This window comes from Megalops cyprinoides, chromosome 9 (assembly GCF_013368585.1).
Source record: "Megalops cyprinoides isolate fMegCyp1 chromosome 9, fMegCyp1.pri, whole genome shotgun sequence".
Lineage (NCBI taxonomy): Eukaryota > Metazoa > Chordata > Actinopteri > Elopiformes > Megalopidae > Megalops > Megalops cyprinoides.
Genome location: NC_050591.1, coordinates 24,076,783 through 24,220,961, shown reverse-complemented (window position 1 = coordinate 24,220,961; position 144,179 = coordinate 24,076,783). Strand labels below are relative to the sequence as shown.

The window sequence follows — 144,179 nt, the reverse complement described above, 5'->3', positions numbered from 1 at the left end:
ATACTTTAACTGATTTCCATTGTGTGGACATTAAATACTAAACACTAAGCTCTAAATAAACATTAAATACTAAACACTAAGCACTAAATACTTCACTTTGGATAAAAAAATATTTACTGAAAAAAATGAAGATGATGAAGATGATCAGAAGATATAAGTGACAGGCTTAAATATTTTTCCATAAATCAAGAAAGGTAACTATGCACAGTAGATGTTTGAAGTGTCAAGATGACACACTGAGGATGCTGCGAAACCCAGGGACAGGACTACACTGCTACACTGCTACTTCTTTGTGGTTTGCAGATGTTTTCTCATCAAAGTTGCCAGCAATTAAAACCACAGCTAGAAAAAAAACAACAGCATGTTTACTAGTGAGTCATGGGGTTGCTGGCCAGGAATACCTGGAAGAATGAAAGACTAAGAGAAAGACAGAGGGTTAGAGTTAAAGGAGTCTTCAGCATGCCTCAGGCCTGACAGCTCAGTGCATTGAACAGATGGCAATGCTCCTATGTTTAGTCAGAAGGTTAGATCAACCTGCCTATCATTCATTCTTAGATGATTGATTGACAGGCAGGCCTTTTCTGACAGGTGACATGGGTTCTCACTTCACAGAACAGGATGTGGGCGTACGGGTACTAAAAAGGACAACAACAAAAACACAAAATGCATCCAACAACAAGCTAATCTCGTCGTACCGCATGACCCAAGCTGATTGCAACTCCGAGGGAATTTCGACCCACATATTCACGCATTCCCCATGTGATCCGGTTCTCAGTGCTTCCTGGGGGAGCGAGGCCTCAGAAATTTCAATGGATTCTGGGAGTCCCCTAGGGAGAGGGTGAGCAGTGGTAGTAGCTTTAGGAGAGAGGTGTGCTGATTATATGGGTTTTAGCGAAGACTGAGGAGGAAAGGATGGCCGATGCAGACACATCCACTTAGATTCGGCTGTCAGGCCCCCGCCACCCGGATCAATACCCCCGAGCCTCTCCCGCAACGCATCCTGACAGCAGCCGGGAGAAGGATGCGATTACGCGCTTGCGGACAGCTGTTCGCCGCTCTGAGGGGTACGAGGAAGCCGATTGCTCTCAACAGCTCCGGTGATTGGCCAATGGCCGGACTTTCCACTCCCGCCAACCCCTGCCCCTGCCCTGCCGTCACCCGCCTGACCCAGTGTCCCGCGAAGGTGGCCTAACGGATCATTGCGAGTCAGAGGATCCGCCGAGACGGAAGGAGAGATAGACTCAACCCAGAATTCTTTGAGCCAGCCACATGACAGAGCTCACCCCCCCACCAACCCTCCTGCCGCAGAGAGTGCAGACCGCAGATCTATTATCTTTTATTGTGTTCAGTTTGACGGAGAGAGCAGTTTATAAAACATACCAGAGTAATTCTTCTCGGTCCTCGTCGATTTCCTCCAAACACTGTGAGAAAAAAAAGCCCGTGAGGAGAACCTTCCTGTGTGTCTGAGAAATGGCTGCCAACCTCGCCAGGACAATGAATACCTCTGATGAATACAGGGAAGTGTGATAATTACTGCTATTCTGAGAAACATGCAACCCCCCCATCCCTCCGACCGCTCACTTTCGCGAGAAGGAGGGAATTATTGTTCTGTGCTCGCAGAGGGGAAATAAACGTTTCCTTTCCTTGCGGTAAATATTTATCCTGCGTGGTCAGATGACTGCGGCAAGGGGCCCAGACACCCGGAAGGGCCCGGAAAAGCCTGGACAGACCCGAAGTGTCCCCTGATCTGATTACAGGCTGCTGCGCCCCGTCGGAGTGATGACGGCCGGTTTCCCGTCGTGGCGCTGCTTCGGCCGGGTCGTCCGCGAGCCCGCGGATGGGAAGCGGGGTGGGGGGGGGGGGTCGACGGGGGCCGCAAGAGGTGGAGGCCAGCGCTCTCGCTCCTAATTGAGTCGTGGTGCATGTGTGTGTTGTCTGCCGTGCGCGCCATGCACACTCACCGAGAGGAAGTTTCGATAACAGAGGGAGCTAGCCTGGCATACCAACGACAAAAAAACAGCACGGAATGTGGAGGACAAGCTCACCATGGCAACTGTCAGACTGAAAGGCCACCGAACAGCGTCACTTAAATGGATCTTCACCATGTCAAAATAGTATGTTCACATGAGTGATTTTTTACTGAGACCATTATTAACATCAATGATATTGATACAAAAAACTTTTTTTATTACCAGCAATGTTTTGGAACTTGGATTGCATTGAACACATTTTCTGGTAGTATGGGACGGTGCAACCTTCTCGTTCTTTTTGGGTCTTGTCCATCTGTTGAGCACTTCATCACAAGTGGGTGTGTCATCAAAATGTCATATTGTGTTGGATTAATTCATTATTACTTACAAATGCAAGACAAGCTGTGTGGAGAGTCAAGATAAGAATTTTGTTTCCTCAAATAATGGAAAAAATAATAAAGGCTGCAGGAAAACAAAACAAAAACATCAAATATTTCACCAACATGTTCTTCACTACCAGATAGATCATATATGTAGGACACTTAAAAAGGTGTATAGAGGCTATATAAAGGATATATAGCATCGTTTTCACACAGGGAGATCATGCTTAAGAAATATTATGGACTTCTTCAAGGAAACTAATCAAAGTGTTGAATATTTATCACCTAAAAAGGAATTTGGCTGCCCTTTGCCTTCAGAACAACTTCAGTCTTTCTTGCTATGCCGTTATACAACTTTTGAACTGCTTCCTATTTTAAAGAAGGAAGCTATTTTAGGATTAGTCCCTGTAATCAGAAGAAGAGGACATAAGTAGAAATTAGTTAAAGGTAAATTCTATACTGATAGTAGGAAATATTTTTTTTAGTTTGAGAGTCAAAGTTATAAATGCATGGAGTACCTTGCCAGGATTTGTGGTGGAAGCAGAGACCATGATCAGGCTTGACAAACATCATCAAACTTTATATATCAAAAAATATCAAAAAATGCTGTGCAGCAAAAAATTACAAGGGAAGCAGAACACAACGCAATGTAAATCAAACAAACAGCTGGGTATATCTTTATGAAGCAAGTTTCCATTGGTTATTGGTCATTAATAGACCTCTTTTGCCTTTATTTCAATACAGGGCTATTCATATCTCCTCAGTCAAGTTATTGATAAAAAATGATTTTATCATGGGGATAAACAACAAAAAAACAATGACACGTAATTCCATAACACAAAATGCTACAATCCAACAGTAGCACAAAAAAAATCATTTACTCAAAAGAAACCATATAACATTTTGTTGCTATGATACACTATAAGGAGAAGATTCAAAATCCTCATACAGAGCATCAGGAAAAAACATATCAAATTTAAATATCCAGAATGTCTGGTGGTATGATTTAAAATGCCCATTAAAGAATGAACTTTATGTCTGGTTTCCTTGGGCTATCTAGCTGGACAAAGTATTGCCTCTCATACCCACACTTTTATGTTCACATAAATCAAGGTTTGATTATTTGGACCACATACTCAATAATGCCACAAGGGTAATGTAAAAGGTATCTTATATGAGTAGAATATTAAGTAATCTTTTGGGGCTGTTGGCACCCATGAAGAAATGCATAAATATGGAAGTGTTATTGTGTATGTTGCACAACTGCACCACAGAAACCATCAACGGATAGGTATGGATGGTGTTACAGTGTTCTAGAATATGTATAATGCTTTTGTCCCCTTTCAATAAACAAAATGTCAATGGATAATGTACTTAAAGATATAACCGCAGCAAGAGTTGAAGGATGCAATTCCCAAAAATATGCAGCTACACCTCGAAATGATCAGGTGTCATATGGGGAATCAAGTGCTCCTGTTCTTGACTCTGCAAACAGCAACATTAACATAGTTATTGGTGTAATTATTAATATCACCGAGCCCTTGATTAACACACAGATTGAACATAATGCACTCTTATGAATGGCTGTTAGCAAAGCCTGCAGTTTTATCTTACCCATTCACAGAGCTAACTGATGGATCAGCTGGAGTAAAGTACTTTGCTAAAAGATACCGGAGAAATGTCCCTTCTGGGGTTTAAATCCATTGCATCCAGCGCTCTAACCACAAACCACATTGCGATGCCCCATGGTAGAAGTCAATGTGATTCAGTCGTGTCATTACTGAGGTAGCTGTAGGTAGCAGAGTGAGCAACATACCAGTATTTCTTAGATTACATATATCCATCTAAAACAGGTAAGGCATTTGAAATGTATCACTTTTACTAACAATGAAAGAAAAACAGGTCAGTAGTTACTCAGCTGTAAATTCACTCACATCAGAATTTTGAACAAATTATATTCTCTATTTACACTCCTGAACTCTCTTAAATTTTTGAGTATTAGTTTTGTCCTACTCTTTTCTATAGCATCGTGTCTAAAGATGACCATCTGAAAGGTGACATTAACATTCTAGAGAAGAACAACCATTGTTTATGGAAAAAAAAGACAAAAGTTTGCATTGTGTATTGTTCCAGTGCATTTGCCCACCAACAGAGTGTCAGCAATATGTCTCCCTGACTTGTTTCAACTTTGTCCCACCACCAGTAGTTTGCATCAATATTTCACATGGAGCTCCAGTGCATGCTTAGACCACACACACACACACACATACACACACACACACACACACACACACACACACACGTTAAGCTGGAAAAAATGAAACTGCCAAATGTGCAACCCCCCCGAGGCCACATGGTCGAGCAGACGGAGGCAGGCATGAGGGTGACGCACTTGCTGGAGGGGGGTGGTGGGTATGAGGGGGGTGGTGGGTATGAGGGGGGGGGGGGTCAGAAGGCAGGATGAGTACACACACCCTACCTCTCGCTCACAAACTTTTCCTTTTGAGGTTCCCGCTGCCCTTCTGAAGTCACAGCATTCCAAAATATCTAGCAGAATAACTCATTATGGAAAGAAAGTAAAAAAAGAGAAATGAAGTTTTCTCCCATTTGGTCCAAGTCTTTAATGCCTGGTGTTGAATTTCTCTCTCTTGCAGAGTTTGCAGAGTTTTGTTGTGAAGCTGACCCTGGCCATCTGCTACACCACCTCTTTCTCAGCATCTGGAAACATGATGCTGAATAAACTGCTAAATAATTTGTCAAGAGCATTATTATTGTCATTATTGCCTTTTCCATTAGTCTATATGGCCTAATGTGTGTATGTGTCCATACGCGTGTTTGTGTGTGTGTGTGCTTGCATGTATGTACATGTGTGCATGGATGTGTCTGCTGTCTGTGTGCAGGTTTGAATGTGTGTGCACATATTTGCACATACACCACTGTACTATTTTTGGATCAAGTAGGTGCACAGATTAATCTCTTTGCCCATAAATTATTTGTGAGGTATACATAAGTTAAATGGGAATATCTTATAAATAGAGTTATGATGGATTACAGTTCTAGCAGTCATGGATATATCTCTCCAATGAGGTGCTGTGGTCATCATGTGCATCAACAGAACCAATCCATGAATATCCACTGTTATACTCAATGTGTGGCTCACACTAAACTAGTGCATAGCAAGGATGTGGGGTGTCTGTGTATGTGTGTATGAGTGTCCTAATGGTCCTAAAAGAAACATCAACACACCAGTACAATCTGGAAATTCAAAGGAGGTCAAAGAATAAAACAAATTTTAAGACACTAATGTTTAACAATAGCTAATCCATATGTCACCTATTGTATAATTCTAAAAATGATCCAAAAAGATGAACAATTTTTTTTCTCTGCATTATTGATGAATTCATCAAAACAATTATGTTAGAGTATTAATGATTCTTGATGAGTTAGTTATTATGAATTTATGGAGATTGTGCAGTAGTTCACAAATTTAAGTTAACTGAAGTATTGTACAAAAATCAGTTCAAACAAGATTTAATAAATTATGCATGAACCTTTTAAAAACATTTTCCTGTACACATGCTTCGTAACATTACATAGTGAAGTACTACTCCATGTTTTGCTTCTCTCTCGCTTTAGTGAAAGTAATTATTAACGTAATTATCCAATACTGCTTAGAACATAATTATTATTCAATATTCCTTAGGACCCGTTATGTATTTAAAATTCATGAATTCACATTTAGATCTCCTTTACACTGGTCACTGGTGAAACAAAGTCAGTCCTGGGGCTGAGAAATGGGAAGCAATCTGATTGGATGAGAGCTCGTCACCGCGGCAAGGTTTCCCTTTTTTGATATCTTGAGAATAAGCATTTTAGTTGGACCTAAGGATCTGACATTTTGGCCTCCTAATGAAGTGCAGTTTTGAAATGAAATCATTAAAGTCTGAGTCATGCTTGAAGTCATTTAAGTGTCTGTTTATACCGTTAGAAAGCCCTTGATAAATTAATTAATTAAATCTGTAGCTACTTTAGCATGACTTCAGTAAGTAGCAAAGTGTTTGTTGAATGTTTGCAAACGGTATAAATGAACACTTAAGTTCTATCAAGATCTGAGATGGTATAAAAACCCCATTTGCAACCTGAGAATGTCCACATCCATTTCCTGAAAGGTATTAATACAGGAGATTTTCATGTGCTCAAAAAATATTTTAAATCTAACCTAAAAAATGTACAGGAACATATACTTCCCGCTGCAATTCTAGATCATGATTAATATTGTTTTGTTTATATAATGCATATAATCACTATCTTTCTCTTAATGGGAGCATTATTCATTTGTTTCACTTGTTCCTCACGATGCGGTTTAATATTTTAAACCCCCTTCACTGCTCTGCGTGCTGTGCCACATCTCAGAGTGAGCCAACTGTTGTGGGTTCTTTTTTTTCCCCTCTGTTTCCCAGCGACAGGCTTCCTCTTCAGTGAGAGTGGCTGCTGTGGCTCTAATCCCAATTAGACTAATTAGCGAGAGCTCTCAGACAGTGACAGCAGTCGGCTCTCAGTTCCCGTCTCAAAACCGAGGAGAAAAACCCACTTCCTGTTGGAGAGCTCAGCAGACGCGCAGGAGAACAGGAGCACAAGAAGACAGAAGGGAGAGAGGGACGGGAGGGAGGAAGAAAGGGAAAAGGAAATAGAGAGGGCGAGAGTGGGGGTGTAGGGAGAGGGAGGGAGAATGGAGGAGACTGAGAACAGCGTGGAGAAAAAGGGGGTAGAGGGAAAGAGCAGGTGAAGAAGACACAGGAAACAGAAAGGGAGAGAGGGATGACAGTGACAGACATTAAGAGGCATTATGAGGGAGATACAAGGAGGAAGAGAGGAAAGGGGGAGAGACCGGGAAAAGGGAAAGAACAAGTGAAAGGCATGGAATTAGTACAAGACTATCAGTGTCCTCCCTTAAAGGGACAAGACAAGAGACTGTGTCTATGTGTGTGTGTATGTGTGTGTGTGTGTGTGTGTGTGTGTGTGTGTGTGTGTGAGAGAGAGAGAGCTCTGACAGAAGCTTGAAGCCCTTTTGTCCATCAGCTAAAGATCCACGACGGCCAACCAATTTCCCCTCCTAAATATACAACCGCCACGCTGGGCGTGGAAGTACAATTTCTACAGGAAGTGAGAGGAAAATAATAAAACAAATATTACTCATGGCCACTCTCCCCTCTGGCAGCTGGCATTAAATGAGCAGGATGAAGTAAAAATAACATCCAGCGACTCTGCAACCCTTACCATTTTCTCCTTTCTCTTTTTTTAAGAAACTTAATTACAACATGGGGATTGTTAAGACGGCCGTAGATAGGAAAAACAAACAAACAAAACACAGCAGGAAAATATATGAGAGACAAAGAAAAAGGTTTTCCTCTCCAAGGAAATCAGCTGTTCAGCACAATGGGGCTTGTTAACATTTTGGAGCAGGACTTCCACACGGCGGGGTAATGTCTCGCAGGCTTTTTCGGGGATTATGTTTGAGGGCCAAAAGCTGCATTCAGAGAAGAACCCCCCCTAATTCCCCTCCCGCCCGGTTTCCACTTGCCAATCAAGCGCTGAGGTGTCCATATTTGTCATTTTCACAAAAACAGTGTGTTCTCCCCTGTGTGTGTTATATGCTCCAACATACATTGCTGTTGGAATGAAGGACATGCTCCTTTCGGTCCCATTTTTGTAGATCATGGATTTAATGCTTTCAAGCAATGAGGCTATAATTGAATCTGTAAGTGTTAGATTTGGTAATCATTTGCTGATATGAATAAAATAAAACAAAACAAAATAAACATTGGTTGGTAATTACATTGGTAATTAATGGCCACAGCTACCTTTTTCTGTGATCACCTTCTCATTTCTGTTTACCATAACCCATCAGTATTAAACAACAGCATATAGAATACTTTATGAACATCTCTTTCTTAATATGGCAGTCCCGTTCCCACCCTGGTCCTGTGCCATTGTCTTTGTGCACACACGATAATGATAAAATAATGGAGAGATTAGTATGTATTATTATGTAAACACATAATCATAATAATAAATGAATACTAAGCAACCCGCTTATCAAGATGCTGAGGACAAGGGTCAAGCATCAATTAACAAGCAGCGCAACCCATCTCCCTCTTAAAAAATGAGGAAACACTTTGACCACAACAATATATTGATATCAATCAATCAGAGGATCAGCCTGAATCCGTTCGCTGTTCTGTATCCCCCCCCCACACACGCACGTCCATCACCCCTCCTACAGCATGCCGTCCCGTCTCTGAGTACATCCATATATTCATGCCCGTGTAGGAGTAGCATTCTCCCGTCTGATTGACGTCTAATGCCCCCGCAAAGTAAATCAATTAAGCGGAGGTCCCTAAGGAGGGTGCGTGTCTGACGGGAAGAGACAGCCGCACGAGGCTGGCCACTGGTCCCCGGCGCTCCCCGAGGCTCCCAAAAGGGGGATAATACCTATAAGCCCTCGCTGTGAGGGCTGACACCTGAGGACAGGTGCATCTGTCTCTCTCTCTCTCTCTCTCTCTCTCTCTCTCTCTCTCTCACTGAAAACCAGAAGAGTGATGAACAGAAAAAAAAAACACCAGATCACTGCTCTCAAATCAGATTAGTCAGTTAAGAAAACAGTGAGCTAAATAGATTTGCCCTAATCCAATCTCCTTCTCAAAGGTGTTTTCTTTTAATCAATAGTGCTGAGGAAATGCGCTACCCCACTGGCTGATCATACTGCTGAATAGGCAACAAGGGGCACACAATCCCAGTTTAGCTCATAGGGCTTGAGGATTAAGTTTGTTTCATTCTGTCTATTTTGATGTCTGTGTGATGTAAAATAAAGTTCTACCCTTTTGTTTAATACCTTAATGTTAATTTAAATACAACAGAGTTTAAATGGTTCACTTCTGCCGTTTCTTAACGTGCAGAATGAATCAATTCAATCATGCTTCATCTTAAAGTATGTTAAGGCCTGCTCATACCAAGCCATAAATGCAGTTACTACTTTCTCATTAAATGCGGTCTTATTTCTAAAATTAGTCTATCAAGGCCCAGAACTAAATGATTCAATCCAACTAAGCTGAACACACAGGGCATACATTTTTTAAGCAATAATATCAAAATTAATTTCAAACCATTCTAGTCAAGAAAAAGTCTTTGGGTTTTCTGTTTCCCAGTGTCCTCTCTCTGTTTCTTTGATCAACTCTTAACTCATGGATTTTTGTCTGTATTTCATATCCAGGTTGTCACTATGACCAAGCCCTAAGCCATCATCAGCAATAAGTGCATCAAGAAAGTACCAATGTATCTGAGTATGGAAGTAAACCAGGCTGTCTAATTTCACTGCGACATCCTGTCCCAGGCTGGTTGGATTTACTGCCCCTATTGAAACCACATGAACTGTCCTCCATATTCTTGAACAGAAAATGAAATGCTCTCCGCCTTGCAGTCTGTCACACTTTAAAAGCCCCACCCATACAAAACCCCTGCCCCCGCCACCTACCTTCAGAACTGCCACATGGGTGCTGTATGGAGAGTGGGAGAAAAAGCAAAATCTTGATCATCACACTTAAAGATATTTGCAAGACAATTATGGTGAACAGCTGTAGGCAATGTGGCATACAACGGTGGGTATAATTTATGTTCTGGTTCTACCATACATGTGTACCAGGCAAGTCATTAAGGATTGTTTAAGCAAATGGCATATGCCAGATTTACCACATGAAAGCAATGATACACACATGCACACCCTCTCTCTCTCTCTCTCACATACACACACAGACACACAAGCACGCACACACACACACACACACACACACACACCAGCTAACACACAGACACACACACACACACATGCACATACACAAATGCTTACTCACATATATAAATGCACACCAGGACAGAAGAGTAACAGTGGATAGTGGCTGACTGTCCCAGAAAGGGAAAAGAGAACTCTGGCCCACTTTTTTTTAATCAATCATGGAGTGTATTAGTATATTACTGAAATGATGGAGCACATCTTCTTAGACCACTTAGAGCCATGCCAGACCCTGACGGGCCATAGAACTCAATTTATGTTAATTTATAGATTAATTAACAGACGGTCTGGTTTCACACACCCTTGCATGGTGTATGAGAGTATATGTGCACTGCATGGGTGTAACGCCTCTGCTTGTCTTAGGGATATGAATTAGAAAATGTGTGCTGAATTTGTTTCTCCAGGCAATCCATTAAATATTTTATGAAACGGGATAAACGCTCAGAGAACTCTTCCCCCTCAGTCCTGATTTCTTCCACAATTACAAAACATATCTTATCTGCTAGCACGCAGTGGGCCAGCACCAACATTTGCACACGTGGGCCCAAACATCCGGAAAAGGGTGGGTGTGGAGAAAGAGAGGGGGGAGAAGGAGAGAGAGAGAGAGAGAGAGAGAGAGAGAGAGAGAGAAAAGAGAAAAGGAAAAATTAATGAATACATATATTCCATGGTCGTGCATTATGAGGTCATTTTCCGCACAAAAACTCCAGCTCATTGCTGTTGGTTTTAGTCATTTCATTTGACATATTAGGCTTCTGTGCCTTGGCAATAAGGACACAATATTGCAGCATATTGGCAGGCTCATTTGTCCAAATATGAACCCCCTGGGATAAACACGTGTATGGGGACGGCGGGCCAGCGGGCCTCAGCAGCAGGTGGCCCATCGCTGCCTAATGAACACGGCAATCTGTTACTATCGCCGGCGCGCTTTTCACCAGACAATTAGGCAACTAAGCGTGTAATTATTCCAGGCCAACAAGAAGAGGCTCTCCTCTAATTTCATCTTTTCATTCCTGTTTACTCACCCACACACCCCTCATTAATGAGAGATTTTCCAGTCTATGCTAATTGGTTTCAATAACATTCATTTTAGTTGAAAGGGAACGATTCTGTTAATTGAGAAGAGGAAAAAAAGGCATCTTTTCATTTTCGAGTGCGTCCCTGAGACGAGGCTTTTGAATGCGCTCAACAGGTTCCGAGCTAATGAAATTAAGTGACGCTGGCCATGGCGAAAAAAAAAGAGGGAAAAGCCCAAATTAAAAGCAATTTATTCTCATTGAAGCATGTGCCATTGCTACGTAACACACAACCTAGAGGAGTAAAGGAAAAAGAAAAACATTGGTTGAAACTGGTGAGTGGCCCTTGTGTAAACAGAGTGTTTAAGTCAGATGCAGTTGGACAGGCGCTAAACCAGCGATTCCTTTGTCACTTTAGCCACATTAGCGTGTGTCCAGTGGCTCACAGAACAAAGCGCTAGCTCATCAATGTCACAAGACCACAGTGCCTGACGATGTGAGGCAACATCATGTGTTCACCACTGCCTGTTCACTTGGCTGCAGAAGCATTCTTCAGCCTTTTCAGGCATGTTATGGATATACTGTAGATGGGTAATGGTAACAGCGTAGAAAAAATAACAACAAAGCAACAACAACATGCACAAATGAATGAATCTGAATATTTCAAATGATCATCTGCGCATGTCTAAACATAACTCTAAGGACAGGATATTACAAAATGACTGATTAAGAGACAAGAGATGACAAATTCTTGTATCCCTTCTGAAATGTAAATTAAATTGCATTCAGAGCTAATTGCCTGGAGTTATCTTCCTCCCTAAATGGGCTCTTATATATTGTTGTAGGCTGCACTTATATATTATAAATATGAGCGCAAATAAGTAAACACCACTTTCAAAGGGGAAATTTTAGAGTTGATGTGATACACATGCAAAGAGTACCCAACTACATCACTGATGGTGTGGCTAAGACAAGAGCATTTTAGTTGATTTACATTTTCTTTGTATAATATCAACATGCATACAAGTCAGCTGCAGTTTTGCTGTAATTGAGCACTGTTTTGCTGTAATTGAGTGCACTTTTCAAATACACATATTTACATCATAAAAGAGGAAATGCATGTGTTAAGTCATCAGGCGAAGACACTTGGGTAGAATTGATCACTTAGTCATGTTTAGTAATGAGTTTAGCATTGAGTGCTGTCAGAGCTGTTAACAGCTCATGACTCGGTGTAACTGAGACAAATTTACTGCATCATTGTATTATTGTCCCTGCTTTTGGTTGTGTGTATGTTCATAACCAATTTAATATGGTAATGAAAAAGTTAATATTTGTCTTATGTAAAATCTACAGACACTGCCCTGTCATGGCCCTTTATCCCACAATCCAAAGTCACCTTCTCAATGACATTTGCCATTGTGGAGCAGCTTGTGGGAAAGTTCCGACTGCCATCTAACTGCAGCATGAAGCATCTTTCTCTATAGAGAGAACACAGAGAAAAAAGGTGTTGCCAGCCATGCATTAATCTTTATTTCAGATTTGAAAAGGATATGGGTATGAGGGAGAGAAAAGAGTGTAAAGCATATTTTAAAAAGCAGGCTCATTAGCAGTTACACACAGACTAATTAGAATTCCTCTCCCTGAAATATGACTCCTCCGTTAATTGATGTGCCGAAATGTATTCGAAGCCTGGATAAGAGTACCTGAGGTTGCCAAGGTTACCAAATTGAATCCTCCCTCAGACATTCCCGATCTGCATAATTCCATCATATCATTCACTGCATTTCAAAGTGAGGTTGATGAATGGCACCTTCCGAAGATAATATTTCTGCTTGGATGTAATAAATCTTATGTAAAGTGTTCTGAATTTCATACACCAGTGGTATAGAAAAAATAGCCCCCCCCCCTCGCATGCTGTGACTCAATGAGGTTATGACAACAGGAAGGTTTTTCTTTTTTTTCCCCTTCTCTCTCTCTTTCTTCAGCGTGAACATTTGAGTCATTTCCTGCGATGGAGATGGCTCTCCTGGTTTGTGGTGGGGGAGATCTGCATTGTGTCGTGCCGGTGCCATACACTACGGAAGCCTCTTTCATTGAAAACGCCAATGGTCACCAAGGAGGCACAAACGCATTTTTCAGTTCATATTCTTTTCTACATCTTCATGAAAGGAGATAGTCTGCCCAATAAATAAGCATAACAGAAAATATCAGGCCTGCTATAATATTTACAATGGAATGAAGTGGATTGAACTCAAAGGTTGTTTTATTTTTAGTTATATACAGTATAGTTTAAGCGGACTGGGGAGGAGCAGACTTATGCTGTGCACCCAGTCAACATTCATGACACAATGTAAATGAATGGACACTGTGTAATTGGAGCATTGTTGCTCCTGAAGCAATTTTGTGGGGATGGATGCAACACACACACACACATGCACGCACACACGCACACACACACGCACACACACACACACACACACATACACACATGCACGCACACACACACACACACACACACACACACGCACGCACACATATACACACACATACACACATGCATGCACACACACACACGCACGCACACACACACACACATACACACGCGCGCGTGCACACACACATACACACACACACTGCCTGTGAATGAGAGAGATCCGTACACGTGGGGACATGCCCTGCAGAAATCCTGACAGCTTGTGAAAGCTGGACTGTAAGGGCTTAAGTCTGCGGAGGCCGATCTCACCAGACAAATACCTGTCGTATCGATCTCCCTCCCAAACACTCCGCAGCCGCAGCCTGGAGTGTCATGTTATTTGCAAATCTCTATTAATAATACAGCTAGAGGGGGTCAAACCTCAGTGACCCCTGTCCCTCTGTAGTGTTTTTGACCCCCCCCCCCTCTGTTAATGGCGCTGTCTGTGTGTCTCTTGATATATTTATGGACTATGTAATTTTTTTCCCAATGTTTTTGTTTGTTTTTACTCAGTGCATTTATTTACCATATATTATGGCTGATTAAGTTATAAATGAGTTTGGAGTTGCTGTGTGGATATTTGGAAGGTTATTATGAGGAGAGGGAAATGAAGCAGGCGGCGTTGTGCTTTGTGTCTTGAGGTAACACTCTTCATTTAATTTCACTCTTCTCCTCTTTTGATTTTCATTAGAGGATGAATGTCTTCATTCTCTCCATCGAGCAAGTGGGTAATTGTGAGTGTACGCGCGGGTCGGTCTTGTTACAAAATTAAAGTCAAAAAGTGTATTTTTCCGCCAGTGACTGATTGCATTTGTTTACTAATTAGGTTTTATTTTCCGTTATTAATGTTTTTAATAAGCCCAGAGTCAGGTGTAGTTGACAGTAATTAATGGGTTATTTTAGCAGATCGTTATTGCGGCTGTGCAGCTCCCTAATAAAGCGGATAATTACTTGATGTTTGCTCCCAGACACATAAAGAACTGTGTATTGACTTTTTGACAGGCCCTGATACTGCCAGAGCTAATGGATTTTTAAATTCTACTTTTATATCCATCAGGAACAGTAGCAGCTAGTCATGTTTTCAATTAATGTAGAGAAACCTGTAAAAAGTTCCCATAATAAAATGAAAGGGAAAATATGCAGCACACACACACACACACACACACACACAGACATAGACACACACAAGAGGACATTGTAAATGAGACTAAGCCTTCACTCATACATTAAATGCACGAGGATTGGTGTGCAAAGCTACCTGAAGTTCAGGGCCTCGTTTTGTAATTATTGTGTATCTTTCCTAATTTGGGGATGGCTCCTTTTCTTTATGTTTCAGATAAAGGGAAGCTTCCGATCTTTTTCTGCAACAGATAGTGAGGCCCTCCAAGCGAGACAGGAAATTACAGAGTAAGTGCCGTTCTCGGTGATAGTGAAATTAAGGAAGAACTGTATCGCGGCTGCTCTAATTAAATGCCGGGTGGCAGCACAACGCTATCATGAATCGCTGTGGCTAACAGGCTAACATGGCCCAGACAGCAGACACTCTCTCTCTCTCTCTTTCTCTCATACACACACACACACACACACACAAACATTGTGTGAATGTATTGTGAGTTCCTATATCAAAAATGTAATGATATTGATAGTTTTGTTACATGTGCAGTTTAGTGTTGACTGCAAATTGAGACTGAGGAAATGCTAATTGTACTGACCTGTAAGTAAACTGACCTTTGACCTTGACTTGTCTCCATTAAGTGATTAATGTTACTGTCAAAAAATAAATGTGCTACACCCAACTCTATTTCCTCCTGGTAGTTATGAAAACAGGCATTTCAGAGAAAAAAAAAGTTCAATCTTCATTTACAATTTTGATCAGCGACAGTCACATTGTTGCTAACCACTAATTGTTAGAGAAGAAAGGCAGACATGGCAACATAATGGACAGCCCTTTTAATCAAACCATACCTCTCTGTTTAATTTATTATTGTTTTGTGACAGCCATTCACTGCACATATATGCCTTCCAGTCCCTAATGATTGCACATGTTGGAGCAATCTTGCTATCAAGTGATCAACTGCATTAGGAAGTTAATTTTAAATGATTGACAGTCTTTTATATGCATGCTGCTAATCTTCTGTAATTCCTTTTTCACTCATAAAGAAAAAGAATCGTAAGGTGTCACAGGCAATGGGGCGGCTGCAAAATCGATGGAGGTAGGAGGGCTGGGGAAGCAGCCGAGATAGGACAGACCTGAGGACAGTTACGCCATAACAATAATATAACATTAGAGTAACATTGAAGGAATTCTTTGGGCAGTCCATGACTCGACGCTCACAATGTCACTTGTAATGTGCCATGTAGTGAGAACTTCATTTATGCTTTTGCCTGAACTCACCAACCTACAACTAGGAAATGACATTTGTTTTGTAATGCAATTAAACACAATGTTCTATTTGTGTGAAGGCCAGAATCAAAATTTCTGTGAAACCATAATATGCATGCTATATATCATTCTGTTTTTTTTTTAATGCAATGCATCTCACCTCAAGTAACTGATGGTTTCATATTTGATTTGTATGGCATGGAATTTGACAAATTCTGTTATGTTACAGTTAACATTTTCCAGATACTATTTCCATGTGCCTTTCTCTCCGTGTCAGACATGTGCACCATTATGGCTTTCTTTGGCTTCTGTGATTTGTTGAAACTTGTCTAACTTCCTGTGCCTCCCAGCCGTGACCCTGTCAACCACATGGTCTCTTCTGCAGTGCTCTACGTTTCCATTTAACAGGTGAAGCCACCTCTTCCAAGACAAACGTTTTCCTTACAATTAAAGGGCCAGATCGTATTCTCATAGAGACCGGCACCTTGACTGACCCCCTGTCAACCCCCCCCCCCCCCCCCCCCCCCACCCCAGTCCAAGGGAAGTCTCAAAGACTACGCCAAAGTGCTGTCTTCAGCAAAGAATGTGAAAGATGAATATCAGTGAAGTCAAATCTAAAGAAAAGAAAAGGAAATGGGCTCAGTTTATAGTTTGGGATTTATAGGGTGGAATATGACCTGATTTGATTTTTGTAGTGGGGATGGAGTGGGTGCTGGGTCAGATGGATGCCCAATTGTCCCTGGGGGTTGGGTTGGACTGGGGGTCGGATGGACTCCAGCTGGCGGCCTGCTGTTGACTGTTAGTGGGAGGAGCAGTTTGATCTATCAATTAGGGAACAAGTGATCACCCTGATTTGGTATTGGCAGTCTAATAGTGATAGAGAATCATGCTGGACACCAGGGTCCTGAGTGATGAGGGGGGGTAGAAGAGGAGACAGCAAAGAGAGAGGACGCTGCGGAACATTGGGGGAATTGGTGGGGTAGGCTGTTCTATTAGATGTTCATTATTAAATTAGGAGACCCTGCAGCACAGGTAACACAGCAGAGATGAATAAACGTTTCTACTCTGTGGTGTCAAACATGAGCTGTTTCTTTGCACACTGATTGGGGAGAAGAGGGCGTGGCAGGGTGAGATTTATGCTTCCCTCTGTTTAATTTGGTGCATTAAATCACTGATGATGTCATGTGAAAGTAATCTAAAAATAAACAGCAGGTGACGTGTGCGCGTTTAATGCATTAAGAAGCCATCAGGACTGACGGTCGTAAGAGAAGTATAATATTCTCGAGGTCTGGCTCCAGTATTTATTTTATGTATGCATATAAAAATTTAATTGTGAGCTCAGTTAACTAGAATTAATCTAGTGTACAAGTCACTGGGGATCCTATAACAGCATGACCTATGCGTCTCATACAGAGAACTAGTGTTTCAAACACAAGACAAATACAGTTATTTTTCTTTCATCTTAATTCTGTATCAAACTTTTTGGAATGACTGAACTCCGTATGTTCCTTCCCATTTTCCTTTCATAAATAATAATCCTTTCAGCAAAAGAAAAAAATTATATACTAAATAATTACATATCTGCTGATTGTACATTTTGTCTAAGCAATTAACAGTACAATAATGTAGCATAACACTGCTTATCAATGTTAAGTTTCAACTTGAATGAAAATAAATGCAGAAGTTATACAGAATAAGATTTATGGATATTACAGAATAAAATACATCAACATTTTTTATCAGAATGAAAGGTTGTACAGTGCAGTACATTACAGTATATTTACTGTATTGATGTATGTAACATTCTTCATAAGGTTTCACCCTGTATCTAAAAGTATATTATTTCAGTAACAAACACAACAATGTACAGAGCGCTTTGAAAAAAAAACTCTAAGATGAATGCGTTTTTTATTGTTATAGATTCTCCTTTGTTCTTTTCTGGCAGCAGGAGCAATGTCTGGTTATATATCACAGATCAGGCCTGTAGCTATTCTAGCGTTTGGACAATGGCCAAGTAGAAAGTAATTTAAACATTACAGGAAATTAAATCTCACAATTCAAATTTTGCCTAAAGTTTTAGTACAGTGAAAATGTCACCCATAAATTATGAAGTCACGTTGAATTCCTTTTAAAACTTTAAAATGTCGAAATAAACACTCCTGACAGGAAAGTGGTTTGAATCCCTGGCCCTGTTTTTCAGTGCTGTAGTGAGGCTCTCATTCTTGATCAATGACAAAGTTCTGCATGCGCCGCGGAGGCGATGAAAAGTGATTGTCACCGAGACTGCGTTATCTGCTCCGTCTGTCTCTGTGCTGTCTGATTCCTCTAATCACGTTCATTTGGCTTATTACGCCGAGATAGAACCACTTTAATTTCCACATGCCACCCTAACCATGATCGCTGGAGCAACCCTTCATTTGCCTACAAATATGGAAGCAAGCCAGGGCGTTTGACAAAGAGCATTCTCTACGATTCACCTGTGTTTTAGTTTACAAGGATATACATCAGAAATATCAAGTTAACCTCAGCCTTGAGGAACCTTAAAGAGAATGAATTTATGGGCAAATATCTGCTAAAGGATAAGAGGCAAGAGAGTTTTTTTTATTAGATTGCCTATTTATTATATATTTTTGGTACAGGAAGATTAAAATACATTTGCTTAATGCATAATGCATCCTGTCCAAATTATAAATTTAAATGTAGATTACATTTTAGAAGGCCTTTATTAGAAAACTGTTATTTGCGTGTGATTTATATTTTGCAAATAAAATAAATAAAAGTGCAGGTCAGATTACTGCTTATGACAGCCCCTTGCCTTTTTGAATGTTACATATTAAATGCTCCCCTCCTTTGGAGAGGACTAGGCTTACCTTAATTAAAGTCTGACTTAAGTAAATGCATCAGAAACGTTTGACAGTGCGATGAATGTGTAGATTATTTTAATTTGTGCCCCGCCCTCAGGTGAATGATTCGGCTGGCCTTGACCCCGTGCTGACTGCGTGGATTAATGTGCTGTAATGATTGCTGAGGCTATCATTGCGGCAGGCATCATTAATTATCCTTATTGATTGTTGCTTTCAGAGATAAAGCGTTCTGCTGACTGGAAAATACCCTCAGCGTGCAAGGTCAAGGCTAAAAAAAGGGAACTTAGATAATCGCATCGGCCCGATGATTGGAAATAAATAGGACCACCCCTCTCTCCCTCCTTTTCTCCAAACCATCCCCCCTTCTGTCTCTAAAGTCGTGTCAACAGGATACTTTTTTGGGACGCAGATATGACACGATGTCTAACACTCCCAGTCCCATCGGTGCACGCGAAACCTTGTTGTGAGGCATCTGTTGATGTCATCGCTGCAGGTAACCATGAGCGATTCCCTCTGTTTCGTGTGACCACTGGCCCCACTGGTCGACCAGACCCGCCCCATGCCGACAGCCCCAGAGAGAGACCAGTCTAAAAATACTAATGATATGATAAATGGAATGGTCAGGACAGAGGAAGCAATACTCCGGCATTCTCTCTCTCTCCCGATTAGGTTTCCTGGGGTAGCATAATGGAGTCAGTGGGAATGCGGCAGGAAGTGAGGGTTTTATATTTACACTACCTTACATCACTCCCTGTGTGTGCAATGTATGTGTGTGTGTGTGTGTGTGTGTGTGTATGTGTATTTGTGTGAGAACATGCACAAATGTGTGTGAACAACTTTGTGTGAATGAATTCAGTGAGACTTGAATAACACAGACATGCACACAATGGGTAACACACACATGAGCATATACATTCTCACGGCGCGCGTGCACACACACACATACACACACACACACATACTTGCATACACAAATACACACACACACACACACAATGTACATACAAGCACACATGTAGTCACACACACACACACATTTTTTCTCTCTCTCTCTCTCACACACACACATGCGCACACACACACACAGACACACATCCACATCCAGTTTCCCTCTTCCTCCCGGAGTAGATTCGTCCCTCCTATCGGTTTCTTAACCTTCGCCGACATTGACAGATATCTGCAAAAGTTGAGACGTTGCGGGGGAAGGAGAGAGGGAGGAAGAGAGAGAAAAGGGAGACCGGGGCACCGGCGTGTTTTCCAAAGCGTCTTAATTTCCCACCTTTGTCTAAGAGCGGCTGGCGAGCGTGTTCGCCGGGAGAGGCTAATTGGAGTGCTTGCTGTGCGTCCCGCCTCATTACAGAAGTGCTGAAGTGGTGGAACGTTTATTTTGTCAGGGAGGAAATTGTCTGGAAGCTCTTTAGCCCTCATATTCCACTGGCCTGACGATTGTCCTGATACCCCGCGCTCCAAAGCACAGTGGTGGCCTCAGACAGAGCCTGAGGTTAACACTGCTAAGCTCCCCTCCACTCTGGGGAGCCAGCGGATGCTGTCGCAGGGCCACTCACTGTTACTGTCAAAGACACTTCCTGTTAAATAGGAGCCGTACCGGTACATTCCCCCCACCCCCAGAGGAGAGATGCAAAATTTGCACGAGGCATAAATTCTGACCGCACAAAGACGACACACAACAACATTATTGCAGTTTTCATCCTCATCCTCATGTTCGTCTTCATCGCCGTTATATCCATTTAAGGCTACAGAAAGAGTGGTGCAGGATTTTGATGGCACTAACGAGCACTCGTGTTGTCCTTTCCAAAGTATGCAATTTTAAGATTGTTGCACATGTGCCCCTAGATCCATTAAATGTTTGCTCTTAACTGTGACTCACAATAAAACACAAGTGTTACTTTTTTCTTCAGCGATAACCAAGCTCTGGCTATATTAAAATAATAAAACATGAATCCAGGGAATAGTCCTAATTTATACTGAGTTACAGTATATTATTAATACCACATTATTATAGTACATTAATAATATTAGTTGTTACTGTACACAGTTTGCCTTGATTCGCTCACTTTGTGTTTTCTCCCTTGCATCCTGGAGGCTGTGCAGTGTGTTTGAACCGGTCTTCAGACTTGGCAGAGAATACAAGATACATGTATGTATTTATTCACAGCTCTGCATCAAGAGGGGAGAGAGACCCGGGAGATGGAAAGTGGGTCTGACACAAATGTATTCTTTTCTCAAATGGCCGTTTGTGAGAATCCAGCAGCACTCTAGTCATTCATTTCTGTTCCTCACATCCCGAGGTCAGTGATTGGCATGTTTTCATATGTGGATTGTGTTTTTCCTCTGACTAGCTCCTTTGTACAACCGTCTTGTGTCAAACACTGGATTTATATAAATAAATAAATATATAGAGAGAGACAGGGAGAGAGAGAGTTTTTTCGGGGGGACAAGTCTCTAGGAGCTATGAAATTGATACTGGGCAAAAAGAATAAAACACACACACTCACACGTACACAAAAGAAGAGTGTCTTCTGTGTTGTCATGTGATGGGTGTTTTACATGGAAGAGGTGCGTGAGGAACACAGGAATCTGAGGGAGGCATGCAATTGGGTGAGTCGAACCCACGTTCTTCTTAGATTGCGAGCTGTTCAGATGTTCCTCCCACGGCTCTTGTGCTCTCGGTTCGAATGGAGAGAGAGGGGTATGGAGAGAGAAAGAAGGAGAGATGAAGATAGTCTTTCTTTCTTTCTTACTGTCTTTCCGCTGTGTCTGAAGTATATCACAAGCAGCATCCCAAGGTCTGAAAATTCATTACAGTGCTGGAGCTTTGAAACAGGCCAGGTCTGAAAGAGCGCTGTGTCTGTATTGTATTCAGAGTGGAATTGCTAAGCAGTAGCCTCAGGCTATGAGAAAGAAGCTATAGCCAGGTATGGCCAACCAATCTGCAGGGCTGCAGACTCTCTAGAGGATATACACATGAATATAGGTGTGTGTGTGTGTGTGTGTGTGTGTGTTTGCGCGTGTGTGTGTGCGTGTGTGTGTGCGTGTGTGTGTGTGTGTGTGTGTGTGCGCGTGCAGTGGGAACGCCTGAATGAATTGCAGTAGCTATGCACCAAGGTGAAAATTTGACTGCCTCGTTTACTGAATGATGTGCATGTCAGTCTGCCACTGAACCAAATCAAAACTTTGACCAACTTGCTCAGACTTGATCAAACAAGTGGGAAGCCCTGGGGTTCTTCTCCACAATTTACTGAAAGAGGACAGGTTGCTGGGATGCAATTAGAAGCTCAGAGGGGGGAAGGGTGGGGTGGGGGGGTGGGGGTGGGGGAGTGACACATTTGTACTTTGACTGCAACACAGTTGTAACATGACCGCAACATGAGCTGAATGCGGACATCCTTTCAGGAGCCGAAAAGGGGATAAAACTCCAGCGCACGCTCTGGGTCTTGTTGTGATTGTAACACAAAAGTCTGCCCTGCAGCTGGTGGTTCTGCGGGATTTCTCACATGGAGGGTGGGAGGTACAGCTAGAGAGAGTGGACATGTATAAGACAGGAGGAGAGACAATAAGAGGAGAGCTAGGATTGGGAAGACTCAGTTTCCTTTGAGGAGAACCAATATCCCGAGACTCACATGCACACCCGCCTTGGACACTCACTACTGAAATAGGGCTGACAACTACTTCAGTGCCAGGATGGTACAGCCAGGCCTCTCCTCTGTAGGAGGAAAAGGGGGGAGGGAATCAATGCTCAGCAAAATCCTCCATGTTGGCTTGCAATGCATGCACTAAGAGCAAGGGATATGCAATAAATGCATGCCACCACATACAGTATGTAAAACCTGCATCAGTTTTACCCAGCCTGAATTGCAACATTAATGTCAGAAAACCATGGAGAGAAGGCTGTGTTCTAATATCAGTGATTCTGTTCCTGTGCTAGCTCCTCAAAATTAAAAAAAATCAGTACATCACTGGCATTCTGATGGAGATTAAATTTGCTGTGGAAAACAGCAGGCCAGTCCCATCTGCCTTCATGCTGTTTCATTATCTTAATAGTGAATACTTTGCTTACTAGCTTATCGATGTTGCAATGCTTCACAGAAATATGCACGCAGAACAACAGACAATTTAATCTTTTTAAATCTGTGCCCCCCACCTACACATAGGTACTTAAACCAAGTAGACGTGGAGCCTAAATGCAAAGGGAATGTGCATATGATTGTATTTGTATACATACACACATACAAAACGCATTTTTTGGGGTGGTGCTCTGGTGTGACTCCCATCTATCTTTCTGACATCTCCTAACTCAATCCCCACTGGGCTAACTGAATTCAATCCTGAGCATTAGATAAGCAGTCCGGTCCCCCGCCAACGACCCCCCCCCCCCCTGCCCTGTGCACGTGTGTTCAGAGCAGAGATGGACAGAAATTGTTTTAAAACGCGGCGTGGCTGCGAGTCTGCCGTTGGCGTGCAGGTCACATACTTGGATTGGAATTTGAAAAAAAAAGAAAGCAGAAGAAGAAAAAACGTCAGACAAAGATGTCTCTTCTCGTGAGGGGGGACGAGAGACCCTGTCCTAGCCAGTCTCCCGGCCCTTGCCCCTCGCCCCCACACGCCGTGCAGTCCCGTCCTATCTGCCGATGTCCGCTAATTGTTTTGGGTTTCTCTTGCCTCTATCAGCTGTATCACTTTATGTTTCCATCAAACACTGCATTTATCTTATCATTGCCTTGACAACTGCCTATTAGCCCAAATGGCTGTGGCGGGGCCGCTGGGGGGGGGTTGCTATACTGTGATGACTCTGTGACATTGCCAGGCGGCTCTGGACTGTCTACCGTGATAGCCCCCCCTGGGCCCCCCCCAGCCATCCCTGGCCCCGGATGACAGGAGCCCAAAGCTGTCATCCTCTCCAGGTTTCCCTGACACGCATCAGGCTCTTTGTGCATATGTGTGTGTTTGTGTGTGTGCCTGTGTATGTACTGTACGTGAGTACATGTTCATATGTGTGTGTGCCAATGTGTATGTGTATATGTGTGTGCGTGTGCGTGTGTGTGTATATGTGTATATGTGTGTGTGTGCATGTGAGTGCAAGTGTGTGTGCACACGTGTGTGCATTTGAGTGCATGTGTGCGTGCATGTATGTGTGTGTATGTGTGTGTGTGTGGGTGTGTGTGTGTGTGTGTGTGTGTGTGTATATATGTGTGTGGGTATGAGTTTGTGTGAAATACCACAATCTTTGCTCAAGATGTGAGGCCTATAACACAGCAGACAATATGAGACAGAAGCATTTTTTGCATGCATGTGTTGTGAATCTTTCTGAAGTGTGACCCAACCAATGGAAGAAAGCAACTGCGTGGCCGGGCAGCCGAAGCTGTTCTCCCGTGTGGAAGTGTGCAGCAGGTCAGCCGCCTGCCCCCATCATGGCAGGTAGGCAGTGAGGAGGTGTCAGCCGCCAGTCAAGGAGCAGGGAAGTGGAGGGTAGCTCCAGCAGTGCTCAACACCCCTCCTTCCTGACAGCCTCAACAAGCTGCTTGATCCACCGTGTCGCTAGCCTGTTCCACATTTGTGCTTGTGTCTGTGTGGTCATGTGAATGTGCATGTACATGTGTGTGCATACGCATGTGTGTGTTATGTGTGTGTGTGTGTGCTATCTGCCCTCACTTCCTGGAGAGATTTGTAGGCCCATGTAGGGGTGACTGTTTGACAGAATGTTAGCCATTATGAGAGTCACATGATTCAAGTGGGGTTTGATTTGCACCACTTGGTAAAGTGAGCCCTCCTTGGTAAAGTGAGCATATCCTACAGCTGTACAACACTCACTGTTCCATGCAGCGTGACACAGACCAGGGATCAAGGCCCTGCTTAGCCTCAGGGTGGAATGGATCTACATAAGTTCACTCACGGTTTTAATGGGAGAGGCAGTAAACTCACCTGTGATTCAGAGTTTGTATAAGTCGCTTATTTGAAAGTATCGATGGAAATCTGAACCCAGCTGGCCCAGACCTACCTGCACACCCATGACATAGATCATGGCTTATGACGACTTCAGTGTAGCGTAATGGAACTCAGAGTTCAGCTTACATTTTGAAATGAGCAATATATCCGGCAACGAGCTTTATGATTCCCATCACAGTCACAGTGGAACTCCGGATTGACTGGTGAGAGAGGACGATGAAATCAAGAGCGCTCCGAGCAGCCAGGTCACGTTTTTGCGGCCGACCTCGTAATTACAAGTGGTTGTATACATAAGCCGCAAAACAACAATAATGCAGCTGACCCAGGGAGCGCTCCACATGGCATGTATTTTTAACAAGGCAGAGAGAGAGGCTCATCCCGGAACGTGCCCCACTTCGTCCCTGATAGGAGTTTCTGGGGGCCGGTTCCCATGCCAGCGGCCCGCGGTGTTTTTTTTTTTTTGCGTGCCTAGCAGAAATGGCGTTGGGTAATGAGAGGGTGAGTGAAATTACAGTGTAAAAAGCGCTGTCCGTGTCCAGCTAAGCAGCCGTGCCCAGACACATGCCGCTTGGTCGTAATTACCGGCGAGGTAAACAACGTGTATTCACAGAGACAAAGATTGCCACAACAAAGAGGACTTAGTCACCAGCTTTGTGTACAGAGTGTGGATTTTGTGTTCAGAGCATCTAATTTCAGCCCGGTGCTGTTTGTCTGCTGTTATATCCTTGTGTGTGTCTACCCAAAGCTTTTTGTGTTTGCTGTTGGGCTATCTGTGTGTGTCCACAGTTTTAGTCTAGGCCTGTGTGTCCTGCCTGGTTGCTTTGTATCGGCTGTGCTTTGTGTGTAAGTGTGAGAATGAAGGTGAGAAAGGGATCCTGACTTGCTTGAACCTTGTCTTTGATCCCACTTGAACTTTACCTCACCTAACATACACATACACACACATATGCATGCATGCAAATGCACACAGACAGGCGGATATACATATCATAAGTTCAGACACATACACATACATATGTACTCACCCTTGGTGTTATTGTCTCTTTGCTGCCTTAGTTCATTTGGGGGATGTATCTTGCTGGCTTCAACAGCAGTGTCCCATTTTACTGACGTATTCAAACTCACAACCTTCTGGTGTTCCTCCTCACTCCATCCCCCGCCAGGCAGCTAAAATAAAAAAAATATCCCATCCCATAGTTTGTTAACATACATAGTGGAAGCTACAATCTCACAGGGTGAGCATTTGCCGCACTTCCTTGGCAAATGCTACTGCAATTAATGAAGATGCTATCAACTGAATCTGCCTCAGCCTGCGTTTAACACAAGGCTAATGAAGTGATGTTAGAAAGACAGGAATGGGGAGTAGGTCAAATCACAGCAGGGACAAGGAGGGGGCACAGGGAATCCTGTTTTTTTCACCTTTTGTGATCATTTTCATGTTAGTTTTTGTTTTTTTCCGTTCTCCTGTCTTCACAGACAGTCCAAAGAGGGAGAGAAGCAAAGGGCTGACATACCGCATCCTGTTCTGCTGAAAATCATCATGCTTCTCAATAACACTAGGCCGTAAAATTACATTTCAGCGCTATTGATTTTTATTTAATAGTGAATGGCAGGGTAACAAACAGCCTGCTCCACTGACTTCAGTGTAAACGTTTATCCGATAAGCGCAGTTAAAGAAGTTCACTGACTCGATAGTTCTACGGCCTGACAGCAGGAAAATCAATGCTAATTCAATGGGAGGCCACAAAACAAATTTTGCCAGCATTGTTCCTTTTAAACCCAATCAGACGGCATATTTGCAAACACACTCCTCGAACAACTTTTTCGCTGGGCGTTTTAAAGGCAAAAGGACACAGCAAGATGATAAATTTGATTTTTTTAAAAAAAAGTGTATTAAATTGACATTGTGCATTCACAACAGAAAGACACTCTCGCTATTTTCAGGTAATAGCGGAGGGAAAAATGAAATAGAAGTGTTGTATGCTGGATGTTCTACATTAGATTGAAATTCTCATTTCAGACTTCAGATTAGATTCTTTTAGAAGATGATAACCATCTCAGGGCCCTAGGAGTTAGAAAGCCAACCCAACATAGCATGTCTCCAGTCTGGTCACAGCAGAAACTTTAACATGGTACGATTACCACAGCATCACAGGAAAGACTTGGGGTGCTGCAGGTACCAAAGGGGAAATGGTACCTGTTCAAAAGATAATCAGGAACAAATCTGGTTTACATTACTACTCATCCTCTGGAAATAAAAAATACATAACAGTAATAATAATTAAAGGTTTCTCCACATACTAAAGGTGAACAAGTCCATTGCCTGTGACGATGGATGAGCGGATGACATGAGATCAGCTCCTCCACACCCAGCTCTCTCCTCACCTGGTAATGCGTCATGACTCACTCCCAGGATGCAACACTCATTCATTTCCCGTGTGTGTGTGTGTGTGTGAGTGTGTGCGCGCGTGCGTGTATGTGTGTGTGTGGATGTGAAATAATCATACAGACCTGCTTGGGGAGCGCTGTCTTGCCAAAAAAGTGGAATTTGCCCCAGTCTGATAATCTATTATTAATTGGCAGAGCATAGCTGTCTTATGGCTGGGATCCTGGGAGGGGAAAATAAGGCACTTGGGGGGAGGGAGGAGGGGGTCTGGAGTCCGTAGGCCTGTCTGGCAGAGTGTTGGCCCTGAGAGAGGCTGCCCCAGTCTAGTCAGGGAGACGGAGCAGACTGGGGGAGACTAGGGGAGACTGGGGGAGGGGGGTGATTCGCTGGCAGGTACCCCCCAATCAGCAGCTGTTCCCCCACCCACATCTGGGCCTCTCTGAGCCCTGGGGGTGTCTAAAAAGACAATAACACTCCAGCAGATCTCCTATCAATCAGCTGCATTGTGTTGCTCGTGTTCAGAGAAACACACTTTAAAGACCAGGCACTTAGACACACCGTTTTGCATTTTGCATGTCCTGTCATAAAAATCTTAGTATTGAAAAACCAACAGTAACGGGTCCATCTGTTTTACTTTATATTGTTCATTCAAGCCAAAACAGTTCTGCTAAGCCCATACTTTGTTTCTTAATTTTGTGGGTTGACCCCAAAAACAAATGATCAAGTTAGATTTTTTGGGTCTGCATTCAAAATAATATGACTGATGCCAATGTCAATCATTTCAAAGCATTCTTGCTTTTTATAATTCTGTTTTGTTTTTTGTTAAGGCGCAAGGGCACAGAATCCAAACCTGTTTCCCATGTGCCTGATGAAGGCCAAAAGGCTGAAACGTGTTTGTCTGAACTGTCCTTGTCCCTTAACAACAACAAAATCACCAGGAATGCTTTGAAAAGATTTGAACGCATTGATGATATTACTTTGAGAGCCAATGCAATAATCAGTCTTGATCCTCCATATTTCTTGCCCTGCCTAGCTGTCTCATGACACGGCATGAGAATGCATGTATTTACCTTAGCTTAGTACACTGAAATCTGCAAAGCACACATCCCAGTTGAGTTGTACACATACAGTACAATAACAAAGACTACACAGGACAAGCACCTCCATCTCATTTTACGCTATTGTCTTATTTTGCCCCGTACATTCTTGAGTCCTGGGTTCCTCAATGCCAATTGACTCTTACAGTCCCACTGCTAATACAAAGAGGTCCAGTAACATAGACACTTCTCATCCTGGATGCTCTTGCAAATTCACTCCCTTCTCACTGCTGTCCTTTGCATGATATTTGAACAGGCCTCTGTGGGAAGTGTGCGGGCACATTGTTCCAGGCCGTGCACACCTTGTGAGCGATCGCAGAGCTCCCACGCTCGGCCCTTTCCCCCATCTCCCGCCGGGCTGGGATTACAGACAGCTCCGAGATGAAGCGTGGAGGAGAGCTCTGCTCGATGGCACGGAGGGCTCTTTTTTCGTTTTTTTTCGCTCCTCTCTTTCAGTTCAGCTATTTGCATTGTGAGAACCCACCCTCTCGTGTTATATTGCAGACGGCCTGGTCAGCTAACCGCTGCTACACTCCTCCCTGCGATTTCCGACACGCTCCGCTTCCCCATATGAATGCTGGGAGATCATGTCAGGGCTGCTGAAATAAACCAGGATGGAGCATGACCGCCCAACACTTCTCCTCCAGTAGCTTTCCTCCCTCTCTCTCTCTCTCTCTCTCTCTCTCTCTCTCACCCCCTCTCACCCCTATCTCCTTTTCTGTGGAATCTGGAATGGTGCTGCCAGAGAGAGGGGGAAAAGAGGAAGGTAGAATAAAAGACCCATTCCAGATTGAGGTTGAGCTGAACCTTCACTTTCAGCTCCTCTAGACCTCTGTATATGCAGGCTTCGTCGACCTTTTGTGGGAGTGAACCTGCCTTCATTTCAGACTGCTCTTCTCTCACGCCTGTGTTTGAACTGTCCTGAGATTCTTTGTAGTGTACTTTCACATTTGTTATTTCGCATGGTTACATTTTATTGATAGCCAACATGTAACTCGAACACAAGTTATCCCCTATCTTTTGCTGTTATTGGAAGGCTCCTTGATATGACTTCTAAATAAAAACTCACAAAAGGTTTCTGTCCAGTTCAGCTCTGTTGAGGGTGACAGAACGCAAACATGTCATGAAACATGTGAAGACCCCCCAAATTTCTCCTTTATCTGAATGGCAGGATGAAGCCATCAATCTGGTGACATCACACTAGTTACCTGTAAAATGCAGGGGGATTAAAGAGTAGAAGGCCATTCAGGGAGCCATAGTCTGAAATGTCATGAGATTCGTAGAAAAAAAACCCCTGTATGTTAGCCAGAGTTTTTCCAATTCTGGACTGTTGGGCAAGTCAAGGTTGTACAATTCACCACACACTTCCACGCCATCCATCAATCAATCAAACATTCTGTCAATAAATCTATCAGATTTCATTTGGTATTGTTCTTTTTACAATTACAGTAGATTGTCACAGAACACATTTTATAGGGCTCTGAGAAATGAAGGGATCATGCACTGCTATACATGTTGTTGGTATTATGCAGTGGATGTTATAAGGATTTTGTTTTTGTTGGTCCTATACATCCTGCTGAGATTAGGGTTATAGTTATGATCCATTTTAGGTATTGTGTCATGTACACCATAGCTAGATATAACATGGCGTTTGTATATTGTTCTTTCTTTATGGCTTTGTACTGACATGGATACCCTGAACATTAATTAAACCAATCTCTTTTGGTGGCATTCTGCAGTTAGCAAAATGTAGACTATGTTTAATTTATATGTTGTTACTGATGAGAAAACTGCTGCTGGATTCAGCACAATTTCCGAAGTGCACCAGCGTGGGTTTGGCTGTGTTCAGGCAACGGTGTGCAGGACTGAACCCTTGCCCTGGTCAGGCTGTCACTTTTAGTCTACCACAACTCCATGTAATAATAGTTTTTCCTCCCTATTCACTTGTTTTTGTCTAAATGGGTTTTCCAACGGCTGCTCCTTTGGCATGTCCTTAAACTTGATTTCTTCCTAGGTAATGGAAGGAATGTAAATATGGAATGAATCAAATTTTTCCACATTTTTTTTCCAAATGTTCCTCGCTCTCTCCCTACCTACCTCTCTCTCTCTCTCTCTCTCTCTCTCTCTCTCTATCTCTCTCTCTCTCTCTGTCTTTCTCTCTCTCTCCCTTTCCCTTTCTATGAAGAACAGATTTTCCATAAAGGAAATTAAAATGTCTTTATGAAGAAGGAAAAGAAGAAGGAGGAAAAAAAATCAGACCGTTGTGGTGAAGCTGACAACAGCATTCTACTGCCAGCCAACAAGTGGTTTGTGGGAGGACAAAAAAGTCTGAAAATTCAAAGGAAGGTCAAATTGCTTATGTGTTCTGCGAATGTTTACAGTCGTGTTACAGTTGTAATAACGCTGGTTAGAGAATGAGGACATAAAATGAAAGTGCATGTTTCATTTTTTTGCCATGCATACAATCCATTCTGAACCAAAGAACGATATTCTGATGAAGAAAAATAAAGAGAGACGGGCTAAATTGGGCCGAGCCACAGCGGCTGTACACAAAGTAGATCTCTTGGACGGGAATGAAATAAGAGTTCACATGGCAGTGTAAACATTTTGACACTGATGATGTAAGTACGCTATTTAAGCACATTCTCCGTCCACACAGCACTGGTAAACATAGCCCCCTCCTCGTCGCCGCTGCTCTCTCTGTCCAAGCCATTGACCTGAAATGCATACCCTAGAACCTCCATTACATTTTTATTAATGTGTTTTCTTTGGGTGGCACACTGTGGCTTCAGTGTATGTAAAATATATTAGATCTTGATCAAATGCTTGGAAAATTGTGCAAGGCCCTCGTGCTTATTTGAACGGTAATGTTGAGTACACAAATCAAGGGGAGCAATTGCTGGGCGGTAGGGTTGTAACAGAGCTGTGTGTGTGACAGAAACATGATGAAGGCCCGGATCTCCTCTCTTCTCCACTCCAGCTCCTCTCGGGCCAGGCCCGCAGTTTGGATGGCGTGCAATTTTAGCAGCTTGACGTTAAAGCAGCTATTCAGTCGGAGCCAGCAGAGCCAGCAAACCCAGCTATGCAATGGAGTGTGTTGTTAGCGTCGCGCCGTTGGCGTGTGAGAACATTCAAGTTGTAAAGCTGCGCATCTGCGTGGTGCGTCAGTCTTGTTTTGTGTATTTCTGCCTTCCTCTCTCTCCTAATCAACATCTCCCTTTCTCTATTTTGGCACTTTGTCTGAATGCGCACTTGCCTGTACTGAACACAGACCTACCTGCAGAGAGACCAGAGCCTTCTGTTCCACAGTCTGCTGGGTTGCCTGGATAGACAGGGCAAAAGTCTAAGACAGGGAAGGAGAAGGTGAGGGAGAGCTCTGCTTTTGCAGCTGTGACCTTTATTGAATTAAATTTTTGTGCCATTGAATGGAGTTGTACAATTGTGTCCTGTGATTAGTGCTGAGCTCTGGCATGTTGGTATTGCCATCTGAACAAATTATTTTCAGCCCTGTTATTCTGATGGATAAATAACAACTAGGAAAATCTACATCTGCAATATAAACTTATGAGGGCCAACAGCTCTGTACTCAGTTGTGGTTTATTTCATATTTGTGTTTGATTCAAAACTGTTCTCAGCAATTAGACCTTTCAATCACTTTCTGCTATGGTCCACAGTTTGTTTACCCGTCTCTGTTGGAAACATGGTGATTTTGTAAGTTGTTTTAGTGAGAGCTTTCAAGGTCTCCCAAATCTGAGCTTTCCAGCAGTGCCACTTGGAACGAGCAAGCACTGTGGAAAAGCATCCCACCGGATCCGGCTTACACTGTCAGACAAGCATCCACTCTCTTCACAGGATTGTGGGAAATGCAGACACAACAAGGCAGGATTTGGATACAGATTTGGGATACAGTCTTGGGATTTATGGGAAATAGCATGTAAATAAAAGCAGAACAGGGAGATCACATCGCTGAAAGGCGAGTGTGGTCCTCATTCACAAATGAGCAGTCCCTGCAGAAAATGCTCAGAGCGGTACATCTCTACTCCAAAAAAAAAAGAACAAGGTAACAGGGGAAACAAGTTAAATCAGAGGTTGCAGACCCTCACCCTTTCCTGGCCTATAGTAGCAAAATGTTACAGTACTCCTTTGATGCAGGCAGACAGACGGTCAGGTAGAGAACCAGACAGACGTACTGGAGCCAGATGGAACACCCATGGATTGGGAAAGTGCACTGTCATACAGACATTAAAGATAAATCATCGGGGTTTTTTGTTGACCGATGAAGATTTTAACATATTTTAGTTTTGTATGTTTTGTATTATAATTGATGTACAGTGTATTCAAAAGTCTTCAAGGTTATTTTGACAGCTTGTTAAATTATAATGTCTGGTAGGTAATGTGGCTGAGAGCTCTTGAGGCACAACCAGACGACAAAATGTCTCAGCCACGTTTTCTCTGGGTTTTTATTTGCAGGTCTTCTATCCATGAGTCTGCTCTGAGGCCCCTCTCTGGGTACAACTAACTCTGAGCGCGTCTCTTTTTTCAGAAATGTATTATTCAGTTAGATTTCTTAATTTTTTTTTCTTTTTTTACATGAGGTGCCGATTTCAATGCCAAATGTCAAATCACTGGTGTGTGACTCGGAGGGATCTTCATGCTAATTCGCGAGGCTTTAATATTCAGATTATATATATCTATAGTGCATGTCTTTCTTTATTTCCCAGGGAAAAAAGAGGTACGCGTATCTTGCTTTACCGGGGGATAAAGTGTAACCTTTCAGTGTGTCGTGCCTGGAGGCGTCCATGTGATCTAGAACTGGGTCTCGGCACGACTCTTCTACAGGAATGAACACAAAACGAGTGGGGGGGAATGTTTATTAACACCTCCGCCGGCACACTCCGCGCTGCCAAGATGACCTGATTATCGCCTGGCTGTAATTACACTGTAATTAGAGGTATGCGTCTGATGGGGTTGGGGTGGGGTGGGATGGGGTGTTGGGGTGGGGGGGGGGGGGGGGGGGCGCTGATTAGGGTGCAGGAGTTTTTTGGTGTATAAGCTGCAGTTGATGTGATTGGGGCTGTGTGTGTGCGTGTGTGTGTGTTTTTTTTTTTGTGTATCAGATGCAACAGAAGTGAATTGCACCGTAGGCAGTGAACTTCCAAACCTTGAGACAAAGGGTATAATTTTAGTGCACTTTATTTTCCACATTCTTTTTACGTGAGTGTGTTTGACTGTACTTGGCTGCTGTTGTGAAGCAGGAAAACAAGTTACAGAAGTACCAAGAAGAAATTCTTGAGGTATAACTTTTCTACTTTAAATTTGATTTAATTCTTTTTTTCTCCATCCCAGTCATTTTGTTGTATACACAGGCATGTGGCCTACTCTTGTCTCCACTCGCGGTGGAGTCGAGGATCTGTCATGTAAACATAAAGTGACTCACGGATTTGGAGAATTACTACACTTGGGGGAGGGGGGATAAAGACGTTGACCATGTCTAGGGTGTGGAGAAAGTGAATTGTCAGGTCACTCGGGTCAGTGCTGGGTCACACAGGCTGACAGGATGTCCCCTCTGTGGTGGACAAGCTAACGGAGTCATCATCCCTTGGAGTCAGAAATTATTTTTTCTGACAATTATCAATTAGATGCTGTTTAAAACCGAAGTAAAGATGTGGTTTGTCACTTGTTTACATATTTTGGCAAAGCATACATATGTGTGTGTGTGTTTGTGTGTGCGTGTACATGTCTGTAACTGTGTGTGTGTCTTTTTGTCTGTCTGTGTAATTGTGTGTTCTCTAGTGCAATTTCACTTCTTGAAGCTAAGGTTTGTGAGATCTATGGTTTGTTCCTCCATTCAGACTACTGTCATGAAGACTTGTTCAGGTAAACTAGTGAATCCCACTGTCTGAGTGTCATGTAAACCCACTCTTCAGACTCCATTCTCTACCACACAAGAATCAGTGCAGAAATGCAGCTTAGTGGTGCCATCTACTGGCCATGGATTTGAAGTTGCTGCTATGAGACTGCATGGCATGATAATGTAAGTGACACTGGCATTGGATAATCTGCAATTACAATGATGCATCATATTCATACTTTGCTGGTAGTATACTCTCTACTGAAACAGTCACAAACACAAACACACACACATACACACACACACACACACACACACACACACACACACACACTAGTTCTTTAGTGGTGAGCGTGGAGTTTTGAAGCAAAGTATGCATGTACATGCTTGAGGTTCAATAAGGCCCTGTGCAAAACCTTACACATACAGAAGTGTTTGTATGTGCATATGTCTGTACTTGAGCATGTAGTGTGTATGTGTATGCACATTTGTAGACAACAGCCGTTTAGTTCACAAGCAAATATCACTGTCTCCTCTGATATCTTACATCATCCTACAATATTCTTCTTCATGTTGTGTAAATTGCTGCCATAACAGTTAAAAACAACAGTAATCATAAAAATTATAACATTATTGTATCACCCCTATTTTGCAGAGTGGAGGTAGAGTGTGCTGTAGTTTGCTGTATAGTGTACAGTGTAACTTTGTTGGATTATGATTTGTTCTGAACTAGAAATGTGCAGGAAAATTTTATTTGGATGTTGCTGTCAGTAAATTTCTGGACAGGCAGACTCCATGGGTTGGTGCCCCAAAGTCTATATGAGAAAACAGCCAGTAATTCACCTCAGTGCTCTACAAGCTTTGCTCCTTAATCAAAACTAAAACTAATTAATTCCACCCTATTGGACGATGAATTCTTTAGATATGAGATGTTTTGAAGGCTGAGTTACTACGGAGTTACTACGGGTCCATGGGGAAAGATGTTGGGGATCAAAGGGTTTTGCTTCTGTCATTTACTTCTGTATTTTTTCAGAAAATAGTTGCATAGGCATTTGAATGATACGCAGGGGTGGGGTAAAACAATTATTCTGACATTTTCCTCTGTCGGGCCACTGCTGAAACCAAGCTGTAGTAATGCAATAGGATTTTTTGTGCCACTTCTTAGAAACCGACATGGAATGTAATTACTCAAGCTCCTCTTTGGCTTTCTGCGTGATGGAGAAAGAGCGCCTCTGAAAGAATAGGAAAGAGAGCCCCCCTCTGCCCTGCTCTGTGCCCCCCCCCCTTTTTCTCGTAACGGATTGGAGGTGGTGAAGCAATGATGGATAGACTCTGAAAAGTACATTATCCCAGATGCATTTTTGATTATTTTTACCATTTTCTTTTTTGTTTTCATAATGTTTTTCATAATCACAATACACACTCCGGTTCTGTGAAAACACAGGAAAATTGCTACAGTCCTGACCACTGTCCTCTTGCCTCTGGGTCCAAGTCCAACTCAGACGTTTCAGATCTCTGGCTTCAAAACCCAAAATTTCATTCTGGCGAGAGCAGACCAGCATCTGACCACCTCTTTTTCTTGCTTGTGCTCTCTCTCTCTCCATCTCTCCTTCCCCCTATAGCAAGCTTTAAGACATTCACAGCTGGACCTCAGCTTCCAATCCCTCAGTACACTGGTTGTATCTTTCCTGTCTTAACAGTATCAAGGGCCTCTTCAAAGTAAACAAATCAATACTGCTCCTATAAAGGCTGAAAACGGAGGTTACATTTGTATGAGTCAATTTCCCTGTTTCTCGCTAACAAAATGTTTTAGACTCTTAAAAAATACCTCTCCCTTGAGATGAGATGACCTATTGTAGCTTTTACATAATGTAACTAGTGAATAAAAATGCCTCATTTGCTGTTATCCCCCCCCCCATTGCTGCTGTATTTGCTCCCTGACTGCATGTGCATTTGTGACTGTATCTTTATCTCTACTGAGGCTGTTGATATAGAGTTCGCATAGGAAAATGGAATGGAAACATTCTGGAAACAAGGGTTGGAAGACAATAACCTAGGACTACACATGTACCAATCGAGATAAAGCATCATGTTCAAGGGAATAACAGAAGTGTCTCAAATGGGATGTGAACCTCCAACAATCAACAACAAAAAACTGGGCCAGACACAAGGGTGTCACTAAACATACCGGCCCAGGTGAATATCAGCAGGTCATACGCTTTTTTTCATCTTCATTAATCCAGTGATGTTTATCCTGAACAATACTGATTACATTAAAGTAAAAAAAACTTCCTTTTCTTTTACACATAGCCAGAAGCCTGACCAATGAACTATGTGGACTCCACCCAAGACTTTCTTTCTGACCAAAATGCTGTGTGCACCAACCTTGACCTAGTCTTGGTTTGGCCTGTAGTCAGTCCTCCAGTTGGACCAGTGGAGTGTGTGCACTCAGGGAAAAATATAAGGGGACGAAACCTTGTGTTGCTCTTGGACTTGAAAAAGTAATTGAAAATATTTAAGATACTTTATGCAATCTTTTTTTGTTTGTCCGGAGTAATGGCACTGAGTAATGACACATGAATTGTTCAGCATTTTGGAGGGCTTTCTACACTCTCCCTAGAGGATGAAAGTATATTGTACTGGTCAGGGAGTGGGTAATTCAGAGGGGCCTACACAAAGTGCAGCTTCCACTTTGAAGAGAACACAGTGCGGTCTGCCTTATGCAGAGACTGAATGGTTAGGTTCCAGCTGCAGAGCTGCTGAGAGAAGGGCATTGGTGGTCTCATGTGGGCATGAGGGCCTATGGAGTTGAGGGATAAGAATGGATGACTTGCAGACAGCCCCATGCAGAACAGGTGGAGGCAAACTGAAAGGAGGTTGTAATTTGTGTGTGCATGTTGCAGCAGATTGATCACTAATTAACAGAAATTTACCATCAGTCATCGGAGGTCTGAAGGTGGTCTGCACATGGTGGATCTCATGCACAGAATTAGAGTAGCAGAGATATTCTCTAAATCAAACTAAATCAAACCAAAATGCAAGTAATTAAAAATTCCCTGTAGGAGTCCCAGGTATTGCCTGGGGACACATCTCTGTGCCGTGGTAAAACATGAATGCGGGTATCTCAGGATCTCATTGGCTTCGGCAACTGTTCTGTCACCATGGTTTCCTGTTCACGGAGGGAAACAGAACAGCACTGATAAAGAAACTCCCCATGTCGGGTGGCTTTGGAGTCAGTCAGAAAGGGGAAGCGTGACACACCAAATTGAACACACAGGTGAACCCAAACAAGTGAACCTGGCAGCAGAGCGGAGGGGAATCTCTTTTCTATGTGCTGCTTATTCATTAATGCACTGCATTTACAGACGTTTCTTGGCATGCAACTGCACAATTAAGAGAAATGTTGTAATTGGGGTTGAGACACGCCACTGATTTGGCTGCATCACAGAGAGATAAGGCAAAGAGCAGTCTCAGTCTGGTGGTCATGGCCAGCTCTGTGCTGTTCAGCTGACTAAGTGACAGATGAGGTCACGTGACTCGAGAGGGATGTTCATGTGACCAATGCAGCATATCACAGTATATCATAGCATTCGGCATCTTTATCATGCTACACACGGTATGAAGTCAGCATTCTCCTCTCAGTGAACACTGGGGGACTGAATGGAAGAGCAGCCCTGTTACTACAATTCCAGGGATACCCACACAGACGAACAGAGACCAAACTCACACCTTACAGTGGGGTCAAGAGGTAACAGGCTTGTCATTACATCTTTTGAGTTTGTGGACTGTTCGTGGCCATTTGATTCAGGGGTGACAGCCTGGTTATCGGGTCACTGTCTCCACAGTGCATGATCAGTGTGACGTGCATCTGTGAGTGTAACTCCAGCCCCGAGCTCTGCACGCCCTGCTACAGCAACTGAGGGAATCTCTCATTGACTCCCGCCCCCCTCTCCCCTCTCCTCAGAAGATCTAAACACTCCTCTCCCAGGCAGGGCTCTTGGCCTGGCACGAGACGCCCAGAAACATGAAAGGGAAGATGAATGGTGGTGTGAGAGGGTCCTATGGTGGGTGCCGTTGCGGGTTTGCATGCGTTGCTTTTTCTGCATCTGCGTGTGTGAGCTTGTGTGCATGTGTGTGTGTGTATGTGTGTGAGTGTGTGTGTGTGTGCATATGTGTGTGTATGTGGCTGTCCCAGCCAGGCCTTCTCCCATCGTGTCCAAATACACAGAAGAAAGTGGTCTGCTCTCGCTAAGGTTAAGAAATGTGTCAGTCGGGGGAACACATTCAGGCCACATTCATAGGTGTGCAGCTGTCCATTCAACCATTAATGCCAACTCCATCACTGTGCGTCGATGTTTTCACACCGCATCATCTGTGGACAGCCTGTTGGGGGTTTCTTCATTCTGTCCCCGCCTGGACATAGAAGGACCATGACCATTTCTACGCTGATTCACCTCAATATGAAGTAGATGCCAAGGCTCCTTAAACATAAGTAGATGACTGCATTATATAATCCATGACAGAACATTCCCCTTGTATTGTATGTAGCCTGCTGTCAACACTCTATATTCCTTTTAACATTTTGAATATATACAATATCTGAATGATACAGCATATAAGCATATTACATCTATAAAAGTAACCACCTGTCTTCAGAATACATAAACCATCTTGGATTCCAGGTATCAGTAATTATCTGACAAAGCATCACAATCGTGTGGTGAATATTTACACGCTTCATTCGATCTAATTCAGTAAAGACAGATATCTTCATACATCCATGAGCAAACTACCACAACATTTGACCAAGCCTAGATTCCATCTGTGTAATATGACATTAAGGTCTTGCTGTACTACATCCTGTGTTCTGGTACAGAAACCTTTTTGGCCCTCTATTTTCTTAGACTTTAAGCTGATAAACTCCAGCCCAATTACTGACATTTTTACTATAGTCACTGCAGTCACCGCACACCAGTTGGTTGTCATTGTGTTTGTGTCTTCATTAGTTTGATGCCTCGTTTGATTAAATAAAGACTCTTCTGTCCCTCTCATACTCACAATGGATCAAAAATAATTGTTTCTCAATCTAGCCAATCAAAAAATGTAATAAAGTCTGGCAGTCATTTTACTACTCCAAGAACCTCCGCCTCTCCTCTATCACACAGAATATATGGTTAAAATTCTTTAATTGTTTCATATCATTAATTTCATATTCTCCAACTTTCCTGCTTTTCTGTTTTATTAGATTTATGTCACACTGTTTCTGTTCCTAATCTTTGCAGTTTTATAGCATCATGCATTTAGTAAATAACAAGCATTTGATTTCTTAATCTGCAAACAATACACCATTCACTTGTGCACCATTTACTCCATGCTTTCGCTCACAAATGAATATTAATTCTGATAAAAGTGCAAAGAAAATCACAGGAGAGTTAGAATGCTGTGGTGGTGACCTTTGTTTGCCACACAGTGTTTAGTTTAGTCAGGGCACAGGCTGGGAGAGGAGAGGGGAGGAGGGAGAGCAGAAAAGAAAGGGAAAGAGGGACAGAAGAAAAGAGCAGTGGAGAGGAGAAGGAAGAAGAGAGGACGGGTGAGGGAAGGGGGGGGGGGGGGGGCATTGGTGAGGTGCTAGGCCCTGACACATTGCTCTCTTGTGACATTTTATCAGCAGGTCTCTGTCTTGTCTCTGTGATTTGCTCTTTGTGCTGCAGTTGCTGAGTGAGAGAAAGATTGATCGTCTTCCTGCAGCTTGTCTCAGGAAGGACTTTGCGCTAAAGGTCAGTTATTTGAGGTGAGAGCCTGGATATTGACTCCAGAAAGGTTCAGGCTGATGAGACTATTATAGCAGCAACTCTTGTCCACACACACGCACACACACATGCACAAAAACACACACACACACACACACACACAAATACACACTCACCTGTGCAAACACTGACTTCACAACACAAAAACTGCATAAACTCTCTTTCTCCATAAACAAAGTGCAGACAGCCTATGCTTTCGTCCCTTGCAAGTGAGGCTAAATGAGGCCTGCTTTTTCTTGCTATAAATAACTTTATGAAAGCTGCGCCAAGGCCCGGGTGAAAGGGTGACAGATCTCCCCGATTTGCGTGCCATTTAGTGAGTCCAGACCAATTACCCGCGAACCCTTGGAGCTGAGCGCACATGGATTCCAGCCCTCCTTCCCCCTCGCTTTCGCCTTCATTTTTTGTTTCTCCTTGCCGTTTCCTATCATTGTATTTCATTTCACTTTGCAAGGCTTACGTTTCCTGTGCCGTCCACATCTGTGATCCCATCGTATTTGTCTTACGCCCACCTGTTAATGAATGCGTTAGCTAAACGGCTTCTCGGTTTCGACTGCGGCGGCCAGCGCTGGCTCTCTCTCATTGGGGCCCGGTCAGGAATCTGGTACCTAATTAAAGGAAAACAAACTTTGCGTTTTCCTTCTGCAAACAGTGTTATTAGCATTTAAGTCAAACTTCATGATTCATTAAGAAGAGGAAGTCCAACTGAGCTGGACAGATGTGAGAGGCTGCGGCCAGGGGAAACGTTTCTGTGCGTGTGAGGACATAGGAAAGGGGGGGTGGGTGCGTGGGTGGGGCATGGGGGGGAGGTGGGTGGGAGGGTGAAAGTTATTGATTGTGTTTAGAGTGAGCTATCAGAACTATCAGCAGCTACAATGAAAACTGTGTTTATTGCTACTTAATGCAGGAAGTGAACATTCTGCAGTCTGGAGCTGATTTATATTTTATTTCATCCTTCTGCGTTTTTGTGGAAGGAGGGGGGTGATGATGGAGGGTGATACGAATAGAGAAGCCCTCATATGTTCTGTAACTGCTGTGTAAGTGAACTGCCAGTATACATGATCCACAGACTGATGAGGGCTGGCAGGTTACTACCTTCACATTTGCTTCTCCTGTATCAGTACAAACTTCCTTGGTTTAACTGTGAATGATTTTAATCCAACATGGCTGCCCTCAAGGACTTTTATCCTCTTCAGGACACACTGGCATTGCATTGTTATTTTAATCGGTGATGCTAGTAGCAAAAGCACTGTAGTCATTCGCAGTAAAACACATGGGTATGTTAAGGTGAGGAAACAGTCTCTTCGTGAATTGATGTACCCTTGGGAGAGCTTACACAATGCTTTACAAGTGTTGTCTGAGCAGAGCAGAGCCCTCAAAGAAAACTATTCTGGGTAGTTTGTACATCATATCTATGTTACTGATCAAGGACACATTACTGAACTGAGTAAACATATCCCACATCAAAACCATAAGCAACATATTTTCCATCTTTGTTGTTGATTTTAAATAGCCTTGCATTGCTTTCTTAATTGTATTTATGTTTCGTATGCAGCATATTTTGTTACTGAAAGCAGTTACCCCCAGAGCACACAGAGAGGACAGCAGAAAACCCTAATTAATCTTTTTTCGTTTCCTTTCCTTTTTCTGCCCTGTGTGGACCCTCCATCTAAAAGTCAGTGTGTGTGTGTGTGTGTGTGTGTGTGTGTGTGTGTGTGTGTGTGTGTGTGTGTGTGTGTGTGTGTGCGCGTGTGTGTGTGTGTGTGTGTGTGTGCGCGTGTGCACGCACACTTCCTCCCTCCATTTCCACCGGCCTTTCGGTGTGATATTTTCCTTTTGCTCTAATGAGTTCTAAGTGGCCAATACTTTCTTCTGCAGGAAACCCGTGTCAAACTAATTAACTTTTAATGAGAGGAAACCAACTGATTAGAGTATTTTCCTTGGCACATGAGCTAATTAATGTTGTTCAGGGCTTGGAGTGAAGCATGGCATGGCATGGCTCTCCTTGGACAGACTCGGTCTGAACATGGGCCGGTACCGCCCGCCGGTCCGGACTGCTGGACTGCTCATGAGGGAGGAGACAAAGAGAATGAAGTGCATGCGATAAGAGGCTTTTGCTTGTTGTTTTATTCTAATAGCTGTAATTTGAAGTGGGAGGAATACAAAAATGAAATGGTGATTGAATTCAAAGCATGTAAAAAGAAGGGAGAAGGGTTAACACAAACTCTGAAGGGCCTGTGTAAGCGCAGGAGAGCCCATCTGGGCCACTGGACTGCGGAGGGTCTGGAATTGATACACCCCCTCTGACAGTGAAGCTGGAGGTCCTCCATAGGGTCATGCACATCATAGGAAACCCTCAGTAGTCAGAAATAATGATCATTATAGCCAGATAAAAAATTGACCACTTCACTGCTGTTTCAGTCACTTCATGGTACCTATGCTCTGTGTAAGAAAATGTGCCAAATTTTATACAATTTGTATACAGTTATTGTGTGAAATGCAGGGGAATAGCTCACATGCCCACATAATGTTGAGATATTTTTATGGGTCAAATAAATCTAACAATAATGCCTGCTCTTTCCAGCGATAATGTCCACAATCTTAGATGAGTCTGACAATGGCTGAGACAGAAAGGCCATTGTCTATTCAGTATATATTATTAAAAAGTACAATTTTATAATTTCTCAGTGACATAATCTGGATTGTGTCTGCTGAGAAGGGCCATGCAACAGGACTGGGATCCACTTTGCCTCATGGGCCCAAACTACATTTACAGCTGCAGTCCTGTAATGTTGCTTATACCTTTCTTCTGTCACCCAACTTCAGGATAATATGCATAACATGTTGCAATGTACAGAATCTTATAATGCAAAAAAGGATGCATTTTGATACCTTCACCAACACACTTTAACTTGGGTTGTTTTAGAGATATTTAATGTTAAGTATCATAATCCCTTAGTTAAGTATGCCCATGATACGATATTCATTACCTATTTGAAACAGAAATGATTAAAATACAGCACAAACATATTACTATTGGCAATAATTTTGTACCATCAATTCATTTCACTACGTGGTATGGACAAAGACATAACATCACACCTGTCCCTCTGTGATCTAGTTTTACCCCATGTTCTTATATTCATACTTTTCTCCTTCTAAATGGATATTTTATGTACAGTATTTAAGTTCTGTACTTCATTTTGATTTTCTTAATCAGATTTGTTCTTCACTCAACTCTCCTCTTCTTTTCTCTACATTTATGTCTTTTTTTTTTACAAAAAACTCCTTTATCCCTTTATCCTTTCCTCCATTTGTTCTCTCGCATCCTCTCTCCCTCCTTCTCTGCGTTCTCCTTCCACTACCCCTCTCTGCCTTCATCCTCTCCCCTTATTCATAGTCCATATTCTCCTCGTAAGCCCTCTGTTCCTCCATCCACTTTTTTCTTTCTTTCTTCTCCCATCCACCTCTCTGTCCATTGGGATCATCATTATTTGGGTGCTACAGTATGTGGAGGTCAGGCCACAAGTTAAAAATGCCGCGTCAGCCAGCCTGCAAAGCTCCTCGGCATTGCACTCAAATGCTTCAGTAAGATTATGGGGACATGAATGCTCTCAGGTTCGAAATATCAACAAATGTCTTATTTCTCCTTCCACCTCTCCTTATCCTGCTTATCTTCCACTCTCCACTTCTTCTTTGTCCTTCTCTCGTAGCTCCCTTTTGAGAATAAGGTTCCCTTATCTCTAAGATTGAGAATAACATTTCATGGAGTCTCCTTTTTGTGCCTCATCTCATACTATGGTGAAATGGAAGCTTAAAGCCGGTGCCAGAGTGATGACATCACTGGTTCTGTGGTATCAGAGCCGAGGTCAGAACTGCGGGCTTTATAATGCCATCCATCATTGCTAAATTTGTCCTTTGTTTATTGATCATTTTAATGTAGTGAAATAACCTAATACAGTTTTGGAGCACCAATAGCACTGGATAAACCACAGTGAATGTGTATGTTTATGGAACATGGACCCCGCACAATTTTTTACACAAATATATTTATACTAAATACATAATATACATAAATATCATTCATATTATCATAACTTTCTCATTTTCATTGAAATCATTTTACTTAACGACTTCAATCATTTGGTTATCAGCAATTAATTTTTTAAATAATATATTACTGAAGGAGTGAGGTGATTAAGAAAGAAGCAACCAGAGAAACAGAAAAGCACCAGATTGAGTGAGTAAAATTACAGACATTCTGTATGATTTCAACCAACACGGCCAACAAAAGCCACCCCAACACTCAGGGTTTGGCTACGCATTCCTACTGTACACCTCACTGGTGATTTCCACCATCAACACTTGAACAGCCTCATTCACACAGACTTCCATAACGCATCTCAGACCACAAGATGTGTATTAGGCTCTATAGGGGTAAACATTTCCCCTATAAAATTCCCTCTCATTTTCCTCTCTGGGGGACAGAAGCACAGACCAAGATCCCATTCACACTCACACCATGTTCTCCCTGCAAAGACCATGGGATGCACCTGCATGCAGTCTGTTGTTGTGACTGATAAGACATAAATAAAAAAAATTCATAATCAATTAAAATGTCATGTTCGAAAACATTTTAAGTAAAAATGACATGGAAATGGAAAAAAATGGTTAGTCATTCATTCAGTGTAGCTAATTTACCAGCTACCATGCATATTAAATTCACAAGTCACATTAGCTTACCAGCTAACATTAGAGTAGTAGTGGTTCCCTCTGCTATATTTACCATTTTTTTTAACATACAGTAGTTTATAAATTCTCATTAACATTATTCACGGAATTATGCAAAGAGGGAAGAATGAATAAAAACAGTTTATTTTTGTTTGAATGATATAATAATAGTATGATCTATATCTAGTTGTAATAACACTGTGTCTGAATAATCAGTATATTAGCTAGATAGCTGCAGCTAGATTACTAGCTACCTAAAGAGTCCCTTTTGTGGAAGACAAGGTACTGTCACCTAAAAGGTTAAAAATACCTAGCCATTGTTCTCACATAGGGGTTGTAGTATTAATTATGTTATGCACTTTTAAATTAAATTAAATATATGTTTTACACATTTTTCCTCAAAATACCTCTGATCAAAACAATTAATTCTAAACATCACATCAGACAATGTGCAAGACACTTGGAATTTATAAACTGCAGATAAAATGATTAAATAATATCTTTTTTGCTTACGATACCAAGTTTACAGATCAACTGCAACACCAGCTCTGACACCAGCTAACAATCACTGCTGAGAGACACTTGAGCTTGGAACTGCTGAACTTAAATACATAGCTGATTCATTTTGTTCTCATCTAGGGAGATATATGAAATCTGTGATCCAGAGTCTGCCATCAGACAGTGATGTCATCAAAGTATGTAATTTTAGTAGTTTGTAAACAGACAAAAAGAAGAGGCTAGCCTCTGTACTTTCTCACCTCTGTGCAAGCCTTGATTTTTTAGTTTGGTCTGAACATGTATTAGTACAGTAAGAACATTTTTTTAGTTACATACTAACTGAAGCCTCCGTGGCTGTAGACCTTTGCATACTGTTAGAATGGCAGTGCCGAGTCGTCAGAACAAGCAGTGTGAACCTGAGTACTGCACTGCATATCTATAGTACTGCAGCTATGTGTGCAACCTGTCTGCTGAGAGCACCATTCCGCAGTGCTGCCAGCCTGGGCCTGTTTAATATTCCTGCTCTGATCAGGACACTCAGAGCCTGCAAATACGTCTATTTCATCTCTCAATTATGGAATTAGTTTGAAGTTGTGATGTTCCTGCTTTATCTGTCACAATATGGCGCAAGTTTGTTGAAGTATTAAAAAACCAAAAAAAAGAAGAGTAACGGCAGCTGGTGGTGTTTCAAAGGAGCCGATCCCTTAAAGATGAAATCAATTTCGTTTCAAGTCTGTACCCTGGCTTGATGATGAGGGCTCCAGGGGTGGATTTGGAGAAGAGAAAAAAAAATCTGTTTGATTTGTCAGAACTTCTTTAGATTAATATACAGCTGTCACGGCGCGCAAAATCTAGACCTCATCGCCGCCTTTCATCTGGCCGATTTCACCTCAGGCATCAGGCACCTCTGCAGGAGAGAACGGCCATTCTCTGCTGATTAGGGCTGAGGGAGAGGTCATATAGGAACGGAGCCAGATGGTCACGGACCGCAGCGGACCCCTCGCCACACTGGCCATGGCCACACCCAAGACAGCCGGGGTGTGTCGCATGTGGAGGACGCTTTCGTCAGCCCCTGGGGAGGGGGTCTCTTGTCGGGCGAGGGACAGCCACGGCTGTGCTCTCGCCTCGTGAATGCGATAACAGGATCGCTGACAAAAAAAAGAAAAGAAAAGAAAAACGTCCATGCTGCTTCCTAATTGACTGTGATGTGCTTTTGAAGGTCCATTTGCATTCATGAGCCCAGGCAGTAATGCAGACTGAAACATCAAGAATTTCTCTGGGATTTGAAGGTCTTTAAATAATACTTTGTGTTCAATCATTCCTGGCTCACAAAGCACAGAGAGAGAGAGAGAGAGAAGGGAGGAGAAAGGGGCAGGCACTCTCAGGAAAACGGTATATTTCAACCAGTGGCAGCCACTGAACAACAAATAATGGAGGCAGGAAACTTAGCTTACTCTCCTGAGCCCGGTTTTGATTGTTACACATAATTAAGAGTCATATAAGTTTAGAGGGATCACACATTAGTAACAGTTTCCTTATTACTTTAATGCCTCTAATGCGGTCACTCTGCCGTTTTGCTCCCCATATGAAATCATTTGTTAGAGCAAAAAAAGGTTTAAGTATAAAAATGATCTCCAATTTTTTTTAATATCAAAATGAGTTCATGTGGTTCAAGATCACAAGGTTTCAAGATCGTTGTCAATTTAGAGGTATGTTCTCTGCATCCCCTATTTGAAGCCGACCTGCCACAAGTGGTTTGAATATTAGACCAGTGGGATGTGGTGCAAACCATGGTTCCTGGAGATTCTACAGCAACGGTGTTCACTTGAGATCAATGGGTTTCTGAGTTCCATTTAAGTTCAGGTTTTAATTATTTGATTGAGGCCATTAACTGGATGAGAATTTGAATCACCTGTTGTTCCAAATTAACTGCCAGTTGAAAGGAAAAGGAATCACCTAAAATTCCCAGAACTGTGAATTTCAAGGACCAAGAGTACACAGCATAGCTATGCGTAACAGTAATTTATCAATCAAATTCTGTGGCACGGTACTCTGGGTTAAAACTGCATCCAGTGACTGAAAATGTCAGCACAAGGTCCCTGTTTTTCTCATTTGTTCCTTCTTGTGATTCCACTCACCTTGCAGCCAGTGGTGAAACTCGCCACCAGGGTAATCATGTTTGAAATCGTTTCCAACCGGATATAGTTCTTTTAGCCCATCCCTGCACAAATTCAACAGAGATCATTTGAATTCCAGCATTACATTAAAGAGCAAGGGGAGTCAACTCCTGGAGGGCTAAATGTATGCCAATTTACATTCCAAAGAAAAACCCTGACTTAATTGGTCAATTAATTTAATAAGCAACGTACATCTACATTTATGTGCTTCCGAAAATACACTGCAGTCCAATAATTAATGGGCAGAGTGTAAAAACTGTTCAGCAGCAACGAGTCATTGGACAAAATGCTAAAAATGTCAAACTGATTAAATCATAATGAAGGACAAAGGCAGGAACAAAACTCAACAGACACACAGCTCCTCCAGGAACTGGGTTAGATACCCCTGCACCATAGCCTTAAGACAGATGATATTGACAATGGTTACAAAACTAATGTGGATGTGTATGTTTCTGTGTGTGTAGCCTTTAAGTCTGTGCACAGAATCTGAGCACAGAATTTTTAATATCACAGGGATTATCTATGAGCTGGATTGATACATTACCTTATCATTATTATACTTTTTTTTCTTAGCAGATTCCCTTGTCCAGGCAAACTCAAAATACAGCACAGCATTTCTCACTTTCTGCATTTCTCTTGGTTACTAGGAAGCATCTTTCGCAAGGACACAGCAGTGCCTTAATTCAGGATTTAATCCCACATCCAATGTCCAGTTCTTGAAACTGCTGTTCCACTGTGCGTCTGTCACGAATACTGCGCAGTGTACATGCTGTCACCATGCGGCTTTCCGCCCCTTAAGATATCCGGGGTATAATGTGCGTGGCTGAACTGCGAGCACTGGCGTGTTCATAGCAGAGTGGTGAGTTTGCGCATTGCAGAGCGCGAGCGCCGGTGCGTGAATTTCACATGCACGACGCGTCTCCACGAGAAACTAACAAGTGCAACCCCAAACCCCGAGCAACACTGGGATGTCTAAATGGTTCCTAAGTGGGATAATTAATTAACACGTCTAAAGTGGATGCACTATTGGAGGCGTCGCTAATTACCGCGCAAACGGTTTAAAAACACACCTCGGAGACTCAGCGGGGAGTTAGCAGATTGCTGTCTGCATATCTGTGTTTCCTGGCTAAAACCAAGAGATGGGGAAAAAACTAACAAAATTTCCATCCCTATAACTGTGATATGCAATTATAGACTACGTCTCTGCGCAGCTATTTGAAGATCTATCTCTCCCGAGACGGCATGGTTTGGGGATAGTTAAATAGATAAATACGAAAAGTTAAATCAGAACAAAACAGAAAACATGCCTCCTGGACCTTGATGACTTACTGATTAGACGGCATGGTTTGTTCTAAACATTGAGCTCCTTACTTTACATGGATCCGTAAACTCAAAAGGTTAGAAATCTTGGTGCAACATTAAACTGATCTCTCTGGAACAACATATAAATTGACTTCCAATTTGTCCACCCTAGGAACCCAAATGTACGATGCTACAACCCTCAAAGGTGCAAAAAATGAATCCATGTCTTGAGTGGTTATTAGGCCCACTGCAGTACCTTACTGTCTGGTGTCTTGACCTTTATTGTACGTGGTCCACCCTCCAACCAGTCTGCAGTTATGCTACAAGGATTCCCAGCTAAGCTTAAATGTAACACATTGCCTGTCTTGCTTTTCTTTGCTTGATGTCACTTAAATAGAGCAGATTTTAAATTCTGTTCCTTACCCTGAATGGACAGCTTTTCTCACCCTGCACAAGCTCATTATTCCATATAATCTTGCGAGACTATTATGGTCTCAGAGTCAGCTAGTTTGTCCTAAAACTCTCAGAATCTTGGACAAATGGCAGGTCTTTTAGTTACAGGGGTCCCAAATTGTGCCATGACCCTTTTTTTGTTTAACTAAATTATTATTATTCGTATATACATATAATGTTCCTGTGGAGCACTGCATGAAAATTGCTCCATACAGAAATGTAATAAACTGAAGATGGTGTATCACTGTAGACGACCGCAAACCCAGGGCAAAGATGTCTCCCCGCAGGTTTAATTTCTTGAATATGAAAAACTCTGCTGTCCTTGGGCCGTAAATATTGAGCGGAATTGACCTCTTTTGTTTGAATTCCACAGTGACCTCTGTTGAACTACAGCGTCTGTGGACATGAAAGGAGCTAGTGGACGGGATCTTTGTTATGTCCCCCTGCAATCAATTCAACAGCAATTACTGACTGGAGACGGGGAAAATTAACAACAGTGCCAGTGAAGGAGTGGAAGGGTGACAGCTCCATCTTAATGAAGAACTTATAAGGGATGCAATACAAGATGGGGGGGGGGGGGGGGTTGTTTTAATTTTACTTAGCAACAACCATCTCCGACACATTTAATATATTTTGCACCTAATGCAAAAACAAAGCCATACACATTTATAGTATCTTTAAAAAGACATGCCACCTTTGTGCATGATACTTTTGTTCCCCAGTGACAATGCAGACAAAAATGGTAGCCCTAGTATTATACATGTTATTGCCTTTGACACAGGCCCGGTGCTATGGGTGTGCTTACGAGTGCGTTGCACCCCTAGATGGATCTCAGTGTACCCCCAGTTGTCTCATTAAATCCTGATGTCTACATAGTATTTATTACGTTTTTTTTTTTTCAAGATATGAGTTTTTATGACATTTTGTCCTGGCGCTGAGCCTGCTTTGACAGTGATGTCTTCAATGTTATTCCAGTGTGACTTATATGTACTTATTATACACTTCATTTCCACTTTTTCATTCTTTCTTATATTTTTCATAGGCGCATACTATTTTAACTTTTCTTTTCTGACCAAGTCACAGACTTCCATTTTTTTTCTTACTTACTTTTTTATTATTTAATATCTTATCCGAACTGTCCGGGCACATGCACCTACCGAAATAAATGAATGATTTCTATATATGACCACAAGAGGTAGCTGTTGTGCAGTGGCTTAAAGCAAGCACATTTTATGAAACCCATTTCTGTGATGTTCAACTAGAAAAAAAATATCTTGGTATGTGTGGGCTTAAATTCTGAGAAGAAAAACTTCCGTGGAATTTTTTTCCACAAACGGGTTCATTGGTATTTCATCTTAATAATCCAGAAATATTTTTCACATGCTTTCCCATATTCAGTGAAATGGAAAGTGTTGTGTTTTTTTCCATGACATTTTAAATACTACAGCCTGAGTAAAAGAGAATGTTTTAACACACTCCAGCCTAGGTAGAATGATACATTTTTACTTGTGGAAAAGACCCACCAGGTGCGTCATGCTGTTTTCACAAAATCTCCCACAGTTTTTACAACCACAAGAGAGTTTGTGTTTTTAACAGAACAATTTCAGTCATTGTTAATAAATAGGAACATTCTGACATGTACCCTTGAGAAACAACCATATATCTCGCAGAGAAACACAGCGAATCCTCCTCAGAGAATGAAACACTGAAACGGATAATGTGTTTTGACAACATTTTCCACAGGTGTTTGCACCCACAAGAGCTCATAGTTCATTTGGACACACAGAAGAGTTTTCCAAATACCCTCACAAGCGTTGAGGGGGATCTGGGAATCTTTCTGAGTATCAGCTTTTTACCAGCAATACTACTGTCTGAGGCACTGCTAATAAATAAGCACATATTGACACGCACCCTGGAGAAATAGCCATACAGCACACACAGCAATGAAGTGAGTCCTTCTCAGGGAATGAAATAGTAAATCTGATAATGGGCCGTGTTCTTACAGAAGGGGGCTGGGAGTATGTCAGTGTGATCCTGCAGCTCTAAGGCGCTTTCCTCAGCTGTCTTTGGTATCAAACAGCATGTGTTTCCCCTCTCCCTCTCCTTGTCCCTCTCACCAGGGTCGTATATCCACCATCAGCTTGTCTCTCCCAGCCGGCACTGGACACCTTCCCCTCGCTCCCTCCTCCAGGGACACAGTACTGCATTCAAACAGAACTTTGCTCGCCTCCTGTTACCTTGTAAATTATTATTTCTTTTTTGGAAGGGAGTTCAGAAGGAAATGAAATGAAACTTTTTTTTTCTGCATATGAAAAATGAACCCGTAGATATGCAATACTGTATCACTCTCGCGAGGCCCCGTGGACCAGGCTAGCGTCGGTGTCCTGAAAGCTGAGGTTAGACTTATGTGTTGAACATGCTTTTTTGTGATACTTCCAAAAAACAGACATGAAAGGAAAAGTGAAAATGTGCAACATTTGGGACTATTTGAGTGTGAGGCTGCTGCTAAATTAGGGAGGTGTGAGGCCACAGTAATGGATAATGTAGGGACATAGTCAAGGCATAAGATCCAGGATTCTGCTGTTCCCCTTGTGGTCACATTCCTCACAGATTTGTCTTTGTGAGTCACATCTCTATGAACTGTTGCCTCACCTTTGGGTGCTGGAGATCTGGAGGATCCATACCTGTTTCACTGGCGGTTAAACTTAACTCCATGTTAAGTATGCAACTAAATTTACTGAAATTTCAAAGGAGTGATAGGAGCATAAAACACTCACAAAAGCAGACAACTTTACTGGTCTGATGCAATGCATAGGTGTAGTGTTGCTGGACTGTGTCCTCACATTTGCAGAGACAGCACCCATTCATGGAGTGTACCAGGGGCTTTGGATAAATCAGCTCTGAGAGGGACAAAAAGGAGTCATTGTGCACTTTTTCTGCTCTCTGCTGAAGCACTGCAGGTCAAACTCATGAAGGCCTCAAAATCACTTCCTGCCTCATAGTGCCACGGGGGAAGGGAGCCAGGGAGACGTCGGTAAGATTTACACACGACGATCATTCATCTGAAAACTAAAACACCGTTCAGGAGGTGAGCATGTGTGTATGAGAAGGCTTTGCTGAATCATATTATTATAACGTTGGCAGCCCTCCTCCCTTATGTTTGGGGTGACTACGACCCAGTTCAGTCCAGTGACACGCCACCATTCCTGTGCTTAATTCTCCTCATTTCCAGCGTGTAGCTGCTACTAAATTGAATCCACTCAGGCAGGAACAGCAAATATTCTGTTTGTGTGCACACACACGTGTTTGTGTGTGTGCATGTGCATGCCTGTGCATGCAAGATGGTCGCATGACTATGCTGTCATCTTGGACTCTACGTTAACCCTGACAGATCACAGATCTTTTCAGAGATAATCTGAGTGAGTAAAAGTGTCAATGGGAACAGGGAAGGCAGAATCAGTGGGGGCTTAACAGGGGAACATCCGTGGCTTTTTTCATGTCTCCATTTGGCACATTTCCATCTGGCAGCATTTCCAGTGTCAGGACAAGTGCTGTGCTGTGTTGCCATTATTTATTTGTTCTATTCACTCTTATTGAGATACGTAATTGGATTGATGATCAGCCATAATTAATCCACATGCTTATGTCCTGAAATGTCCTGCAATACCAGAGAATGTCAGTGTCTGAAGGTGTCATTTCCCCTTCGCCCCATCTCAGTAATGCATTATTAGACAGGAGAGGGCATTGATGGAATCTTCTTTGTGATGAAAGTATTTCATTCTCCTAGTTCAGCAAAAACTGAAAGACTTCAATTTCAGCAGGGTGGTGCATTTAAAAATAAAAATATAATCTAAAAGTGGCCATTACGCAGACCCCTGCATCCTACAATGTGTGACCTTCATTCAAACAACACATGAATACATGATTATAGCATAATATATAGAATTATGCTAACTGTTTTCTCCCCAGATTTTATATGACGCGTTTTTCATCTGTATCACTCGGATGATGTTATTTCAAGGTCAAGTTGCAGGTACAGTTTTGTAGCTTTATTTCTTCTACTTTGTCTCCATCTACTGGGCAGAACACGAAAATAAAAACAACAACAAAAACTAAATAGAACGGTATATTTGCGGTTAAGAAGTGATTTGATTATTTCACAATGCAACCAGGTACAAATTATGTGTTACAATATATACAATGTGTAGAATTTGAGGTTGTAGTAATGGTAGTAGCAGTAGAATAATAGTGAAGTAAGAAAAAGAAGTGGAAGCAGAGAAGTTATGGTTACAGGCTAACTAATAGCTCCACCTCCAAATTTATCCCTCTAGCCCTCCCTGGTGTTCTCTTTGTATCTCTGTGCAATAGTAATCTAGTAACAAATTCAATAACTACAAACTTGTAGTAAAGGACAGAATTGGGTTGTTATGATCTGTGATTATTAGTCAAAATCATTGGTTATTAAACAATAGGCCTGAAAACGTGAGTGATGTTTATGCTAGGTTAAAAGAGGTAAACTGAAGTGGAGATGTTGTACAGTGCACATCGAACACAGCAACACTCCTAATACACTTGCCGATATGGCGTGTCACAAAGGAAACATTTAATTTTTCGGAATGCAGATGAACCAGTTTGTCTTAATTCATTTTAAGTCTATTCATATATTTAAATGTGTTTTTCTTATTGTTAGGACTCGTCATCGTTGTCCCTACGTATTTAAACATTTTAATTCTCACGAGCTGGTGTAAGTGTTTGGTGGCGCCACGTTTATAAAGTTAAAAACGCTGGAATATCTGCAATGTCAGAGATCTTGGCGCAATGCCGTAAAGGAGACACACGGGGGAGACAGAGCCTGCTAAATGAGCAATGATCTTCGCTTACGTCAATTTTAGCGATTGCGTTGAAATACTACAGCAGTTTTGTTTTTTGAGTATTTGATTCAGAAATTGATTTTAGCTTTATCAATTATTGTCATCTCCGAGTCATCACGTATTACGCACAGATTATTTCAGCATGTCCAAGAAATGGCTGTACGATGTAAATCCCTAGTTATCAAATTATTCAGCTAATACAGCCATGCAACGCGACACTAAGATATTATCAATCGAGGCAAACATTTAGAGAATACAAAATATTTCAAGGTCTTAAATTCCTGTCGTGTATTTTTAGTGCCACATCTCTCCCCAGGGAGTTTCAGTAAGTTCAACATGGAGTTGACGATGGGAAGCTAACGGAAAGAGGACAGACTTCTCCTCAGATTACAGTCATCACTCTTGCTCTCTTGGCGTTTTAGTTTGCAGTTGAACCCTCCTGAAAACATCTGGAAAACCAAGCGTTCGCATGGCCCCAAAGAACGTGTGGACATTCCTTCAAACTATCGTTGGCGCAGAATACGTAGCTCAGCGCAACCGATAGGCTGTTTGCTAGAGATTAAACTTTGCACAGTCGGCCCTTTGCAACGAACATGTTACTGACAGTGCGAATAAACTGTACAGTCGTTAGTATGAAATTAGTCGGTAGAATGCATTATCATATGTGCGGTCTGCGAAATTTCCATGTCCTCTAATGTTGCTTTCCATCAAAGCAATTCTATTAGTATAAAATTCCAACATTTCACCGATACTTTGCACTACCTCTATCATATATGAGCACACAGATTTGGATAGATAGATAGACAGACAGACAGACAGATAGATGGATAGATAGATAGATAGATAGATAGATAGATAGATAGATAGATAGATAGATAGATGAAGGTAAATTAAGTGCTTCTCATAAATGGTTAAGTCTTGTCTAGAGTCATCTTTTCAATAATATAGTATTTTTTTTCAGCCTCAGTGGGGCGCTATATATCAACGATCCCGCTCTAAACGACACCTATAGCCCGAATTGATGTGGTCCCAGTGAAAATTCTGAGGATCAGTTTCTTGGTTTAATGTAATGTTTGTCATATTTGTGATGAGAACTGACTTTTAATACTATTTAAAACTCTTGTTATAACATTGTCTGTACAATACGCTATAGTACCGTTGTGTCGTTTCAGTTTATCACATCATATGCATTTTGAAAGTGTAAAGTAAATACCACACGCACGGGGAATTTCCTACTCGTTTTTTTTTTCCTTACAGTTACTCTTCATTTGCAGAACCGTGCTGTCGTTCTCGGTCGTTGCATATCGAGAGAGGGGGACTCGGGGAGAGATGGAACATTAGTTCCGCTTCCTTTCACTGTATAAGCTGTGGGGGGACTGAGCGCTAAAGTGAAAGGGGGATCTGTCTGACTGTGTGGTAGGCACAACGAGAAAGCGAGGGAGGGAGAAACGCGCTGTAGCTCAGACGGAGACGTACAGTTTCATCATTTTGATGTAGAGAAAGAAGAGTGCCCAGCTGTTCTTTTAAGAAAGAATCGTGTCGACCCGGACTGATGAAGTAATGGCAGCGGAATCGACCCGGAGATTCACGAAGAACCTGCTCAAGCCGGGGACCGCGGCTGAAATCAGGCAAACCGCATCCAATGCAGTGAGACATTCGGCTGTGACGGTGAGTTGGGGATCTAACACGTAAAACACGTGTGATAAAAAAATATATATGCAATGCTGATAATGCTGTTTTTTTGTGTGTAACCTCTGGTTTTTCGAATTTGTGTTTTCACTCTCTCCGCTCGCATGCTGGCGCTTTTATTGCAATCCCCCATTGATCGTGTGCGGGATAGGAGTCCCACCATTGCATCCCTGCCTGGTGAACTTGACGCCCATTCTTGCGCTCTCTATGATGAGCACAGCTCGTAAATATACCCAGTGTGTCAGGGTCGTTAACTGGAAGAAGCGTCTTCGCTGAATAACTTATTTTAGCACAAAAGAGAATCGCGGTTCTTTGGATACGGCGTGCGATACAGGGTTGCATTATTTTGAGCGTTTTCGCCGCGAACTGGTTACAAAGCTGCAATTGAACGAGATAGGACGGCGAGTAAGAGGTTGTGAATGGAAAAATGGTTACTACAACGCCGCCCGCTCGGCAAGAGCATTGAGTGGAGATTGTTGGTGTGCTCATTTCAGTGTGCTTTCGATGTTGTAGTTTTTGGTATTTTCCGTGCTTACAAGAAAGAAAGAAATAAACGCATCGGGGTCTTCCACGGGAAATGCCCTCCTATCCCAAGATGAGGATGCTACCTGACGTATGTAGGCTACAGCAACATCAGTCTGGACCAGTAGTGCACTTGGAGGGGTATTTGGTGGGGAAACGAGATTTATCGGAATGCAGCTGCTAGCTTACTATCGTTCCCTTCAAGCAACAACTAGTTTTATGCATTCATTTGTTTACTTATTACTATTGTTATTATTATTATCACTACTACTACTACTATCGACCACCCAAAGTAGGTTAACTATATTTTGTTGCAGGTTTCTGTTCATCTAATTTTGTTGACATGAACAGCACATTAAATGTGAAACATGGTTAAACTGATATTATCGTCATCAGAGTTCTTCAGTGTCACATGGAATCGTATGTACTATTTAGTTGTTTAGCAGATTGTCAGTGCAACCATACCTTTTTAACCTTACACAGTCTGTTAGCAATTTATGTTTAAATGTTTTATTCAATTTAATGGTTACAGCAGCAGTTGAAGTGCACGCATTTACTCAGCGTTACAACAGCTGCGGCTCACCTGAGGAAAACGCTGGGGCTGCAGATCCTATTGAGTTCTAAGTGGCAGAAAACTCTCAGCCTTACATCAGAGGGCTTTCTGGATGTAATTATTGGGTAGCAGAACAATTGCTCAGTGATTTATACATTTTATTTAAAGTGTTGTCAGTGCTGTTATTTACTCATCAGCGTGACACTGATTCTTCTTGGACTTTTTATTGTTAGCAAAATCTCCCAAATAGGGGATTTCCTGTCAACACACATGTACAGGCCACAGACTATGCTTGCCCCATATATGGTGTAAACTTGCAAATAATGGGGGAGTGGCCTTATTCTGAATGCACACATACTGCCGAAGACTATAGAAGGAGGACTGTAACACAGAAATAGCATAACTTGGCCTTTGACATTAAGTGCAATAGATAAGTATCGCAGACCTCTCTTACCAGTACCTTCCGTGTGCAGACCCCTGACCTATCAGGGCGCATTTAAGAGGGGGTGGGAAGTTAGTGGTGTCTAAGCTTTTTTTTCCCCTTATCTTATTTAGTGGTCTTTGCCTCTCACGCCAGTTTCTTTTATAGTACTGCTATTATCAGAAATTGAGTGACTATATGTGCATAAACTGGTGCACTCTTATCAGTCTTAATAGCTGAATCGACTGTGAGAATGAAGGGGGAGAGAGAACAGACCTCAGCACTGTTATCACAGCGTGGCAGCTAGCTCATTGTATCGACTGTCTTTGAAACAGTAATCACACAGTAAGTGTTGGCAGGGGGGAGTACAAGTGATCTCTTTAAAAAAAATATATTAATTTAACGTTGTGTTCATCGTCATGACTTGAAACACGGAGTCAATTTCGGTGAGCACACTAGAGTGGGATGCCCAGAGTTGGAGGCAAATTGTGAACGGAATGGAGACACATTGCGACTGCACATAGTAACGGATGCCTGTGGTCGTTCTGAGTGAAGCTCGGGGGATGCAGCGGGGAAAGCCTCTTTGCCTGGTTTCTGAGCGCCTGGCTCCTGGGGTGATTATCGCTAGGGAAGGTCACATTGTGTCCCCCGCAGAGGAACTAAGGCTGCAGTACGTCGTGCTGAGAGACTTAAACCGTCCTTAATCAGATGGGTGTCACCAGCATTGCGGGATAAGGCAGGTGCTACATTCTGCACTTGAAAGAACCATTTATGTGTTCTGGAGCTCAGAGCGGGAAGCACTGAAGTACTGACCGGTTCCAGACATGGCTGGGATTCACAGGACTGTAGCCAGCAGGATTCTCCACACAGTCCCTGCTGTCACCAGCATTCTCCCTGCTAAGTGAACGTCCATCTAAATTCGCTATTTGTCTGACTCTTGCCATCAGCACTCATGGATCAACCCGCAGACCTGGTAGCGCTTGCATTACATAGCGGTTCAGCTATATTCGCTTATCTCATCCATGTCAATTCGATATGTCTGTAATTTGCATACATTGAAGTAAAAACTATTATGTTATAAACTTTGTTTGTTTTTGTTGCAATTTTCCTTTCATTGAAATCTTCTGCAGGTGCCTGCATGGAGGCTTATGTGTATGTGTATGTGTTTTTGTTTGAGTTATGCTTGTGTGTGATTATGAGATCAATCTCTTTTCCTGTTATTCACCCTGTACAGTTTTGTCTTATGAATCGGGATATATAAAGAGCGCTCATAAATAATATTGTGTGCAACATTGCTTCTCCATCAATGTGGCACTGTACAGGTACGTGCATGTGGGGGAGGGGGGTGGGGGGTTTGAGCCCCAGTGCTTTTGGTCATGAAGTCAAAGGTTCTCTTACCTGCCAGATTGACTGTTGCCAAGCCATGCCTTTTTTAGATTTGAGCCCCTGACTCCAGACAGTCTGTGCATAGCCCTTATCATTGATAGGCCTAAATAAGGTCATTTCTCTTCTGCTTTATCAAGCTTTTAATGTATAGTGTTCACCTCATAAGCTGAGGTCATGGGTACTTAAAAACAGCCGTGTGATATTTGAAAGCTGAGGGGGTTATTTGGAAATTAGTTTAAAGTTGGTGTTTGAAGTTCCCTGCATTTGTGGCCATTGCAGTTTCCACCAGTTTAAGGGTGTCAAAACACTGATTGCTCAAACACTGAATGTCAACAGCGTACAGTTTGCGTCCCTGCGGCTTCAAAGAGGGATCTGAGTCTATCTGACATGTTGTGTCATTGGATAAGGCTTCTTCCTTTCTTTGGCCTGCTTTGTGTACATATCTACAGTTCTTTTTTTAAAAAAATATTTTCTTTCATGGTTTTGTATTGCTTTGACCCCCTTGGACTTTTCCATTTCCGCTCTCTCATAAAGCCAGCTTTGACGGCGTATGGGTTTCAATGATCTCCCACCGCTCCCCCCTGCGCCTCCCCTCTCCCCCCACGTTTCTGTAAAGCTCCGGAGTCTGGGCACAGCCGGACCTGTCACGGTGATGACTTGGTCCGGTGCCCGTTTCCGCTCGTGCTCCCCATGTGGGCCTCCTCCTCCCCTGCCCCCCACCACCCCCCACCCCCCCCGGGTGCGCCCCAGCGTGGCCCTGCCCCAGTACAGGGGCCCCCCTCACCTGCCCCCCAGATGAGCAGCGACCGCTGTGGACTGTAGCTTTAGCAGCCAGTGTGACACAGCTGGAGTCAGAGCTCTGACTCAGGCCATGTCCTGCCTCTTCCACAAGGGGAGTCTCCTACAGCTGTCAAAGTCAGAGCCCCCCTGAGCCTGAATAATTAAGGCCCAAGGGTGTGTGTGTGTGTGTGTGTGTGGGCACGCATCTGTGTGTGTTCATGTGTGCACACACATGTGAGTTTTTGTGTTTATGTGTGTGTGTGTGTGTGTGTGGTTGAAGGGGGTTATCTCTCCTCTGTGATGGCAGCTTTTCATCTTGGTAAAGCAAGCCCTGGAAAAGAGAATGTTCTGGAAGGCCTTCTCTTAATATTTGGATTCAAGATGGGCTACCAAGTAGAGAAGGACATAGCTCTTGTAAAAGGACAGCAAAGTGACAGGTGTGTTTGGTCAAAACATTGAAGACAGTGATGGTAGAAACTTCATCTTACCAGGATGTAGTGGAAATGTTTGACCCAAGGTTGTAGATTTTCAAATAAATTGTTTTCTAAAATAGTACTCTAAATGCTCTACAGTCTATCTTAAAGGCAGTATGGAGCATAAAAATAAATGATCATTATTTGTAAAGTTTTTTTTGAAAACAGGATAAGATATCATTTTCTACACTTTGTGATTCAAAACTTTCCCAACAGAAGAGCACAATCTGTATGTTAGAACCTCCAAAAACAACAAAAAGACCATGAGACAGAGATCTGAACAGTAATATTTTCTGGCTTCAAATTAATTGTTGCTGCAAGTTTTCTACTATATTGAAGAATGTATTTTAATGGACTGTGCATGAGTAGGCCCTGCCAATATTCACAAAATACCACAGCTTCTGAAGCCTTGCTTCAGAACTTCAGAACTGTTCTCTTTGGTTTTCTACATGGTTTACCTTAAAGACAGTGTTGAACATACATATGTGTTGGCCTGCAGTGATTATTCTCATGGAAATTAAGTGGACTTCATAGGACTATTCCTGTGACTGTGTATGCATATATATGTGTTCATTGATATTTGTGGGAATCGTCGACATTCTGAATGACCGTCCTTAATGAAAGATACTTCTTTGTCTATAATGCTTTGTCTCTGTCTTCATTTGCCAGATATGGTGGCAGTACAGCACTATAAATTGACCTCTGTTCAACCTGTGCAGCTAGCTGGGCAGCTAGGGCTGACTTGATCAGTATTGACGACCAGTTTGTCGTATGCGAATATTGTACTGTACTTTTGGCTTGATTGTTTACTAAGACAGCTGCTGGTTTCACTAAAACAGAATGCAGGACCGTGTTGCAATTCCTTCAAAGGTTTATTGCATGTCATTTATAGACTAACTGCTGGGTTGGGAGTTGTATCGCTAACATAATTCACTTGGACCTAGCTAAGTTGAGGTAAATTATGCAATATTTTGACATTGCATCTTTCAGAGAGGACTCTGGCACAAACTAACCAAAAAGTCATATTCAGGACCTTCTATTTCCAAGGCAAACCCCAGCCTCCTGCTCCACAGGATAATTAACCTATGACCTGTAAATCACTCCCTGTAAACCTGAAGGACAACAAGGGGGGCTTTTTCACCAAGTTACATTTAACTTATTTATTCAAACTTTTCAGTCAGATAAAACATCTCTATTTTTACCAGTGCTTTATTTAATTATTTGGTGAATCAACTAATTACTAAAGATCTCATCTATACACATATGTGTGTGTGTGTGTGTTTGTGTGATTTTAATAATCATGGAAAGTTAAATGGTGGCAGTCACACTCTGATACATGGTGACAGTCTCTGAGAGGCAATTACACACCAACAGTGACATGCGGTGACTCAGACACACAGACAGTGGTGACATGACCCACAGAGAGACACGATGACACACACATTTCTGTGCATCAACATACATTTCAGCACTGCTGTCCCACACTTCACTCAGGAAACTCTGACCTGGCAGGTAGTGTGTGTGAGCGAGAGAGAGAGAGCGAGAGAAAGACAGAGATGAGGGGAAGAGAAAGAGAGAGGGAGAGAGACATGGGGAGAGCATGTGCCAGAGTACGAGCAGGGGGGAATGTGAGAGACATAGCTGAAGGGTAGGAGTGAGTGAGAGAGGGGAGAGAGAGTGAGAGTGCTCGGTCTTGGCGTCGGTGGAGGAAACCAGGTCAGCAGATTCAGGCCCAATGGGGGATCGTTCACTGGGGCGTGAGACTCTCTCTGCACATCCTGAATGGAGCACTCACTGGCAGTCTTCACTCCTCTGCCTCTGCTTCTCTCTGTCTCTCCCCTTCCTTCCTCCTCTTCACTCCGTGTCCTGCAGCTAACTCATTGAGAAAGGAACAGACAGCAGCAGCAGACCCCGACTTACTCTCTGGTGTGGTGTTCTCTTTTTCTTTGTCTCAGTCTCTTCTGTTCTCCCTCTCCCTCTCCACATGCTAAAGTATTGGAGTTTTGGGTAATGTATTTCTGTGTGGATGCACTGGTGTAGCAGTAGAACCAGCCCATTCAATCCATCTCTGATCGGCCCCAGGTGCCTGCCAGTGTCCAACATTCTTCACCGTAAGAGTCAGATGCCAAATCCCCAGTTCCACTAAATTCAGTCACTAACGACAGCAATTCACTCAGTGACATTAATTGCTTACTCAGTACTCATTATAACAGCTTTTTCTGTTTTTTACCTCATACTTTCTGTTTTTCTAATTCACTGGCATGACTTACACTGTAATGAGTGTAATTCTGAAGACAGCTGTGTTTTAAATCAACAGCTAGAGTCAACCTCATGCCTGACCTTCCGATGGCTAAGGCTAAGCCTTGCCAAGCTCTGAGGTGAAGGTTCTCACACTTCTGAGTGCCCATTGCCACAAGCAGGTCTTCCCTGTGCGTCCAGACTCCTCATTCTTAACTGGCAGGGCTTCACGGGAAATTGACAGACCCAAATTTGGCCTACCATGGCAGACCAGTGTGTTTGTTGGCGGAGTAGGCCAGGCAGGAAGTTCGCAACATCTTCCAAATATACATATATATGGAAGGTCACATAGCTTTAAAGGTCAGACTATTTCTTTCCCTCCCTCTGACTATTTCTTTTTTGCCAGGACATCGTTGTCCATGGGATTAGTGTGAGTATCTCTCTCTCTCTCTTCTCTCTCTCTCTTTCTCTCCCTCTCCCCCTCTCTCTCTCTCTCTCTATTTCTCTCGCTTTCCCCATGCATCTGCTGTGGGACTGTGTTTGTGTGTGTTGTTCTTGCGTCTCATGTCACACCCCTCTGACCCCTCGCCCTCTGTCCCCAGCGGTCTCTGCATCTGCAAGTGTCCACGTGATGAGAGACCCTCTGTGACACGGCTGCGACGGGCGGCCGGGACTCCACACGAAATGTCCCTCTTGTGTTGTTTTCCGGGGCTCTGGGAGAGGAATGCGGTTCTCAGCGTTTCGCTGACATCTGCTGCTGCCTCGGCCGCTGTGTTTTCCTCTGCATGACAACGCCGTGACGCCAAAGCCACAGTCCCGAGTCCCAGGCCTGTCCCTTTTCCAGCCAGGCCACAAGGCCCGGCCGTGTGCGCCCCGCGCTTTCTCATGTGAAACAGGGCACCATGCAGGAAGAGGCCTGACTGTAGTCCCTCACTGCTGTGCTTGGGTGGGCTCCATCATTGTGCTTGCTGTTTCCCACCATTCGGCTCCACTTCCATGTTTTCCTATCGTCAAGGCTACTGAGGGCCTGGCAAACTGTCCCTCAAATTGGTTTCACATATATAAAACAACTCTTAAAAGTGTGCCTGCAAATGCAAGTGTGCTTATGTGCTCCAAGTATTGTGAACCTGGTGGGGCTGTAAGAAAAGGTCACATATTTGGGGGATCCTCACTACATTACAATTCAAAGGTTTGGGACGCTGACCAATGTTGCTATGTAGTGAATAATTTGTCCTTTTTGTACTTTTATATTATTTTATGGATACAGTAGTACATTCAGTGGAAAATAATCATGTTAACTACAATTGTCACAGAAATGATTATGACTTGAGGAGGGTCCAGTGTAGCTGTGCGATTACAGTTATTGTACCAGTATAGTGTGCAGTTGACTCGCTCAGGAATTTCCATAGGGCACACTACAAATAAGTCCTAAGTCCTGAGCAGATTACTGGTCATCTTTTATGAAGAGACAGATTGCAGTGACAAAATGAGAAATGTGAAAAAAAATCAGGCACTCAGATCCAGGATCGCATAATACTGGTGAATTTTGTAAGACTGGAATGAGACTGCTGTGGAATGCCCAGCACAGTATAATTACACTGAGTGTGTGTGGGTGAGGAGCGTTGGGGAGGGAGGAAGGGAGGGAGTGAGAGAGCAGTCTTCTTTGCACCATGTTATTTAGAAGATGAAACACTCTCGGTTTCCTCTGTTAATGTGTCAGAGTGTCACCCTGCCGGAGGAGGCTGGGGTGTCAGATGTCCCTGTGGCAGAAACAACAATAACAAGGGCAACATGGGACCTCGCTGATCTCTCTGCCTTGCCCCTGTAACAGGTGCCAAAGTTTATTTCAAACAAGCCAAGTCCCCCTTTATGAAAACCAGTGTAGCAGGTTACATTCACGCTGTCTGATGGCTTCTTTAAAACAGTTTCGCATGCCTGCATGTTTGCGGGTTGATAACAGTGTAGGCCCCACGGTCGCGGCTCACGCAGTGGCAGTCACATTCTGACGAAATGCCTTTTTGTTACATTTGAGTACACCTCCGTGGAAAAAGGGCTACATTTCAGTGCCCATGATTTCACTTGTCCCATCACATGATGGTCCAGACTCGTCACCCACAATTCCCTGCACTCGAGGCTTAAGTCTGAAGTGTCCCTTGGCTGTTTTTAGGTTGAAGTTGTGCGTGTCTCGTTGAAGGATCGTCTTTGCTCTTGGGCGGATTAGGGGACAGTGGAAAAAATAGATGGAGGGTCTGGGCCGTCCTTGAGCGCCGATACATCACAAGTGTGTTTTGTCTGGTGGCTGGCTGTCAGGCCAAGCGCCGATCAGTCACACTTGTGTTTCTGCATCGGTGCTGTGCCTCACCCAGATATGGAGGCAGGGTCACGTGGAGTTCAGAAAAACCACGCCCTTACCAACAGGCCGTGGTGATTTTTGGATAGCTTCGACTGTTAAGTCGCACACTCTCGTGTGCGTGGCTGTATTTGAGACTCTGTTCATGGTGGTTCAAATGTCCATGACCTGTGTGTGTGTGTGTGTGTGTGTGTGTGTGTGTGTGAGTGGGTGGGTGCTCACATGTGTGCTGTTGTGTGTGTGTGTGTGTGTGTCTTATACTCCAGTTTTTAGACAGTGCTCAGTTGGGGGTTTTTAGCAAATCACCTTTTACCGGATATATCGATGCATACACAGTCATGCTCACGGCCTCTCCCCACTGCTGTGTCTCTTTCATATTTAATCACAGACACAACCACACGGTGTTCAAAGAGTGAAAAATTGTCTTGTCCTGTCAAAGCCATAGATTCAGAGTGTCAGAGCTACACTGATTATTGTGTGAAGCACAGTGATTTGCTACAGTTTTAGAGACGCCTTACATCACGCTGGGTGAAAATTGGCAGTTTATTTGAAAACCATTTGTAGCAAATTTAGGAAAGCAAGAAGATATTTGATAATTATTTTGTTCTGTAAACAAGTCTGCAGTTGTGGTGGAGGGAGTAAACTGAGACGGAATGTAATTTTGTTGATGTTTATATCAGTGAGAGAAGTTTGTCAGATAAATCTTCCTCTCTGCTTTTCTGTCTCTCCTTTTCTCTCTCACTTTCTTTCTCTGTGCTGCATACAGTGCAATTGCACCATGCTGACAGGAAGTCAGAGGTACAGTGCCTCTCACAGCTTCAAAAAAGGTATTTGTGTTATCTCTACAATACTATACACTACAGTACTTCTGAGAAAAAAGAGATGTTTTGATGGTACCTATGAAAGATGTATTTTGACATAGATTAACCAAGTACCAATAAAATGTTGAAAGAGATATTTTTTTTAGTCTTACTTTTGTTTTCTGTGATTTCATCCTTTTCAATCACAAAACTGGTTTGCAGTCAACCAGTAATTATGCATGGATGTCATTAAACTGGATGCAGATGATGTCCTGGACTCCAACATTCAGGTCATGGGGTCAAAGGACAAGATCACAGAGGCACAGTGTATGCTTTTCCGATTTCCAGTCAGTCAAACTGTGATGAATTTTGATTAAATGTGACACAAATGTTGACATGGCCTGTTCCCCCAGACCCCGCAGGTTTCCCTATGGGATCACAATGTCAAAATATCAAGGTCACAAAAAATCCTGATAAAGTTTGATTCTGATATCTAGTCTGTACCTTGGATGTTAATGGAGCTTTACACTGCTCCCCAGAACCCTGTATGAAGGTCATTGAGTCTATGTTTTTTGTTTTTTCCAGTTACATTTTCCTCGTTGCATGTATATTGACAGTTTTCTTTAAATATCCACTGTTGATCACCATGCATCCTTGTGGCTTCTTAACATAATAGAGTAGATGACCGTAGAAGCTGTGCATGTTACGTAAACTTTACTAAACATACAGTACCCTACCTACAACTTCCATTTCTCTGTATTGCATTAGTCAGATATTTATACAAGATGCCCACAGTCCAGTTTGTTTGTTCCAGTTCTACACTGGAAGAGTTTATCATATACAGACAAATATTAAAATGGCCCATCGCAGTGCTTTTCCGTGGCATGTTAAAGATTCCTTTCTTAACATTATAGGCTAAGCAGAGGCCTTAAGGCCTTGTAAGTCCAGGGTGACTTACACACATTAACCATGTGTGCAGCTGGATATTTTCCGCAGCATTTCTGGCTCAGGGGTACCGCATGAAAGCCCCACCCGGGACTTGAACCTTCAACCTTCCGGCTATAAACACAGCTCCCAAGCTGCTGTTCTGATGCTCACCGTGTTGTGTCTGTTAAGTATGAAAAACAAAGGTTAAACTGCAGGTTCCTAATGACACCCGGCTCTCTGGAGGCTTTTGTGAGTGTTAGTCAGGGCCCCACTGTCATAACCATGAGTGCTGCTGATTCAGAGACCAGACAGGGCCATTCGCAGCTGCGGTAGCCACCTCACCTGGGCTCCAGTAAGACCTTTCTCTTCCGGAGGGGCGCTTGTAAGTTGCAGAATACGTGGAGGGTGTTTAATCTTAGCGGTGCTGTTTTCTCTGGATAAAGAAAGGGAGATGGGGTGGGGGCAAGCGTGTTTGATTCGCAGAGCTCCCGTTCCCCTCCGTTAGTGTTGATGCTTCCTGTCAGAAGGGCCGGGATGGGCGTCACACGCCTCTGATTAGGCCTGGCCGCGGGGGGGACAATCGGTGGCTGGGGACTGGGGGGGGGGAATGGAGGGGGTAATTGGGTCAGACATCACAAGTTATTACATATTTCTCTCCCAGACTCGAAGGGGGGGGATCACTGTAATCTCGGGCTTTATCTTCGTTCCTCCCATCTCAGGGGACACAATCCCCAGTTTCCTCCTGGGCGAGACGTTATCTTTTAATAAACACGCTCTCGTGTGTTTGTGTGTGAGAGAGAGAGAGGCAGGGAGAGGGAGGGGCTGGGGGGGGATACACTGCATGCTGTTGGATGATACAGTGACATTGCATGACTGGTGCATTCCCACACTGCTTTGCCACTATTAGGCAGCATCGGAGCGTGCTTTTTGAAAACAGTTGCTACAGGATATAAATTCGCGTTGTGTTCATCGCTAAAGTCGACAGGTCATGTCTTCCTCGGCGGATAGCTGTGGCTAAGCGTGTTTTTGTAACACGCTGATCACAGCATTTAATGTGCATCGGCTGCTGGCTGTCAACCACAGGATGTTCGTGGATGTGTGAGAGCCGGGCTGCCTGCCGTTGTCTCACACAAACGCGCAGACCTGACCTGCTCCTTTGTAGCAGCCTCAGCGGGGCCCCCAGAGAGCACAGAGCACAGGGGCTTTTGAGATCCCCCTTTGATTGCTTCACCCGTCTGTGTGAGCAATGCTGCCTCTCAGCCCTCTGTGTGTACATGCACCGCACTGATCCGGGCTTTCAGAGCTGGCAGCAGCTAGTGTGCGTGCGTGTGTGTGAGAGAGAGATGGAGAGAGGGAGAAAGAGAGAGATAGGGAGATAGGGAGAGATTTCAGCAGACAGACAGACAGACAGAGATGAATCACCGCAGGCAAGGGCCGAGCGAACCGCGATAACACTCTAGCTGAAAGAGCGTCTAGCCTGAGCCGGGGCGACAGGGAAGGGTTTCACCGCTGTCCTGTAAACATTGCATTAATCTGATGTTCTGCTGGCAGGGCTCAGCGTGAGACCATGTGAGCTGGCAGGACCCATCCGTGCTCTTCCCCTTTACTCTCTCTCTCTCCCTCTCTCCCTCCTTTCCCTGCTCCAACCCCTTCAGCACAGACCTGCCCCACAGTAGACTGCCCCTCATGCCTTAGCATTGGTCAGGGAAACAGGCTCGCTCTTCAAAAGTTTCTTTTTCACTTTAGCTGAGTTCCTGTGACCCTCAGCTTATCAAGTTCCTCAAGGATATCCTGTGCTTCAGTTAGGCTCCTGAGTGAAAAAAACTGTCACTTATAAAAGAAACATACATTATAAACACAGAAGTTAGAGGACATTTTGTGTTTATTCCCTGCTAATAAAAGAGCGATGACTGCCTGCAATGTATTTACAATATGCATGAAGTGGCTGGTGGGCTGCTTCCAAACCAGCCTTTTTCTTATGTAAGATTTTTTTTTTTTCTTTTTTTTTGGGGAGGAAACTCAAACAGCCTTACATAAGCCCGCAAACACCATGAAAGGATTTTAATCCCCCTCTGCAATTAGGAAAGTGGCCACTGGCACTGCCACCATGCAAAATTCGCTTATATATTATTAATGCTGCTCAGAGTTCCTCTTAATGAGCCCTGCTGCTCTGTCGTTAGTAGAACACGCATATCAATTATCAGATTATTGTTAAACCAAGCAGGGGTGTCATGTGCTCCACTTTGTGCGGGACCTTGTTAATGTGATGCCCGCTCTTTCCCACAGGGAAGTTGTAGGTATTTGTTTTGTTTCATGTTTTTTTTTTCTCTCTCTCTCTCTCTCTTTGTCCCCCAGATCATTTTATTGTGAGAGGCCGCTTTGTTAATGCCTCTTTTCCAAGGCTGAGAACCGCCATGTTGGTTTTCCTTCACAGTCAAGAGCAATATGGCAGCTGTGCCACCCTAAGCTGTGCCACTCTCTAGAACCTTTGGTGCTCTCAGTCATGCGATGGTGCCCCTAGTTCAGGAATGCTAGGACCGTCTGTTCCAGTGGGGAAGGAGTCTCAGCATTTCAGTCCTCTCGCTGTTCTTGTGCTCTGTCTTTTCTGCAGTGTGGAGTAGAGGTTAGAGCGCTGGGCTCTGGAATTGAGGGGTATAGGCTGAGATCGCCCTGTGGGACACATTGAGAATGACTTCACTCGCATTCCCTTGCATGCGCAGGGAATATGCGCACTGTATAACGGCCCGGCCTGGAAGCGGCCTTGGATAATCAGAAGGAAAAAATATGCATAAATAAAACTGTCTCCAACCCCCCACCCCCCTCCCCCCGCCCACCCCCACCTGAAGAATGAAGAATGAGGCGCATCGTTGTCTCGCAGTGTGGAGAGTGAATGTGGGTGGGGTAAAAAAAAAACTTCTGGCAAACAGGAACATGAAACAGAGGGTGCTCTTAAAAACCTGGCTCACGGTGAAATACTTTTGTTGAGCACAAGTGGAAAGAGGAAATAAACATTTTCTCCATTTGATTTTGTCTTAACCAGTTAAACGTTTGCCATTGTTTGATCCTCGTGAGCTAAACTCATGCAGTTTTCTTACCTTGGCTTCCATCCCACTTTTGCTCTGTTGCTCGTTCCCTCTGTAGCTTTTCAGCTTCTCTCCCATGATGCCTCTCTGGAGAGGACAGTTGGAGGCCTCCCAGCTTGGTGCAGGGGGGTCACAGTGATTTAAGCAATATCTCTTGATACAGGCCCTTCTTCTTTGGTGTCAGGTACCGGGTATGTTATGGACAGGTTCAAGGCCGTTGAGCACTCAGGGGAGCAGAACAGCGTTGTATATGAATGAGTGAACCTGAGAGCCTTTTGGCTGTGTGCTCATTTCTTAATCCCTGGTATTAATTGTGGTTGGCCTCCTTTGGCTGTGGTCCAGGCAGACACGTGCTGCTCCCTAAATGTGAACCTGTTTAATTGTACCTCATAGCAGTGTTGAAGGATGGGTTTAAGAGCCTGCGGCCAGAGGGTCAGCCTGAAATCTTCTCTCCTTTAAGCACTTGGCTTCAGGAGGATGCACACAGGGCTGTGTTCCTAGTCTATGGCTTTCGGTGGTATTGGCTTCATATCCATTTACATATACTCACTTGGTAGATATTCTTATCCAGAGTGGCTTACAAAGCAAAGATACAGAAATGCATGTAATAAGGCCACACGAACTGCAGTGCGTACGGAAACCAACAGACCACATCTGAACATGGTGTTAGTGCCCAAGCTGAAAAAAAATGTCAATGACTAGTATTAAAATGCAGTACCCCATGGTTATATACAAGGATTAGGTGTTGTAACTAGTTAGGAAATAAGTGATGCAGTCTGTAGAGGTGGGTTTCAAGCCGATGGTGGAAGATGGCTTGCAACCCTGCTGTGCTCACTGTGCTGTGGGAAACACAGTGATTGTAATGGAGCTGTTCATTGTTTAATCGAGATGTTTATAGATTTTGTAAACCAGTAGATGGCATTGCCTAATGATAAAAAATGTTCTGGTTATCAACACATAATACGACTGAGTTGTAAACTGAGACATTTTTACGAGTGCCTGAACAAAGCGTGGCAGCGTAGCCTGTGGTGCCCGGGTGGGGCGCGTGTCCCTGAACGTCTCATTTAGTGAAGAGGCAGAGAGGACTGTGGGGCAAATCCACAGTGCATCAGAAGCGGCAGTGTTGTGATATGCTTGGTCGGCTCGCCTCTGCCTGAATCGCCCCAGTGTCTGAGCTGTGTGTGATCTCAGCTCCGAGGCCGGGTGACTCGTACTGTCCCGTGGCAGGACATGCTGACCTCAGACCCGCGCTTCCCGGCTCCCGCTGTCCCGGGCCCACCGCCTGCTCCGGCTCTGGGGGGATTAGCACGCTCGGTCGGGCTGCAGACAGGTCTGGACCTCGGGGGGGGATGGATTGGGGGGGGGGGGGGGGGTTGTGGGAGAGCAGGATGGAGAGTTTTTTTCAGAGGCATTGCTCTTTTGACTGTCTGCCGGGGGAGCAGGTGATAGGTGAAGACGGAGAGCAGGCTGTCGGCCTGTAACCACACTAGTCGCTGCAACGCATTCAGTCCCCCCTGAGACATTACCTGCAGGCAGATTGTTCTGAGATGTGTTTCCTTTTCAGAGTTTGGTCGCCTTCCCACCCTTAATAATATTGCCGGTGCCCCTGATCAGGGGGGCTTGCAGTTTGTCACTAGATATTACATTGCATTGGATTGCATTGCATTTGCATTGCAGATGCTCTTAACTGTAGTGGCTTATATAGCTTGCAATTTTTTACATGTTATCCATGTATATACCTGGATATTTAATCTGTGAATTCAGGTTAAGTCTGTTACCCAAGGTGGTTGGAAACTGAATTGGCAACCTATTGGTTATCAGCCCTTCTCCTTACCACTACACCCTACTGCTGCCCCCACATATAATCCTGCAGGCTGTTGGTCTAAGCACTTTTTCACTGAAGCCTATTGAGGTTGAGGATCTTGGTCATGAAATCAACAGCACACCCCCCTCTTCCTTAAGGTTAAACCCAGAAGCTGGCATTTACAAGTAGAGAGCTACTTTGCTGCCTGCCCCTCCCACTCTCTCTCACCACCCTTGAGAAGGACAAATTACGCTTTGTGCCTCCTTGAAGATTTTTGGTGGTATGTGGGAGTGTATTCATAAGCTGTGTGTTCCATCAGGGAAAGCTAGTAAAGATGTCTGCCCTTCAAGCTAGGCTTTCACCTGAGAAGAGCTATGAGGGCGATTATGCGTCTAAAACAAATCCGGTCTGGCTGCGGTACCTTCTTCTATAAGAACGGTTGAAATTTATTGTTTAACAATGTTACAGAATCAGAAGAAAATGCATGCACAGACCAGTCTAATAATAGTCCGGAGCCTCCTTAAAGAGCCCTCAGTTGTAGAAGTAGAAGCGGGAAGCGTGATTGCATTCCTGAGTGAAAGGGCGGAATATGCCGCTTCCATTCTGCCTCCCTCTCTACACATTCAGAGCTGGCCGGCGGCGTGCCGATGCTCTGCCACTACCCTGCCGTCGTGCCAAACTCATTCCTCGCTGGTGGCATCGCTGCCGTCACCCACGGTAAGGTTATGCTTCACCCTTTAGCCGTTCCTCTACCTCTCTCTCCCCCCCTCCCCGGCGCAGTCCTTCCCTTGGCAGGGATGATCTTTTCCTTTCTCCCCCTTTTTACCACTCAATTATACCTAATTGTGAGGTTTGCGCAGTGGCAAGGCGCCCTGCATTTGTATCAGTACAGCGAGCCGAGGAGGGCTGGCTGTTCTTATAACAAAGCATCTTGCTGCACCTGGCATGAGGCAGGTGGAGTAATGCCTTTGAATGGGGTCATTGTTCTGTGGACTCTAGACAAGGGTTTTTCATATCCCCGCACAGCACAAGCAGTCCTGAGAACTGATCCATTCTTACCGCATCACACTCTTGGTACCACACTCTCAGTAAGCATAGGCTGGCACCAGTCACCCTGGTGACTGCGCTTGAAGGCCTACCGCTGAGGGCCAGGCTGCTTGTCCAGTGGGGTGCTGGACTGGTGCCCAGAGTGGCGTGTTAAGCGAGCCACTATAAGGAAAGGGAGAGGGGGTCTGTGTGTAACTCTGTTTGGACCCTATCACAGCAAATGCCATTTGCACTTCCATGCGGGTGGCCTGTCTCTGAACAGAGGGATGCTGTTCTATGCCCAGAGCACAGTTCAGTGGGGTACAGGAGTCAGACTTTAATTTTCTGGTAGGTGCTGTGTTAAGACATGGACATGCAGTTGCAGGTGGTTCAGCTGAGCTTCATTCTTTTTTTAACCTGTCAGGTGTCTCTTACTAATAAAATTAATGGGAGAGGAAGAGCACTAAATCAGAGTCCTGTCCATGTGGCCATTAGGTTACCTGAAAAGTGAACTCGACTGAAATGAATTATCATCTTCAGTCAATCAAGCTTTTTGTCGCTGTTATAAAAGGGATTTTAAAAAAATTGGGAATGGACAAGCTTTTGTGTTGCTGGACAAGGAGGCATAGCACCCCAGGATTAAGCTAGGCCAAGTGATTTAATACACTATTACCCCAAAACCTAGAGAGCTGGTGCGTCATAGAAAATGTCTGTGTAGGCCTTGTTGATCAGCGCACCATCTGCTGAGCCCACAGTGTCCTGCTTTGCCTATGAGCAATATCGCTTGTTAAAGCCTCATGAATGTTTCATCAGCACACAGAAAAATACACAATTCATTTCAAAGTACCATGACACTTACCAGAACAACAATTCTATAGAAAGAACGCTTATGTAGACACGAAGAAGGTTTGCGCACTCGTTGCTTTCTTGGAACTGGAAAGGAGAAAGAGTGCTGTTGCTGATTTTATGGCGAGGTTTAAATTTGACTGAATCCCCCACACATAGAACCCGCATGTCATAAACACCTCCATCAGCCCCGCTGGCCCAGTGCCACCACCGCTTCCAGCTGACAGTCCGGGGAACGTGTCACGCTGATAAACGCCCCAGGGAAGCGGGCTCCACAGAACAAACTCCTAAACACAAAACCTCTCCAGCGTCAAAGGGGGGAAGCAAACAAAGAGTCGGACGCAGAATGTGCTGGTGTTTATGTTCGCCGGCAGCACTAGAGGCACAGTGTGGTTCGGGCATAATTGCAGTTTCTCGAATCTGTGGATCAGCCCTGGCAGCGGGAGGCAGCAGGGCCGGCGCGGGCCAACGCGCCCGGCGGGGTCCCTGAAACGAACAGGGAGGGTATGGGGGGGGGGGGGGGGGGAGAGACAAAGTGTATAACCTAACAGCGGACATCAGGAGAAGTCTTCAGCGCAGCTTTGCCATCCATCCAGGCCGTCTAGGGGTTTGTGTGTTATACGCTGCCTGTTCGCAGGAGCCAGGGTTCTGAAAAAAAGCAATATAAACTCAGTGGAGTCCTGAACGCAGACCAGAAATCTGCGCCATGATTCACTCTGCATTTCAGACACTGCTACGGGCAGACTTCACAGACTTTTACACTGTGTCACATGCATAGGGCCTGTGTGTAATCAATGCCATTGTATCTTACTTAAGTCAAGTGTGCCTGACAACTGAGCTACAAATTTTTGCCTTATTCTCACCAGGTCAATGAACTGAGGTGTGGACACAAGCAATAAGGAAGCGAGACGTGGCTGAAAGGCAGTTTAAGTGGAAAGAAAATACTGTGGTATCTTGGCTCTTCCTAGTTTTTTATATTTTTTTGTATTTTTTCCCTCATTCTTTTCAGCCCTGGAGGACAAGAACTCCCATTTAATCAGCAGCATAGACTACAAGCCCGGCTTCTCTTGCCCACCCCTCTCAATCTGGTTCTAATTACACTATTCTAAAAAAGAAGGGGGGGGGGCGACGTTGAGAGCGTGGCACTGTTATTGTTTTTTTCCTGCTGGAAGACCATAACGTATGACGCTCAGACAATAGGAACACAGCCCCGATCCAGCATCCTTGTCTCGAAAAGATTATCACTGCAGCGGCGTAAAGTAGGTCAGAATCCGGTTGAGGTCGTATTGGAGTTCCTGTTCATTGGCCTCGAAGAGGGTTTCGTGTTGGGCGCATTGCCCTCCCGCGTTTGATTAATACGAAACATGTAGTCAGGAAGTTTGGACGCTCAGAAAAATTAACCCATACGTGTTTTCCCATAGAGGAAAATCTGTACGTTTCATACATCTGCACAGACGGACACTGGGGAAGGGGGCACGTAGGGAGGAAGGGGGAGAGAGAATGCGCTGTGAGTAAATACAGCGTGCTTTGTGACCGGCCGTGCGCAGCATGAGTGAGCGACACGTCGTGTGACTCTCTGGTCCTACGGTCGCGGGAGGAAAAGAGCTGACGTGTGGGACGATGAATTAATGAGAAAGTGCAGTCCCCGACAGTGCTGTTTGTGTGTGTATTGGATTTCTGTTTTCACTGCGTGTTCCTGTCAGTCGAAAGATGACAATCAGTACTCTGTCTTAACATCTAGCATTAGAAGGCGACAATTATGTAATGGTTGCTACAGTTGCGCTATGCTTATTCTTGCCGCGATTGCGATTTCAAATGTGCTTCTGCAGTAAGAGTTAAAAAGCAAGAGCTTTTTTCTTTTCAATCCGCTACTTTTGGTCTGTTCTTTGTGGCTGCGGAGGGTGTGCAGCTAAAGGACCTCTTCCTTTCAGCAATCTTGGAGGGAAGGAAGAGACTTGTAGGAGCTCAGACGGAAACTTTTGACATCCTCTTGCTTTAAGATTTACACAATCCCCCCGTGCGCGAGACCTAAATTCTCCTTTCAAGCCACTTTAATAGTTTCCTTCCATAAACACACGTTCAGATGGCCAGCCTTTTAAATGATCATTTTAGGACGAGGGCGCCCCCTGGAGACAAATGTATCGCATTACACGCAGATGCGCAGAAATACACTCAAGAATCTCCATCTTGGGAAAGATTCCTTAAGTGGCAGTTTCCCTTTGATGGCTGTCGTGTTTTGGGCTCGGCGCTAGATGGCAATGGAAGTTCAGAGTTCATGAGAACATCCATCATTAACGCGTCAGATTCTGCAACAGCTGCAAGAAAACTATCATTCCTTAGCTTGAAGTCTTGTAGCACCTCCAAAACTCAAGATGGAATGTCTGAGTATTCATGTGCAGGAAATAGTCTGGGTTTTTTTTTCAACAGGGATCATTAGAGGTGAATTTATTGTCTTTTGTTTTTAATGAGTTAGGTCAAGCAGTTAGTCACTGCAGAAAGCACTATCTCCATCAGGTGGCCCGTGGTTTTGTGTAAAAGTGTTGCAGTTTTGACTAGGTGCACCATATCCTGTGACTTGAGGTTTTTCAAAGAAATCTTTGATCGGAGGCAGTGGTTGCTCGTACTTCACATTAAACATAAACAAAACAAACCAGCTCAAGTTTAGACCCCATACTGTGCTAAATGTAAGTTTTGCTCCGTAAAGATTCTAAGCCTCATCATGGGGCAATCTATTGACAGATCTCAAAGTGGACTTTCAGATGATGCATAAAACTGGGGAATTTTAAGGCTGTGGCTTGTCAGTAGCACATTTGAAAGTTTGACCTTTTTGTCCTTTACTTAGAATTCTCAGAGTGACAATGAGAGTGACATTTACTGAGAATTCTAAGCCCTGAGTGACAGTATCCAATAGCTGTAGTCATAGAAACATATTATTCCATTCCTACATTACCACATTGAGCTCAGGGAACATTTGCCTGGATAGAAACATCAAAAATAGAAAAAGAATAATTTACAGAGCTTATAAATCTATTAATGTTTACGCTCTTAGATCAGAAAGTCTAACATGGAATCCACCCTCATAAATATGGAACCCCCTGCTTGCTACCATTTCCCTTTTTTCTGCAATTATGACGCGTGATCTTGTTAAGGAGGGATTTGGATTTCTCATGGCTCCCTCTCCCATGCCAGAATGCACAGCTGTAAAGTGTTAAATTGGAGACAAGCTTGTTTCAATTGAACATTTCTGAGGTAATCCTGTGCTATGGTTTGGTCCCGGTGATAAAATAACGCAGGGAGAAAAGCAGGCAGATACGTCGATGGGTTCTCATGCTCGTCATTGGGTGGGTGACGTAATGCATTCTGGGTAACACAGAACATCCAGCCTGCCTCCAAAAGAGAGGGGGAGAGAGATGGAGGGGAAAAATTTAGAGGGAGAATGATGGGGGGAGGGGAAAGAGAGAGAGAGGGACGGGAGCAGAGCGGGGAAAAGTTCCCACTGCTCTGTCTTCTGTTCAGTAAAAAAAAGGCAATTAAGCTCAGTGTCCATTAGTGAGACATAGAACATGGGTTGTGTAGGGGGTTTTTATCATTCTGCAAATGCGTCTCTCACCAAATAAGTATTGCAGTATTTATTCACTGAAGGCATGCTTAACAGCGTAGCTGACATTGTCTGGGCTACATTACTGCATGCTGTATTACCCATTTGTACAGCTGGAGATATTCCTGGCCTGTGTGTTGCTGAAGTACACAGTAGTGTCCCACCCAGGGTTTGAGCCCCCCTTCAGCTTAACTCCACACATCTCCACACAACTGTGAAGAGGGGGTTCCCTTTGTATGGGCTTCATCCCATCTAAGCTCATCCCTATATTCACTCCATGACAACATCAGTAGCAACCGCAAACATGGCGTCCATGCTAGTGGAGCTACCAAGGACTGCCCTTACTGCCTACCCTCAGATAGGCGACGTGGCACCCGGGAAAAAAGTGATTCCCTGGCACCGCTGTGGCATTGTTGTGTGGGCACGGGACAGCAGGGGCATTGTAGGGGAACCGCACAAAGGAAGTCTGTGTTATTTTTGGGTCTTTAAATAATACCGACCCAAAGACCAGCTGTGGAAAGGAAAGGAGTGAGCGTGCTCGTTTTCCTCACATGAGCGTGCCCCTGCGTCTGTGAACATGGGATCACCGCTGGCACTGTTCCGAGACAAGGAGCACATCCAGGTCAGTGATGGGCCAGTACACAAGCGCACGGACAGGTTTAAGTGCATGTGTGTGTCTGCATACATGCACACAAATTTTGTTAAAAAATGCATGTGTGCTCTGAGATGCTTCTGCTTGAGATGTGCTGCTTTTGAAGGTGTGCCTGGTGTGTGTGTGTGTGTGTGTGTGTGTTTATCTGTGTATAACTGTGTGTCTGTGCATTGTTCAGGGATGTGTCAGATGTGAGAAAGAAGCTGTTCTCAGATGCATACTAAAGACTAATCACAACAGAAATATAGCATTCCTAAGATTATCTGCTCTTGTCTGTTAGCACCAAGATTATGCAGCTCCTGAAAAGGCATTAGCTGGTCTTTATGAAAAGAGGATGAGCCTCTGCATTCACTTTCTTAATCGCTCAGAGGTAATAGCTTTGCTCTTTTAAAATGAATTACGCCTTGTCATTTGCGTGTGTGTTTTGTGTTATATGTAATTTGGGGCAGAAGGAGATTCTGCAAGCTCATGTAATTTTCCATCAGTGTTTGATTTAATAACGGCGCATAATTGTATTCACAAAACATTACATGAGACAGTCAGTTTACAATCTCTGCCTCTAGCAAGTGCCATGTTTCTACAAAGGTCACATTTTTACCTGTAAATATTAAGTCTTCTGCACTGAACAGTGGAGGGCTTTTGAAGGGAACTACAAAGCTTTGCCTCCAAACAGAGAATGTCAGGGTATCTCAGACAGACGAAGCGTATGACTGAACCTGATCATATTTAATAGGATCAGACTTTGAAAGCAAAGAAGCCAGTGAAGAGTGCTGTGGGTTTTTTTTTTTTTTATGTGGAATGCGAGGCAGGGGGTTTCCGTCTTCCTCTCTCCGCCGATCTGATGATTGTATGACAAGAGAGAGCTGAAAATAAATGGAATGCCTGTTGCCAGAGGCGCAAAGAATTTGGCCTCGGTAGCTGTTGAGATACCAGTGGAATGGCCAGTGTCACCAAGCCCTCACTCACCTCTTGTGTGGAATGTCAATCACGTGTTGGATTTAGATGGAAGCAGCCATGCGTAACGGTTCACACCTCTGATGCTCCCTGTCTCCTGTTTGTTAGGTGAGACTCACAATATGCTGGATGTGAACAAATGCCATGGCAACATTAAAGTCAGGCCTCAGAATGGACATACGGACATGCCTCAAGGAGGGAATGACCTCTTAGAGCGGGGTTGGTGTGTGATGCAACAGGTGTGACAGATAAATGCTATCGAAAAACTAAGGACTGGAGGGATGTGTGTCAGGGAAATGGAGGAATCTGAGAGAAATTGACAAACCCATGATATAGCTCAAGCATGCTCAGTTTTGGGAAGGATATGTCAGGTATTTTAATACAGTGAATTTCATGGTCACGTTTCACTTTGGATGGCTGTGTGTTAAGGTCATTTGCAAACCCCTGCAAGGATAAATGGATTGTCTCTGTCATAAATCTGTCTTTTGCGTGAGTAACATTTTTTAGTGAGGGAATGTGGTCTTGTTAATATTCTGTATGTACTTAGGCAAACTTCTAAACCGGTGGTGGTCAATGAGCTCCAGATATCACATGCAGAGAATGGGTCTTCATTTGAAATTTATCCTGAATTTTTATCCTTAATCTAAACCAAACTAAGAGCAGTATCTGCCAACATTTGAATGTACTGAAAAAGGTCACTTGTTTTGAACAGTGTGTTAAGTGAAATGCGAGCGGGAGTCTGTAGGCAATGGGTTTTTTGGCTTGCTGGTGAGCTGTGTCCAGGTCATGCACTGGTTAAACTGCAGATCCCTAATCACCTAATTGTTCTCAGCGAACAACAGTTTGAAAGGTGGATGTGGCCTGGAATGGCTTAGCTCAGGCTTTCACAATGCACTTAACAACAAGATAGGCTCCAGCTGCCGTTGTCCTGTGAGGCCAGGCCTGTCCACTAGACATCCTGTACCAGTACAGTGAACCTGGGGTTATGGGAAGTCAGCTTTCAGGGCTTGAATGATCTTGGGACATTGTTTTAGATGACATCTTAAACACAGATAGCTAGGGCTAAGCTGGATTCTAAGAGGGTTAAGAGGAAAGAGACCAGAGAGATTCATCTAAAGCTCAAAGCTGGTGAACATATGCTCATTCCCAGGCTTGGCCCAAGCTTGTTGTAGAATTTCGAATTTCACGCATATGTTCTACCTTCCTCAACAGTCCCGAAATCCCCCCCCCCCCCCCCCCCCCCACACACACACACACACACACACACACACACACACACACACACACACACAAACACACATACACAATTCCACTCTGAGTCTCCACCCTTCTGCAGACGCTCCGGAGTCCCACGCACACTGCCGTTCAACCTCGGCCGTAAACACGTCAGCCCTGCCCCGCTCAGAACAGGGCAATAAAACCCCTCCTTAATAACAGAGAGATTTCTGTTCCTCCCCGGTCAGCACAGCATCTTACAGGGCTTAGCACTGCGCAGACTGAGTTTAATATCTCACTGAGCTGACCCAGGAGCCTAACACAAGAGAGGAAGAGAGACAGAGAGACAGAGGGGGAGAGGGGGAGTGGGGTGTGCAGCAGATGCCATCAGGACCAGAGCTGAGTGCAGGGGTTCGCTGGGTTACAACAGCTGGGAGTTGCTGCTGCTTCAGCTGACTGATTGATTAAAAGTGGAGACACACATGCACAGACATGCTTTCCCCCCTTTGCTGTTGTTTATAGTGTTACATATTCTGGCCACACATTGTTTTTTGTCAGTCTGTTTGGCTGTGTGTGCGTATGTACGTGCATGTGTGTGAAGAGAGAAACGGAGAGAAACGGAGGGAGTTAGAGAGAGAGAGAAACAGAGAAAGAGAGAGAGAGAGAGTGAGTGTGTGTGTGTGTGTGACGGAGTGTGTGTGTGCGTACCGTTTCCTTTTGGCTGCTCGTTCTGGTCAGCTGATGAGCACGGCGGGCTGCTATTGGACGGGCCAGCTGTGTGCAGCTGCACTGTAGGCAGAGCCGCGTGAGACAAGGCTGCCAGTGTCTAGCGGTGCGGCCGCAGCGCAGACGGGCCGAGCGGACGGGATCGGGAATTGCGGCTCTCCCCCCTCCACCCCCACCGCCCCCCCCCCCCCCTCGCCCCATCCCCTCACGGGACGCAGACATGGGCTGCGCGGCCAGCGTGGTGCTCCTGCAAGCCTTCCGCTCTGTGGTGCGGAGGAACTGCTCGCACATCTGCCCCCGTCGCCAGGAGCAGCTGTCCCTGGAGGTCCTGCCCCTGGAGGAGGGGGACGCCGTCAGCCGACCCCACACCATCATCGTCATGGTAAATCCGTGCGCCCCCCCACCCCACCCCCACGCGGGGCAGCGAAAGTGTCAGGGCCAGGAGCCACCTGGCGCTAATTTTAGCTGTAATCATGAGCTGTGCGGGCTTTTCCTCCTCTTGCTAATTATTTCTGTGCTTTTTTCTTCTCTGCTGGGAAACTAATCTCAGTGGAAAACATATGGCGCACTATCAGCGTAATACGCTAGTCTGCAGTATGGCTTGTGTGCCAGAGTTGAAGTTGTACTTCCCTCACAGCTGAGGGAAGCAGTGGGGGGGTGGGGCAGGGGAGAGGGGGGGCAGGCAGGGGGATGTCATACTGGTGTAATTCCCCTACTGTGGGAAAATTAAGCCTCTCGGCCCGTCTGTGTTCATGGCTTTTATGAATGGTCTGCTGAACTGCGCGATTCTGCGCATGAATGAATGAATGAATGAATGAAACTTGCCACCGCCGGCTTTGTTTTTATTTATTTACAGCCACTTTGACTCGTCTGCGATTGTGTTGCGATGGGTTGAAATGCAGGGCGTTGCTGATCTCACGCTGAGATGCTGGGACCACACACATACACAAACACACACACACACACACACAGACACACACACACGCACGCACCAGACATGGTGTCCTGTTGGCTGCATGGCTGAGTGAGTCTCAGGTGTTGACTATGGGCATTCTGTCATAGTGGGGAGGGGCTCACAGCACATGCTTAGTTGTATGCGTCAGATGGAGCATGCAACACATGGAGCATTACAGCCAGCATTTATTCAGTCTGATATGAGAGTAGTGTTCTGTGTTTGCACTGAGTTCAGGGTGTTGTGGATCGATGTCCGTTACAAAAGCTCTAGATTTAAACTGATGCATTGACAGACTTGCTTTCGTCTGAGAAGATGTACATACTGTTCGGACAGCTGCTTTTGTAGATGTTGTAGGAGAAGTATTTGTAGATGAATAGTTACAGATGTGTTCAGGGAAGAGGGCTGAACAAGTTGCAGCAGATATCTGTGAAAAAGATGAGACAGGCGTCTGTGTTACCCCCCGCCCCCCCCCCTGGTCTTCCCTCTTCTTCTCTCTTCTTCCGTAGTGCTGCACTCCAGCGTTTCCTTGGAGCACATAATGTCATTGTGCCTGCATCATTGGAGACTTATTGAGCTTCTGGAGACAGGATGTTGTCAGGACAGAGAGCCCCATTATTTATTTAAACTGCATTAACTGGAAACAGGATGCATTCTGGGAGGCCTGGCAGTGCCACTGCCAAAGACCTGCACTCTGCCTGTCCACCGGTTTGTCTGTCTGTCCGTGTGTGCTTCACCTTACTACAGACCACCCCCATGATTGTAGAAGAGCAGACGTGTTTGCAACAGTGTGCATTGTAATGTTTCTTGAAATGCTGATCGCAGTGGTGAACACAGTGGAAAGTTGAGTCAAGCGCTGAATGTCTCATCTTGGCATGATGCTCCCCCAAGGGGGTGCTCCTCCTCCCCTCTCCCTCTTTTCCTCTCTTCCCAAAACTCAGGCTTTCATTTCCAACCCCTCTCGCTCTTTGCCGTCCTCTGTCCGTCTTTCCCCTCCCCCCCCCCTTTCTCTGTCCCTCTCTCTCTCTGACTTTTTCGACCTTCCCTCCGCGTTCTGTCTCTCCTTCCTTTTCCTTTCTTTCTTCCTTCGTTCTCTCTCTCTCTCTCCGTCCTTCCCCTCTCTCTGCCTCATGGCACTGTTTACCACGTTCCAGTCCAGCCTGATTTATTCCATCCAGTCTTCTTTTTTTTCTCCATTCTTCTTTTTTTTTTAAGAGGAAAATAGTTCCTCTGGTTTCTCCAGAAGTTGCTGTTCCTCCGGATCATTTTTCATCACGGATCAGGCAACAGGCTCCTCTTATCCTTCCCGAGAAAACAGAGAAGCCCCTCACATCTTTCCCTCTCTCATGTTGCTTTCCCTCTCTCGTGCTGCTTCAGTGGTGAAACAAGAAGCTCATAGGCTCTGCCTCATACCTGAGTGTCTGGCACATTAACCTCTATCTGCCCCGAGAGAATGGCCAGTGAGGCGCTTTTTACAGCTCTCATCACTGCGAATGCACTGCACCTCTCTGAGAAGTCTCAGAAGCATGGCATTCGTATCAGTGGCACATCTGGCGTTGCTGGTACGTTCCTCAACCCCTGCCAGAACTGCAGCAACGCTCTGCCCTTCAAGTGGCTGTCCACTTCACTGCAGAGCTCTGCTGTGGGGTTAGATTTATAGCCCTCTGTCTCAAGGCCTCTGGCAGGGGCTGTTGTATGTGTGCTCAGTAGGGTTTGATGTCGAGGACAGACAGGAGCCTTCAGTAGCCCCAGTGAAAAAGTTTGTGCAGCTGCATCCATGTGCGTGTGAGTATGTGCATGTGCACACGTGTATTGTGTGGGTGTCCGACCATATGCATGTGTAAGTATATCATGGTTTTTCTGTTTCCCGGGCATCTTTTCATGGTGTCATTATCTGGGACCTTGCCAAGTTGATAATGTAGAGAAGATTGTTTATTGAACTGATGACGGTTTATGGAGTAGCTGTCAGCAGAAGCCTGTCAAAGAGGTGTGACACACATGTCTGATACGCTCAGCAACACTGTGAAGAGAGACACCGACAGAGCGCTGTGGATCGGATCACCTCTTTCAGCTCTGAAATCCTCTCACAGCCCGAGCATCACAGCAGGTCATCTCTCTCTTCCTCTGTCTCATTTTCTCTCTGTCTCTTTCTCTCTCTCTCTCTCTCTCATTTTCTCTCTGATTTTGTCTGTTTCTCCTCCGTGTGCCAGACTGCACTGTGATACCAGCTGCTCATGCAGAGCCATAGCCATGGATGATTCTCAGCTGGGTCTGAGTCTGCTTGTATCAATTCAGCTTCTCTCCTCCCACTCACAGTCTCTTACTGATATCAAAATAGTTTTTGTTCATTTTAAGGACAATAATACGGGCCAGACTGAAACTAGAGCATACCTTTTATAACTGATATAACAGCTCAGGAGAATTCAGATAAATAGTGTGCTTTGTCATATTGATGAGGAAGAAAACCTTGTGCTAAGTGTATAAATGCTTCAGAAATGACTGAAACCTAACGTATAAGGCTGTTGGGGTTTTTGTTTTTTGACCATGTGTCCAAAAAAAGTATGTTTTGTTAATTTTCATTTTTCAAAAATATACTTTGTAAGTGATATTAAAGACTCTCTACCCTGCTCTCTACCCTTCTCTCTCTATCTTTCATTCTCCCTGCCTTTCTCTCACTCTTTATCTTCCTCTCTCTCTCTCTCTCTCCCTCTCTCTCTCTCTCTCTCTCTCTCTCTCTCACACACACACACACACACATACACACACTGTTTCCCATTCTTTGTTTTTAATAAACCCAGCTGCTAATGATGTGCTCTCTGTTCTATTTTGATCCCGCGCAGCTGTAGTTTACAGACAGAATCAGCACAATCTCTCCCCTGCTGAGAGGGAGGGAGGGAGGGTGAGCTGAGATCGAGAGAGAGGGGAAGAAGGAGGGAAGGGGGAAGGAGGAATGGAATGAGGGAGAGAAGGAGAGCTAGAGAGAGGGGAGGGCGAGGGGAGAGGATGAGGGAGCTAAAGAGGGAGAGAGCAACAGGAAGAGGGAGGGGGCGGGTTATGCAGCAGGTGTTTAAACTGCTTGTTAAAGATATTCTGGTCCTAATAATTGAGCCCTCACAATGCAGATTGAGAGTAATTGTGACTTTTGAAATAAACGATTCGAGTGGCCTGGAGGCAGCGTGGTGGTGTGCGTATGGAGCACATGTGCAGAGACATGTGACCGTGCAAATTTGGGTATCAAACACAGTCAAGTTGTGGTGTCCCTCATGCCTTCATCACCCTGTCAGACTGGTATGGATGTGTACATATATATCTGCATGCCCTAATGTAAATGTTGTAGTGAAACACGATAATCATTAAAAGGTATGCCGGTCTCCTATCTGTCTCTCTGAATTTCTCTTGTATATATCTCTTGTATTCTGTTCAGTGAAAGCCCTGCTGTCTGTGTGCTGACAGACGTGTCTGTGACCTGCCGTGTCCTGCTGTGAAGTGTCAAGCCCTCATGGATTCTGGTTATGTAACACTGAGAGGGGATTACAGCCTAAGAGCAGGGAGAGACGGTGACGCCTGTCTGCTCTGGGTCATTTGTTCTTTAGCAGCCGATAATATCATTTAATGTAGACCACTGTCAGTGTGTGTGTGTGCGTGCGTGCGTGTGTGTGTGTGTGTGCATGCACGTGTGTGCGTGTGTGTGTGTGTGTGTGTGTGTGCGTGTGCGTGTGTGTGTGTGTGTGCATGCACGTGTGTGCGTGTGTGTGTGTGTGTGTGTGTGTGTGTGCATGCGTGCATTTTCTGTTTTGCTCATGATCTATTGTGTTTGATGCCTTTAGCTGCAGTCATTTCTGATTGTTAGCAGGAGAATGCTGCTCAAGGTGTGCGTTGGTTCTGGTTTTCATTCAAACACTTGTAAAACATCCTGCACTGGGTCCTGCGGAAGTCCTCCCGGTCATGCAAGGGTACGTTACCAGCTCTGCAAACAAAACCACATGTGATGGAATTCTGCAAAAGCAGTTGAGAGGCAGCGCCATCTTTAAAAGCCGGGTGTCTACAACCTGCATGAAATAAACCCGGTGACACGATGCAGCCTCTCAACCAAGCAGCAATTTCAATGGCTCTGTTAAAACCAGCGGTGGAATGGAAACTAGATATAGGATGAAAGCCAGATGCAGGCTTGACTCCGCAGGTCTGAGGTTGTACGTGCCTCAGCTGACCCACACTATGAATAATATAAGCGCTGCCTTCAGAGCCACTGCTGTGGATGCGTGTGGTTGGTCTCCCACGTAAACCTTTTATGATGTGGTGCTTCTTTTCTGTAAAGGTGTAGGTATTGTTGGAGTTACTGACTATAGTTCCCATAAATGGCTGTATTTTCCATTATATCAGTCAAAAGGGGAGTTTCGGCGTGTGAGCCACGTGAAGTCTGTTGACTGGGGGGGGGGGGGGTTTGTGGCTTTCTCAGTTTGTCCCTGGTTTCCCAGCTTTCAGCTGGTTTAGCTCTCAAATGTCTTTTCATGTCAGTTGAACTGATGCAGAGGCCTATGACTGAACAGTCATGAAGGGTCCAGTTGTGCACCTTGCTGATTGGGCCGCCAGGTCAAGTCTGACAAGCAGCTTATTGGCCAATAGGCGAGATGAGCAGCTACAACCCTGATTGGCCATAATAACCAGGAAGGCGGGAGTGAAAACTCCCCCCCTACCCCCTCCTTCTTCTGCCCCCTTATAATTGTCATGGTTTTAACGGTTGCCATTGCTTACACAATAATTATAATCATCGTCAATGTTGTCGTCAAAGCTGAGAAAATGGGCATATCTAGTCTCTCTCTGTGTTGGTGGAAAGCACCACACTGTCCGCCCATGTTCAGCCATGAGGGCGCTTACTGCAGCCTCTCTGTGTTACATCCTGTCTCTCACTGTTTTATGAATGCGTAGCACATGAGAAAATTATGGGTGGAGTGCTTATTACTATATAATGTTGTCGCAATGTATATGCAACATTGTCGCAGCACAGCACAATTGATAGGAGCATTAGATGTGAGCTGTTTGCCTGTCCTCTGTGTTTTAAAGGTGTTTTGAAAGTAGAGAGGTGAAGCAACAGTGTCCTCAGGCTGGGTTGGATCTTTCTGTTTCACTTCTTTGTAACACAGCACTGCTCTGTTGGTGTATAGTGTGAACTGTGAATGCACTGAAGTAGATTTGCCTTGTGGAGTTCTGCTTTGATCCCTGGATGCACAATCACTGAATCAATAGCATGTCATATTGTAAGTGTCACTGTGGCTGCAGAACGGGTTCCAGCTGAATACATTAAAACAAAAAAAAAAATCATTGTTAGCTCTTTGGGTCACCATGGACAAGGACATCTGCTCAGCTACTGTAGTTACTGATGTAATGTTATAAATATTGATCACATGAAACATTTTATGACATCGGCTGTTGAAGTGAGGGCCCAAATGCCCGTTGCAAGATTACATCATCATAGCGAAAATGGAATTGTTTTAGTTGCATTATAAGGCCTATAGTGCTATATTGATTTGCAGAACTGGAGAGGAAAAACTTGATGGTGTTTTGTCTTCCAAAGATCGATAAAGAAAAAAATATCTTTATATCTACATATGCAGTCTGTAGAATATCACATCAGCGCTAACAGCTTGTAATGGAATTCGTTTCTTTTTGAGAGATGTAATCATTTAAAAAACTGAAATGGGTTCACAGGTTCTCTGCATCAGACTGTTTGCTTTTGAAATATGAAACTATGACAGTACCAGAGTTTGCTTGTCTATTCTCAGTGAAGCTACTGCATTTGTGTTTACAAGTGCATGTGTGTGCATTATGTGTGTGTGAGGGAGAGGGACAGTGTGTGTGCATGTGTGTATGTGTGTGTGACAAACAGTGTGTGTGGGTTTGTGCATAGGCCTGAATGTCTTATATTGTGTTATATTTCCCCTCTGTGAGATTACTCCCCCTTGATTACCCTGAGCTCAACAGGGGGTTCCAGGCAGGATAAGTTAGGATCTCCACATTAGAGTGAAGATTTGTTGAGGGCTCCTTTAATCAGTGCTCCTGCTGTCACTTAGCAGATCCCAGCTGCTCCCCCATAACCCCCGACCCCAGCTCACATGGGCGGCCCTTTGATTGGGGGAACAGGAAGTGATGTCTTAGTGTGATAGCTTGACTCACAACTTCAAAAAGGGAACCAAGGATTAGCGTTTGTCAGGGCCATTCATCTTGAGTCACACCAGGGCAGGCAGTTGATCGCAGACTCAGAGAGCGGCAGAGAAAGCAGTCTGGGCAGTCAATGGGTGCTCAGATGGGAGGGAAACTGCAGATATCCCAGAATGCAGTTGGCCTCACAGACCTGTATAGTGGAGCACAGAACCACAGCACTACAACATCAGCAGGAGGTCACAGGTGAACTACTGGTTGTGAACTCGCCATTGTGCCTTTTTACTTATCCCATTGCATGACTGTCAGCTTTATCCACAGTGATGTAAGGTGTTCTCAGTGTTAAATGACTACCCATTCTGTAACCATTTTCTACAGTTGGAAAATTTGCTGGAGCAGTTCCAGTAAAGGAACATTTTTCATGGGTACAACAGCTGTGTCCCACTCTGGACTTAAATTTGTACATGCATATATATTCACCCCGATTAGGCATGTCATTTGTGCCTATATGAAGGAACAGGAAGGGGGATGATGGTATTACATGCACATGTAGAATTGACTAAGTGTTTCGGATGCCTGGTTCTGCTAGTTTAAGGTGCACTTGACTGTAATTTCATGGAAACACGCATACATTTTTTTATGCGTAGCTAAAGAGGGCATGTTTTAAATGGCTGTGACTATAGTAGAGGACCGTTGCTGTTTTTTCCCTCCAGTATGTTCAGAGACTAACCCTCACTGCCTTGTCTTGGGGCCTCCACAGTAGAGGTGGTTAACTGAGGTGCAAAAAGGAAACGGTTGAGGCCTGCGTGAGAAAAAGACAGAGAGAGACAAAAAGAAAGTTAATGCATGCAGGGCTCTGACCACATGACCAGGTGTGGCTGCATTGTGCTGCTGTCACTGTCTGCTCAAGAAAATGGTGTGAGGACGGTTCAGCAAACTGTGTCTGCATCTGTGTGTTTGTGTGTAAGTAAAAGAGAGAGTTGGGCTGGGCCTGATCCTGGAAAAGTACCGCGATAGAAAGCAGAGGGGTGAGAGGTGGAAGCTGATAGAGCCGAGTGATATTCGGTTACGGGGAAAGAGGAGATTGAGAGACAGAAATGCGAGGAGAGAGAGGTGCAGATGTTTCATGGTTGTGGTAGAGAAGAAGAGCGGTGGGTCACGGGTCAGTAGCTCGCCCATGCGGTAGACTTGACGGGACACTCTTCCGCGATCACTGAACTTTATATTCCTGTCCCCTTCCTCCAGTCACCCTGGTTTAGCCGCTCCCATGTGCTCAGGGCTTCCTGGGTGAGTTTTGCAGAAGTGAGGCAGCAGGCAATAAATCAATTCTGTTTATTCAGATAATCACTCACATTCCCTGCCTCACCAGTCTCCCCTCCTCCCTGTCTATTCATAAAAAAAAAATAATTAAAAAAATAGTAAATGTTTGAAAATTAGCAGTTGAGCCTCGGTGGACAGAGAGAGAGAGAGAGAGTTTGGTGGTTTGGTAGAGGGTTTTTTTGTCATTTCCTCCCCCCCTCTCGCATGCCGTGACATCAAGCGTATCTCAGACAACTTCCTCCCCTCACCACGCGCCCTGGCAGGTTTTGCAGTTCAATGGAAGTTCTGCTTCTCGATAACGGAGCGCGTCGCCTCTGAGTCCACACCGCCGTCCGTCCCTCTGTCCGTCCCTCTCACGAGCCCAGGATGAGCTTCAGGAGCAAGATTACCTTCCGCAAGAAGATCAAGAGCAGGCGCGTGCGGGCGGATTTTAACAGACTGAGCTGTGTATGTATACTCTTCACCTCTCCTCTCTCTGTCTTTCATCAGCCTGTCTCTGTGCTGTACAGCTGGGCGCCGGCGGAACCAGCTGGGCTCAGGTAGAGATGCCACCGCCTCTTTTGCTTATACCGCTGTCACTTCTTACTCAACTTGCTCTCCTCATTCTTCTGCGAAATTGTGGCGCTAAGACTACGTTGTTGTGACACTGTGATCGCAAAGGTACGAGGCTTGTGTGGGTTATGGGTTGACCAGCACGCAGTAGGGAGGCATACCAAGGCTTTGACATGCGTGCAGTCACATGGGGACATGGGGAGACAGAGCGGGAGTGGTGACATTCTGACCTGACTGTGCTTGTGTTGTTAACATGGACGAGAGACTGGAATCACAGCCAGGGGAAGAAAGTTTGGTTTCGCTTATGTCATTTTGCAGCAGCGGAGTGCCACTTGTCAGCTTTTACTGCAGTCACGTTGGCTGTATGGTTTTTCGGTAACTTCTGTGGTTGTGTATGAATTACACTCTCTTGTAGACAGAAGGCAAAGATGTTGCTCCTCTTCTTAGGCTGCTGCGCAAGACTAAACACACCACAGTCTCTGGTTTATGGAAGTACTGTAGCTTTGTGGCACACGGTTTCGTGAAGTTCCCCCTGTCGTGACATTGTGTTATACGTGCCCTATATGAGATAGTGTGTTATGAGTGTGTTATAAGATGGTGAGGCTTCTCCTGCTCTGCTCCGCTGCTGGGGAAGTCCTGTGCGTATTGTGTTTATATGTGTCTCACTGCGTGGCACAGGCTGGGCTGGGGGCGGGGGGATGATGTCAGATTTGCAAGATGATCTCTGGGCACTCTGAGAAAAAAAAAAAACAAAAAAAAAACACCAAACATGTCACTTCCCCCATGAAAGGAATAAAGACAGAACTTACATCATCAGAGGAAAGTTCAAGTCTTTTGACCATCCAGGTCTGTTGTTTGTGACGACATACAGAAGAAGGATGAGTAAGACCTAAGAAGGAATGCCACCATCCTTAGTTGCATTGCATTGAGTCATCGGTGGCATAGATGTCATCAGGCAAAAAATAAAGACACAGTTTCTTGGACAGCATTTAAAAATAGTGTTTTCTTTAATGTTAACATGAAAGCCAAAGGTAAATGAAAAATGTTATTTGTCTTGAAACCCTATTTTGTGAATTTAGTAAACCCCTCGCCGCTTGTCCAGGTATTTTCCCAAGTGCGCTGAGACTCAGGTAGCATGAGGCCATGGTGCTTCAATCACTCTGCCAGTCCACCAGACCAGTGGTGTGCCAGTTGGTCTAATTTGAGGTTTGATGTGCACTTAAGAGGAGGGGTTAAGCTTAGGCTGAGGGGAAGGAGCGGTTAGGAGGGTTAAAGGGTGGGGCAGCATTTTTAATCTTGAAGTTGGACATTAAAGCAGAGAGTTTTACCAAATCCTGAGCATGTGCAGATGTATTTCAGAACTTCCATTGAGAAAATTACATTCTGAAAAGATGCCAAGACGGTCTCGATTTAATCTGACTTAAATATTCGCGTTAATAAGATATCACTTGGCAATGGGGTCGGGGTCCATAGCAACCTCATTGCTGTGACATTTTAATAGTGGAAGAGTTGTATTTTTATGTATTCCAAGGACACTGTGGACATTTTATACAACAGGAAGAGGGTTTTTGGCATAACACATGGTTGGCTCTGGTACTGTGGCTGTCGCCGGGGTTGACTGAAGGACTGCTGGTCTGATGGGGGACACCATAGTTCCTCTGGTCAGGCCAGAGGTGGGGGGGTCACAGGCCTGAGCTCCCAGTACTTCTACAGTACAGTTGTGTAGTCATGTGCTTTGGCAGCAGTGTGAGTGCAGAATATTAAGCAGCATTGTTCATTCATGTCTACTCGGCTTTCCCCTGGGCCCCCAGAGGGAAAAAGGAACATATGCACGTCTTTATGCCTTCACACGTGATTGTTTAGCAATCCATTTCAAGAGGTAAATCCCTTTTTTTCTGATTTTTGGTTGGAAAGTACCCATGTCCGATACTGTTAAACCACTATTTTTACCACACCAAACAGGAATTTGGTTAAAAAAAAAAACCTGGCCAGGAAAGTTCTTGTAAGTGCTGTTGGGGGCTTTTGCTTTTTCGGTTCTTCTCAAGCTTGTGATTCATTTCAAAGTAATGCATCACTGGATGTTTGGTTTCTTTCTTCTCCCCAATGTGTCTGGAAGGGAAAAAGTGTGACTGGGGGGTCTTGTGGCTATGAGAGAAACTGCAGCTTGCAAGTGTGAACACAGAAACACAGGGTTGCGGTCTCAGATGAGCTCTCCTTGTTCGGATAATAGAAGTTTAAATAAGGCATAGGCCTACTCATTGCCAACTCAGTGGGTGCAGAGCACTAAAGATCGTGACCCATGATGTGTGAGTCAGTGGCACATCAAAATAGCTAAAAAGAGATTCTTTCCCTGACCTCTTTGGTCTTAAATTTGCTCCTGTACCACAGCAATGCAGCTCTCCTTCATTATCACTCACTTCAATTAAGATGATGGCAAATTTGATGATTTGAAAGTCAGACGTGCTCGTTTTTTTTTTTTTTTTTTAACTCTCATTACTTTTGTGAAAGAGGCAAAAACAACAATGTCTAAAGGTGTGATCCTTCTCAAGTAAAGGTGGTAGAAATATTTAGCCTCCTCATTTCCTGGCTATTCGTGTTCTTGCTGCTAAATGTTGATGTGGTATTTACAATGGTAACGGAAAACAACACAGGAAACCCGTGCTATGGCGGCACATTTCTTTGTTCTAGTCTACAAGAGTAGTGTTTATTTAAGGATAAGGCTACCTTTGGTAATTCTTCTAATACTGTCATTCTGGACCCTGGACTTTGTACATGTGTTTTGGTAACTGGTTTACGTGTTGGTTTGTGCACAAAACAGCTGGCTTTTGCATTGGTTTGTGTCTCGCGTATTTGCTGACCAGTCTGTGCGCTGTTCAGCTCTAAGATTTTGTGTGCTGACCAGTTTTTGTCATTAATCCGAGCCACAAATCAGTCTAAGGGAACAATACTTCAAAAAAACTATTTTTACTGTGCTGACCAGTGTGTGTAATACTGAATTCTTTGTCTACTAGTTCATACATCCTTCAGTAGTGTTTTTTTGTGTTTTTGTCTGTGTTTCTGTTAAATTGCTGGCTGGTTTGTGCATTATATAGTTCCTGACCGAATTGTGTTTTTGAGTTGTGGATCTCTCACACTGATTGAGTGCTTTATGCACTATTCAGTTTGGCTTTGTTTATAGTTTACTTTATCTTTTGTCAGTATGCTAGTTTGTGTATCTTTCAGTTGCTGCCTGGTCAGGCTGATGGTCTGTGAATTGCGTCACTCGCTGGCTTGAATTTGGCAGGGCGCCTGACTGATTTCGTCTCCTTCCCTCCTGCAGCAGGAGAAGCCGAAGCTGATTGACCCTTTGGATTATGAGGCGGTGATCTCAGAGCTGGACACAGAGCTGAAGGAGGATCCCTTGAGAGACCTGCTGCTCTTCCCCGACGATGACTTCACGGTGCGTGTGCGTATGTGTGTGTATGTGAATGTCTGTGCGTGGGTGTGTTTTTTTTTTTATTTACGTATGCATGTGCAACCGTCCTCTTCCTCTTCTTCATCTGCCTCCCCTTTATTGCTGCGTAGCCCGGCTCAGCGTGGGGCCCGCATTCCCACGCCCGTGCTCGCAGGCTGTAATTAAAGAGAGTGCTCGTTAAGTTTGTCTATTTGAGTAATGCACCGGTCAGTTGGCCTGTAAAAACAATGCCATGTGCAGTGCAGTGCTGCGGAGGGCCGTGAGCTTTTTTTCCCCATCATGACTCAGTGCTCTTTGCTAATTTCATTGTCTGACAAATGCACTGATGGATTCACATTTGTCTACCCACCATCCGTTCCTTTTCAGAGGCATTTCAGCCCATGGTTCTTCCTCACTGTAATCCATATTACATTGTTTTTTTGCATTTCCTATGACCTTATTTTGGATATTCATCACATTCTGCACAAAATTCCAGGAATAAGAATATACTTCTTATACACTTTTGTGCACAAATAGATGTATCTGTTTCCCTCCAGTTCTGCACATCTTGGTGAATCAGTCAGGCACATTTATCTGATAATTGTTCAAGCTGTGTTGTATCGTCTGCAGGTGTCTTTCTACCTGTCCTATTGTCTGTCCTATCTTGAGTTCACATCTTCCTGAAAGGTTGAAATACATGCAAATAATAGACTGAGGGCTGACTGGCTGTCCACCTCTTGCGTGTATGAGGATTGGGCTGTATATAGCCTGTGCATTACGCACTCAGCTATGCGTCAGGCTGGTATATATAGAGTTCAGTGCGTGTGTGTGTGTGTGTGTGTGCAGGGCTTTGTGCGTGCAGTGGGGAAGCGAAAGGCAGCCTCTGCTCTGTCTCCAGGCCCTGTCTGAAAGAGGATGTGGTTCATTGATTGTGCTGCATTTAGGCAGCAGCCTACAAAAGGGAAGCATGCTTCGGTCACTGAGGAAGAGAGCGGGCCAAACAAATAGACCAAGTGCGCCAGTGATGAAAAGAACAAGCCTCGCTCATCAAAATGAAGTGCATGCGCGTCAGCACAGCACACAGGCCGTGTTTCCCCAGTGAGAGTGCAGCACAGCCCATTGTGTGTGGGAGTTCTGGAACCCCCATGTTGCAATCTGAGAGCAGCACAGGGGTTTCAGAGCATTTGCATTAGGAGGACAGTATACATTGGGCAAGAGGGTGCCAGCCATTGTCTATGGGTGCAGCATCCCAAGGTATATTGGTTCCGTCTGAGCTTTTCTCTTGCCTGAATCTTTAAAACAGTAGGCCTTGTCTTCACACTTAATGGAGTCTTTGTGATTTAAAGAGAGCTGAAAAATCTGCTGGGCCAGGCCCTCAAGGACCAAGATGAGCCCGGATGAGTTCATTTCGCATTCACGCTGGAGAGGCAGACTTTACCCTATGGCAGAAAGTCCCAGACCTGATGAACCTGACTTAACATTTTTTCCCCTCTGCATCTAATCAGTGCTCAGCAGAGCCTGTAAAGACACCTTTGAGAAAAACTTTTGCTGCGCAGTGAGCGACGGGCCAGCTGAGCCATTTTCTCGGGGTTGCTCTGACTTTGATGTAAGGCCAGCGACATTGCGGGGACGCTGTGAGAGTGCCATTCGTTAGCTGGGCGTAAACGAAAGCAAAAGAGTCTCTGAGCGCTGTGAGTCAGGGAAGGGTGCGGCAGGTCCTGCTGCTCTGAAGGAAGCTGATTTTTAGAGGTCACTCCACAGCCCTCTGAAGTACGAGTGCCTTCCCTTGAATGTCCTGATTCATCAGTGCTGTGTTTCTTCTCAAGTGTTTACCTGTTGGGTTTCCTCTCTGTGTTTACATATTGGGTTTCTTCTCCGTGTTTACCTGTTGGGCTTCTTCTCATTGGTTACCTGTTGGGCATCTTCTCTGTGTTTACCTGTTGGGTTTCCTCTCTGTGTCTACCTGTTGGTCATCTTCTCTGTGTTTACCTGTTGGGCTTCTTCTCAATGGTTACCTGTTGGTCATCTTCTCTGTGTTTACCTGTTGTGTTTCCTCTGTGTGTGTGTTGGTTGGGTTTCTCCAGTGTTTACCTGTTGTGTTTCCTCTGTGTGTGTGTTGGTTGGGTTTCTCCAGTGTTTACCTGTTGTGTTTCCTCTGTGTGTGTGTGTTGGTTGGGTTTCTCCTGTGTTTACCTGTTGTGCAGATGAGCAACACCTTGAGGGAGTGGGCTGGGTGTCGTTGGTTGCATGAAAGAAACACACTTTGAGGGCTTTGCATTCGGATTCATTATGCTCCCAGTGATTTCTCCTAAACTCCTTTAGATATTTGGTCATTAGTGACTTTGTTAGTAGTCTAATGCGCGCCTAAAAACACTGTTCGGATTAAGTTGTTTTAATTAGTTGCTTTAATTACCCCGGCAGATCCCTGGGTTTATGTATAAATGCATGACTGGGTAAGAAATGTCCATGTTTAATTTAGTACGTCTCAAGAGGTTTCAGAGCAGCGGATTGAATAGCTCTAATTGGAACTTGTATTTGCTAATGCACAAACTCAATTCACTAATTTTTCTACGTTCTGAGCATTTTAAGAATGCTGCTGAATGGAATGTAAATCAAATCAAAGTGTAAATCGAATAGCCTCTGATGGCACAGTTGCAGGGATGTTTTCACCCTCTACTTTTGTAATATAGTTGTGTTTTTGAAGAATTCTCACTGTGTGCTGTTTTATGATAGTGTGAGTGAGTGAACAAGGTCAGGAGGATATGGAAAAAACAGGGAGCTCCTACCGGCTAGCCAAAGTGAAAGTGCTCAGTTCTGATGAAGAGGCCAGCAGCAAGAAAGTACACCAAGCAAAATGAGTCCTGTAAATTTAGTCAGCACACATTAGCAAATGCTAAAGTAAAAGCTTGCCAGCATGCGTTAGCAATGCGTTAGCAAACACTGAAGTAAAAGTTGTTCAATTAATGTACTCATAAAATTAATAATCTTGAAAACAAAAAGTAAACAATTAAAAAGCAAGAGTAATTTCCAACAAGGGGGAAGCTGGTTTACGCCCATGCAAACACAGACAAGCAAGCACTTATAAATGCAGAGTATCTAAAAACCGCATCGCATCGTCAGATAAGCATTACAGTTTCTAGCCTTGCAAAAATGGGCTGCTTTTAGCAAGCAGGTACAGTGGGAAAGGAGTGGCATCAGCACTGGAAGTTAATGAATTGCCTCAAACCAAATACTTGATTTTGCTGTTGTGGAGAAAACCGCTGAGGATGCCGCGCGCTGCTGTTTGTGAAGAGACGTGCTGCACATCCAGTACTGTATCAGTGTGCACTGTGGCATGTCACAGGTGGCTGTGGTAGCAGGAAGAGTGATACTCCGCTACTGATGCAAAGAAAACAGAAGTGCTCATCTGTGTATTTATTGTGTCTGTCCGAAGCATGCAGATTGTGCTGTATGTATGCTCCTGTTCCTCCACCTCTTCCTCCCCCACATATCCAGATGCTTACGGTTCTTCCATCTCCATCCCAGGTGTCCACAGCGCCCTTGGAGAGACGGACGCTATCGTCCACAGTCCCAGAGGGAGCGGAGGAACAGGCCGAGTGTCTGCTGGTCAGACAGGTGAGTGTGTCTGTAACAAGTTCACCACGGGTCAGACGTGGGAGTGTGTCCCCAGCAGGTGTTCTTCAGGGCAGAGAGGGAAGTTTTATCGAGGAAGATGAGTTCTCTGCCTTAAAAGTAATACAGACTCCAATAGGTGTAGCACCTTAACCTTGGGAATCATCAGGCACCTGCAGGTTGCTTGGATGACTGTCAGTGAAGTTGCACCTTTTCTCCAATTGGCGTTTACCTCACTGTAGTGCACTGGCCAACTTACAGTGTGAAACCATGCCGCGGTTTGCATGGGAGTGTATGCAGAGGGTTGCATTCACCATGCCGCAGGACTTCTGCCTGAGTGCGGTGGCAGTTGTTGTGAGATGAGGACAGTATAAATAATCTGCAATTCTAATAATAATAATTCTGCATAAAGGGGGTAAAGCATTAAAAAGCAAACAAAAACAGCTAACAACAAGGCACAATAATTTGCAAAGAACACTGCAAACAGGCAACTCACCATGGCAACATGAGTCACGCTTTGGTCGAAAGCGTTCCGTTGCGACATACATCACAGTGTAATTTTAACAGCAGCCAGTGGAATGAATGTATCTAATTTTATTTCAACCTGTATGTCGCTCCGTGGACCCGGAACAAAGTTTTGAAATGCCTTTTTCTCCAGGATCAGCTCTGTCTCTTGGAATAAGGGTAGAGGACTGTGAGTGGAGTTTATAAATACAATGAACTGACGTGTGTAAAATTCCAAAAAGGTTAGTAGTTTGCAAATAAACACATTGTAAATAAAATTACGTACCAGTTGTGAAAGTCGTTAAGGAGGACAATAAACCAGGCTACTGGTATAGTACACAGTGATGAATAAGGGTTTTACAATCTCTTCTGAATCTTAGTGCTTTGTTATAAAGAGTGTCCAGAGGTTGCAGGGATGAGGTTGGGAAATACATATGGGTTATGTCACAATGATCAAGTATCACAAAGCTAGTTCAGGAAACTAGCTGTTGTTCTTGCATAAGATAAAAAACATGATTTGTGTCAGAAGTATAGCATTAATTTTAAAATAATTGAGTTTATAAGTAATTTAAAGTTAAACTCAGTATATAGCCACTTTCCAAGGTATTTATAACTCGTAACTAGGCATGTATTCACTAGGATTAGCATCAAGAGTCCAAACCTATGGATTGTTGAGAGATTGAGATCTTGTGTGATACTGCAGGTTAGAGAGGAAGGTATATCTTTCATATGTGGATTACAGATCCTACAGTTTTCTTCTTCTCATAGTCAGTGGATTACCTGTAATAACAGCTGTAATCAAACACATTGATATTAAACTATTCGGAAGTTGCAGCTTTGAATTGACTCATTTATTTAATGGAATTCAGTTGGAGCACTGTGCATACTACCTTTAAAAAACATGCAGCATTGTATTTGGAGAATCAAAACCTTTGCGCCTCTTTTTTTTTTAATAAATGTCACACAATTGATAGCAATTATTGGAGTCTGTTTTACCTATCGTTAACTGAATGGGATCTCCGGAGGTCCTAATGGATTGGCCTGGTACAAATGAAGAGCAGGTCAGCAGTGACTTGTTGCCTCAGGCTCTCTCCACCCCTCTGTTCTTAAGGCCCACTGAATCTATATATAACCCAGTGTATCGACCTGTGAATGCTCAGCGCTCCAGCCATCCAGCTTTCACCCAGCACTGTCACCATGCGCCGGGGGGGGGAGTGTGCTCTGCCCTGGACAGGACAGAAGTGTGGAGCAGATATGCAGGCTGGTGATGTGAAGCAGGGGAAGGGGGTCAGGATTTTAGGGACAGGACAGTTCTCTGGATAGGAAGGTGGAGGGGGGTGGAGTCACCATCCTAACACAGAGGCTGTGACCACGGAAAGAAACATCTTCTGGATTACAAGCACTGACCACCTAAAAAAGGCACAGCAAGTGGATTTCTTTGTTTTGGAGCAGCGCAGTGTGTGTGTGTTTGTGAGCGCACGTGTGTGGGAGTGGTGTGTCAGCATCATCATGGCCCATTTTAGCTTTTATGCCTGACATAGCTTTTCAGTCCTGTGGTGCACCTCCTCCTTTGAACCAGTGGGAACAGCACTGTGCTGCCACATGTCCAGAGACTTTTCCTCTGGTGTGGGAGAGAAAACACAGCACACCGCAACTAGTGCACAAAGTAACAATGAGATCATTTACAGAGGCTGAAACATTGGAGCTTTCCATATTTATAAGTTGTGCTGGCATGTGTAATTGTTGGCACCAGGGGGCATGCAGTTCGGGATGCCATGTGTGCTGTTTGCATTTCTCTTGAAGTGGAAGCTGTGTAATTATGTGTGAACTTTCTAAAAAACATCTAAAATACAGACTTATACTTTAATGACAAATTACGTCATTGTTCCCATCACAAGAATGTTCCATCTAGTAAGTAATAATGGATCAACAGATTATTGAAGGGATATATTGCATTTTTCATCAGTCCTTATCATTTTTTGTCAGGATGAATCAGGATCAAAACAGACCTTGTCAAATGAAATGGCCCATTTTTACACATTGCTAAAACTGCAGATGGTCCTGCTCTGTATTTAAAAACCACCATGAGTGCTTAATCATTGAAAATGTACACTTACATATTAAAACATGCTGCTATGAGCATTAAAAGGCAAGGATAAGTGCTGAAAACAGGCATTTAAAAAAGTGTTCTGAAGTATGAACTCGATACGAAGCTTATGTTGTCAAGAGAAGCATATGTGCCAGCACTCTAGGAAATCAGTGTCAGGAGTTGTCTGGGTTTCATATGGGATGGCCTGTACGGCATAGCCTGCAATTTCCCCCATATTCAGTTTGTCTTTAATATGACGTAATGGTGAAACACTTGTAAGGATGTGTGTCTATTCTCAAGCCTGTACGTTCAGCCTCAGTGAACAAGGAAATACACCAGACAGTTGTGACACAGCTCACGGAAGTGCTCTCTCTCTGTGTGTGTGTGTGTGTGTGTGTGTGTGTGTGTGTGTGTTCCTATATTTTAACACCTAATTAAAAAGATCTGCTGTCAGTTTCTGTAACAGAGTCTGATCTCTTTGTCCTTTGGTGATAAATACCCACCAATGTAATAATATATAATAATATATATATATATATAGTGCAGCAATATTACAATATTGCTACAAGTCTAGAGCATAGCAATGTTGGTGATTACACTGATATTTGTTAAAGAGGGAAGTGAGTGTTTGCGGTCTCAGAGCAACACAGAGATAAGGAGGGCAAACAGTGCTGGTGCATCACAGGTCTGCAGGCAATGGAGAGATTGACGGCCCATGCTCCCACTGTCTGCTGATGTAATCTCAGCCCGTGGGAGAGAAAGTTAATTCAGTTCTTCTACTGCTTTAATTAATTTCGCCATTAATTCAATCACATAATAATGGGTCTGTCTGGGGCTTAAAGGAGAATGGGTAAAGACAAATCAAGATGAATTGTTTTGGGCCATTTTTAGCAGGCAGCAGGAGGGTTTTTTAGACATGCATCAGCGATAATCTTGTTTTATTTGTCTTTCGTCCACATTCGAATCCCCATAGACATGTGTGACGTTCAGAGAAATTAATCTGATGTGTCAGAGATGAGATACAGAACTGTGTTGTCACAAAGAGGGGACAGAGACCTGATAGCTCAAGCTCTGCATTGTACAGTGGGACCAGTATGTGCAAACTGTCTTTGAGATTCACTTCCTGTAATGCATCACTTCTCTTTGTGCCTACAATTCACCTAAATATGTCTGTCTCCAGGAGCACGGTAAAAACTAGAGTTTCGCACAGTCTAATGCAGCAGTTGACTCCAGATGAACATCGATAAGAGCTATTCTCTGTTGCATGTGTTTTTCAGGCCTGCAGGTACTATAACTCAGAGCAGCATGTTGTCCATTACAAATATGAAGACTATGCTGGGGACTTTCGTCAACTACCCAGGTAGGCTTTTCAATTTTTTCTCCAGTGAATGTTTTCGTTTTTTGTAATGGAGTAAAACAACGTGTTGTGGAGACCTGATGACATTCTACGACATGCTGGCCTATTATATTTCATGTCCCGTTCATTATGAATAGCTAATGCATAGTGGAAAGGCAGGGATAAAAAGAGGAGGGATTGGGAGAACAGGGCACAGGAAGATGGGGAGCTATGGAATTTTGGTATGGGACACCACTGCTGATATTATACCAGTCCCAACCGGGATACAAGGGATAAGAAAAGTGTTTGTCTCACCTGGGGATTAAGCTTGCAGATGGGTTTCCTGTTTTAAAAAGAAGCCAGTGACAGTGTGCAGGGATAAGTGTCCCATTCAAAGATTAAATCTCAGCAAGAGTGTACAGGAGGGGTGTCCTGACTGAAGACTGTCAGTCAGACTCTCAGTCACAGTCAGCCTGTATCTGCTGAGTCCCTCTTAAACTGAACCAAAACCACCCATTCTGGAGTCACAGGCGCTCTTCTGCAGGAACCTTGAAGCGACGCTCCTATGGTCTTATAAGCATGTGACTTTGAATGAATACATGAATGCATAAAAGTTTCACTCAGTGTGTGAAATTTTACTTTTCATGCGGGCTGATGTGTAAGTAGAAAATGAGATGTAGTGCTTGGATATTCACACAAGTTTTCATTGATCAGTGTCTCCCCAGCCTCTCAAGGGGCCTCTCGTCTGTCAGTGGTCAAGTTCAATGGAGGCACAATTTACTTCAAGGCCCCAATATAGGGCGTCCCTGGAGATCGCCAGTCTAAAAAGAGCACTCCAGCTAGTCTTTTCAACAGCAATGTGACGTCAGTGTCGACAAGCCTCTTAAAGGGCAGCTATTGTGTGCTTCAACTCACAAGACACAAACAAAAGGGATGCGTTGATTGGGGCACTGAAGCGATCATCTCGGAGAATGCCTTTTGTTTAATCCTGTCAGAGAAAGTGTCTGGGGGAGAATTGAATATAGTCACTGCCCATGCAGACAGTTTCTCACAAGTCTGAAAGACAAGGGGTTTTGATGGAACTCAACAGGTCATCCCTGCCCCACCTCCTCCATCTCCCCCAGAAACACAGACAAAAAAAGACACACTGACAGACTACCAATAGATCAGAGAGGTGGAATGGAGAAGGCTTTCCCTCCTTTCATACCTACAGAGACTGAGGAGAGAGAGAGATGGAGAGAACTGAAGGAGGCGAGGTAGGGGAAAGGGGGGAGGGACGGAGAGGGGTGTGGGAATGAGACAGAGAGAGGCTGGACAGTTAAATGGCCGCACGTCCACATTACTGACAGATGGCACAGAACTGCAGAAGAAAGCCCAATTCTCAGCCAGGACGGGTCCAGTACGGTTACATCACGCAGCGTGCACACTGTCAGGAAAAAGCATGATGAAAAGGTCTGGGGAGATAAAGTTGGCGCGGCGTGGTTTGAGACCCGGGACGGAAACCTCGCAGCAATGTGGAGGATGTTGAATGGCTGCGGAAATGGCGCGTGGCAGCTAATCTAATGGGCTTTCTCCTCCTCCTCCTCTTCCTCTTCCCCGAAGACTAATGATAATGGAAATCAGTCTACAGTCACTCAGACCTCATTGTTTTTTTTTCTCTCTGTCTCCATTCCTCAATCCCTTCCTCTGCAGGAAGTTGTACAAGGCAGACAAGCTTCCCTCACACTCCTTCGAGATCGACCATGAGGACGTGGACAAGGATGAGGTTAGGCTTTTGCCCTCTCTGCGTGGCTCAGATTCAAATTTCCATTCAAACGGAGTAGTCAAAATCCCTTTGTAATCAAGAACTATCTTAGCTGTCCTCATTGAGGAAATTCCTTTCACAGTTCACCCTACCAACAGTAGCATTTTTGTTCACCGTATTGCATTTTTCACTGACACGTTAAGCACCCAGATTGTTTGTCAGGTAATATTCAGAATCAGATGCATTATATACAGGCATCATGGTAATCTGACTCTACCATTACAGTAGAAACATCAGAATGAGTGCTAGGTATTGCAGATTGGTTTTCTAGATCAGATATGTAGGACTGCTGTATTCTGGAAAATCTGGAAAAATCTCAAATGACCATGCAGTTGGAGAAAGACATGCCTGCCTTGATACCAGGGCCTGCATTCTGTATCAGTAAGTGAAGCGTCTGCTTCACCCTTCCAAAAAGGGCACAGCTGACCGCAAACATCCATGTTTCACAGGACACAACGTCTTTGTCATCCTCGAAAGGAGGAGGAGGAGGAGGGGGCGGTGGGGGGATCGGCGTGTTCAAATCTGGGTGGCTTTATAAGGGGAACTTCAACAGCACCGTCAACAACAGCATCACAGTCCGGGTAGGAAGCGTGTCTATATCTCCCACTGCGCACTGAGCGTGACCGCTGACTCTCATTCTCCTTCCACCCTTGGTGTTCTTCCCTTTCTGTGTACTTCTGTACCTCTTTCGCTCCCTCGTTTCACTCTCTTTGACCCCCGCTCTCCATCCCTCTCCTTCTTCCTTCCTCTCTCTGCCTGTGTCACAGGCTGTCTGGTGATACATTGGCCTCTGTTCCAGCTCCAGGGTGCTGACACTCCTCCGTGACCTCATCCCCCCTCTGCTCATCCATCCCCTGAAACCATGCAGTCAGACAGAGAGCCGTGCAGTCGGCCTGCTGATCTGTTGAGAGATTGTTTTGTCATAGAACAACTCCTGCTCAGGGCCATTCTAAACACTACCGAGTGTCAAACATTTTGTCAGCTTGGAGGGGTCGTGTTAGTGCATGTTTTATTTGAGAAGAGATGACCCTTTCGTGTGTTTTATATCACTTGTTATTCTTAATGCTTTCTTTTTTCTCTTTTTTTGGCTGCGCTCTTGGGCCGTTGCAGTCATTCAAAAGGAGATATTTCCAGCTGACACAGCTAACTGATAACTCCTACATCATGAACTTCTACAAAGATGAAAAAATATCAAAGGAGCCTAAAGGTTGCATTTTCCTGGACTCGTGCACGGGTGTGGTCCAGGTGGGTCCCAGCACCATGGGGTGACTTTACACAGCCCTTACAGTCACGTAACACACACCCTTACAGTGACATAACATACCCTTACAGTGTCATAACACACCCTTACAGTGGCATAACACACCCTTACAGTGGCATAACACACAGCCTTTCCTTGATATAACACACAATTTCTGTGAAATAGTACACATCTTCATGTTGCATCACTGGCACTCACCAGACAGTACAATATTTCCTTAGTAATAATCATTCAGAGAGCATTCAACTGACATTTAGTTGCATAAGACTTCACAGTGTAGTGGAAAACAGTGATTAACAGCAAACTTGCTCTTGAACAGTAAATAAGGAGAACTACAGGAAGAGCAGCGGGCACATGCTTATTTTCTATGTAAACAACCTCCCTCCAGCCAAGATGGCCTTTGTACCAGAGCACTGGGGGCTGTCCTTGCTCTCTGTGGTTATTCTCTCTCTCTGTCTTTGAGAGAAAGATGACCCCAAAGGACTGTCACACTGTACAGGAAGGGGAAGGGGATTTTTGGGGATGAAGTATTCTGTGGCTTTGAAAAGATGTTGACTGTTTTGCATTGGTTTTTAAACCAAAAGCACAGGGGGCTGTGGTCCACTCACCAGTTTGAAAATTAGAGCCTAACATTGTGGTCAATATTGCTGTATCTCTGTGCTGAGCCAGAGCTGTGTACAGTTTTAAAATAACAAAACACCCTGTCCTTAAACAAAGGAGCTAACCAGTCAAAAAATACACAACCATACATGCACACACATATGTATATACACATGCACTTTCGTGTATACGCACATACATGCATATACAGACACATGCACTTACATATCCACACATACGCATACGCATACGCACACACACACACACACACACACACACACACACACATACATACACAAGCGCATGTGCATATACTCACATACAGACACACGCATTTACACACACACAAACACGGACATACACACAAATATTAAGCATGTGTCTGTGGAATCAGATGATGGTCATCAGTCTGGAGTATGAGCTGGGAGATGGTTATTCAAAGGTCCCAGGTGAACCACGCAGTTGTGTATCACATGAATTGCTCATGACGAAACCCACCCTGACAACTAAGTTACAGAATACAACTAAATATACACCGTATACTGCATGTTGCCCTGGATGAGGGGCATAGGGAGTGAATACTGCACTCTGTGAAGATGGCAGGATTTAAATACAGCAGGGGTGAAGAATGCTGAACTCCTTCCTCTTCCACCGCTATAATTCAGCTGTTTTATTAGCTCATCAGAGTGTAGTCGCTCAGCTGGTGCTGTTGCACAGCACTGAGTTGTGACACCCTGGAGGAAATACGGAATAGAGCAACACGGAGCCCCTGTGATATCATAGTTTTCGCATTATTTATTTTCTCGACACACCCTTATCTAGGGGGATGTTCATAATAATAATTCACTTAAACACGGTCATGTAGTAGTTCAGGTTCAGGTTAATGCAGGGCCTAAACAGGCAGCTTTCTAGTTATGAGTCATGTTCCCTAACCCTTGTGCCACACTACTGCCACTTCTGCTTTGACCAGTGTACACCTCCTGCACACACACTGCACCATCTACTGCGAACTGTGCAATATCAATGCGAGATTAGTTTGGTCCCTCAAACACTGAAGGGTCATTGTGTTGTTAGTGGCATAAGGCAGCACATCTACATCCCCTTGACAGTGGTCAGATGCATCAAAGAGCCATTACCGGTGTTTCCAGTCCTAGAGGCCTATTTCACAGTGCTGAGTGCGATTCAGGTCATGACGTTAAGTTACAGGTTTCTATTGTTAGCATGGGCACTACATTTAACTTTAATGATTTGTAACAGTGCGCACTTTACAGACAGCAGCAGCACTTGCTGGTCAAGTTATGACTAGTTACCATAAAACAAGGCGGCAGTGTAGCATAGTGGTTAAGGAGCAGGAATCATAACCGAAAGGTTGCCGGTTTGACCCCTGCTGGGACGCTGCTGTACCCTTGGGCAAGGTACTTAACCCACAACTACCTCAATAAATATCCGGCTGTATAAATGGATAATATTGTAAAGAGCTGTAACCTATGTAAGTTGCTTTGGATAAAAGCGTCTGCCAAATGAATAAATGTAAACGTATATGTTTGTATTTTATCAAGCCTCAAAGTTGCTTTGCAGTATGAGAGAGCAACAAGCAGCCATGTCTCACTCCCCTCCTGTGCCGGCATACAGAACAACCGGCTGCGGAAGCACGCCTTCGAGCTGAAGATGAACGAGGTGACGTACTTTGTGCTGGCCGCCGAGAGCGAGCAGGACATGGAGGACTGGATCGCCACGCTGACCCGGATCCTGCAGATCAGCCCGCCCGAGGCCCCGGCGCTAGACCGCAAGAGCGTGGACCTGACCGACACGCGGCAGGGTAAGTCCGAAAAGCGCGGCGCAACAGGGCCGAGCAGCGGAACCACAGAATGGGAGACAGCAGCGGGAAGCGCGCTCTACAATACCCTGCTGCAACGGTGTATGACAGGATGGCTAGAAACTACAAATGCTCCAGTGTAGCCATTAGGATGTTAGAACGTGGGAAGAACAGATGCATGTAACATTAGGAGGGTAGTCTTCCGGACGAATGGACTGGACGGGATGGAAACTTTTATTCGACTCCCAGAGACACTCATGTGGAAATGATGGCTCACTGCCTCACTGTAGCAGAGTCTAAAGCAGCAGAATGTGAGATCAGTATAGGCACCGTATGTCAGCAGACTCAGGCCTGCAGCAGTAGGTCAGCTGTAGTTGTATGCTCTCTTTGTGTGGGAGAAGCAGTGTGTGCATATACCTGTCCCCTCTCTTGTGTGAGGCCTTGTGTGTTTGGCCCATAGCTGTGCAATTGTGACTAGACGTTCCTTTAAGTTCCATTAAAGTCCCAGTAAAGGTGGCACTCTCTTACTGCATTCTGCCTTTGTCCCTAAAGCGTCCTTCTTTAAAGCCGGAATGACTGGGATGCCTTCATTGCCTGGGAGCTCCCGAACCAGCATCCTCTCAAGTCTCTTTTTCATTTCAGCAGTGAAAAGACCAGATGCGACAATGGGAAAAGCAAAGAATATGAACGTTAAATTAATAACTGCTTGGTTAAGAATGCCGGAAGGTGACCATTGGAGAAGACTTCTGCCTTCATTCTTATATGGCTGAGTGGGGACTTTCAGAATGAACTTGCTTCTCGTTGATTTGTTTCAGATGTCATAGAGTTATCTTTGAGTGACACAAGTCTTCCTGAAAATGAAGAAGTATCAGAGGACAACATAAACCCTGAACTGGCGAAGGTGGGTAAGGCACTCCTATTGTCGATCACTTACTGCATCGTGCATGCAAGGTTCCATCGCATCAGTCAACATGACATTGAGCTAGCATATCATAATACAAAATAATTAACTAATAATGCATATAAGACAGATATACAACTGTTGCTATACATTTTGGGTGACTTTTCAAGCGTTTATTTGTGTGTGTGTGTGTATGTGTGTGTGTGTATGTATTTGTACGGTGTGTAAATGTGTGCTATTAAATATTACACAATATATTGACCAAAAAATCAATGCGATTTAAAAAGGCATGTCTGTATTTGCTGTCTTGTTACACATATTTGATTTCTTCCTCATATAGAATCATACAGAAGTCTTTATTTGTTTTTTGATTCCCTGTACAGTACATCACAGAAACAGAGGAGATGGTGCGATCTGCCAGGAGAGAAGAGCGACTGAACCTGTTCTCACTCGACCCTGACATACCTGTAGGTGGCTGTGCTGTGTGGCTGTACTGTGTGTGGGGGGCGTCCCAGTGGGGTCTGGTGTTTTACCTGGCGGCTGCCCTGTGTTTCAGGTGCTGCGGAGCCCACGAGGGGAGTTCCCGGCCAGCGAGGCCTCCCCAGTGCGCCCCTTCGAGGAGAAGCTGGGGAAACGTCTGATGATCACATGTCGAAGCCTGAACCTCACTCTGCAGGGCTGCGTGAACGAGACGGAGAACGGACCCGTCACCAACGTAAGATGGCCTTTCTGCTCCCCTCCGACTAAACTGGGAACGATTCGTTCCACCACACGCCCCTCTCAGCGATGCATTAACCCAATGCAGAACACCACAGAAGTCTTAACTCTGTTGCGTAGACTGTAGTGTGAGGGTGGTGTGTCCATTGAGCGGTGTGTCTGTTCTGTGCTGGCGCTTTCTGCAGTGTGTGCCTTCATGCATCATGTGCTCCACAGATTGAGCCTTTCTTTGTGACGGTGGCCTTGTTGGACGTGCGAGAGGGGAGGAAGGTGTCAGCGGATTTCCACGTGGACCTAAACCATGAGGCGGTGAGGCAGATGCTGAACGGTGCGGGGGGTGCAGGAGTGCCAGGGGGCCCCACTACCATACAGGAGAATGGACTCAGCTCCCCTGCTGAAAAGAGACCAGGAGACTGCCAGCTCCAGCCAGATCTGGACGACTGGCTCCGCTTCCCAAAACAGGTAACAGACTGGGCGTGTCTTCCTGTTTCCTGTTTCTGTAAAGTGTGTAAAAACATAAAAAGTGGAGGGAAGTGGCAAAGGAGATATGAATGCTTCCCTTCCATCACCATCAGTTACACATCTTTTTGTGTGTGTGTGTTTGTGTTTGTGTGTGTGTGTGTGTGTGTGTGTGTGTGTGTGTGTGTGTGTGTGTGTGTGTGTTTGTGTGTGTGTGTGTGTGTGTGTGTGGGCTCAGGCCGTCTTCTCAGTGATGAACCCTCACACGGATATCGTGCTGGTGGCCAGGGTGGAGAAGGTGCTGATGGGAAATATTGCCAGTGGGGCGGAGCCTTACATCAAGAACACTGACTCCAGCAAGGTGACGCACTGTCCACCCTGCACATTGCTCTATGTTACATCACTGTGCAGCACTTCCACGTTACACTGTCATGGTTTCACTGTTTTATTTATTAATCCAACAAACACACACAAACAGGGCAAGAGGCTGTTCCTGTACCCTTTATTCTATGAAACAGGGGGCTGGGAAGAGTTACTAGGGGCATTTCAAACTTATTCAAAATCGTTTTTTCAACTGCATGTTATTGAAAACACAGGTATGCAGTGTCTTCATAGAAATTCCAGGGAACACACAATCCTACTTTTGTGTGCTAAATCATGAAGGAGGCAGATGGTTTAGAAATCTATTTTTCCTCAAAGCACCCAAAATTGCTCCCTCTCACACTGGAATTCATAGATCTGGCTTTTGTTCACAGGGTTGAGTACATCACCAGACAGCACAAGTCAGTTACTGCCAGAACTGTGACACAATTTTGATTTAATCTTTTACATAATCTAGGTCATGAAGAGCATATTAATATTTCTGAACCCCTGACTTTTATAATATTAATCCTGCAGTATATTCCCTTTTTAATCTGATGTTTTATTTCTTTCTCTAAAAACTATTTAGACTGTTCAGAAAATGTTAAAATCCAACAAGCAGTTCTGTAGCAAACTTGGAAAATACCGCATGCCTTTCGCCTGGTCTGTAAGGTGAGTGTGATTCGGGGTACAACATATTTTTCTCTTATCTGTTGAATTTTTGTATTGCTCTCCCTGTCCTTGGGAAAGGCTTTAAATTGGTATAGGAATGGTGGCAATTAGTGGAATCAATTAGTTGCTGATGAAATTAAATCTTGCAAGCATGGCAGCCCAAAGAACTAGTGTGGGTTAGAGGGGGACAGATTCCTTAGATGGTACAAGACTCATAGGATAGTTTATGAAAAAACAGACGAATTGTCAGGGGACTAGATTAGGTTTTAGCCTACTTGAGCCAATGGAATGTGTAGTTTGTCCTTTTGAAAACTGTTAGTTTTGGAGTTATGGTGGTACATGCTGTCCTAAAATGGCTTACTATCTACAACACCACTGCTGTAGCTGTGCTTATCCCAACTGTGCTGCGATGGAACCAGATAGCGCAGGTATTTGTGGTGACTCAGCTTCCTGTTTGTGAGCAAAAGTGTGGCGTGGCCACGGGCATCCCCTGGGTCTTAGTGCCTACCTACTGCTCTCCCTCAGGTCCGTGTTCAAGGACAATCAGGGGACCGTGGACCGGGAATCTCGCTTCTCCCCTCTCTTCAAGCAGGAGAGCAACAAGATCTCCACAGAAGACCTGATCAAGCTCATCGCTGAGTACAGAAGGTAGAGCGCAGCACCTGCTTGTCACAACGATCAAGCTACCCTGCTGCCATCACTACCCACCTCAGTACAGCTGCAGTGTCATGGTGCATCATATTTACCTTGCTACACTGCTGTCATAACTGCATAACCACAGTTACAATTCAGCAATACTGACACTGCAGCAGCTATACCCCCCTGCTGACACAGCTCAGCTATCATTCAACACAGAGCACTGAGGATACCATACACCGAGCTGGAACTGGTACACATATCTTTCCAGCTGGATGGTAACCTGAAGTAAACGGTTACAAAGGATATATTTAAATTTCCAATGCAGCACACTCCAGAGACCTCAGCAAAATGTTGTTGTTATCTGATCTTGCGTGCTTAATGTTATTTTTGACTGTTGTTGTCTGTGCTGTTGGAAAAAAAAAGAAAAAGAAAAAACATAGTGCTGCATTTTTGTGGACTGCACACGCTGTTTTGCACTCACTGAGTGTCGTCTCTTCAGGGCAGAGAAGACCAGTAAGCTGCAGACCATCCCTGGCAGCCTGGAGATATCTGTGGACTGTGTCCCTATGGAGCATCCCAGTATGTCCCCCTTTCTATGTCCTCAGTCCTGTAGAACTCTGCCACTGCATCCTTTGGGCCCTGTCAAAAAGCTCTGTGAGAATGTGTCCGAGTGTGTGTGTGTGTGTGTGTGTGTGTGTGTGTGTGCGTGAACACTATCAGGTGATCTTTGCAGTTACAAGTCCCACCCGCCACACCAACACCATCATGGACTTCATGTAGATGATGCTGGTGGGAAATCTTGCCACTGGGCAGAGCCTACATCAAAAAATCTATACTCAGATAGGTTCCCTCCCTTGCTACTGTTGGAGATTTGTATAGAGCCCTTAAGTCCAGTCATGCTATAAGGTGCTCAGCTGTAGAGGGCTTTAGAATTGCTGCCAATGAGATTTTATTGTCCATTAAATATCGGGAGAAATCTTTTCTTGGTAATTGGTTGTACTGAAAACGACCCGATCCCTAAGACTGATGACGTGTAAGAAGGAAGGCATTAAGCTAATTGTCCACTACTCTATGTGGATGAAGTGTGGAAAGGGGGCAATGAGAGAAAATGTTTTATCAAGAAAAGAGCGTGATTGCAATAGAGATCAATCCCAGGCAATGTCTAACTGAGAGAGCCCATTGACTCCTCACTTTTAGACATCCAACAGTGGCTAATAACCTCTTTCCACATTGCTTTAACACAGTGGTGACACAGCAGGCTTATGACATTGCCATATGTTAGCTGAGATGTTATTACCCCCTGCTTCCTGTAGTTCTTGCTGATGTGTCATTTTTATCTCATTTGAATGAACACATATAGTGTATAAGGTGTATCTCTGTTAACATCATTGTAATATCAATGTGTGATGTCATGACAGCTGTGTTAGATTAGGTGGATGAAGGCCTTAAAGAATTTAACCCCAACCCTTTTCCTAACCTTATGCCTAATGGAAGCCTAACCATAACCCAATCACAACCGTGTATGGTCTGACATTAATTCTCACGTTGGTGAGACAGCGCCGTGAAGTGCTTATAGATGAAGATACGTGATGTGTCCCCCATAATGCCATCTCCCTGTGCAGACTGTGTGACGTCCTCGTACGTTCTGCTGAAGCCCTTCGAGGACTGCAAGCAGCACCCCCCGACTGTGGAGGTGGAAGAGTTCGTCCAGGAGTCGGCCAAGTTCTCCCAGCCTTACAGAGTCTACAAGAACCACATCTACGTGTATCCCAGACACCTCAAGTACGACAGCCAGAAGAGCTTTGCCAAGGTAACATACTCAGGCGGGTTGAGTTACACTATTTGCTCGCCACCTCCTGGCATAGACCGCTTCTCTCATCGCTGGAATGTATTGCTTGGATGTAGTAGATGTGAAAGACCCAGCTGAGCTCACTGTATTTCTGCAGTTTTGTGAGGCCTGCAATCTGTTTTACAGGCACGAAACATAGCAGTCTACGTGGAGTTCCGGAGCTCAGATGAAGAAACTGCCAAACCCTTGAGGGTAATGTTTCATGGTCCTGCTGAAAGTTGTTTTTTTTTTTTTGGTTGTCCGTGATCACTGACCTAAGAATTCAGCCTTTTAGTATGAAGGAATTACATTTGGGTGAGTACACCCTTGATTAAGAAAGTTAGTTTACATTGAGTATCTTTTTTGATCCCACAGTGCATCTACGGAAAGCCTGGGGGTCCGGTTTTCTCCACCGCAGCCTGCTCTACTGTACTCCACCACTCACAGAACCCTGACTTCTACGATGAGGTCAGTGAGGAAGCAGCGGGTTCCCATGCTCTGGGATGGCAGCAGATCTCTAAGAGCTAACTGCAAATAGGGAGCTACTGTACAGATGCCCATTCTGCATATGGTCCATAATGTCCCGCTTTTCGCTCTCTGTCTCTCAGGTGAAGATCGAACTGCCCACCCAGCTCCACGACAAACACCACCTGCTGTTCTCATTCTACCACGTCACCTGTGACATTAATGCCAAGACCAATGCCAAGAAGAAAGAAGCCCTGGAGACTTCAGGTGTGGAGGGCAAAATAAACTGTTTGAGACTCTCACGTGCTATATTATGTCAAACAGGCTGTTAGATTCTAATTGCTGGCCATCTTCTGACACAGACTGGCCCACCTCTCAGTGCCACTCAATCCCCGCCCCCTAACACCTGATACCTCTAGTATTTGATTCTTATTTTACGTGTAGTATTGTGATGTATTGGTATCATAGTATACATGGCTTCTGTCAGATTGCACAAATTAACTTGTGGTAGGGCTCGAATAGTGTTATCTCCAAACTCACTGGTCTGGGAGTGTTGTTAGCCTGGTCTGACACTGTTGTTCGTTTAAATTGAATGGATACACTTATGTGTGCTGGAAGTTGTTCTGGAGTGTCTGCTAAATGCATGTAATTTAATGTATGCAGCAGTAATCATTCTTATCGAGGCTTACATTTGCATGTAAACATATGCTTGAGATAGTCATTTACAAAATCACACATATATGAATATCTATCAGCTTTCAAGTGGGTTTTTTATGTGGCTTGACAGACTAATTTTGTAGGGGGTAACCAAAGACACATCTACACCCACAAAAAACGGTCATTTGAAGAAACAAAATGTTTGTCATAGAATGGCCTAAATAAAGAAGCAAATCCACTGTCTTTATGCATCTCTTTCCGGAAGTTAAAGGTCAGATGTATTTGTAATCACAAAATGGCAACCACCAGGTCAGATGTAATCTCTATTGTTTTGAGAGTTTTGAAAATTCTCTTTTTATCTTATAATGTTTGAGCAAATCCATAGGGCACACAAAGCACTTTGTAGAGAGCATTCTTCCTTGGCTGACCATCTGATCATTTACAGACACAAATAATTATACAGAAAACCTTGTGTGTGTATCAGTGTGTGATGTCTGAATAGTGAGGTTTTAAAGAAATTTAGTTTAGAAATTTAGGAGTGCAAAGTTAAGAAAATGCTCACTAAGCCTTTCAATGGAGGATGAGTTGCTAAAAAAGCAGCTGGTGGATGTCAGTTGGAACTTACCCCTGGTTATGAGGTGCACTTTTATAGAGACACTGTCCTGTTAAGGGATTGTTTTGTGGCCAGTGCATTTGATGCCTCTGTCCCCTCTTTCTCTGTCTGTCCCATCACAGTGGGTTATGCCTGGTTGCCCCTACTGAAGGAGGGGCGTCTGGCCTCACAGGAGTACAACATCCCAGTGTCCTGCACCCTGCCCCAGGGCTACCTGCACATCAAGGAGCCAGGCTCAGGAAAGGTGAGGGAGGGGGGCAGACAGAGAGGGAGGAGGGATGAGGGCCTGACAGACGGAGGGAATGTGAGGGCGAATGAAATCAGAAGAGGTTCTGGGAGACAGGAGGGAAAGAGGAGGGTAGAGAGCAGGTCAGTGGGTGGGCAGAGCAGAAGATGAAACTGAATAGAGAGGGGAAGGTAGATGACAGACAGGAGCAGAAATGTTCAGCCCTTGCTTGGCCATATTACTGTATGTGCATTTCCATGGCTCAGTGATCTCTACCTTTTTTTGGGGGACAGAATGGGCCGGACATCAAGTGGGTGGACGGAGGGAAGGCCATATTTAAGGTGTCCACTCACGTCCTGTCCACCGTCTACACTCAGGTATGTGAGAAATACGTGAAACATATATGAGCTTATATGAGATTGTCACCTCTACTGGGTGCTCCCTGTCAGCATGACAGTGACAGAATGTTCTTGTCTTGGCAGGACCCCCACTTGAACCGTTTCTTCCAGCAGTGCCAAAAACGAGAGATGGACCTCTCTCAACCACCTACCTCAAACTTCATCAACTGTCTCAAGGTGAGAGGAACAGTGTTCAGCTACGAAGCTTGGTATAAGAATAAGACAGGAGGCTTCAATGACCAACTATGAGCAGTATATGTTACCTCCAGGTAAATGGCAGTATTTACACACTGAAAGTCTGCATTCGCTTACAGAGTTGATTAATTATATGATAGATAAAGAGACAGACGAAAAGATGGATAGTTAGATCCTTACCCAACACAGCATGCATGTCTACCATTTTCCTAACATTTTCCGAAATGTTTTTCCCTGCAGGGCCTGCTCAGCATGGAGAAGATCCATGTGATCATCCGCTTCCTGCCAGTGCTCTTCAACCAGCTGTTCAAGGTCCTTACCCAGAACGACAATGACGAGGTCACCACTGCCACCACACGGTAGGCGTCTGCACTACAGGGAGATTTGCGACTTGTGTTTATGTGGATTAAGCCAAATTCCAGGAAAACTTACTGACATTCACTCATGAGAGCCATGTTCACATGTATAGTAATTGTATTAATGGGATCCAATGTCTCAGCCCTACCTGACTGACTCATTAGATAAAATGGACACCTACCTCCTCTACCTACGTTTTACTTACTTTGAAAAAGAACTTGCATTTTAAAACTGAGGTCAAAGCTCAACTACAGTATCTACTAAATCTAGTCCATTGTTGACATTTAACTTCAACTATGGACTAGATTAGAGAAATCAAGTGGTAAAATTCACAGAGGCAGTGAATATTTGTGCAGATGTGAAGTGTAATATGCTAAAGTGATTATCTTTTTTTGGTTTGGTTTTATTTACTTTGTACCAAACACCATGATCACCTAAATATCTGTTCCTATAGGGTTCACAGTACCGTATGAAGAAAATGCTATCATTTTTTCATATCTAAAGTGTCAAGTGACAAATGGAAACTGTGGAATTGTGTTTTCGCACATTGAGATTTTCTTTGGATGCGATGTGACAAATTGGCTTTTACATATAAGGCAAGCGTTTTCCCTCTACAGCCCATGGTCCTCATTTCCAGGTTGTCATTGGATAAGGTGCCACTCGTATCATGAGAATGCTTAGTGAAGGACAGGGACCGTTGAAGCGTTATCAAACAATCAGACTCCCCTCCCGCTCTCCCGCGCTTCTCAATAATTAACTTCCCTCCACGTGAATCTGAATGCAAAACAGCACAGCTTATCGGGAGTCAAAATGCAATGACTAGAAAGGAGAGGTCCGCTTTTGATATTGGTGTCAGAGTTTTCACTTCCTCCGAAGAAGGTGATGTTCTGAAGGCCTCCTGCTGTGCCTCCAAACAAGTATCGCAGTTCTTTGCCATACAAAAACAAACTGACTGACCCCGCCTGTGTGGGAGCATAATGGTGTCTGCAGACAGCTACAGAGAGCTGTATATATATCTCAGCATGACACTGATTAGTGTAATGGGAAATGCGGACAGCCAGCACTTCCTAATGTTCTCCTGTCCTTGTTGCGAAGGTTTGAGCTATGAGATAATGTTACTGCAGTGTTGTGGCAGTGTTGTGAGAGCATTGCATGTGTAATGGGTACACAGTGTGACTGGACTGAAGATAAAATGGAGCTCCGACATGGCCTTCATTTTCTTCATTTTCACCTTGCATTTGCTTTAGTAGATATTTAGTAGCATTACAGTTAATACTGAAGCTTAAAAACACTGAATGGCTCAGGGTATAGGTCTAGAGTGCAGCATAATGCGCTACACGTCTCTCACCTTATATGCATCACAGCACTTTATTGAGTTATTGTTCGTTGTATGTTCCAACACCCATATGGTATTGCAGAAATGTTAAGAATGCATTATGTGCTCACTGGACATTGACCTAATGTGTGTTCTTGCCTTTTCAGGGTTCTGGTGCACATTGTTGCTAAGTGCCATGAAGATAGCTTGGACCACTACCTGCACTCCTACATAAAGGTATCTATGTGGGTGTTTTAATGATCTTCTCTCTGTGTCTTAATGGGGTTCATTGCCTTCTTCCACCCCCAGTATTGTTATGCATGGAATGAAGGTGTTTCTAGAGTGAGCAGCATAGCAATCACATGGTGTGCTTGGATGTCAGTTGTTTCAGAGGGATGTGCTTGGGTCTTTGGCCAGTTGTACTGCCATCACAGGAAGAACCAGATATCTGTTGCCTGGGGCAGTTATATTCTCTGTGATGTACCGCAGTAGATTCTCTGTGATCTATCAGTAGATCATAGTCGTAGTAGTAGTTTTGCAGTAGCAGTAGTTTTGCCTCCACTCAAGGCACACTTGCCAGGGAAACATCACTGTCCTGTTCTCCTCTGCTATGACTGAACTCACAGTGACAGTCTGTGAGTGCTATTTAGACGAGACGATGTGTGGTTGACGAGTAATTCCATTAGTTGTCTCCCTTGACACATTGCACATCATTATGGGTCTTTATTGATACATTTTACATTGAATCACAGTACTTGTACTCATTTACCAGTGATGATTTGTCACTGCCGTCTTTTTTTAACCTGGCGACGAAATGAACCTGGATGCGGATTGCTGGTAGTGACATTTTCAGTGTCTGTTGCTAGGGTGATTTTTGTCATTTGTAGGCCAGTGTTGTGTTATGACTGGCAAATGTCACCCCAGGGGAAGCTGTGTTAGCGCACCTGCAGTTGAACCCTCCTCTCTCGGGGACACGCTCCTGCTCTCCTCGTTCCCCCTGTTAGCCGGAGGGTTTCATGGCAGACGGCCAAAAGGCACAAATAAGCCAATTAGCGAAATAAAGAGAAGGAGGCTTTGTGCAGGCACCAGAGAAACGTGGCCCTCTGGCTAGGGCCGTGCGCCCAGAACGCTGTGAACACAGAGAGAAGAAAAAATGCTCGTCTCTCAGCGCACGCACAAAAAGAACCTGGCTTTGGGGCAAAGAAGGAGAGGGGAGAGAAGCAAGAGGGGCAGGGCAAAAAAACACTATTTCAATATGCTTGTTGGAGGGGATTTCTGTCTGCTAGAAAAGAATGTGGAAAAAGAAAGGACAGTAGACTACGGGGAGGAGAGGTCCTGTTTCATGTAGGAGAGCTTAAGAATAAAGCACTTGATCTTTGAAAGGACGGAGAGAGGACAGGGGAGGGGGAGAGAGGGGGCCACCTTAATGGGAATGGGGTTGCCATGGAAACTGATTGGCATAGTGCATTGGACTGGTGGGCAGTCAGCAATGTCAGCCAAGACTGTGTGTGTGTGTGTCAGTGAGGGAAAGATAGAGAGAGGTAGAGAGAGACTGTGTGTGTGTGTGTGTGTGTGTGTGTAAGTATGCATGTACCTGTGCTTGTATGTACAGATACATGCCTGTATCTGTGCAGAGTGAGGACTGGGTTGAGTGATTGAGTGAACATAGCCAGATCTTGCAGATCTGAGTCCCAGTGGCTGTGACACCATCTAAAACACACAACCTTCTGTAGAGACACTACAGAAAACTGTGGGTACAGCCCAGGAGAAAAAATAGCAGGCCAAAGGCACCACATCCTGCACCAAATTTCACCTAGGACTGTAGCTGCATCAGCCCTTTACATGTCTGCAGCAGGTAGAGTCATGAGAAATTAAATGTGAAAAGCTTTAGGTTTTTTGCCTTTTCCTCCTTGGCAAGAGGTCCCTAAAGTATAGTTGGCATTTAAGTCCCCCCAACACATAGAGGGAACCAAAGAGAACAATAAACAAGTTAATGAATCATTGATTGTTTAGGGTTTGGTAGATTGACAGATTTTATGTACATAGAGATACTCAAACCACTTAATTAGCAAGAGAAAGTAAGATGTTATATACGAACAAACAGAATATTTAGATAGATGTATTATTAATCGTTAGAAAGCCTTTGATTTTGTAATACCCAGTGTCCAACCATGTGTATATCTTCTTGACATGCATCCAATTAAGCCAAACTTACTTATCAACTCTAATTCTACAAAGTAAGTCATTTGTCCCATTCAATAAAATATTCATCATTTTTGCATGTGCAAAGTCACGGTTCAGATTAACCAAAGACTTTGCAAGTTTCTGGGAGAGTTAGCAGTTCCAGAGTGTTAAGGCAGCAGTATGGCATTAATTGCTGTTTGCTGCTGGTGTTTTTGGTGGAGCTTCTGCTGGCTGTGGTGCAAAGTGTGTTTGTGTCTCTGTGTAGAGTCTCACAGTCCCACGTGTCTCACAACGTTGCAGTATGTGTTTCGGACGGAGTGCCACGGCTTTCGGACAGTCCACGAGGAGCTGGCCAAGGGAATGTCCTCAGACCTGAAGAGCAACGAGCAGACGGCCGTGAAAAACATCCTGAAGGTACGTTCTCCACCCATGCCAGGCTCCTGGCTGCTGCTGAGATGCACAAACAAAGGGATTGTGGGAAGGATTCACTGAATGTGATAAACAGGATGCCGTCTGTGGTTGTTCTTCTTCACAGTACTCCTGGTTCTTCTTTGAGCTGATCATCAAGTCCATGGCCCAGTATCTGATGGATTCAGACAAGATAAAGGTAGAATATGGGCAAGATGTTACTACAGAAAGTCTGCTTCACTGCACCCTGTAATGCAATGATCCAGTGCAGTTTGAATTAATGCACCTACAGTGTGAGTGCTGCCAAATGAAGACTTTAAGGTTTTAGGTATTTTATAGGGGCTGACTTTGTGTGCATTGTATGAGTGTTGACACTGTATTGCCATATGCTTGCCTTTATTATCGTACTGACTGTACTGTGTCCGGTCAGCTCCCGCGACCGCAGCGGTTCCCTGCCTCGTACCTGGGCAAGCTGGAGGCTCTGGTCATGACAGCGTCCGACCACGTCTTCTGGAAAAATAAGGACATGCCAGAGGAGACCCGCAGTGCCAACATGGCAATCGCTTGCTTTGTAAAGGTGGGCTCATGCGTTACATTCAAATAAATACAGAGAGACACTTTAATCTCATAGTTGGCTAGCAGAGTTCTCACTATTTGCTTACTTGGACAGAGTGGGTTATGGTTGGACAGATGTATTAGAAGAGCCTGTGTGTATACCTCAGGCATAATGATCTTACCTCCTACCCCATGTCCCCCCTACTGTTCTCTCACAGCGCTGCTTCACCTTCATGGATCGAGGATTCACCTTCAAGCTAATCAGCAACTACATCAACATGATTACAGCCACTGATAACAAGGTAGCAAGGCACACGCCTCCCTGTTTTTACATACAGTTCATAACTATGAGAAAGGTAGGGCAGCACTCCACCCTTTTGGGTCTAATTTTCCAGTGAATCTGTATAAAAACATCATATATGTTTACATTCATTTTTTTATACTAATGAAGAAACCCCAGAGACATTATTTTAGAACCCGTTCATTTGCTGGTTTGGATGATTTCTGTGGGAGGCTGATGTAATGTAAGCTGTTCGCTGCCGGAAGGTCATGACCCTTGTGTTGTTTCAGACTCTGTGTGAGTTCAAGTTTGAGTTCCTGCGGGAGGTGTGCAACCACGAGCACTATATCCAGCTCAGCCTGCCCATCCCCTCCGCCCGCATCACAGGTGAGAGAGGTCAGATGCAGGTCTGTATTTGGTGTTCAGATAGGCCTCCACTGAACGGTCATGCGTAAGCTTGAGTTCACTCTCACTTCAGCATAATGTACTGTGTGTGTGTGTGTGTGTGCCTTCTCAACAGTTTTCTGTTTCATCTTTTTTTGTTCCGTCAGACAATGCCTCACCATCGGAAACACAAAGCGCGCAGGGTACTTCTGTTTGCTTACATTTTCACACTTTTGCATTATTGATGACAGTGTTCTGAATGCACCACTGTTCATCCTTCTGTAACAAGTGAATTCTTTTTGAGACTTACTCACATCACAAATTAAGGTGGTTTAACCCCCTGCCCCCAACTCTTTGCCACCCCCTAGTGGACGTGCCAGAGTATAGTCTGACGGGGGAGTTCTGCAGGAAGCACTTCTTGACAGGACTGTTGCTACGGGAACTGGGCCTTGCACTGCAAGACGAACAGGACCTGCGCCACCTTGCCCTTGCCAGCCTCAAGAACCTGATGGCCAAGCACTCACTGGACTCTCGCTACGCCCACAGGGTATGCCCCTACACCCAGCTGTCACTAAATATTCTTAGCTTATCTTTTTTCTCAATGATACATACTTCACGTTCTCTGTAAAGACTGAAATAGCCTCCGTCTCCCTCATTTTTCCAGCTGTTTTCTGCCTGTTTCTGAGTTCTCCTTTTTACTGTTGGATTTTAACAGCATTAGAACAGGCGGCGCATGGCACGCATGGCTCGTTTTCACCGTCCTCTTTGCGGTTTCGTGGTTTTTCACTTTATTGTGTTTTTCCCACGCAAAAAAAAAAAAGGTTGTCGTACGATATTTTCCAGGCGCATCTGCGATTGTCAGGGAGGTGCTGTTAAACAGAGACAACGTGCTGCAGTGAGGTTAGAGAAGGTACGGAACAGCAGGAAACCATTAGGCAGGGTTGCCCCCCCCCCCTCCGCCCCTCCGTACAGGAAACTGTGTAATGCTCAGCGGGACCCATGTTAGAGCTCAGGGGCCTGGACTGGGCGGGGTCCAGCCAGCCAGATCGCACAAAGATTAGCATTCTGGCAAGCAGCACACTGCAGTGGGACAGCTGGAGTTAACCCTGGAGCAGGAATGATGTCAGACTCTCTCTCTCTCTCTCGCTCGCTCGCACAACGTCTGTCTTTTATACTGTCTCACACTTTTGCCCTCTGTCTTTCAAACACTCTGTCTGGCTCCCATATTCACCCACACTCTCTCACAGTGAAAATCAAACCAGTTTTATTAGCATGACAAAAATAACTGTGCGCTCAGCCAAAGCTCTTACAAAGATGGTAATGAATAACGCACAACCTAAAGCAAATTTGCAGGCAATGTGAAAGTGATTTAGAGCAGTTATGACTTCATCTTCAGGATCTCACATCTGATACCACAGCATGTTTCATTGCATACTATACAGTTGTTTTAATCTTTGTTCCACAGTCTGTTCTATACATTAGTCATCTGAGAAAGCTGCTGTTTCATCAGTGATGCTCAGGTTATCCTACATTCAGGACAGCTGACTCCCACAGCCACAGATCCAACATTGCTTAACACTAATCCACACACTGTTGTACAGGTTTAGGATTATGCAACAATGTCTTGACTATGACCTTTGAACCCTGTGAACTCCATTCTCCTTGCCTAGGACAAGCTTGCTAAGATTGCGTCGCTGTACCTGCCCCTGTACGGCCTCATCCTAGACAACATGCCACGGTTCTTCCTCCGAGACCTGTTCCCCATCTACTTCAACTCCAGTGACCAAGTAAGAGCCTGGCCGCTCCCACGCCCATGATGTCATCGCATCATGACATCATTGTTATTGCCATGAATTCACAGCCAGGCGAAGCACTCGTCCAGCGAAAGTCACGTAGGGGTCACTGATATCAAAATACAGTGCAGATCACAGGGAGCACAGAGGGGTTGTTATGATTTATGTGAGTCCGGGCTGTCGCTGAGTAGCTAGAGTTACAGCAGTGCCACCGACGAGAGTCATTAATAGTGCTGAAATGCTTACAAATGGGCCATGATTTCAGCAAAACCTAATCTGAGCTTCTGCTGTGAAGATACCAGTCTTATTTCCCAGAGAACAGGCCCCATAGTGCAATCTCAGTGCGGTATCTACTGAGTGTGAAAAGCCATTTGTCTTAATCAGCAAGTTACTGGGACGTCAAAAAAATGGATGGAGCTTTTCTAAATATAGGATCTGTCATTGTCCCGGAAATTAATGGGACCTTGAAATACACCCCCTGACCTCACAATGTCAAGTCTGACAATCCACAGCTGATATTCATACACTACATTAGATGTGTGCTGGCTGTGTTTCTGTAGCAGCAAGTGCCCTGTGCTACAGTATGAAGCTCTCCTCTTAGTTCTATTTTTCTGGGTCTGTGTAGCTTTCAGAAACACCCCACAAAACCACAGGAAGTACACCTCATTTCCTGCCTCTCTCACTGGTGTCGCTGTGACTCTGTTGCTCTCTCCAGGGGTCCCGGGATGACCTGAGTGTGGGTGGAGGCCTGCCAGGGCAGATGGCTCATGCAATCAGGCATGGCAACTCTGTGGATGCCTCCTTCTCCAAGGAGGTGCTCAACTCCATCACAGGTATCTACGCACATGACTCACCTGTCCCCTGAGAAGAGCTGGGTCTGTCAGAGAAAGACAGCTGATATCTTTTGGGGAGATGTAGACTTCTAATAGATCAGATATGTCAATCACCGAAAGTACTAATTCATATAAAGCAAGGCACATGGTTCTCGGGGGAGAAATCAAAATTTCTTTCCAAAATGTTTTTACATTAGAGGTCAGTGTGTGACATTCCACCCCCAGATGCATGAGCAACGATTTGGGTTCTTGATTTCAAAGTCCCTGCAGCAAGTCAGTCTTTTTCTGATCTCACACACAGATAGGTATATGCATATGTAGAGAGCTGTCCTGAAGCATTTAAGCCATTTGTTTTTTATTGAAATGTTGACATTTCTCAAAATTGTATTCAAAAACATGTATCCCATCTCACTTAGGTCTCACATGCCTGTAGGCCTCAGAATGTATATCCATTATGAAGTTAGTCTCTCCCCATTTGCTTTTTAGCAGAAGGCTAGTGCACTGCTGAAATGGGTATCAGTGTAAAGACAAAAGCCAACTTAGCATACGTTGAGTAGCTCCAGTGACTGACTCAACTGGAGAATGGCCAGTTTTCTATACCCTCTGATCTCTGACCCTCTTATTTTTCCCCAGCCTTCTCATCTCTCGCGGTGTCTACGGGAAACCATGCAGACTCCAGGGGCTCCCTGATCAGCATTGAGTCCAATCCCAGCACCAGCGACAAGAACAGCGAGAAGACAGACGGCTGCGAGAAGGTTAGGTGTTGTGATAGCATGCTAGAAGTATCCACAAGAACCAGGCAGTTAATGGGTACCAATACATTAATTAGTTTAACTGCACTGCTACAGTAATTAGGTTAGCAGTGTAAGCTGTTGGTCAGCAGTTAATGCTGGGAGACATGTAGAATATTTTGATTTATGCAAAATGAGTTTAACAAAGGCATCCAATGAACACAAGCTTTTGCTTTCCCTCAACGTCTCAGTTCGCACGACCACAGTCCCTGATCGGCTTTGGTTCACGGTTCGACAAGCTGGACCAGGCCGAGACCCGCAGCCTGCTCATGTGTTTCCTCCATATCATGAAGACCATCTCAGAGGGTGAGTCCCACCTCCTGATTAGGGCTGTCCATTCACGGACACCGAGAATAACACCTGGCTTGGACATTCGAGACTGAGTCTCAGCATCAGCACAGCCATGGTCACAACTCCGGATTGTTTATATAGTGAACACACTGCCACGCCTCCACTGATACTGGCCTCTGGAGCCCTCACAATTCTACACCCAAAGTGCAATCCCAGAATGCAACAAACTCAATATAGTGCAGCTATTGGTACAGTCATCAATGGTCTGCTCATAGTGAAATCTGTGTCACAACTCAGAATTCAAACATCAGTGCCAGATCGGTGCTGTCTGTACAGTATTTTTAGTGTGTGTGGGTGTATGTGTGTATATGTATGTATGTGTGCAGATTGCTTAGCTAAAAATTTTGCCTTTTGCTGTCATTTTTTTTCAATTTGATTTAGCGAATTAAAAAAAGATGTCATTGCAGAATGTGGCAGCCACTGTAACAAAACCAACCACGCGAAGCTGACAGCATCATAATTCACTTTGTTATTGCTCTTGTGTTTTTCAGATGTCATGGTCTCCTACTGGCACCGGGCAGTACATCAGGAAATCTCTGACTTCTTTAACATCTTAGAGTACGTATCCTCTTAAAGAGCTTCATTTTACCTTCACAGCAGGGCCAGAACAGCCACATATTATTTTTAGTGCTGATGCAAATCGTGTCTCTTTTGTACTTTTCAAGGCCAATTGGGTTTCATTGTCATAGCGAGCAGTTGCAGCACTTTGCTTTTTAAGTCATCAGTGTTTCAGGAGCCAGCGGAGGCACGGAATGAACTTTTAATAGGCTTTTTGTTCTTAGGACGGCTGCAAGCAGTGCCACCGTCGTGCTCTTGAAGGGTTTAGTGTTGTAGGGCAGCGTGGTGCGGGAAGCCGCCAGCGTTCGGGGGCCAGAGGTCAGAGCAGAGATACCACTGCATTCTTCAAGGGCTTAGTGTTCGGCATGGGAGGAAGTGCCACCGCCGTTGTACTTTTAAAGGGCTCGGCGCTTTGCTGCACAGCATGGCCACCACAGCGTGTCTGGAAAGATCCCTCTCATTAATTCTGCTCCGGTCGGACTCTCCTGCCTCTCATTGCTAATAAGGCCGGCGGAGAGTGATGAAGACAGAGCTGCTCTGTAGTGTGTGAATCCCCTGCCAGGGCACAGCCAGAGAGGAGTGGAGAGGTGGGGGGGGGGGGGGGGGGGGGGGGACCGTGTGTTAATTCTTTTCAGGGCTAATGACTTTTTTATACCAGAACAAGTGAGGTTGTGTCTGCTTAAATAGAGACAGAACAGGGAAGATATACAACAGGATCCCAGAGGGTATGACAGAAATGGGGAGAAGAGAGAGGACAAATAAGAGAGATAGGGGCAGAGAAAAAGTGGAAAATATAGAAAGAGCGAGACAGGGACAGAGAGAGGGAGTGACAGGGAGCACTGTAATGCAACTCAACAGAATGTGAAAATGATCCAGCTATCCCTGCCACAATATATGGCTGTAAATTTGTTGCCTGTCCTGCCTGATCCAGACCAGCTGTAATTATAATGAAGAGGCCTTAATGACAATGTGCAGCTCTCCCAGGAGTTCTTTCCATGGCAGTTTTTTTTTTTTTTTTTTGCAACCTGACTAAATGTGATCTTCTGCCTATTACAGGCTATGTCTGCAGCACTTTCGGTTTCTGGGGAAGAGGCACATAGCAAGGTGAGTTGTGCACAATGCTGGCAACAGATAGAAGGTGCTCATATGAGAGCTGTCTCATTCATCCTGTGTGTCCTTTCAAGGTGGAGGATTTAAAGAGCCATGCCCAGGAGTAAACACCAAGCCTGTGATTTAATTAGAGTCTGCAGCAAATGTGAATAAAAGCATTCTGTGTAAGACCTCTGTATATACTGTACAGTACACAGAATCCTCCAGACTCCCTCCCAGCTGTTGGAGAGACTCATTGGCCTCAGTTAATCATATTGTTTGGCAGCCTATTTTCCCCCAGCTTTGACAGAGGGGCGGTGCTCCTGCCAAGTCAAAATATCTCCCTCTCTCCTGCTGGCTGGTTAGCAGGAGGATGGAGAAGGAGAAATTATTATTCATGGCGGAACCGGAGAGGTTTGACAGTGAGGTGGGCGAATGGGGAAAATTTCCTCTGTTGAGCTGGCGAGCCGAGTCCTACGCTGCGAAACTCTCTGATTAGTGCGGCTCACGTGAACAGCAGAGCAGTCTGGGAGATCTGACGGCGCACAGCTGGCCGCGCTCGAAACAGCTGGGCCTAGCAGCGTCGCTCTAACACGAATCAGCGCTGGCGCATTCTGTCGCCGCCTCAAGGTTACGCTGAAAACGCAAAATTGTTTTTTTTTTTGTTTCTTTGTTTCCATTAACACATTTTTCTTTTGTTTTAAAACACATTTTGGAACAAGACAACAAGACTGGCAATATTTCAGGCAGAGTGTGTGTGGGTGTGTGGGGGAGTGTTTAATTAATTCAGTTTTTTTTCTCTCTCTCTTTTTTTTCCCGGATTTGCCTCGTTCCTCACCGCTAATTAAATTAGCCCTCATCCTACATTGCAAATGAGCACAGATTATTTTTTGTGGGCCAACAAAAGTGTCAGATTCTGGCTCGTAATACTATGTCAGGAATTAGGAGAATAAAGACGCCTCGGTTCCTGCAGACGTTGCGGCAGCTGGAATTTAACACCCGTCTCTAATAAGAAGCCGAAGGAAATTTGCATACCGTCTCCTTCTCTCAAAGGCATGAAAGCAATGCCTTTGATGCTGCACTGAATGCAGTGTGAGCTTTTTTGATGTGTGAAGAGGCCTTGCTAAATCCAGTGGTATTTGGTGGCTGGGCAGAGATTGTTATAACCTATATTATTTGAAATAGTTGTGTCCTCATGTGATTTTAATATTGATTTATTAATTAAGTGTATATGTACATGTAGATGTATACATTTCAGTTGATTTTGCTGTACCCTTTTGAACTGACTGAATGAAATGGCTTCACCCAAACAGACATACACGTTTGCACACAGATGGGAGCTCCTGTTGTTCCTGTTATGTGTTTGATGTTGTCCTATGTTACCCTCCCTGTGTGTCTTCATGGTTATGCATTTTATCAGCGTATTAAGTGTTTCCTCTGTGATGTTGTGCAGTGGTCACATGCTGCAGTGTAACAGTGTTTGATGGATGAAACGCATGACCGAGCATTCGTACAGAATCTGCTTTCATTTCTCATATCTCATTTGGCCATTGTGTCCTCTGCACTTTTCTCATGCCCTCTGGATTCCCCTGCTCTTTTCTTTACTGTACCAATTGCAGTTTATTGTTTATTTGCTTGGCTACTATTCTGGACAGCATGCACATAGATTACATTTGATTTATTTGTACGTCTGAATGGTTCCTGAAACAGTTCACATCACATACCTTCCTCAAAGGTACAGCAGCAGTGCCCCATCTAGAATTAGATCCTTCAACCTTCTGGGTACAAGTCCAGTTTTCATACCACCATGGCACAGTGCTACCATTGCTTGCTATTAGATATTCACCTTTAACATTCTCATAGTGTTACTGCAACCAGTTTTGCAAGAATGTTTAGTCAGTTCAATATGTCTCTGTGGAGAGCTCTAGTAACTATGGACAGCATTATACGCCATAAATCACATATACATCTGTATCATGACAGTGATTGAAAAATTGGTCTACAGTCTGTCTTACGCAGACAGCAGGACGGTGATTGAAAAAGACAGATTATTTTTCCACAGTCTGAGCTTGCGGGGACATAGTCAACTCTTTCAGCGTGTGGTTTAGACCTTGCAATCCAATCCTCAGCGGAGGTGTTATAGCTTTAAGTGGAGAACATGCATGGCGTGGCTTGCTGAGCTGTCACATAAAATATGAGGTGCAGACAAAACCAGCTTGATCATTTCAAGCAGCCAGACCTTTTGCAGCATGCATTTGAAGCATTGTATTTGAGATGAACCCACTTCACCCAAATTGTTCTGCAGTGTTGGAGGGATCTGTGAGCCGCTTTGTAATTGGCGCTCACTGCATCATGTGACTAACGCTCTGCAGTGCTTTCACCGCACGTGATGAACGTTAACACAGAATAACGCTGCTCTGACTAACGCTACTAACCCCCCCTCCATGGCACTGCTATTTCTGCTGGGCAGTGCGGCATGGCTCTGTCGCTTTGTTGAGGATGCGATCGTGTGGCTGCAGCCCAAAACACCGCACCTGTCCGCGCAGCAAAGAGGGAGCCGACTGTGACCAGGATCTGTGTTAACGCTGGTGTCGTTGGGTTGTGAACAGGAAGCTAGCTGCAGCGGTAAAGCTGGCTCAGGCCACCCAGAACAATGGCACCCTGAAGGGCTCTAACAATTCCACCCAGTCCTCCGGTCTCCTCCCGCAATGGTAAACGCCGCCACTAGGGGTGCCGCTGCTCCTGATGTACAGATAGATGTGTAGATGGACGTAGCTGTACATATACAGTGAACCATGTTGATAGGGCAGTGACTGAAGGAAGGGGGTCCCAAGTACCTAATCTGAACGGCTCAGATCCTACACAGCAGTGTTCTCTTTACTAAAGATGGATCTGTTCATTTGGGTCACAGGCCAAATTCATAAATTATGCCACAGGAACAACTTGAATAGAATATGGCAACATGCGGGATTTTTGGAAAAACATCATGTGCCTGTTGTGAGTATAGCTTGTTTATGTTGCATCGATGTTGTATCCATTCGGTTTAAGAACCCATGATGTACAACATCCGTGTGTCATGTGACGTGGCGCAGCAGCCATTCTGTCTTCCCAGCATGCCTTTCCTGTGGTGTATTGTGACATGTTCAGAGTGTGTAATTCCAGTCTTTGTGACAACCCAGTGGACTAGTCCAAAGCCTAATTGATTTACAAAGAAATAATACAATGAACAATAACCGTTTATTGTAACTCCTTCATGTCACAGTGTTGTCTCCCAGACATTTGATTAACTGGATTTTCAGTGTTCTACAATGACCAGTCATATCCAGAAAGCATCCTGTCCAAATGTGCTAATTCTCTTTTTCCCCCACCCATCCCCTCTGCTGGGGCCAGGATGCACTCCAGCCAGGACGGTCACCGGCACGCCCGCTCCCAGACCATGCCCATCATCAGGGGCAAGAATGCCCTGACCAACCCCAAACTGCTGCAGATGATGGAAACGGGCAGCGCCAACTCCAGTATGACCTGCTGATTTCCCCATTGGTCACACAGCTAGCCCCTCCCACCCTCACGGACACATTTCAGTGTCTAGACTCAAACACAAACACAGCCAGTGTCTAATCAATAAGTATGGTACAGGGCATTGATAGATGACACTTGCTGGTATGAACTGCAGGATTTTTGATAATGTTTAATGTTTTTAAAATGTTCGAATAAAGTTATCTTTTGCTGACGCTCCTTCAGTATCAAACAGGCTTATGCAGTCAGCGTTTGGCAAAAATAGGCTAATTCGTTACACTCATTTGTCTGCTGAAAAATTGCCGCGCTATTTTTGTGACTGCTGATGTTCTGCTGCGTGTGCAGATGGCAACATCACAGAGGGTGACACGCTCAGCCCCACGGATATTGAAGCCAACCTGTCGACAGAAGTGGCACTAACTGTGCTGGACATCCTGGGGCTCTTCGTCCAGCACCACAAGGTCGGCCAGCGCATCCACCTCTACACACAGGATAAACATCTTTTAAACAGCACCGATTAGCCATCTGCACTGTGTAACCCAAGAAACGATTAGTGTCCTTTTGGGCCTGATCTCGTATCAGATCCAGAGTGAATTGAATCTCTGCTGCCATCTGGTGACTGCATGAAGCAACCATGACCTCGGTGTACACTTTTTTGTAGTATTGCCTCCTCAATAATCCCAACTATTTTGCTGCACAAAAGATGTCATGTCTAGTGAATCTTAGACTCAAGGAGGTGCCTGATACATTACAGGTGTAATGGTTTTAACACAATCTTATTTTTCTCGGCAGTTCCAATCCATCGTACAAACTTGCAGTCGTAAACATATTTTTGTCATTCATAATACTAATGCAAATACTAGTCTTTTGTGATTTTGTGATGTGTAAGCTGGGTCAGGATATTATTATGTATAACCCTTCATCCTGTATAATGATATGATTAACGGAAGCCCTTGCATTTACTTCTGACCTTCCCTCTCCTGCAGAAGCAGCTGCAGCAGGAGGATGGGCAGAACTCTCTGATGAAGAAGGTCTTCGACACCTACCTCCTCTTCTTCCAGATCAACCAGTCCACCACCACCCTGCGGCACGTCTTCGCAGCGCTCCGTCTCTTCATCCACAAGGTCTCGCTACAGAAAGCTCACTCCGAGCTGGCGCCCCATTGTCCCACACATTGCTGCATAGGCTCCACACACTGCGCTTACTGTGTGGTTTCATCCACATGTATCCCTCCCCCCACTTTCTCTGTACCACTCTGCAGTGTTATATTGTTGCCAGGCAATCTTATTCACACCCATGGGAAGCAAACGCAGCGGCAGTATAGCGTAGTGTTAAGGAGCAGGGCTTGTATCCAGAGGGTTGCTTATTCGATTCCCCACAGGGGCATTGCTGCTGTACCCTTAGGCAAGGTACTTAACCCAGAGTTGCCTCACTAAAATGTCCAGCTGTATAACTGGATAACATGTAAAATTGTAACATATGTGAGTTGCTCTGGGTAAAAGTGTCTGCTAAATGACAATAATGTAATGAGATGTAATCCTATGACCTTCCGGTCACTCAGTTTGTGTAGTCCGTCCCATCAATTCGCTGCAGTTGTCTGAAGTATACCCCTGTTTTCTCCTGTCTTTCTCGTGTAGTTCCCTGCTGCATTCTTCCAGGGCAAAGCAGACCTGTGTGGCTGTCTGTGCTACGAGATCCTGAAGTGCTGTAACCACCGCTCCAGCTCCACCCAGACGGAGGCCTCTGCCCTGCTGTACTTCTTCATGAGGAAGAACTTTGAGTTCACCAAGGGGAAGTCCATCGTCCGCTCACACCTGCAGGTCAGTCTGAGCTGTCTGGGAGGGTCACTGGCTGCAGCAATCCCGCAAGGGTTATGGTGGGTGGAGTGAAATGTTTTAATTCCTCCGACTGGTCTGTTTCCTCTTATAACTGAGTGATGTGCTGGGAGGAGGGGGACTTAAAAAGCCATGCGTTAGTTTTTTTAGTCAGTTATTAGCGTTTGATTGCAGTCATATCATTTTCAAACACGTATTCTGCACTTCAGAAACAGATTAAAAATCTCAAGTCCTTTGATGTTAAATGGGGTTGAAAAGGGAAATGTGGTTTTTCAGGTTTTTCAAAAACAGTCCTCATTAATGTCCTGGAATGCTCAAAGAAATCTGTAGTGTCACTTAATTACAACCTAATTTTAATAGTTTTTATTTTTTCTGAGTACCTCATGGCAGCTTTCCAGTTCTCATCTATTTAATTTAAATGATAATTTGAAACCAAACAAATGCATTTACTAAAGGGAGTGGTTTTTAAATAATTGATTTAGTTATCATTTCATTTTTTTCACAACACATATTGCTGTGGGCAAATCACACAGTGGTCGCTGGGCTTGGCTGCCACAGTTTTTCCATCATGTCTAATTTCTCACACGATTGCACAGCGCGCTACAAAACTCTCTTCTATTACCCGCCTCTCCAGCGTGGAGTGCTAGTAATGGTTGGCATTGTCTCTCAAAGCCAAATTGAAAGTTGGAGTGCCTGAAATGGTTGTTTTCGAGGGCCCCTGTTGCTTTGTGATAGTACTGTGAAATCTATAAGTCTTTAGCTATGGAGAAAGGGAGAGAAAGAATGGGTGTGAGAGATGGGGGGGGGGTGGGGGGCAGGTGGAGGGGACTGCAGTGCAGTGGGTATTTTGGGGGGGTTGTGTGGAAAGGCATTGTGCCCCCACTTTGCTGCAGGTGCACATTGCTGTTGTTCAAACACTGAACACGTGTGTTTGTTCCAGATAGCCTTTCTGTGTTTTCACACATTGTTCAGTGAATAATAGGCCTGACAGGAGAGGGAGGGATATTCCTTTCACCTGAACATGAGCATGTGAGAGATTACAGACCGATGTGATGTGCCGCAGTGCGAGACCCGGGGCGTCTGATCTAATCCCTGCGTTGTGGGAGAACAGCTCTTATCAGCAGCACAGCGAGACAGAGCAGAGATTCTCCATTGTTCACGTCAGTCTTCAGGTTTGCATCTGGGCTCTGTTGATCCCTCCTTAATTTTTCTCTCTCCTCTCCTCTCTGATCCGTCCTCAGCTCATCAAGGCGGTGAGTCAGCTGATCGCCGACGCCGGGATCGGGGGGTCGCGGTTCCAGCAGTCCCTCGCCATCATCAACAACTTCGCTAACGGAGATGTGCCACTGAAGGTGAGAATTTTCGCGGCTGTTATCTTAGTGTCCAAGACAGAGGTCGTTGTTTCCTTTAAACTGATCGGTGACTTCTTTTACGATAAATAAGCTTCTGATAACCCAGTGAAAGATACTAAGAGTTTTGTGCGTACTATAGTTGCAAAGGTATGTTCTCCTTTTCAAAAGAGATAGTGAAGTTGGAGTGCAGATCTAGCTCTGATGGTTTGACATAGGGGGGCCTTGTTTACCATGCAGTAAAGATCATCGCAATAATTATGGTACAGTGGACATATCACAAACACTGTCCCTTTGGCCCTCTCGGACTTTCCAGAGCACATCATTCCCAGCAGAGGTGAAGGACCTGACCAAACGGATCCGCACAGTTCTGATGGCCACGTCCCAGATGAAGGAGCACGAGAAGGACCCAGAGATGCTGGTGGACCTGCAGTACAGCCTGGCCAACTCCTACGCCAGCACCCCTGAGCTCCGACGTACCTGGCTGGAGAGCATGGCCAAGATCCATGTTCGCAATGGGGACCTGTCTGAGGTAGGAAAAGGCACGGGTAGAGAAAGGGAACCAACCCAGTAGATGGGGGTAGGTGGGTTGGGCTTCAGGGATGAAAATTGGGTATATTTGGGGTATGTTAGAGACAGGTATAGCTCCTGACCCCAGAGTAAAGGAAGTAGATATTTTGCTTTTAACCGGATCATTTTTCATAACTCTGCTTTCATTGTTTGACTTAAGTAAATAATCTCAAAGGGTTGACCACAAAACCCCTTTTCGTAATAGTTATGAACTCTTGAAATCCACTGATTATTTGAAAATGTGAAATTTTAAATCAAAAAGCTTCCTTTGTAATAAAATGATTTTGCTACAGTTACTGTTTTACTAATTTAAGAATTTTAGTTCTTCTGCATAATGTGAATATAAAGAACATTACCATAAGACATACAGTTATGAGACAGGTAACTAACTGCCTGTAAAGATTAATTAATTTGTTAGTACGCTCGTTAATTGAGCAAAACAAATGAAGTCAGGCTGAGAGGATTAATGAAGGTAAGCATATGAGCTGGCAGTTGTGTGAAGAAGGTGCTGGCCAGAATGCACGATGGGGAATATTGGGAAGGGTTGTAGAGGGTCATAGTCTTTGAGTTCAGACCAGTGTTTGGGGCTGGGAAACAGACAGATTTGGAGCTGGTAGGGCAAGCAGCAGTGGGTATGTGGGTACAGAGGTTGCCTGGGATAAGTAGGAGGGGTAATCTCGGAAGAAGATTGGCAGGGTGTTTTGGTAGGTGGGGGTCGTAGTCTCTGAGGGGAATTATTGCACAGGATTGCGTAGAATGTGAAGCCTGGTGGATATGCCGCTGGCGGAAAGTCTTTCAGCTTTCTCTCGTCTCTCTATTACACAGGCTGCCATGTGCTATATCCATATCTCTGCCCTCATAGCAGAGTACCTGAAGAGGAGAGGTGAGCCCCATTGTGACCTGGAGCCCAGGTCGCTGCACCGTGTGTGTGTTGCTTTCCCTCTCGGGGCGGAGAATACAGGCCTTTATGAATGCGCTTCTGAGCCTCTGTGTGCGCTGGCTGACAGTTGCTGGCTTCTGTGGCAGTAAGGCATCCAAGGTTATTCAGAGCTCTGCACAGACAGGGGAAGGAGTCTTGCCCCCATTAAAAATAAACAGACAGAGATGACACATACATATGTTACCCTCCAGGCAGACACCTCTGGATAATCTTGTGAGATACTTTTTCATCTGCACAATAAAGATTGCATACACTGTCTGTTGTATGCATGTAGGCATGTATGTCTGCATGTGTGCATATTTATATATGTATGCATATGTTTGCGAAAACCGTATGCATATATATGGTCTGACAACCTGCACGGCACGTGTGCTTGCAAATGTGTGCATGCTTTATCGGGTACAAGAGCGATCCTTCCTTTTTTATTCTGCAGTCGTGTGCATAAAGCATGCTTGAAAGCACATTGTGTGTTGTTTAAAAAGAAGCACATTGAAGTAAATTGTTGAACTCCTACCTCGACACAGGTTACTGGAAAACAGACAAGGCCAGGAGCTCAAGTGTGTTCACAGAGGAGGCAAATGACATTAACTGTAGCCCCTTACTAACATCCCGAGAAGGAGAAAGTGAGTGCCTCCATCACACACGTACATGCAGAGGAACAGGGGGACTCAGGGCACAGCGTTTGGTACATTAACACCCACCTTTTATATTAATCACTATAATTATGCAAACAGGTTATGTGGTGGATAGACAATATTCTATGTTTTCCACATATCGTCAAAGCAGCATCCTACTGTTGCAGATTGAGCTGCCTTTTTGTAGGCTAAGTGGCTTGCACAAGGAAGAGCATTCTCTGAGTCTGTGTTCATGGGGTCATACAGAAACACTTATGAAGAACTGGGAGTTTTACATTTATGGAAACAAGGAAAGAAATCCCAGGTTGGTCCTGAGCAAATTGGTTTGTTCCATTTTAAAAAGGCAGGACTAGAGATGTTTCTTCTTCTTCACATGTCTGAGTCTATCTATCTCGAGTGCCATACCAGGTTGTTTTCCCTGAAGCTGAGTTAGACTGCATATGTACATGATTACAGGTACATATTACAGGTCCCTTTATCTAAAAAGGGTTATTTATGCCTTATTTATAGTGTCACACTGTCTGTTGTGTGTATGTGGTACATGTACACTATGGTTGAAAGCTGTACTCACCTTGTAATGGCTTGTGTTGAACACGGTTATCTATGCTCACATGTAACACTGCATGTGTTACAGGAAATGTGCCTGTATGTGTGTGTGCATGTTTTTTGTGTGGTTGTGTATGTGTGTGTATGTGTGTGTGTGTGTGTGTGTGTGTGTGTGTGTGTGTGTGTGTGTGTGTGTGTGTGTATGTGTGTGTGTGTGTGTGTGTGTGTGTGTGTGTGGGTGGGTGGGTGGGTGTGTGGGTGTCTGTGTGTCTATCTGCGTATGTGTGTATGCGTGAGTGTGTGTATACCTCCACACACCACATTCTCACCATCACCAGCTGCCCTATGCTACAGCAGAGAAATGACCAGAGACACTAGAGAGTAGGTGACCAGTCAGACCATTTCTGAGCAAAGAGTATAAAGCCCATCAAGATGGCATTTTACCAGCATGGAATTGATCATTTGAAATACAGTGGGTCCTTTTGTAGGCCACACTAAAATGCGTGAAACGTTAGTTATCGGCTCTTGACACAACGTTCTGTCTGCCACCTCAGCGTCATTCTCCATGGGCTGGGCAGCCTTCCTGTGCATCACACCCAATGTGAAAGAGGAGGGGGCCATGAAGGAGGACACAGGGATGCAGGACACGCCCTACACTGAGGTACTGAGGCGGGGCGGGGCTCAGGGAGGGTTAAAGGGTGGCGGTGAGGCTGGGAGATCAATGAGTTTCTGTGTGAATAGTTAATCAAAGACAGATCACTGATTTATAATTCATGATCAAAGTCGGGATTACAGAGCTGCAGAGAGTGAGGTCCTGAAGGAGGAAGTCTTACAGCAACTCGGCTACATGTTAGAAATTTGCTCTGAATATACTGGAGAAAGATTCTGAATACATTGAATCTGTTTGCTTCTCCATCCATTTTCCTCTTTCCTTTTGCTGCCACCTGTGGTCTCCACCCTAACCCCCCTCTCTGACCTTCCTCTCTGCATACCTTCTCCTTTCCTTGCCTCCATCTGTCTCACCCACCATCCCATCCCGTCTGCCCTTACTCAAGGACACCCTGGTGGAGCAGCTGGAACTGTGTGTGGATTACCTATGGAAGTCAGAGCGATACGAGCTGGTCGCTGATGTCAACAAGCCCGTCATCGCGGTCTTCGAGAAGCGAAGGGACTTCAAGGTGACTGGCTCAACGCTCGCTCACTTTTACACACATACTATAGGAGTTTTTTCCTGGTAGCAATAGCCCTTAGGGAGGTGCATTATGAGAGGTCTCATGGTGAATGTGTGATTGTGTGTGTGTGTGTGTGTGTGTCCACAGCGCCTGTCTGAGCTGTACTACGACATCCACCGCTCCTACCTGAAGGTCACGGAGGTGGTGAACTCAGAGAAGCGGCTGTTCGGACGCTACTATCGTGTGGCTTTCTATGGACAGGTGAGCATGAGGGCTAAGGGCCTCAGTACGCTGACAAATGAATGTCATGTGTCCACAAGTATCCACACAGCTTTATAAGTGCATATACAGCCATTTTAATGCAAAAACACTACAAAGATTTACAGAGCTATTTTGTTTTATCAGTTGATAGGGTAAGCCAGTATATCTGATGCTTTTCATTTGAACAGAATATCACATCAGTACATAGAAGTGAAAGTGAATCTAATTTAATCTCCTGTACACTGTCTCCTGGCGAAATGAATCCTCTTTCTGCACTTTAGGTGAATAAATAACTCCCTCATTCAGTAATGGGTCATATGCGGTTAGGTGCATCTTATCTGATGAAAGGTGGAAAATCCTAAACCAGGGTTTAAACATTCCAGCAATTTTATAATTATTTTTCAGATTTCATTGATTGGATAGAAGCTTAGTGAAATGCACATTTTGTTGAGGTCTGAAATTTAACTCAAAAATGATGTTTCCTGATTTAATTGTTAAAAGTCACCATTTCCTGTCAATAACCATGCTGGCATAGGTCTTTTAGAATCAAATTCAATTCAGTCACAATGTATAAAATTTAAATATTTAAATGATTAAATCAAAAACAATGGGAAGATTGTATTCAATCAACCTAACTGTGTATAGAATTGTTCACTTTATCAGCGCTCAGTGATGAAAACACAGTAAATGGAAAAACTTGAGACCCCTGTGAGATTACTGTGAATGAGAGGCATTAAGTGAGATTACCCTGAGTGTATTGATCAGTACTTGTCTTTCAGACTCTCCTCTGTATCAGTGTCTTTAATTCAGTCGTCTGCTCTCTTCTTCCTTTTTTTTGTCTGTATCAAGGCCGTGGTAAGTTTTTTTTTTCAGTTTCTCAAGCTTTTTTTCTTTAATGCTTCCCCTCTCTTCTCACTCCTGATATAGCTCCTCTAACTTATGTCAGTAAGAAATGACATGAATCAGCGTCATTGTTCACTTCCTATATGTGTGTGTATACATATATATATGCTACAATAGTGTATAATATGTATACCTTAAGATATCCCTGCTCCATTTTTCCCTGGAAGATCCCTTTATCTAATGGATTTGTGTGCATAGTGTGTCAAAACTGGTGCTATAACAAAATAACAGGCAGTTAGTTCACTGGTTTATCAGTTTTTCTTTAGTCAGCAGTAATTTCCTGAATTCCTTTAACACATTTCAGCTGATGAATAAATGATCAGATAACCATCCCTTCAGGTTCAGTTTTAGTCATTGCAAACATTTAAACAATGACGCTTTCAGAATGACCTGTGCTCCATCAGAAACTTAATGGTAAAAGTATATTCTTAACTTGTAGTAATGGCAGTGTTCCTAACATGCTGGCCAGTCTCTAACTGCTTTTTTTGCCAATGCTTTTAAAGAAATACATTGGTTTCACTCTGATTAATGGAGGAAAATAGGTGGTAAAATCAGACAATTCTGCAGGCCATTTCACATTCAAAGATTCACCATTTTTCCCATCAACATGTGCCTACACACTGCCCCGCTTTTACAAATACATGCGTTAGTCCACTCTCATGCCACCCTCACTTGGTTCTACATCTAAGAGGTCAGAGAACAACATTAGAACAGGAAATGACCTTTAAAATGGCACCCAATTCACATCATAGTTTCCCAGCTTCCCTGGTTTCAGCGCTGAAGTGGCCTACACAAAAGCTATCAGAGTATTTCCCATCACCGACAAGCTCATGTTTCTACCCTTTCCTTAGTTATTTGCTTTTGATTTTACCTAAACCAACATGGCTAGGAACCTTCTAGAGGCATCTGGTATCTTTGAAAATACTTTAATTTGAAACTGCATTGAAGAATTACACCATGACGATCCACTCATGCTTTAAAGAAATGATTCAGAGGTTCAGTGACTCATTTGCACCATCCCTGTCCTGGTAGACATTTACTGCTCTAAATACGGATGCATATTTTAGCACAGTCAACACATTTGAAGTTGTTACAGACGTGTATCTGAATTCAGTGTGAGATCCTTTTATTCCGTAATATCTTAATGTGGACCCTTTAGGGACTATAGTACCATTAACCTGCATCCAGTGTCTTGTCTCTCAGCTACTGTGGTAGAGGGAGATGTACAGCGTAGTCCTCTTCATCTCAAAACTATTAAATAGTGCATAAAATAGTGAATATATCCTCCTCTGTTGAAGTGAAGCTATCAGCATTGTGCTCTTTATCTTGGGGGACACACCATAACAGTTTCTTGTTTTATTTTTCTGATAAATAGATATCTATTAGTATTTGTAATGAATTTTAGTGAATTGTCGATGAATAGTTATTACCAGGAGTATGAAGGTGTCAGTTATCTGTGCATTCATCGACATTGTTATATTTTTGCTGAGATGACCAGCTATGGTAATTCTGGGGTGTGCAGCAGGCATACATAGTATAGTAGTATTCTGTGCTTAGTTCCTTTTAGTAACGTGACATTGTGCTATGCTAGTTTTAGCTTCACTTCAGAATGAATGTTTCCTCTAGTTTCATCTGAGTCCAAGCCCTCATATTTACACGTCTATAGTCTGGCTGAGGACAGAACTATAACACAAAAGTAATCTTTTGCCTTTTGTGTTCCCTCTTGTGGTGTATCAAGCCTCCAGCTGAGATGGATAGTCCAACGATATTCCTTCAGCTGCCACTAGAAGGCAGTGTAGACTTAAGTGTATATTCTGCAGTGATGTTGGAACAGAATTTCTAATTCAGAACCTTATCAATTTGGTGCTAACAATATTGCAGTTTTCAAAAAAATTATTTTCAATATGTTTGGAGTCTGAGGTCTTGCACTGCATTAAGTGTCGTTGTAGAAGTTACTTCAAAAGGAATCCAGTAGCACAAAAACAGTTGTAAGAAAATGACAGAGCTCTTGCTTAAAAACAATACGTTGACTCTCTGCATAGAATTTAATTTATTTAATTAAAATTTAGTGGTATTTCCAACAGTGTGGATCAAAGGAAAGATGGATGTGATGCTCTTGTCCATTGCACAGGGCTTGAAGGGAATATGTCTGATCTGTGTCTCGCTGATGTATGGAGGAGAAGGGTTGGGCTCTGCAGATAATCTCTTACAGTGTAGTTCAGCCTTCAGATGGATGTCCTTCTGGCTAAACTGCCTGCCCCATGCGGTGATGAAGTAGAGCACAGCAGCATCCAGTGTGTTTCACCACACAGTCTGAGATATCCTCACAGAAAATCCTCATATAATGAGCGGAACCCTACAGCATCATGCGCGCGCGCGCATACACACACACACACACACACACACACACGCGCACACACTAAAGAAGAGGCAAAAAACAATGACTGAGGAGAACTAAGACAAGACATGAAGTAACAAGGGGTTTCTCTGACAGGGATTCTTTGAGGAGGAGGAGAGTAAGGAGTTCATTTACAAGGAGCCGAAGCTGACGGGGCTGTCAGAGATCTCCCAGCGCCTGCTGAAGCTCTACTCTGACAAGTTCGGGGCCGACAATGTCAAGATGATCCAGGACTCCAATAAGGTGTGTTTACCCACAGCAACACGAAGTGAGACCGATCTGCCTGAGGCCTCCTCTGTGTTTCTGCTGTTGGTCTTGGCTGCTCATAATTCATGTGGTTCAGAATTATGGATTTGTCTGCCTCTCTGTTTTCTCTGTCACAGACTGCTCTTCAGAAGTGGGATTGTTTTGGTTCACAGGAACCCAGCTGGCTCTAGAACACAGTGTTAATGACGGACACTTGCATTGCCTGACCTTGATCACTTGCATTAGCATCCATATTATTTCTTTCACTCGACTGACAATAGAGGCATTGAGATTCAAAAGTACACAATTAGCGCTACGCTTCACTTCCTTTTCGGGAGAAAATGCAGTGACACCCTAAAGCAGGAGGTGATGTGCCACGACTTTGCTCTTCTTTCAGGTCAATCCCAAGGACCTGGACCCAAAGTACGCCTATATCCAGGTGACCTACGTGACCCCGTATTTCGATGAGAAGGAGTTGCAGGAGAAGAAGACGGACTTCGAGCGGCACCACAACATAAAGCGCTTTGTGTTCGAGACGCCCTTCACACTGTCGGGCAAGAAGCATGGAGACGTGGAGGAGCAGTGCAAGAGACGGACAATACTGACCAGTGAGTCCCCAGCCAATCAATATACTGACCGCCATCTTAATCAGTGAGGACCACTCTGCCCGATACACCAACCACCATACCAGCTCAATCATTGAGTCCCTATATGCAGTACTGACCACCGTACCATCCCATGTAGCAAGTTCCACACCAGCTAACATACTGACCACCTTATGTGCCCTGTCAGCAACTACAATACAAAGCACTGTGGTAACCCCAGCCATGAGTAGTATACTGACAGTCAGCACTATTTGACTGTATGAAATATACCACAGCTGTGATCCCTGTCTCTCTCTGCCTCCCCTTGCAGCTAGCTCCAGCTTTCCTTACCTGAAGAAACGCATCCAAGTAGTGGAACAGCAAAGCACGGAGCTGAATCCCATTGAGGTGGCCATTGATGAGATGTCCCGCAAGGTGTCCGAGCTCAACCAGCTCTGCAACATGGATGAGGTGGACATGATCCGCCTGCAGCTGAAACTGCAGGGCAGTGTCAGCGTTAAGGTAAAGAGGACACCTGCACATATAGATACACACACACACACACACACACACATACACACGTACACATTACTAATGAAAATATTTTATCTTTTAGATATGTCAAAACAATCCCATAGTTTCCACTGTGTGCATAATTTTACTGAGTGTCTTGCAGACTGAAAAAATCATTCATCTTTATATTCTTCCACTCTTAAAAGAATGCAAAATACCACAAAATCATTTTTCTTCCACAGATATGGATTGTGTTGTGTTAAATTACTGATGGTTCCATTAAAAAGCCATAGAGGATTAGTCTCAAACAGCATTAACAGACTTTGGGTGAAGAGTCGGAGTAACAACCCAAGCATCTTAACTTTTGTCATACCAGTTCTTGACATGTTATTATTATCATTGATATTCTATTTTATGATTTTTCATAGTTGCCTTGTGAAAAGCAGAGAGGGAGATTATCATGTCTGCACTCCATGCTTTGAGAGGCAGTCTGTATTTCATCTTGGAAGAGGGGCAGTCATAGTCTCTGCCTGTCTGAGATCACAGACAGACACACAAAGCTGTTGGGTCATTAAAACTCACTGCAGAGGGATTTCTGCTGTCTCAGCTTACATCATCTCTTTGGTGTGGCAGGTGTTGTTGAAGGCCTGTAATTCTCCTTCCCTCTCCTGAGTGCTTCTTTGCCCTTTGACCTCCACCAGGTGAACGCAGGACCCATGGCCTACGCTCGCGCCTTCCTGGAGGAGAAGAACGCCAAGAAATACCCTGACAACCAGGTCAAACTGCTCAAGGAGATTTTCAGGTACACTTCCTCTGCTGAAGCAGTCATTCATGGATTTAAGGACAGCATCTGTTTGTCTGTCTGTCAGCCTATCAGTCTAAACTACAATTTTTTGTCTTTCAATTTTGAGAAATTGGTTGAGGGAAATAAATCACAAAATGGCTCACAGTATTACATCTGAAGCCAAGAGCTAATGTCATTTCATGTGTATGTTACTACTAATCAATAATTCAGTGTGACTTACTTGAAATAGTTAAGAAAGAGATGATAAGAAAGTAGTTAAAGGATAATGAGATTTCCATTATAGCTGTGTGGACAATATACCACTATTCTCAACAAGGGAATATATTATATTATATAGATATCAACGTTAGAATCTGACATTAATTCAAAACAACATTTTTGAAAATAGCCTAAGCCCATTTTAATTATGTTTTCAATACTTTAACGCTGTGATTGGATGCTTATGATCCATTTTCTGCCTGCTTAATATCTGTTTGACTAACTACGTTAAAGCCATGACAAATGTAGTTAATAGGTACTAATGCAGTTGTTCAAAAGTGTTTGCTATTATAAGCAGACACCTAAGATTCTGCTCATCAAGTGAAAATTAATTTCAGTTTCGAATTATTTGAAACACTCCTGTGTCCCCAGCTTCCAGGCTCTAATCTATCTATTTAATTAAAACTATGATTCCTGGGAAAACACAGGGAAATCAGCTACGAAGAGAAGAACAAATACTAGGCAGGCCAGGAACTGACCCGCGGGAACAGAAAGAGGTATCTTTCGTCATATTGTTCTCTGTCTCCCTCTGCAGGCGATTTGCAGAAGCGTGTGGCCAAGCGCTGGATGTGAACGAAAGGTTGATCAAGGAGGACCAGCTAGAGTACCAAGAGGAGATGAGAGTCCACTATAAGGACATGCTGACCGAGCTGTCTGCTGTCATGAATGAGCCGGTCTGTTCATTTGTCTGTACTCTATCTATGTTTATTTCTCTTGTACTGAGGGAGCAGTCTTCAGCTGCAAAGGGTTTGTCTGTGCCTGTGTTTTTGTCTCCTGATATTGATCCATCAGTCAAATTGTCATAAATGAGCAGTTCTGTCCATCTGCTAGTCTGACTGTCTTTGAATCCTCTAAATCTAACCAGGGGAAATGAAGGTGGTGAATTTGCAGTATTGGTCTTTTTGCCCCTCTAATTTACTAGTTATACACCTTCACAATGAATGGCCGTTGGCTTTCCTGGCTGTCTCCATTGCCTCCATTTCTCCCTCACTTGACTATATCTGTTGAATTCCTTTCTTTGATTTGCAGTTCCAGTATCACCATAAGCTCTGGTTTTCACCTCCAGCCCTCATCCTCTCACCTTGTGTTCCATTTCCTCCTGTTCCTCATTTATCTTTATTCATTCTCGTTCCCTCTCATTCTCTCTCTAGAACTCTTTAGTTAAATGACAGGGCCTTTTACATGACTAACCTGAGTTATGAAAGGACAGAAAACATGCCATCTCTTACCCTCTTTTTCACTTTCCTTTCTTTTCCTCTCAGCTGCATTATGGCATACTTTCCTCCAGCTTCTGCTCCTCTCTCTCTAACATCTCCCTCGCTACAGTTACCAAAACTGGTACGTGACTCTTTCTGCCACCTTTCTTATCTCCAGCCTTTCAGTAATACATAACAACCACTTTACATTTTACTGACTTCTTGTTAGCAGGTGCCCATACCCTTTAAAGCAGAATAAACCCCAGTTTCCCATGATACTCTTATTGGATGATGCCATTTTGGTGTTTTGTCAGTCAGAAGCTTCCTTTGGTTGTCTGTTTTAGGCTTGAGATGTCAGTATTAGACTGATTTTTGTAGGCTAAAGCTGAATATGTACAGTGAAACATTTCTGCTGAAGCCCTGGATCTTCTGGCAAATTTGTAAAGGTAATGGAGAAAAATCATATTGGAAAGAAGCCAGGCAGACAAAATCCATTCTGCTATGTCCATGAAAGTTATCCAACATTGCAACTCTGTATTTGAAAACACTAAAATGCTAAAATGCTTTGAAATACAATATTTCAAAGCATTTTAGCCATCACCCAAGGATTTTTTTAACCCTGTGGATCATTATTGAAATGTCTCTTTTCCTTTTTGAATGAGAAGATTCAGCACACAAAGCAACCAGGAACGGACCGGCCACACGCCTTCTGAGCGCACAGTGATGCGGGCCGAGAACCCGAAGACCAGGAAGCGGAGCACCACAGCCTCATCGGTGTCACTGAGTGAGTGACACGAAGAAGGGTGGAGAAACTGTGACTTTTATGAACTGGAAATAAGGGAAGAGATGGGAAAAGCCAGACTTAAAAAAAAAAAACTGTCACGGTGGAAGATTACAGTCCTTTGGATGCCTCCCTATGTGCCAGGCTGCTGTGTTTCTTTATTTTAAAGCTTAGACTGTGTCTGCACTCCCTGCCAACCCCTTCCTGCATCACCACACACACATGCAAACAGGCACACATACAGACACACATACATGCGCACACCTGCTCAAAGGTAGTGTCACTTTGAGCAACTTTAATGAGCAGAGGTGCGCTCAACTTGGCAGATGTTGGCTTACAACCTTATAAGTCCTTTTTTTAACTTTCTGCTCGCTGCAAACATTTGCTTACAATGGTGAACAATTTGCGATGGCTGCTTGTGAAAGAACAGTCTTCTTGTGATAGAATTTCAGCTATAATATTGAAGCACCATTGTGTCAAAGCATCACAGCTGGGTTGAATGCACCCCTGGTGCCTGTATGAATGTAATCAGCAATGCATTGCTATAGTACATTGGCTCCTAACATTCTGAAATTCCCAGTTCACAGATTTTCAAATGGAAAGTTAATGTTTTATAACATTTTTTATTATTGTTAATGTTGTTATTATTCTTATTACTATTATTATTTCATGTACTGTTTTAAATTGTAAATAAGAAAAATTAATATTTAAAAAAGTTTTTTGTTTCCTTTTTTATAAAAAAAACAATATATGAACTTCTGTTTGGATAAATTAAAAAAAGAGAATGAAGAACTAAAGTTTTATGTATAACATTTAAATAAATTTTGTTATTGTCTGTAAGCAAGACCTTCTTGGGATTTCTTTTCCAGAAACTCATTGTGTTGGTGTTGCAAAGCTACAATGTCCAGGCAAAGTAATTTATCCTGTTCTGTGCAGATGTTTCATTAACCTGAATGTCTTAACAAATGATGATGGTTTCCTGTCCATCTCATTGGCTTACAGGTGAACTTTTGGAAGAGAAACACATCTCACCCAACTTTACTGGCAGTAGACACAAGAGAGTGCCATTTTTGTTATTGGAATGCATTTTATG

General features: G+C 44.2%; 1 protein-coding gene across 1 annotated transcript; it reads left to right on the top strand.

Annotated features, from left to right (window-relative positions):
- The first annotated feature begins 55,364 nt into the window (after window positions 1–55,364).
- dock10 (dedicator of cytokinesis 10) lies at window positions 55,365–143,640 on the top strand. Its single transcript, XM_036536986.1, has 56 exons — window positions 55,365–55,740; window positions 92,415–92,534; window positions 96,054–96,143; window positions 100,011–100,093; window positions 101,762–101,834; window positions 102,323–102,454; window positions 102,984–103,118; window positions 105,367–105,553; window positions 106,366–106,451; window positions 106,835–106,918; window positions 107,008–107,166; window positions 107,385–107,630; window positions 107,866–107,988; window positions 108,577–108,659; window positions 109,185–109,307; window positions 109,798–109,877; window positions 110,921–111,108; window positions 111,274–111,339; window positions 111,502–111,594; window positions 111,735–111,858; window positions 112,984–113,105; window positions 113,381–113,464; window positions 113,570–113,662; window positions 113,921–114,039; window positions 115,520–115,589; window positions 117,837–117,950; window positions 118,072–118,143; window positions 118,375–118,521; window positions 118,718–118,801; window positions 119,070–119,166; window positions 119,331–119,366; window positions 119,532–119,710; window positions 120,834–120,950; window positions 121,672–121,789; window positions 122,423–122,544; window positions 122,772–122,886; window positions 123,423–123,489; window positions 124,546–124,593; window positions 127,188–127,289; window positions 127,969–128,093; window positions 128,440–128,555; window positions 129,081–129,218; window positions 129,732–129,914; window positions 131,171–131,281; window positions 131,595–131,810; window positions 132,674–132,731; window positions 133,313–133,411; window positions 134,524–134,630; window positions 135,025–135,147; window positions 135,289–135,402; window positions 138,800–138,946; window positions 139,347–139,557; window positions 139,865–140,055; window positions 140,748–140,848; window positions 141,645–141,783; window positions 142,971–143,640. Exons 1-56 carry the CDS (start codon window positions 55,633–55,635, stop codon window positions 143,016–143,018), a joined length of 6,516 nt encoding a protein of 2,171 aa, XP_036392879.1. The 5' UTR covers window positions 55,365–55,632; the 3' UTR covers window positions 143,019–143,640.
- The last annotated feature ends 539 nt before the right edge of the window (window positions 143,641–144,179 follow it).

Excerpts from the sequence above, each read along its gene's own strand:
- dock10 (XM_036536986.1), top strand. The coding sequence starts at position 55,633 with ATGGCAGCGGAATCGACCCGGAGATTCACGAAGAACCTGCTCAAGCCG. Across the intron at positions 101,835-102,322 it reads AGGACGTGGACAAGGATGAG|GACACAACGTCTTTGTCATC; the intron begins GTTAGGCTTTTG and ends CATGTTTCACAG. Across the intron at positions 108,660-109,184 it reads CCTTTCGCCTGGTCTGTAAG|GTCCGTGTTCAAGGACAATC; the intron begins GTGAGTGTGATT and ends GCTCTCCCTCAG.